This window comes from Chiloscyllium punctatum, chromosome 6 (genome assembly GCF_047496795.1).
Source record: "Chiloscyllium punctatum isolate Juve2018m chromosome 6, sChiPun1.3, whole genome shotgun sequence".
In the NCBI taxonomy this organism is placed as follows: domain Eukaryota; kingdom Metazoa; phylum Chordata; class Chondrichthyes; order Orectolobiformes; family Hemiscylliidae; genus Chiloscyllium; species Chiloscyllium punctatum.
The window spans coordinates 136150680-136294858 of record NC_092744.1 but is presented as its reverse complement, the minus strand read 5'-3'; the positions used below and the strand labels follow the sequence as shown (position 1 = coordinate 136294858).

General features: G+C 46.0%; 1 non-coding gene across 1 annotated transcript; it reads left to right on the top strand.

Annotated features, from left to right (window-relative positions):
- Positions 1-66202: 66202 nt before the first annotated feature.
- On the top strand, positions 66203-66284 carry trnas-gcu (transfer RNA serine (anticodon GCU)). Its single transcript has one exon. It is a non-coding gene; the product is annotated as a tRNA-Ser (tRNA).
- Positions 66285-144179: the final 77895 nt, after the last annotated feature.

The window sequence follows — 144179 nt, the reverse complement described above, 5'->3', positions numbered from 1 at the left end:
TCTTTCCTAAAGTGAGGCGACCAGAACTGCACACAGTACTCCAACTGTGGCCGAACCAAAGTCCTGTACAGCTGCAACATCACTTCACGACTCTTGAATTCAATCCCTCTGCTAATGAACGATAATACTCCATAGGCCTTCTTACAAACTCTATCCACCTGAGTGGCAACCTTCAGAGATCTATGTACATAGACCCCAAGATCCCTCTGTTCCTCCACCTGACTAAGAACCCTACCATTAACCCTGTATTCCGCATTCTTATTTGTTCTTCCAAAATGGACAACCTCACACTTGGCAGGGTTGAACTCCATCTGCCACTCCTCAGCCCAGCTCTGCATCATATCTAAGTCCCTCTGCAGCCGACAACAGCCCTCCTCACTATCCACAACTCCACCAATCTTCGTATCATCTGCAAATTTACTGACCCACCCTTCGACTCCCTCATCTAAGTCATTAATAAAAATTACAAACAGCAGAGGACCCAGAACTGAACCCTGCGGAACTCCACTTGTAACTGGGCTCCAGGGTGAATATTTACCATCTACTACCACTCTCTGCCTTCGACCGGTTAGCCAGTTTTCTATCCAATTAGCCAAATTTCCCTCTATCCCATGCCTCCTGACTTTCCGCATAAGCCTACCATGGGGAACCTTATCAAATGCCTTACTAAAATCCATGTACACTACATCCACTGCTCTACCCTCATCTACATGCTTGGTCACCTCCTCGAAGAATTCAATAAGACTTGTAAGGCAAGACCTACCCTTCACAAATCCGTGCTGGCTGTCCATAATCAAGCAGTGTCTTTCCAGATACTCGTAAATCCTATCCCTCAGTGCCCCTTCCATTACTTTGCCTAACACAGAAGTAAGACTAACTGGCCTGTAATTCCCGAGGTTATCCCTATTCCCTTTTTTGAACAGGGGCACAACATTCGCTACTCTCCAGTCCCCTGGTACCACCCCCGTTGCCAGTGAAGACGAGAAGATCATTGCCAACGGTACTGCAATTTCCTCTCTTGCTTCCCACATAATCCTAGGATATATCCCGTCAGGCCCGGGGGACTTGTCTATCCTCAAGTTGTTCAAAATGTCCAACACATCTTCCTTCCTAACAAGTATCTCTTCTAGCTTATCAGTCCGTTTCACACTCTCCTCTTCAACAATACGGTCCCTCTCGTTCGTAAATACTGAAGAGAAGTACTTGTTCAAGACCTCTCCTATCTCTTCCGACTCAATACACAGTCTCCCACTACTGTCTTTGATCGGACCTACCCTCGTTCTCGACATTCTCAGGTTTCTCACATACGCATAGAATGCCTTGGGGTTATCCTTCATCCTATCCGCCAAGGATTTTTCATGCCCTCTCTTAGCTCTCCTAATCCCTTTCTTCAGGTCCCTTCTGGCTATCCTGTATCCCTCCACTTCTCTGTCTGAACCCTGTTTCCTCAACCTTATGTAAGCCTCCTTCTTCCTCTTTACTAGACATTCAACCTCCCTCGTCAACCAAGGCTCCCTCACACGACCTTTTCTTTCCTGCCTGATCGGTACATACATATCAAGGACACGTCGTATCTGCTCCTTGAAAAAGTTCCACATTTCCACCACATCCTTCCCTGACAGCCTATGCTCCCAACATAGAACATAGAACATAGAACATGGAACAATACAGCACAGAACAGGCCCTTCGGCCCACGATGTTGTGCCGAACTTCTATCCTAGATTAAGCACCCATCCATGTACCTATCTAAATGCCGCTTAAAGGTTGCCAATGAATCTGACTCTACCACTCCCACGGGCAGCGCATTCCATGCCCCCACCACTCTCTGGGTGAAGAACCCACCCCTGACATCTCCCCTATACCTTCCACCCTTCACCTTAAATTTATGTCCCCTTGTAACACTCTGTTGTACCCGGGGAAAAAGTTTCTGACTCTCTACTCTATCTATTCCTCTGATCATCTTATAAACCTCTATCAAGTCACCCCTCATCCTTCGCCGTTCCAACGAGAAAAGGTCGAGAACTCTCAACCTATCCTCGTACGACCTACTCTCCATTCCAGGCAACATCCTGGTAAATCTTCTCTGCACCCTCTCCAAAGCTTCCACATCTTTCCTAAAGTGAGGCGACCAGAACTGCACACAGTACTCCAAATGTGGCCTAACCAAAGTCCTGTACAGCTGCAACATCACCTCACGACTCTTGAATTCAATCCCTCTGCTAATGAACGATAATACTCCATAGGCCTTCTTACAAACTCTATCCACCTGAGTGGCAACCTTCAAAGATCTATGTACATAGACCCCAAGATCCCTCTGTTCCTCCACCTGACCAAGAACCCTACCATTAACCCTGTATTCCGCATTCTTATTTGTTCTTCCAAAATGGACAACTTCACACTTGGCAGGGTTGAACTCCATCTGCCACTCCTCAGCCCAGCTCTGCATCATATCTAAGTCCCTCTGCAGCCGACAACAGCCCTCCCTGACATATGCTCCTCAAATCTTGTCTTACAGCATCGTAATTTCCCTTCCCCCAATTGTAAAATCTTCCTTGTTGTGCGCACCTATCTCTCTCCATAACTGTGCGCACCTATCTCTCTCCATAACATGAGAGTCTTATGAATAGTCAGGATTGTTATGGAAAATGACAAGGGTGGGCCTCTAATTAGAGTTCTAATTTGGTTAATATTAGTTCAACCAGATATGATTTGGCCAGTGTGTGCAGAATGGTTCTCATCAGAGTATTTACTATCATATTTACTATCATGATCTATGCCGATCTGAATATCATTGGCCTTTTCCTCTGGAAGGAAAGGTGTGCATTCTGTCCGTGGGCGAATATTTCAAATGTCAGTGGGACTGGAAAAGTACTGAGACACAGCCAAGTCCATGTTAGAGTGCTTTGTGGCTTTGAATGGAGGTTGGTTGTCAGGATTATCTCCGTGGCAACGGCAGTTTAAAACGTCTAGTTCAATTCAGCACTTTGTGTTTAAACAACACACCCCTCCCCAACACCTCCGTGGCTCAGTCAAGTACTTGACAGGTGCTTCAGTTTCGGTGGGGTTATCTGTCAGGATTCTCATGTGGAGGAGCCGGTCTTGGAATGGGGTGGACAAAGTTAAAAATCACACGACACTAGGCTATAGTTCAACAGGTTTATTTGGAAGCACTGGCTTTCCAAGCACAATGTAATTTTTAACTTTATCAGGTTCATCTCTATGCTGACAGACTTCTTCAGATAAGTACTTCAACAATTAAATAGGCCATATGTTCCCCACGCAATAGGTTCCCTCGAGCAATGTAAACTGCTATTCTTGCCCTGGGGATAGCTGCTCATTTGTCGACCCAGTCAAAATCCCATCAAGCTTTTTGTTGATCTTTAAAGTTGTTCTAATCTCCTAGTTTCTCCTTGGTCTTTGCCAATTTGTATCCCTTCTGTTTCAATTTGATAGACTCCCTTATTTCCTTAGACATAAATGGCAGATTACTCCTTTTCCTACAGTCCTTCCTTTTCACTAATATATAATTTTGCTGTGCACTTTGAAAAATTACTGCCTCATCCTGTTGTAGTCTACTTTGTTTAAGCACAGGATCTTGGGATTGGATTTAATCTTCCAGCTTGCCATCTGTGTTATAAATTCAATCAGACTTCTCACAAGTCTTTTATCAGATTACGAGGGGAGGCGATGTTACCTGGGTGTTTTGGTTTTCATTGTCAGAGACCTTGGCTTTGTAATAAAGTATAGAATAGATATTCACAACAGAGAATTTTGAATGCTGTGAATGTACTACGCAGTCTAAAACCATAAATCACTGTCTCCTCTCAGTTTAAAATTGCAAAATCATTATCTTCTACAAACTTCCTCACTATCTAAGTTTGAACCGTAAGAAGATAAGCACTAGGCACAGGAGAGGCAATGCAGCCCTTTGAACCAGCTCCACCATTTAATACGGTGATGATTGAGCTCACCTCAGCCTCAGCTGGATTTTCCCACCTGCTCTCTCTCACCCTTCAACTCATTGCGAATTAAACATCTGTATCTCTTCATTAAATTTGCGCATTGCCCTGGCATCCACCACGCTTTGAATAGGGAATTCCACAGATTCACAACACATTGAGACAAGTACGTTCTTCCTCATGAGAATAGAGTAGAGTTCTTATAGTGCAGAAACAGGGTATTCGTTTATCGATTCCACACCAAACCTATGATGAGCATCCCATTCAGACCCATTCGTTCCTGTAACCCTGCTTTTGCAATGGCTAATGGCTTAACCTGCAAATGTATGGCAATTTAGTATGGCCAATTCACCTCACCTGCACATCTTTGGACTGTGGGAGGAAACTGGAGCACCCAGAAGAAACCCACGCAGACATGGGGAGAGCGTGTAAACTCGACCCATTCGCCTATGGCTGTAATCAAACCCAGGTCGCTGAAGCTCTGATGCAGCATTGCTATCCACTGAGCCACCTCTGCTACAAATCGACTTTGCCTCATTAACCTCCCCACCCCCACAATTGGTTGAATCTATGTTGCTTATGTCAGAAATAAGGTTATGGAAGCAGATGTCTCAGTAAAACCCAATGACAGCCCATATGTCCTGCGTGTCTGAATGGAGATTCTATACACAACAACATCCAGCCCACACTTTCCAGAGATAGGGCTCCAGTGGCTTCATGGGGACTACAGCTCACAGAATCCCTGAGGCAGGGACTACACGTGTGAGGGGAAACCCGGCACTGCACATGTACACATTGTGGGCCGATTTTGGAGCATGTGCTTTAGGGTTACTCGCGGAAAGTATTTCACACTGTGATTGGCTGGAAGAGGAATGCATCTGCTTGTCGTATTGATCTGTCGGTGCGTTAAAGTGTCGTCAGACCCATGTGGGATCAGGTTCCATCCCCAACTCATTGTAATGCTTGGAATCGAACAAGGGGAAACACAGAAGGATCTGACCCGTTCTCCCAGACTGAAAGTTCCTCTTCTGTCCATGATCTGCCACCTCCCTTTCTGTTTCCGTCTGTTGCATTCTACTGTTACATTATTGACTTCCAGCAACTAAAGGGAAAGGAAGTGAACCCAGAAAGGGTGCAGAGTCTAACCAGGGAGGGAATTGGTGGCATGGATCTGTTTATCAGTAACTCCATGAGAATGGGGAGGATGTACATTAGTGGTAGCAGAGTCAGAATGGTGGCAGAGAGTAAGTGGACTGGAGGATTACAACTTTCGGGGGAGAAAGGGTAAAAAGATATTCTAGAGAAACTGGAATAGTCTGTTCTGAATTTCTAATCTGTACATATTCCTTAATACAGGGTGCTAGATGGTGAAGATGTGCAGACTGAAATCTCAAAATCATGTGCAGATTGTGATTAAGTTAACCAGTATTATAAGAACCAAAGATGGAGAATCACTCAGACAAAACCCTACAACACTCCCCCTCACAGCATTGTCGGTCTATCTGTGCCAAATGGACTGCGAGTGGTTCAAGATGGCAGTTCATGACCATCTTCTCAAGGGTAACTAGAGATGGGGAATAAATGCTGGCTGAGCCAGTGTTGCTCATATCCTGGAAATGGGTTCTATATCTATTTACTGAAACCCAGTTGATGTTACTGCAGGATGAAGAGGGACGCTGAGTGTATCCTCCAGGAGGCAGCACCATCACAATACCCCACCTACACCCACACAGTAACACAGCAACACCTCTGGAAAAAAAGGCAGAGAAGCCCAAGGAGGACTGAGATATAGTTCTTCGAGGTAAAGTCATCAAAGGGGATTGGAATACAGCAGGAACAGGAGACTGAGCTGGGTCGTCAGCTGTTTCCCATTGAATGGTGGAGCAGGATTGAAAGGCTGAATGGTCTCCTCCTGCTGCTATCTCCCAGGTATGTATATAGTCATGGAGCCCGGGTAGGAAGAAGTGGGCAGGGATTCTCCAGGAGATTGCACTTCCACAACAGTTTTCAGTGAGGGATGGTTTGATGGATGTTATTTAACATTTATCTTTAACACAAGGTTTGTGAATTTGTTTTTTTAAAGCAAATGTACAAGTTTATTCCACAATAAATAAAACTAAAAGAATCGAAACTATCTGCATATAACAGCTTTTTAAAATTTCAAACTCACTTGGGAACAAAATCCTGTCTACTCCTGGACACCACCACTTTCCAGTTCCTCAAACTGGATTGGCTGGAGGAGGAATGCATCTGCTTGTAGTATTGATCTTTCGGTGCGTTAAAGTGTCATCACACCCATGTGGAACCAAGTTCCATCCCCAACTCATTGTAATGCTTGGAATCTACCAAGGGGAAACACAGAAGGATCTGACCTTCCCTCCCGATCTGAGCCTTTGGTTTGATTTAACTCTTTTTCATTTCTCATTCTGTGAGCTGTGAAGCATTCTTTTTTCCCCATTTCTCTTACCCAGAAGTGTTATCACACACAGCTGAGCAACCTTCCCAGCATCAACATCATTATTCCATTATTTTGTTTTTTGTTAACATATAATCACCGGCAGAAGCACACCAGTGTGATCAGTTGAATATTTACAAACAAAGCCCATTATGGGCAAAGCAAACCATCACAAGTGACAGAGTGGGAAGGGACTAAATCAAAGTAGATTTGAAGGTGAGGGGGCAGCGGTGGAGATGAAGCACTGTATACCCTGCGGTGCCCACCTCTATCTCAAGGAATCGAGAGCATTGATATACACCACATGCTCCTTCTCCAAGGACACCGTGCTGCATCGCCATTATCCTCAAACGTAGAATCGAATCCCTACAGTGCGGAAGGAGAGCATTGGCCCATCAAACTCCACCGATCATCCGAAGAACATCACGCCCAGAGCACTCCATCCCTGTAACACTGCATTTCCCATGGCTGATCCACCTAGTCTGCACATTCTTGGCCACTGTGGAGAATTCAGCATAAGTGGTCCACCTAACCTGCACAACTTTGGACTGTGGGAGGAAACCAGAGCACCTGGAGGGGACCCACACTATCCTGGGGAGAATGTGGGAACTTCACACAGTGTGTTGACCAAGGCTGGACTCCAATCTTGTACCTGGTGCTGTGAAGCAGCCGTGCTACGATCATAATTTATATCAAAACAGATGATCCCTGCTCATTGTCACATTGCTGTTTGTGGAGACTTACTGCCCAGAGAGACACCCTGAGGTTCAGAAAGTGGCAATATAAATTCAGTCAACTCCAGCCCAATTCATGTGATTAACAACAACATCAATACTCCAACAGTGTCATCATGTACAAGGTCCAGTCCTGACTCTGATGAACAGTAACTCCAGAATCAGAGTCCTGCAGTGACGTGTGAACTCTATCCCACATGGAGCAGGTAGATGATCACTTCCCTGTGTGCACTTACTAGTCTCTCAGTCGTGTTGAAGACTGTGCAAATCCCTTGTCACACAGAGAGGTAAACAATTCCTACCCAGTGTTAGGGAGCAGGATGAGTCACTGACTCCATTCTCACACACACAACATCTGAATGGCCTCTCCCCTGTGTGGGCTGACTGGGGTCTCAGGGGGGCAGGATGAATCACTGAATCCCCTCTCACACACTGACCATCTGAATGGCCTCTCCCCTGTGTGGGCTGACTGGGGTCTCAGGGAAGCAGGATGAATCACTGAATCCCTTCCCACACACTGACCATCTGAATGGCCTCTCCCCCTGTGTGGGCTCACTGGCGTCTCAGCAGGTGCTACATTTGAGTGAATCTCTCCCCACACTGGGAGCAAGTGAATGACCTTACCCCAGAGTGAGATTGCTGGTGTTTCAGCAGGTCACTGAGTGAATCCCTTCCTACACACTGAGCAGGTGAATGGCCTCTCCCCGGTGGGAATGCACTAATGTCTCCGCTAGTAAGAGATTTGAATGAATCCTTTCTCATACATGGAGCAGGTGAAGAATCGAAATCCATTGTGCCCCCTCTGATGGCTCAGCAGATTGCAAGATCGAGTAAATCCCTTCCCATATGTGAGGCAGGTGAACCGCCTCTCCCCAGTGTGACTGTGTCAGTGAATGTCCCACTGGGAGGGGTAAGTGAATTCCTAATTATAATTGAGCCCAATCTCATTCCGGTCGGACCAGAACCTGTTCCAGAGAGTGTTGCAGGAAAGGCAGAATGCTCAGCTGCAGCTGGTCACCTGATCAGTCACCAGACCCGAAAGGTTCACGCGACACAGATGCTGCCAGACCTGCTGAATCTTTCCAGCAATTTCTGTTTTTGCTTCTGATTTTCCAGCATTTTCAGATGTTTAGTTTTCCAGTACTCATCTTGTCTGTTGCAGAGGGGTTTATTGATGAAGTTAGAGGCTTTTGAAAATCGTACGTCAGGACACACATCAGTTATGATGATCATGAATGGCAGAGCAGGGTTAAGGGGCTAAATGGCCTCTTCCTGTTCCGATGGAAGTTATCCATCGTCAGCTTGTGGTAAAATTTCCCCTCACTGTTCACTTCACCTCCATGTCTAACACACTGTTACTGATGAACAAACCTCCTGTGTTTGAACTAAACCTGCTAATGTTCAGTGGCTCCCTCTCCTACCACCCGGGTTTAACTCTCATCACGAAATGCTGTCTCGTATTACTGCGGGAATGCCCACAAGGACTAATCCTGGAGTCTGTATCCCCTGGGATCCACAAAGCCCGTTTATTTCCTTCTTCCTCTCTTATTCTGGCTATTGAACTCTTGGTTGCAATCCATTCTCCTGTCATGCTCTTCAACATGCCCATGTGGGTGGACTAGAGGCAGCTGGGATTTAATAAAGGGAAGTGGGGATTAGGCGGGTACAAGGAGCGGTGACAGCAGAGACAGTTCTCATTGTAACGGCAGAGTTTCTCCGTGACCCAGTGAGTGGTGAGGCACCTGAGTTTGTGGGGGAGGCAGATTCAATCAGGGATTTGGGAAAACACTCAGAGACTGATCTATCCATCTGATTGTTAACTCAGTTAGATAGACATAAAGCAGAATACACATTTAGATAGCACCTTTGATGACCTGGGGTAAGATAACATGTTTCCAGCCAATGATTTCAACCTCAAATCTCTGAAAACGCAGGCACAAAGCTTCCTATTTGTATTAGGCTGTCTCTCAACCTCCTCTTTTCTTGGGAAAATTGTTTTAGGTTGTCTAGCCTTTCCTTGTGATCATAACCTCTATGTTCCTGTAGAATTTGTGACTGAAACTTTATTTTCCTGATCCTTGTGAGTGATGCCATCAGCAGAAACAGTTCCTGATCTGTGAGGAATTTCGGTTGGAGTATTTTTATTTACAAATTCATTCTCACCCTCACGTACAGTGTGAAATTGCTGTAAAACAAAAGGAATGTAATGAGTGAGAACCCACAGAAACACAAAGGCAGTGTGTGTACCTGAGCTGAATGAACCTGGCATGAGGAAAACGTGATGACAATCAAAGCTAGTTAGAGTCACACAATCCCTTAGGCACACAAACAGGCTATTCGGTCCATCGAGTCAGCAATGACCTGCCGTCTCACTCTACCCCCATAACCCCACATTAACCATGGCTAACCCAACCCACCTAAATTGTACACTACAGACCATGTTAGCATGGCTAATAGAGCAAACCTGCACATCTGTGGGAGGGTCACAGATTACATCCAAATGCTCGGAATTGTGGATGAAGGCTCACAAATACTTTTGTCTAATGCAAATGCTGTATTTTTCAAAATAAAATCTGGGGGGCACTGCAACCAGAAAGATTTCCAATTATCTCTAGAGGAAGAGAATTCAAAACTCAGGGGGTGCAGTGTAAGTTACAGAGATCAGGGAACCATCAGAAATGTTACAGGTTGTGAGTAAGGTGGGGGTGAGACAAGGACAAAAAGACAGTCTGTCACACGAGGGAAGGCAGGAGAGATTGAACAGCAGAAATGGTAGTCCCTCAAGGCCACGGGGGATAGAATTAGGGCTGGGAAATAAACAAGGAAACAAGGTGTGCAGCTGTCAAAGATATACATTGAGAAAATAGATTATAACAACAGAGAGGGCAGAGTTCACAGTCTGAATTTTTTGCTCTCATTGGTGAGTACAGAACGCCGTAAAGCTGGGGTAGTTCTCTGATATCCAACACATACAGGATCGGCCAAGTGGCCTCGATTTGTGCTTTAACACTCTGATAATTTTATTGTGACATTTGGAATTCAGGTCAGATGAGGTTTAACTTCTCAAATTGGACTGGAGTTTAATATTCTGGAGAAATGTCAAAGAAATCGCATTGATCCCATTCTGCAGACTTTAGTCCATAGCCCTGCACATTCCAGCATCTCAGTTACATCCATATCCTTTTATTCTAATGTGATGCATGTTACTGCCTCTATCAGCCCATCAGTGAGTTCCTGCTTTCCACCATCTCTGAGGGAAATGAATTCTCCCTTCCTCTTTTTTTCTGAGAATTAACTTCAATCTAAAACCTTCAGTTCCTGACAGCTCTGTTAATGAATGACTGCTTTCTTTCCACTTTACCTGGATTCCTCAGCATTTTATTACTTCAATTAAATCTCAGCACATCTTCCTTGGATACACTCCCCACCCCCAGCCTATCCAATCTTTTGTCAGAGCAGAAATTGTCCAATCGGAGTAACAATCTGATCAATCTCGTCTGTACCCTCTCTGGTCAGATCACAACAACCCTGGAATGTGGGGACTAGGAGTGAGTGCAGGACTTTAGCCGTGGTCAGACTAGTGTTCCTGACATTTCCAGTGTCACCTCCATGTTCTTGTGGTTGTCGCTGACACAAGAAGTATCCTGGTTTTCCCGCATGGAAATGGATGTGCACTCCATGGGACTGGGATTCCCTACCATGTGTTTATTGTTAACTAATCCTAAATTAACTTCAGATTTAAACAAGATTATCAGCTACCCACCAATTAACTTCTTTCATTATACTCAAGTCACCTTACTTCTTAAAATCTCTTTAAAATTATTGCTATCTAAAAACAACAGGGTTTAATTTGATGAACAATTATTCAGGTGTATTCACTGTTACAATCACTTGAAGATTATCTTTACCTTCAGCTACATCCGGTGAATTGAACACTTATTGTAATTGTATGAATATCAAATGGACTTGGGTTTTATGCTAATTAATCCAGACTGACATTCTTGTTGATTAATATCTTGCAGAGAACTGTCCTCAGAACTCCAGCTGTGCTTTGACTTCAATCACAACTGGATGTGGATGGACAGAGATCTTAGATCTGTTCTGTTGTTTCCCGAATTGCTATGCTCTGTCTATCACTTGCTGCTTGTGCTGTTTGGAATACAAGTAATCCTCTTTGGTAACTTCATCAGGTTAACAGCTCATTTTTAGGTATTCATGCTGCTGTTACTAGCATGCCCTCCTGAATTCTCACAGTTGATTGAGGATTGATCCTCTGGTTTGATGGTAAGAGGCAAGTTGGGGGATATGCTGGGCCGTGATTCTGCAAATTTTGTTGGCGTACAATTCTACTGCTCTTAATGGAAGTAAAGAGCGAAACCCTTACACTGTAGGGCCTATATACAAGAAGCTACATGCAGTATCATGAACACTGATAGGCCAAGAAATGAAATGAAGGACCATCACTGTACAATGATACAGGATCACAACTGCAGCAAGGGGAGATTAAGAGCCAACTTGACATAGGAGTAGGGAAAGAAGCAGCTGATCAGATTGTCTCCTTCATAGTCACAAAGGGACTCTGTGAGATTATTGTATTGTTGGAGGTGATAATGGAGGAGGTTGGGGAGATAAAGAGCCCTTCAAAAGAAACTAATCTGCCTGAGAGTTATGGGATCGACTTGATTGCCATGCATTTAACAGAAAGCTAATTGAAACTGTTTTTATTCACAAAAGATAACAAAACTGACAGTGTTTCCAATCATCATCAGAAACAAACCCGAGAATACACGGTTCCGAGATGGATGTTAATAGCCCATCAACATTCAAACTCCTGTAATCATTCAGCAAACTTATGCATGATTAATGAGTCCTGATGAACCAGAAAATCACTGTTCACTCTGTGCAGATAGACAGCGATGTGGGGAAGTATTGGTCGAGTGGTATTGTCGAGAGACAGTTAATCGAAAGTCCCAGGTAAAGTTCTGATGACCTGGGTTCAAAGCCTGCTGCAGCAGATGGGGGAATTTGAATTCAATAAAAAAACCTCTGGAATTTCAGAATCTAATGGTGGCCATTAATCGGTTGCCAGAAAAACCCATCTGGTTCACGAATGCCCTTTCAGGAAGGAAGCTGCCATCCTTACCTGGTCTGGCCTACATTGTGACCGCAGACCCACAGCAATGTGGTTGACTCTTACCTGCGCTCTGGGCAATTAGAGATGGGCAGTAAATGCTGCCGGGCCAGCAACATCCTCATCCTGTGAATGAATAAAGGAAAATAAAACTCTCTACCCAGTGTGAATCTGTACATGTTCAACATTGTTGTGAACATTTCCAAAACTTAGTTCTCTCTATATAAAACTTTATGAACATTACAACGGCCAAAATTATTGTTCACTCCTTGGTGTGAACAAGAGAAAAAATGTCCTTCTCCTGTGGTTATGAGTAAATTCCCTGATGTTTCAGCAGGATGGATGCCTGAGGGAATCCCTCCACCCCACACACAGAGCAGGTGAATAGCTTCTCCCCAGTCTGACTGGTTTGTCCAGTTTCCCGGTGGGATAGGTAAAGAAGTCCATTCTGGCATTCCCCACATTTCCAGTCTCTCCCTGGTGTGGCTGCACTGCTGTTTTGCCATTTCAGATAAATGCTGGCTGACTCTTACACACACCGTGCAGGTGTGATACTTCCCAGTCTGAATGTTGCTGTTTCCTGTTGAAAACCTTTTGATAATTTGGTTCCAATGATCTGTTAGCGGCTGTGGAAACCCCGTCCCCCCCCATTCCTGAGGAAGGGTTTACGCCTGAAACATCGATTCTCCTGCTCCTCACATGCTGCCTGACCGGCTGTGCTTTTCCAGCACTACACTTTTTGACACTGACAAACAGAATGACTGTCAGAGCTGGATGTGGTTTTGCCTGAATCCTTTGACCCAGCCCTTCACAGGATTGGGACAGTTCAAGACACGTCTCTATGAAATGGGATGGATTTGCAGATTCCAAACAGGTATTATGTAGTAACTCCTTGCACCAGTATATAGATATCATCGCCCTGATGACTGTGGAAGGAATCATTGTTCATTTCCTCAATCTGTCAGAAAGCATTTCAGGTATTGGTGTGGCTGTAGATGTTCTGAGATATTTACAATCCTGGGTAGACCATCCTGGAGCAGGTGTTCAGTTCAGTGTACCCGAACTGCCCGCCCCCTCCAACCAACAGCTCAGCATAAAGCAGTAAACATTATCTCCTGCTGTGGAGGGACAGCCTGTATTGGTCTGAGAAGGAACACTGAGCAGATTTACCTCAATGATAATTTAACCCCATGAAGGCAAGAGACCAGAGCAGGTTAAGCAAGTCCAAATAAAATGCATTATACCACAAAAAGAGGCCCATCAAATCCAAACTGGCTCTCTGTAGCAGAATCCCAAATTCCCATGCCCCATATGTCCCCTACACTCAGCAAGTTCATTTCCCTCAGACCTCTTATCATTGTTTTTATCAATCATTGATCTTCTCTACTTACATCACTATAACAGGCAGCATGTTCTGAATATTTCCAACCAATGCAGTCAGCAGACACACTTGCTCATCTCCCGCTGTCTCAAAACCTTACATCTAATCTTAATTCTTGTGCCATCTGAATATCATTGACTTTTTCTTGTGGAAGGAAAGGTGTGCATTCCGTCTGTGGTTGATTATTACAAATGTCGGTGTGACTGGAAAAAGAACTCTGTGGTTTATGGCTTTGAATGGAGGCTGTCTATCAGGATTATCTCCAAGACAATAGCACCTCACGTTTATCCCCCTCCATCCACGCATCAATGAATTTAATATACGCTGTGATGTCAAACACTTCTTCTTCCACCTCCGTGCTCAGTTTTACAATCAGGACTCCCGCCCACCTTCCCAGGACCCCTTTGCCAGCCTCCAACACACTCCATCCACCTGGATACCCCGTGCTGGCCTATTCACTGGCCTAGATGTCTACATTTCCAACTGCCGCTGAGACATTAACTACCTCAACCTGTCTACCCCCTCCCCTACTCCAAACTCTCACCATCGTGACGCACAGCACTCCACTCCCTCTGCTCCAATTCAAACCTCACCATCAAACTAGCAGATAAAGGGGATGCAGTTGTAGTTTGGCGCACTGACCGCTACGCTGCTGAAGTCAGATGCCAACTTGAAGACACCTCCTCCTTCTGCTCCCTTGACCATGATCCCTCCCCTATCACCAAACCGTCATCTCCCAGACCATACAGAGCCTCATCACCTCAGGAGATCTGCCAACCACAGCTTCCAACCTCATAGTCCAGGAACCCTGCACCGCCCGATTGTAACTCCTTCCCAAGATCCAGAAGCCTGACCTCTCCAGCCGACCCATTGTCTCATCTCCACCTACCTTGACACTGTCCTATCCCCCCTATCCAAGAACTCCCCACGTATGTTCAAGACACCATCCACGACCTCCACCTCCTCCAAGATTTCTGTTTGCCCGGCCCCCAACACCTCATCTTCACCATGGATATCCAATCCCTCTACACTTCCATCCGCCATGACCAGGGCCTCCAAGCCCTCCATTCCTTCCTCTCCCGATGTCCCCAACAGTACCCTTCCACTGACACTCTCATTCGTTTGGCCGAATTGGTCCTCAACCTTAACACTTTCTCCTTCAAATCCTCCCACTCCCTCTAGACCAAAGGAGTAGCCATGCGCACACGTATGGGCCCCAGCTATGTCTGTCTCTTTGTTGGCTACGTAGAACAGTCGATCTTCCGTATTTACAACAGCACCACTCCCCACCTCTTCCTCCGCTACATTGAAGACTGCATTGGCACCACCACATGCTGCCGTGAGGAGGTTGAGCAATTCATCAACTTCACCAACACATTCCACCCCGATCTTAAATTTACCTGGAACATCTCTGATACCTCCCTCCCCTTCCTGGACCTCTCCATCTCCATTAATGACGATCGACTTGGCACTGACATTTTTGACAAACCCACCGACTCCCACAGCTACCTGGATTACAACTCTTCCCACACTACCTCCTGCAAAAATGCCATCCCATATTCCCAATTCCTCCCCTGTATCTGCTCCCAGGAGGACCAGTTCCACCACAGAACACAACAGATGGTATCCCTCTTTAGAGACCGCAATTTCCCTTCCTACGTGTTTAAAGATGCCCTCCAATGCATCTCGTCCTCAACCCGCACCTCCGCACTCAGTGCCCACCCCTCCAACCGTAACAAGGACAGAAGACCCCGGTGCTCACATTCTACCCTCCTGACCTTCGCATAAACCAAATTATCCACCGACATTTCCGCCACCTCCAAACAGACCCCACCACCAGGGATATGTTTCCCTCCCCACCCCTTTCCGCCTTCCACAAAGACCATTCCCTCCGTGACTACCTGGTCAGGTCCACGCCCCCCTACAACCCACCCTCCCATCCTGGCACCTTCCCTTGCCACTGCAGGAATTGCAAAACCTACGACCACACCACCTCCCTCACCTCCATCCAAGGCCCTAAAGGAGCCTTCCACATCCATCAAAGTTTTACCTGCACATCCACCAATATCATTTATTGTATCAGTTGCTCCCGATACGTTCTCCTCTACATTGGGGAGACTGGACGCCTCCTAACAGAGTGCTTTAAGGAACATCTCAGGGGCCCCCAGCACCAATCAACCACACCGCCCTGTGGCCCAACATTTCAACTCCCCCTCCCACTCTGCCCAGGACATGGAGGTCCTGGGCCTCCTTCACCGCCACTCCCTCACCACCAGACACCTGGAGGAAGAACGCCTCATTTTCCACCTCTGAACACTTCAACCCCAGGACATCAATGTGGACTTCAACAGTTTCCTCATTTCCCCTTCCCCCACCTCACCCTAGTTCCAAACTTCCAGCTCAGCACTGTCCCCATGTCTTGTCCTAATTGCCTATCTTCTTTTCCACCTATCCACTCCACACCCCGACCTATCTTCATCCCCTCCCCCACTCACCCATTGTACTCTATGCTACTTTCTCCCCACCCCCACCCTCCTCTCACTTATCTCTCCACCCTTCAGGCTCTATGCTTGTATTCCTGATGAGGGGCTTTTGCCCGAAACATCGATTTTTCTGCTCCTCGGATGCTGCCTGAACTGCTCTGCTCTTCCAGCACTGCTAATCCAGAATCCCCCCCCCCCCCCCCCAGGCCTTGCCCATCTGGCACCATTCCACGAAATCCCAGAATGTGTAATGCTGCTCGCTTACGATGCCTCTCTTCATTGTGTAAGGTTCCAATGATTTATGTGCTCATCACTCAATTTAGTAAACTGCATTTCCTGCTCACAATCTGATCTCATCTAGACTGGGGACAGAAAAACAGCACAGGTGACAAAAGTGAATATACCTACATTCTGTCTGCAAGCAAAAAATGACCCTGAGCTTCCAGGTTCCTGTCACTGCAACATCCCACTGTGTTCCCATGCCTTCATTTCAGTTTGATCTGCTGCACAGCTCCCGCATATCACAGAGCAAGTGGGAAGAGTGGTAAGTCATTTCCTGCTGAGAGACCGTGCAATCTTCAATACCCAGTATCGAGTTCAATCATTTTAGGCCCTGTGCACCTTCTTTCACATTCTTGCCCCACCCACACATACCATTCGTTCCAAAGGCGGATCGTTTGGCTCGAAAATCTATCCCAGGATGCACTAGACCAGCTGATTTTGTTCAGATATTTCTGCTTTTCCTTTGGATAACTTTATTCAGTTCTGATCGCCAGCCTTCAGGAAACGTGTGTTTGCACGGGATGGTGGTCAGAGGAGATTTACCAAGGTGGTATCTGAGCTCGACCATTCCCCCTGCGAAGAGAAGCGAAAGTGATGGCTGCAGGTGCTGGAGCTCAGAGTCGAGAAGGTAAGCTGGAAAAGCACAGCACGTCAGACATAATCTGAGGAACCGATGCTTCGGGTGCAAGCCACCGCCATTCCATTACCAGCCGATGCCTGGAGGAAGAATGTCTCATATTCCACCTTAGGACTCTGCAACTACACGGGTCATTTCACCTACCCCTACATTATCCCAGTGCAAAGCCTCCAACTCGGCGATGCTCTCTGTACCCGGCCATCAATTTTAACCCCCCCCCCCCCGAACTATCACATTCTCCAGCACCTTCATCCACCTGTCGCTTTCCCAGCTACCTGACAACCAATCCTATTCCCCTCCCTCAACCCCGACTCAAAAGTCTCATTCCTGATGAAGGGGTTATGCCCGTAACATCGATTCTCTTGCGCCTCGGATGCTGCCTGACTTGTTGTGCTTTGAAAGCACTCCCCTAGCGCCAATGCAAAGATAGATGAGCTAAACTGGGGCTCTTCATCTGAGAGTGGAGAAAGCTGAGACAGAAATTGATTAACGTGCACATAAAGGGATAGATTTGTGTGACAGGAACAAACTTCTTATGGGAAGGGTTAATAACCAGGGATATAAATGAAACGCTAGAGAGAGGATGTTCATGGAATATTTAGGAAGAATGTTTACATCCTGAGAGTGTTGTTTGTCTCGAAGTCACTTTTGAACGTGTGGTAAAGCGAAGAGTCATCAAAACACTTCAGGCGTATTTAGCCGAACACTTGAGGAGCTAGAGCATGCATGGATAAGGACCAGGTACTGGAAACTGGGGCGAGGATAAACAGATGCTTGATGAAATACTTGAACACCATAACTCTGGGTGCAGTAAAATGGAGGCTAGTACAGCTCTGTGGCACAGTGAAAGACGTGTTGGACTTCTACTGCATTTTTATGATTGGGATTCAAAGTTTGTGGGTTTGAGTCCCACCAGAATCGGAGTTTAGTTCAGATTTCTGCTGAATCAATGATTGTTCTGCTGATTCATCATCAGTTCCCATCGTCTGGACTTCTCTTCCCTGCTCCTAACCAGAGAAGATTCCTCACTTTCTGGATGGTGAGTTTTGAGGGAATCATATCACTTGAAACATGATCAGCCCAGAATCGGCTTCGCATTCACAATACACACTGCAGAAGCCCACTGTCTCTAAACACATTTCCCTCCCACAGTTGCAGAGTTTTTCGGTTTATTCAGTGTCTTTTTTCCCTTTGGGGGACAGGTTGATGTGGATGGGCTGGTAAGAGACATTGACGTGTTCGGTCAGCCATGATGATAACAAATGGCTGGCGATCGAAATGGCCCCCTCCTGTTCCTCTGTGTCTGTGCTGTTTCTGACAGAGGGTTTTAAACAATAACATGATGAGGACCCTGTGAATCTACACCATGGAATACCAAGGTTTTCCCCTTTAACCCACTGCTCTTACAGCTGGAATACACAGCTCTTGTTGTAGCTTTAGATCAGACAGTGGAGGATTCTCCCAGGCGATCTGTCAGACTGCATGGTCCTTCACACAGGTTTCCAACTGGGCACATGGAGCAAACGGCCATGCAGGTATTGGGGATTCAGGGACAGATTTCCCCTTTGCCTGGCTAGAGTTCTGGCCATGGTAATAATCATGAATTTGGGAAATTCAGTATCTTACTCTGGATTCTTATCATTTTATAATTTAAACTGAAATTCAATTTAATCTTGCATGACATTCTTACATCTTCAGTATTGATGAAAACTGTGCATCATGTCCTTGGATGTAGCCATGGTGAAGATTGATGATGAGTGCAGTACGTTTCATGTTGTCTGTAGGACCTTGCAGAAGGAAGTTAGTGAAGTGTCGTTGAATCGAATCCTGCGCCAAATTGAAGCCGACCGAATGAGAAGCCCTGTGACAGCGACAATATGACATTGTCTGTAAACAACGCAGCGATAGACAGAAATCCAGTTTTCAATCGAGTCTATTTTGTGCATCATTTTTCTGTGTCCCATTTCTGAACCTGATGCTCGAAAAGTCACAGGTCCATATCAGTTCCTCCTCTTCTGCCGAAACTTCAACTTCAGAACCACAGCAAAATTAGAACATGCGGGTCGAAGGTCCCAGAGGTACGAGTAGGGCATGTTATCGGCTTGTTGCCGGCGGCTCCAGTGGAGCAACTGATCAGCGCTTGGTACTAAACAGCGTGTTAAAATGCCGCAGTTGTAATTTCAATCCTTATCTAACGCTGGTTTTACTGACGTTGATCAGGAATTATTGGAGCATCAGACTGAAGCGTAGTTGAAGAATAATGTCGAATAAAGCAGCATCTAATCTAAAACTCCAGTTTCTGATTTGTGGGATTGTTCTGTCTTTGGGAAAGGTATCAATTATTAACTGTAAAACTGCACATATTCCCCAGGTAACTATCCATCTGTGGATCGAGAAACAGAGGTGATATTTTAGCTTGATGACCTTTTTCAAATCTCTGACACTGCACTGAATTACATTCTTGAAAAGGCTGTTCAACTCGTTTCCTATCATCCTGTTTGCTGCAAACTCACACAGCTCATTAAACCGTTCGAAAGGAATTAGATTTATCTCTTTGGGTAGACTGAATGTTGTCAGTGATACTGGTAACGTCATGACAAATATTTTTGCTGCTGTGCAGAACAGAGAGTTCGAACACGAATAAGGACGAGTCTTGTCGCTGGATTTTTCATGAGGAGATCAGTGAGAATTAAATGGACTCAGTCCCGTTCCTGGTCATTGTGACCAAATGTTCAAGGCAACAGATGGCTTGACATCGACAGGTCCGTTCCTACTCACTAGAGTAATAACTGTATTACAGATCACATGAGTGGTGGGGATGATGATGCTTATGGCAACCTGAGAGAGTGCGGCAATTAATCCCACGTTGTTAGTCTCACTCTATACCATAAACCAGTTAGCCAGCGGACTGAGCTAACCGGCTTCCATTTAATGCAAAGCTAAAACAAGCAGCTCAGTACATTCACACTTCGTAATAGTTCACGTCGAACCAGCTGCTGAACCTTTCAACACCACCAGCTCTTCTTATACTTAACATGTTCAGTTGCAGGTGTTATGCAATTTTTTTCCGATGAACGCTAAACAATTCGTGAGTGTGTCACTTTTGCCTCCCCATCCAGGCAGCCCAGAATCCCTGCCCCGGTTAAATTCGCTCCTTCTGTGTCTGCATGTGGCCTTTCAAATATGCTGGAATCATCTTCTAAAATGTTTTTTTCCTTTCTGAAAAATCATCACCGATTTCAAAAACTCAGGATAAAAAGTACCTGCTGCAAACGTCTTTGTCGTTCCTCGCTGGTTATGAAGTTCTAACCTCTAGTTATCCACTGACCTGAACGAGGTAATTTGCCTCTTATTTGCCCTTACCAACCTCACATCCGCAAGAAAACCTCCATTAGGACACAACTCAGTCGTTCCTGATTTATGTCTCATGAATCTTCATCTATTCCACTATCCCATTAAACCTCTTTCTTTTCTTTTCTCGTGTCTTTATCTCCCAGTAAATCTCATTTCCGTCGTCTCTAACGATATTGTATCAAGGGAACTCTGACCATATCCTTCCTAACCAAATGGAACCCCCCAAACCCCGTGTATTTCATCATGTCTTTATATCCCAGTAAATTTCGTTCTGAGAAACGATGTTGGGTCTAATTCAACTCATTAAAACTTACCACTTTGCAATGCAATCTCATTAACTGTACAGGAAAGATGAGGGTTATTTCCCTGACAGCTGAATTGTTGTCTGCAGCAACATTGGGTCAAATCGCAGTCACACAGGTGACTGTTGTTCTCATTTTCATTTCTTCTCAGCGTGTGCTGAAGTAACACAGTGAGACATCAATTAATATTGTTAGACATAAGTAAGGGGGCATGTTAAATCTGAGGTTATGAGAATAGGGCAGTTTTGATTAACATACACCAGAGATTGTTCAAATCTCAGGCACATCCGATATCAGATTGATAGAGAGCGATGTTGAGCGAAATAGACTGTCTTAGCAAATGCCGGTGTCATGAAGTTGTGGGTTTAACGTACGTTAAATGGCGCTGAAATGTCTGGCTAGCACAAGGAGTCCAGAACAAGGCAACAACATAACATTTGCTCGAAACAACTAAGAACTGTGTTACATGGATACAAAAAACAAATTCGAATTTGGACAATCAGTTTAAATTATGCCCCAATCAGGTTTGAATTTGGTATTTTTACAATATTAAAACCAATGAAACGATCCAACGTTGTGTGGGACAAATATCGGACAATTTGAATAATTACCCAGAGCGGCAAAGAATAGCAAAGAGAGCAGCTAAAAGACCAACAGATGTAGGATGTTAGTAAAATCTCCAAGAGGTGCCTATCTGGAGAAATAGATTGCATAGAAAAAAAGCATCAACACCGACCTGGAGAAAAAAATCTGCAGAGGAAGATACAAAGACAAGATTCGACAACTAGCAAGTTTTTAAGTTTGAATGTTTTTGTAAAAGTTATTGGGGTCGAAGTTGGGGAAGGTATTGTGGAGCATATGGTTTAGAGAAAGGAGTTGTAGGTTGGTTGTTCTCTGTCAATAAAAAACAATCAAGTTGTTATTTTTAATTTTAAGTAGTGATTATTGTGTTAGTTCTTTGCCTGTTGAATTGTAACAGAAGACAGCACGGGTAAATCATTTCTGTCTTGTTGGTTTACATTAGCAGAGGAGGTTTACCCCGTCACGTCACACCAGTTCCTATGGTTGCTTTATTGTTTCGCTCATTTGTGCGTTTTGCCTCAGTAAGGATTTTGAAGTTGTCCCCTCTACACAAAAGGTCCGTGCTTTTGTACCATTGTACAAAAAGAACAGTGGGTCTCGGCGACAGGGCTCCCTACAATAACATTCGACGCTGATTCAGTTTATCTAACCTGATATTGATCCATGGAAACAGCACTGCCCACCCTCCTCCAGTCTGGAAAACGATCTCTTCACAGATAATGTTGCATTCCGCTCTTAAGGGGCTTTTCATTCCATCGCTTTCAATTCCTCACAGAATCCGTTTCAACAGGTTTTGTCACTTAGTCATTCCTTTGTTTGTGCTCAAATCCTGTGAGCAGAGGGTCACATTTGGAGCGTGCTGAGCCCATAAACCAGAGGTCAGACCATACTCTGTGAACTGTACGCTACTGTTCATCATTTCACTAACAGCAGGTAGATGTATCTATGTTCTGCAAATTTTCACCCCTGTTTTAGAAGCAAGACAATCAGTTCCTGGTTCCTCGTTTTGTTGTCACACAGACCAAGAATTTAAATGCTGGGAACATGCACTGGTCGGGACTGTTTGCTCTGCCACATCCATTTTCTCCCCAGCAGGTGGTAAGATGATGGTCTGAATCGCCTTTTTCTGTTCCCTGTCACTCTGGGATGATGTGAGCTGTGAAATCTACTCTCTGAGCTGGTGGTAACGTGATAAAGCTTATACACATCAGGTGCAATGTGCCCGAGCGACAGGACTCGCTGCAGTAACATTCCATGTTGATTCAGACAGAACAGTCCTCCTGTGAATTCGAGAAGGACACATAAACTGTTCCTGATGACTGAGAGAGATTCTCTCTTTCCCTGCAGTTCCACACATTCCTATTTATCTCCGATGGCGTTATTTGCTCAAGGTTCCCAAAAGGATATGAGGTCCTGTGAATGCGTGATCTCCATTTTGTTCCACTTTCCAGAATTTCCATAACTCCCACTCGCCCCCTCCCACGCTCCACAAGCCCGTGTTTGATAGGAAGCTGAAGAGCGGACCCACATTGCTCTCCCATGACACTGATTGCCAAGAAAAGATGAGTTCATCCAGCTGCCACTGTGGGGGCCCACTCGCGGGTAAAGTGGCTAACACTGCCTCTGGGGAATCAGAATTCAGAATGGCAAGGAACTGTTATTAAAACACAAGTGCTACCTTGTGTTTTTTTTTAAACAAGCAAACTCACCTGATTTATGGATCATGCTTCTGCTGCGGTCTGGCTTGTATGTCTTGGGTGTGATATCGCCTCGGGTGGGTGATGCAAGTGCGAGAAGTTACACTTGAACCCTGGAGTTTTGCATCCAGTTCCATGTTTGACTCAGAAAGTATAATTGTGATCAGATCGAGGTCAGATCAATGTACCGAAGCTTAAAGACACACAACAGCCGTTTCTTGTCGGCCGTTACTCGGCGGAGAAATGGATTCTCTAACTTCAAATGATGATGATCCTGTTAATGTGGATTTTGCCGAGTGCACATCCTGTGCGGAGTAACTGAAAGCCTTAATCTGTTCAAAGTTTTGTTTTTCTCATGGTGTGATCTGCATGCCTTTGATTCCTATGATCTGCCTTTACCAATCGCAAACAAAGGTTTTTACTGTACTCGGGTTCATGTGACAATCAATCAATCAAATAACGTCAATCAGTCGAACCACACAGACATTTCCTAGTCGCAGAGAAACCCACCGACTCTCTCAAACAAAATCTAACAAATTGAAAAGACCCGGTACAACCCATGGACAAAACTAACGTCATCTACAAAATTCGAAACAAGGACTGCCACAAACACTACGTAGGACAAACAGGAAGAAAGTTAGCCACCAGGACACATGACACCAGCTGGCCACAAAAAGACACGATCCTCTCTCCCTCGTAGCCCTACACACGGATGAAAAAAAAACACAATGTCGACTGGGACAGCACATCTATCCTGGGTCAGGCTAAGCAAAGACATGCCAGAGAGTTCCTCGAGGCCTGGCACTCCAACCACAACGCCATAAACAAATGCATAGATGTAGATACCATGTATCAACCACTCAGAAAAGGAACAGGAAATGACATCACCACAAACCCCAGGAACCCCATCCAACAGAAAGATATAAATAGAAAGCAGGAGACAACAGCTTCGCTTCACTTGGTGGTCGCCACTGATGATGTTACCTAGCCAGGAAATAAAAGGTCTGGATATCAGACCTACAGCTCAGCGAGCAAACCTACACCCTACATTTCCTTAATGTTTGATGCCAGCACAGCGAAGGCGGACTGAATGGCCTCACTTTGCACTGTGACATGTTTTGAGATTCTGAGTAAAATCATAGTTAAACCAACAGAATGTAAAACGTTACTCACTGGTTATATTGACACAGACAAAATACATCTGCGCCACAGAGTATTAGTGAAGACCTTTTGTAATCATCCTCTGTGGTTCATGCCACACGCCAGACGAAAAGTTGAAGACTGTGTGAAACTTCTATGGTCAGCGCTAACAGAGCGGCCCAGGGGGAGCGTATTCGGCTCATAGCCCTAAGATTAATGGATTGAAAACATCCTCTGCTCGTTGAGCATTCCCGCTTTCAGTGTGTGTACTGCCCCTGCCAGTGTTTTTCTGTAACAGAGCTTCATTCCACGTATTGCATGTTGTTTCACTTTCTGCTTCCTTTCTCTTAATGTATCTGAAATGAATATTTCGTACTGAAAAGCCAGGGAAATTTACACAATTGAGAAAATACTCTTGTGAAGTTCTGGAAGCTCTTTTCCTGTTCACTGTCGGTCTGCTCTGATCTGATTCGCAAAATAACTTGCCAGAGCTGGGACTAAACTGGAGAAGGTGCGATATATCAGTTGCAGAGTGCTCTCTGCACATGACGCCCTGCAGTTATTCCTCACGCTGTTTCACACAGCAGTGTCCTCCCCGTGAAATGAAAAGCCATGAGTGACAATTGGTCAACTTGTTGGAGACCGCATTACTATACGGACACAGCTTCGCATTATTATGACATACATCACCAACTATGAATAACCAAAGAGACATCCAAGCGACAGAGAATCGCCATGGACTCGATGGGCTGAACACCTTCAGTCGGCGCTTGAGTGACGCCACACATTGATGCTGCCCCTCTTCTTGTCTCTGGAACAGAGTGGCTGATGATGAAACAACGTCCCATTGTTAACCTATCGTCTGCGTTAGAGAGTCTGCAGCCCCGCAGTTGAGGGCCGTGGGGATGACTCTCAGTGAGTGAGGATTTCACTCGGATTGTCTTCATCTGTGACAGCTGGGGATCAGGTGTTCACTGCTGCCCGATTGCAGCAAAGAAACCAATGTCACTGCCAATAATAAAGGTCATTTCGAACGTTGGGACAGGTCTCCCTGGAGAGCAGAAGGACGAAAGCTGGACTTGTTAAACCTTTCCAAGACATGAGTGGTTTAGACGGAGGAAATAAGGAAGGGAGAATGCTCCCTATGCCTGAAAGGGTCGAGAACGATTCGGCAGAGTTTTAAATTCATTAATAAAAGAAGAGAAATGTACATGAGGAGAAACGTTTTCACATAGGGATTGGTTAGGGTCTGTAAATCACTGCTTGACATTGACAAAGACGCAGTTTCAATCGAGTTCTTTAAAAACTAGTTCGATATTTATGTTGAAAGTAAAAGTGTGCAGAGTTACAGGGAGAAGGCAAGAAAATGGTACCAAAAGAGAAACACATTTACCTCTGTGGAGAGCCAGTACATCTAAGGTGGTTTGTGACACATTTGTGATTCTGAGTGGAATCACAGTTCGACCAACAGAATGTAGGGAGTTAGACCATGGCGATATTGGCAAAGGCGGGACACGTCTTCACAACCGAATCTTTGCCAGCACGTACATGTCACAGGGAGGATGGCCTTGTCTGAAAATCCTGCAGGGCGTACTGTGGTTTCATCAAGGACAGGTAGTGTCTCACAAACTTCACTGATTTTTTGAAAATGCAATCAAGCATGTATATGAGGATAGGGCAGTTGACGTAGTACACACAGACTTCAGGAAAGCCTTTGATAAGGTTCCACATGGTAGGCAATTGGAGAAAATGCAGAGACGTGGAATTGATGGTGATTTAGGAGGTTGGATTAGAAACTGGCTTTCTGAAGGAAGGCAGCGAGTGGTGGTTGATGGAAAATATCCAGCCTGGAGTCCGGTTACTCGTGGTGTGCCACAAGGATCTGTTTTTCAACTACTGCAGTTTGTCATTTGTGTAAATGACTTAGACGCAGGCATAGGTGGATGGATTAGTAAATTTGCAGACGACTCAAAAGTCGGTGGTGTAGTTTATAGTGTGGCAGAATGTTACAGGTTGCAGGGGGACTTGGATAAACAGCAGAAATGGGCTGAGAGGTGGCAAATGGAGTTCAGTGCAGCTAAATGGGAGGTGATGCTCTTTGGGAAGAATAACAAAAAAAGCAGAGTACTGGGTTAATGAAAAGAGTCTTAGTAGTGTGGATGTGCAGAGGGATATTGGAGTCTATGTACATAGATCCCTGAAAGTTGCCACCCAGGTGGATAGTGCTTTAAGAAGGCATAAGGTGTGTTAGGTTTCATTCATAGAGGGATTGAGTTCCAGAGCTGCAATATCATACTGCAACTACACAAAACGCTGGTGCGGCCACACTTGGAATATTGTGTGCAGTTCTGCCTCCCATGTTTCGGGAAGGATGTGGAAGCATTGGAAAAGGTGCAGAGGAGATTTACCAGGATGTTGCCTGGTCTGGAGGAAAGGTCGTATGAGGAAAGGTTGAGAAACTTGTACCTGTTCTCATTAGCAAGAAGGCTAAGAGGAGATTTGATGGAGACATAAAAGATTGTCTGAGGCTTAGATAGGGTAGACAGTGAAAGTCTTTTTTCTGAGGATGATGATATCAGTGCGCACAAGGGATTATAACTACAAATTAAGGGGTGAGAGATTTAAGACAGATGTTAGAGACAGGTTCTTTCGTCAGAGAGTAGTTAGGGCGTGGAATGCACTACCTACCAATGAAGTTAACTCAGCCAATTTAGGTCGATTTAAACAATCGTTTAGTTAAGCACATGGGTGATTTTGGGATAGTATAGAGTGACGAGCTGAGAATAGTTCACAGCTTGGCACAACATCAAGGACCAAAGGGCCTGTTCTGAACTGTATTGTTCTGTGACTATAGTGCTACAAGAGATTTCTACTGTCTTAACCTGAGTGACAGATCATGTATTGTGGGCTTACGAAATGTCACTGATCTCTACCAAACATATATGAGGTAGAGCTAGGGCAATAATACGACGCTGAAACAGGAGTGGAACAGGTAGCTCCATACAAAACCTTCTCACATATTTTCACCTCCAAAATCGAGCACCTTCCACAAAAGCACCTCTATATCCCACCACAACACTTTGCCCCACAATCATGGTATCTAGTTATGCACTCGGTGTGCAACCGTCTGTTCAGGGGCCCTGAAGCACTTGCTAAATACTAAAATCATCTGACATTGAGAGCCCCACCACATTGCATGCATTTTCTATCATTTTAATTCTGTTCCTGACTTCCCTTGTTTTTCGTAATAAGCCTGTTCAAAGTTGTTATTACACACACCTGCACAAGCTGTGAATTGAACCCAGGCCTCTCAGTACAAGATTCGGGGTATTTTCACTGCATCCTTCACAAGGCATCGACTCTAACTTTTCTTGTCCCTTAGCCTGTGAGTCACGCCTAAATCAACTCTCTAATTGGGAGGAAGGAGCAGCACTGGAGGACCGAGCAGCAGCCGGTACTCCAAATAGAGTGAATGAGGAGCGGGACCAACGCATTCTCGGGGAGTGAACGCTTCAGGATTGGTCAGAAAGCAAACAGTTTTGCAGGATTGATCATTCTCACTACATAGTGGAGCATAAATCAATGTGAGATTTTAAGAAATAGTTGCGATGGAAATCTGATAACATACATGTTTCCAATCGATTTTCACAAGTCGAGTAATAAACTTCTTTTCAAACTCCCAGAACAATTGGTAATTTACATACCTGGCTGTTATGTGTTGGGCCGAACAGTCTGCATGCAAAGCATCTCTATGACTGTAGCTCGAGAGAGCGAATGTTAATGTCAAAGATTTCACCCATGATTCCGTGCGGATATGAATATTGTGTATAAACCCCCCCCCCCCAATAACCTCAGACGCATGTGCAGTTTGGTTTCTATGGACAGCATGCGCAGTGTCACACTGATCATTAGAGAGAGAGACGTGGAGCTGCTTTCTCCAGCAGCCGTTGCGATCTGCTTCCGAGAGCGGATCCCAGAGCCGGTGTGTAGGAGTCTCGCTGGGAGAAAGGAGCGGAGAGAATTCAATAATCCGGGAAAAATGGTTAAAAAGACCCTCTATGCCCGGTTAAGGAGATTGCGGTCTCTGATCAGGGAAGTGGCCCTGGGTCACGGCCGCCATTTGTTTGAGGGAAGAGGGAGAACGGGCCTCAGGGCCGCCATCTTGAGAAGGTCAAGGTGCAGGAGGGTGGGGATCCCGGGGTCTATAGAACAATCAGAGGAAAGGGAAGACCCATTGTTATTGATTAATTCCACGAACACAGCTTCACTGGGCGATCCCGCAGGAATATCCTCTCTCAGTCCTGCTGTGATGTTTCACACAGTCAGAACCAGCAGCTCTCCTCCTCTCTCAGATCCCCTTCTGTACTTCCTGCAGCATCTGTCCCCTGGAACATTGAGCTGCCTGTCCTGTCCCTCCCTCAGCTGTTGTTTTGTAATAACTATGATATCTCAGACCCATCTTAGATTACTTCACTTAAGACTTGACTGCACCTGTTGGATTTTTCTTAGCATCAGCAATTGTTTAATACTCACTTACAGGTTTTTAATTACATCTTTTTGAAGCAATTAATTCACATTCAATCATTTGCAATGGTGGGATTTGAACCTGTGTCCAGAGAACATTCGCTGAGTTTCTGCATAAATTACCTCACAGTAATACCACAGGGCCATCACTTCGCCTGCTGACAGGTTGCTCATCACAGTGCAATATGAATCAAAACCCCTTCTTCCTGCACAATTATTTGAAACTGACACCTTCCTGCACGCTGGTGATATCACTCAGTATCTCTCCATGTGGTATCCATCACAGTGTGAGTCTAAGTGCTGCCTCTGTCAGTGCCTCTCACTCTTGCAGCTACTCCAGGTCCTGAGCCAACAGAATTCTCCATTCCATAGAGACGAGGCTGCATAGGCCAGGGACGGAGCTTGGGATTTTCCAGATCTCTGTAGGACACAGTGCCATTTGCAGTGTACCCCTCACTGCATTAGATAATTCCCCATTCTGTCCATTTCTCTGTCTCCTGTACATACTCAGGAAGTTCCTGACTCAATAGACTTCCCAACTGCTGAGTGTCTCATCCATCACCTCATTGAAGATGATTAGTCAGCCAGAAGTACGAAGGGCAGGGAGATCTGGAGCCTTCAATAAATCCTGAAGCGAGGTAAGATCATTCACAGTGTACAGAGAGCAATGAGAGGGCTCCAAACATTAGCTAACAAAACATGACACAGATACAGTGCTGGAAGGGGTGCACAGTACAGACACACACCAGACTCAATCACCAACCCTACTTTAAGTATTATTGTACTCAGACAGCATTGGGAGTGTCACAGTTCTCAATCCAGGCCTGAGCTGTCTTAGTGAGCATCAGTACAACAGAATGGAAAGCAGACCTCCCACGAGAGAGTGGGAATGCTGCCTGGGAACTTTCTGCTCTGTGTTCCCTCTCCAATGCTCTATCTATGCATGTCTTGTGGATCAGTGACTTTAATCATTCTAACGCCAAAAACAGTTCCTATCTCTGTCTTCTCCTCCCCTCTCACCAATCCCTTCACATATTTGAATTTTGATCCAGTCCAGGTTACCATCCATATCTCTCTAACATGCTTCAGTCTTGACAATATGTCTGTCTTGATAGTCTCTCCTCCAATAACTGAGACGTAGGGTCTGTTTCTGTGCTGCATGACTCTTTGGCTGAACTTGTCCATGCTGCCCAACTTTCCTAAATGTGACAAGTCACGTTTCCCTGCATTTGGCCCATGGCCCTTCAAACCATCTCCTCTCCATGTTCCTGCCCAAGTGTCTATTTCATGTTGTCATTGTACTTGTTTTTACCATTTCCTCTGGCAGTCCATTCTGTCTATGCACCATCCTCTGTGGAACATGTTTTTTGAGTGCGAGCAGCAGCTAAGGTAAGACTGTTTGTTTTAAAAGTACTTACCGGTAGCGGGCAGCGGTGGTTTTTTTCACTCTCTCTTCACAGAAAGAGCGGGAGCAGTAGGGGGAAGTGACGACGACCAGAGAGGCAGCCGGGAAGGAAAGCAGTGAGTATAAATACTCACCCTTCGACGCTAACGGTCATTTTGAGTGCGAGCAGCAGCTAAGGTAAGACTGTTTGTTTTAAAAGTACTTACCGGTAGCGGGCAGCGGTGGTTTTTTTCACTCTCTCTTCACAGAAAGAGCGGGAGCAGTAGGGGGAAGTGACGACGACCAGAGAGGCAGCCGGGAAGGAAAGCAGTGAGTATAAATACTCACCCTTCGACGCTAACGGTCATTTTGAGTGCGAGCAGCAGCTAAGGTAAGACTGTTTGTTTTAAAAGTACTTACCGGTAGCGGGCAGCGGTGGTTTTTTTCACTCTCTCTTCACAGAAAGAGCGGGAGCAGTAGGGGGAAGTGACGACGACCAGAGAGGCAGCCGAGACCCGGAAGCAGGTAGAGCGTAAGCTTACCTGGGTAGGTTTGTTTCCCCTTTAAAAGGGTGCAGCTGAAGAACCCGAGGCACTACGGAGGTAGTGCCTCCCTCCCGCCCTCCTCCTCTAACCTAATAATAAGATCCGTTGTGGTAAGGAGGTAAGTGCCGAATTTTGCTTGTTGTATTCTTTAGACCCAGTTTTTTTAAATAAAGGTTAGCTTTAGAGGGATGGCAGTGAAGGCAGTGCAATGTTCCTCCTGCAACATGTATGAGGTGAGGGATGCCATGGACATCCCTGCTGATTACACTTGCAGGAAGTGCACCCATCTCCAGCTCCTCCAAGACCGTGTTAGGGAACTGGAGCTGGAGTTGGATGAACTTCGGATCATTCGGGAGGCAGAGGGGGTCATAGATCGGAGCTATAGGGAAGTAGTAACTCCAAAGATGGCAGATAGATGGGTGACAGTGAGGGGGACTGGGAGGAAGCAGCCAGTGCAGGGACCCCCTGTGGTCGTTCCCCTCAAGAACAAGTATACCGTTTTGGATACTTGTGGGGGGGACGACTTACCAGGGGTAAGTAACGGGGCTCAGGCCTCTGGCACGGAGCCTGTCCCCGCTACTCAGAAGGGAAGGGTGGTGAAGAGCAGAGCAATAATAATTGGGGACTCGATAGTTCGGGGCACAGATAGGCGGTTTTGTGGGAACGAGAGAGACTCACGTTTGGTATGTTGCCTCCCAGGTGCAAGGGTACGTGATGTCTCTGATCGTGTTTTCCGGGTCCTTAAGGGGGAGGGGGAGCAGCCTGAAGTCGTGGTCCATATTGGCACCAATGACATAGGTAGGAGTGCTGAGGATGTTAGACAGGCTTTTAGGGAGCTAGGTTGGAAGCTCAGAGTTAGAACGAACAGAGTTGTTGTCTCTGGTTTGTTACCCGTGCCACGTGATAGAGAGTCGAGGAATAGGGAGAGAGAAGAGTTAAATGCGTGGCTACAGGGATGGTGCAGGAGGGAGGGATTTCGGTATTTGGATAACTGGGGTTCTTTCTGGGGAAGGTGGGACCTCTATAGACAGGATGGTCTGCACCTGAACCTGAGGGGCACCAGTATCCTTGGGGGGAGGTTTGCTAGTGCTCTTGGGGGGGGTTTAAACTAACTCTGCAGGGGCATGGGAACCCAGACTGTAACTTTAGGGTGCAGGACCTGGAGTGTAGGGAGGGTAGGAATATGGTATCAATCTTAAAGGATCGTGCCTGTAAACAGAAGAGTGGCTTGAAGTGTGTATACTTTAATGCCAGAAGTATACGAAATAAGGTAGGTGAACTCGCAGCGTGGGTTGGTACCTGGGACTTCGATGTTGTGGCTATTACGGAGACATGGCTAGATCAGGGACAGGATTGGCTGTTGCAGGTTCCAGGGTTTAAATGTTTTAGTAGGGTCAGAGGTGGGGGTAAAAGAGGGGGGGGTGTGGCTTTGCTTGTCAAAGATAGTATTACAGCGGTGGAAAGGAAGATGGATGAAGATTTGCCATCTGAGGTAGTTTGGGTTGAGGTTAGGAATAGGAGAGGTGAGGTCACCCTGTTAGGAGTCTTTTACAGGCCTCCTAATAGTCCTAGAATCGTTGAAGAAAGGATTGCGAAGATGATTCAGGAGAAGAGTGACAGTAATAGGGTGATTGTTATGGGAGACTTTAACTTTCCTGATATTGATTGGGAAAGCTATAGCTCAAGTTCGTTAGATGGGTCAGTGTTTGTGCAATGTGTGCAGGAGAGTTTCCTGACACAATATGTAGATAAGCCAACAAGAGGTGAGGCCATACTGGATTTGGTTCTGGGTAACGAACCAGGCCAGGTATTAGAACTAGAGGTAGGTGAGCACTTTGGGGACAGTGACCACAATTCGGTGATTTTTAGTCTCGTGATGGGGAGGGATAAGTGTGTACTACAGGGCAAGAGTTATAGCTGGGGGCAGGGAAATTATGATGCGTTGAGGCATGACTTAGGATGTGTGGATTGGAAAAGTAGATTCCAAGGCAAGAGCGTAATTGATATGTGGAACTTGTTCAAGGAGCAACTATTGAGTGTCCTTGATAAGTACGTACCTATCAGGCAGGGAGGAAAGGGTCGTGTGAAGGAGCCGTGGTTTAATAAGGAGTTGGAATCCCTTGTTAAATGGAAGAGGGCGGCCTTTGTAAAGATGAGGCGTGAAGGTTCAATAGGGGCGATTGAGAGTTATAAGGTAGCCCGGAAGGACCTGAAGAGAGAGCTAAGAGCAGCAAGGAGGGGACATGAAAGGTCCTTAGTTGGTAGGATTAGGGAAAACCCTAAGGCTTTCTATAGGTATGTTAGGAATAAAAGAATGACTAGGGAAGGAATAGGTCCAATCAAGGATAGTAATGGGAAGTTGCGTGTGGAGGCTGAAGAGATTGGGGAGGCGCTGAATGAATACTTTTCGTCAGTATTCACTCAGGAACAGGACATTGTTGTCGATATGAATACTGAGGCACGAATAAGTAGAATGGATGGCTTTGAGATATGTAGAGAAGAGGTGTTGGAAATTCTGGCAAGGGTGAAAATAGATAAGTCCCCTGGGCCTGATTGCATTTATCCTAGGATTCTCTGGGAAGCAAGGGAGGAGATTGCAGAGCCATTGGCCTTGATTTTTGTGTCCTCTTTGTCTACAGGAGGAGTGCCAGAGGACTGGAGGCTAGCAAACGTGGTTCCCTTGTTCAAGAAGGGGAGTAGGGATAATCCTAGTAACTATAGGCCAGTGAGTCTCACTTCTGTTGTGGGCAAAGTCTTAGAGAGAATTATAAGGGATAGGATTTATGCACATCTGGATAAGAATGATGTGATCAAGGATAGTCAGCATGGTTTTGTGAAGGGCAGGTCGTGCCTCACAAACCTTATTGAATTCTTTGAGAAGGTGACGAAGGAGGTAGATGAGGGGAAAGCGGTAGATGTAGTATATATGGATTTTAGTAAGGCGTTTGATAAGGTCCCCCATGGTAGGCTACTGCAGAAAATACAGAGATATGGCATTGAGGGTGAGTTGGAGGTTTGGATTAGGAATTGGATCTCTGGAAGAAGACAGAGGGTAGTAGTTGATGGCAAAGATTCATCTTGGAGTGCCGTCACTAGTGGTGTTCCGCAAGGATCTGTTTTGGGACCATTGCTGTTTGTCATTTTTATAAATGACCTGGAGGAAGGGTTAGAAGGTTGGGTGAGCAAGTTTGCGGATGATACGAAAGTCGGAGGAGTTGTAGACAGTGAGGAAGGATATGGCAGGTTACAGCGGGATATAGAGAAGCTGCAGAGCTGGGCGGAAAGGTGGCAAATGGAGTTCAATGTAGCTAAGTGTGAAGTGATTCACTTTGGTAAGAGTAATAAAAAGATGGATTACTGGGCTAATGGTAGACTACTTGGTAGTGTGGAAGAGCAGAGGGATCTTGGTGTCCATGTACACAGATCTCTGAAAGTTGCCACCCAGGTAAATAGTGCAGTGAAGAAGGCATATGGCGTACTGGCTTTTATTGGTAGAGGAATTGAGTTCCGGAGTCCTGAGGTCATGCTGCAGTTGTATAAGACTCTGGTGCGGCCGCTTCTGGAATATTGTGTGCAGTTTTGGTCGCCATACTATAGGAAGGATGTGGAGGCACTGGAACGGGTGCAGAGGAAGTTTACCAGGATGTTGCCTGGTATGGTAGGAAGATCCTATGAGGAAAGGCTGAGGCACTTGGGGTTGTTTTCTTTAGAGAAAAGAAGGTTTAGGGGTGATTTGATAGAGGTGTACAAGATGATTAGGGGGTTAGATAGGGTTGACAGTGAGAACCTTTTTCCGCGTATGGAGTCAGCTATTACAAGGGGGCATAGCTTTAAATTAAGGGGGGGTAGATATAGGACTGATGTTAGGGGTAGGTTCTTCACTCAGCGAGTCGTAAGATCATGGATTGCCCTGCCAGTAGCAGTAGTGGACTCTCCCTCTTTATGGGTATTTAAGCGGACATTGGATAGGTATATGGAGGATAGTGGGTTAGTGTAGGTTAGGTGGGCTTTGATCGGCGCAACATCGAGGGCCGAAGGGCCTGTACTGCGCTGTATTGTTCTATGTTCTATGTTCTATGTTCTATGTTCTATGTTGTTCCTCAGCTCCTTCTTTAAATCTTTGCTCTCTCACCTCGCATTTATACCCTCTAGATTTGGACTCACCTATCCTTGGCTGTTCACCTTACTTATGGCCCGCACGGTTTTACAAAGCTGTATAAGGTCACCCCGTAGCCTCCTCTGCCTAGGAGAAATAGTGATGACAATGTTACAAATATCTGCAACTCATGTACTCAATGCTCTGACCCATGAAGTGTACCAAATGCTGCTTTCACCATGCTGTCCACCTGTGATGCCACTTCCAAGGAACAATGTCACTGCACCCCTTGGTCTTTCTCCATTCGAGCTCACTGGCCGGGGCCCGACCATTAACTGTGTTAGTCCTCCCTGGTTTGTCTGAACAAAAATCCAACATCTGAATTAAATTTCATCTTTCACTCCTTGGCCTAGTGGCCCCGTGGATTAAGACCCCCTTCGATAACTGTAATACCTGCCCACTATCCCACTAATCCTGGTATCCACAAATATACTAACAGGGACTCCTATATTTTCACTCATATCTTTTATGGAAATGATGCACAATAGTTGTCCCTGCACCAGTCTTTATGGCACACCGCTGGTCAGAGGCTTCCAGTCTGAACAACAACCCTCTACCACCACCCTCTGCCTCCCACTGTCATCCCATTTTGTATGCAGATGGCTAGCTCTCCCTGATCCGTTGGGATCCAACCTAAATAACCAATGTATCATGCTCAACCGTTTTCATTCCCTTGCTGAATCGAGAAAGGGTGTCTGTTGCTCTGTCTTCATCTATCTCCTTGCTCACATAGAGTCATAGAGATGTACAGCATGGAAACAGACTTTTCGGTACAATCTGTCCATGCCGACCAGATATCCCAACCCAATCTCGTCCCACTGGCTAGTACCCGACCCATATCCCTCCTCACATTTCCTATTCATATACCCATCCACATCTTCAACAAACTTAGTTAAGTATATGAGATATGATTTCCCTTTCACAAAGCCATGCTGCCTGTCCCTGCTCAGTCCTTGTCTTTCCAAATGCATGGGTATGCTACCTCTTTCAATGATCTCCAATAACTTACCCACCCTCATCGATCTGTTGTTCCCTGGCTTTCCCTTGCATTCCGTATCAAATAATGACACATTATATTTCGAGTCATACAGCATGGAAGCTATTCAGCATCAACTGAATAAAATCTAAAACTAATCCCATCCCACCTGCCTGCTTCTGGATCATATCCCTTCAAACCTTTCCTATTCCTGTACTAATCCAAATGTCTTTTCAATATTGTAATTGACCTGACATTCACCCCTTGTTCGCAAAATTAATTCCACATGCAAACCTCCCATGTGCAACAATTTTCCCCTCATGTCTTTCTTTTTAATGTCTCTCTTCTAAACTTAAAAATATACATCGTTTTGAAACTCCCCTGTCCACGGTAAAAGATAACTATATCTATCTCCCTCATTATTGTATAAACTTCTATCAGGTCGCCTCTCAACATTCAGACCTCAATGAAAAATTCCAGTCTATCCAGCCGTTCCTTATTACTGAAATCTTCCACACCCAGCAGCATCTTGGTACATCTCATCTGAACACACTCCAGCTTAATAATATCATTCCTGCAACTGGGCGGCCAGAACTGGACACAGTATTCCAGAAGAGGCCCCACCAATGGCCTGTACAATCTAAACGTGACTTCCCAACTCCTGTACCCAAAGGACTAAGCAATGAAACCAAGTGTGGCAGCACCTTCATAACCATCCTGTCTCTCCATGTGGCACACTTCGAAGAATTGTGTACCTGAACCCCGACGTGTCTCTGTTTTACAATACTACTGAAGGTCCTGTCATTTATTAAATAGGATCTACCCTTGTTTGTTCTACCAATTGTATTACCTCACATTTATTCAGATTGAACTCCATCCAAGGGTTTTCAGCAATTTCACCCATATCCTCAAGATCCCTTTGTAATCTTAGCAAACCTCCTTCACTGTCCACTATTTCACCCTCCAGTCTTCCAGTACATCATGCACATGATGTCAATGGTACAAATATCTTTGATCATCTTGCTGCAATCTCTTTCCCAGCTTGCCAAATGTCCTGAGATACTCTGGATCAATACTGTGGATTCATCTACCTTTGAGTTTTACAGCCTGCAGCACCTCCTCTTCTATAATGTGGACTCATTTCAAAACATACAGTCATAGAGATGTACAGCATGGAAACAGACCCTTCGTACCAGCTCCTGCATGATGTTTCTAGTCCCATTTGCCAGACTTTTGCCAAAATCCCTGTAAACACTTCCTGTTTATATACCCATCCAGATGCCTATTAAATCTGTACCAGCCTCCATTACTTCCTCTGGCAGCTTATTCCATACATGTGCCACCCTCCGTGGGAACCAGCTGTCTCTTAGGTCGCTTTTAACAGTTCCACGCATACTTTTAACGCTATTCCTTGTAGTTTGGACTCCCCAAGTCGTGAGAAAATGTCTTGACTATTCACGCCCATCATGATTTTAAATACCGTTATAAGATAACTCCTGCACCTCCCATGTTCAAGTGAAAGTCGCCCAGTTAATTAAGTATTTCCTTGTAGCTCAAACCCTCCAACCCTGGCAACATCATTGCTCATTTTTTCGGAACCTTTTCAAGTTCCACAGCATCCTTCTGATGGCACTGAGACCAGAATTGCACACAGTATTCCAGACGTGGTCAAGCCAAACACTGTTTAGTTGCCAGAGCTCCTCAGTCTTTATCCACAGTAAGTCGCAAAGTGAAATATTTGTTTAGGATCTTGTGGTTTCACACACCGTTGACTTCGTTGATCATTATGGATAATGGTTTTGTCGCTTGCTATTCTTTTGTTCTTAACACATGTGTAAACTTTCTTTGGATTCTCCTTAACCTTATCTGCCAAAGCTATCTTATGACCTTTTTTTGCATTTCTGATTTCCATCCAAAGTGTATTCATGCAGCCCCTGTGATCCTCAGAGATTCCCTTGATCCAGCTGGCTCTACCTGACATGTGCGCTCTTGTTCTTGATCAGAGCTTGAACAGTCAGCCAGTGTTTCCTAATTCTGTTAGCATAGAGCTGCACACAAACGGGACCATGCATTTTATCTCTCATTTAAAATATTCCGACTTGCTAGAGTTCCCTTTACCTGCAAATAGCTTCCACTTTTTAAAATCATTATGTCTAATAACATCAATACTGGTCTTGCTCAATTTTCTAACATGAACTTGTGGACCAGCCCTGTGATTCACCAAAGCTATTTCTAATCTAATACAATTGTGGTGACTTTCCACTGTAGTGCTCCCTCACTAACACCTCAGTCCCGTTCCCTAATTTGTTTACCAAGGGGCGGGCAGGTTTAGCCCCATTCTCCAGTTGGGCCGTTTACATATTGACTGGAGTTTCTGGAACGCACTTAACAAATTCTTTCCATCCAAATGTTTAACACTGCAGCAATGCGAGTCCAGGTTTGGAAAGGTTGAAATCCCCTACGATTACAACTCTCTTATTCTAACAGATATCTGAGATCTCCTGACAGAATTGCTGCTCCATCTCCCACTAACTACCGCTGTAGTACAATTTCAGTACAATCATAGCAAACTGATGAACATTTTTTCTCAGTTCCACTAATATTATTTAACTGGGTGATTCCACGTGAATATTCTCTCTAAATACTGCTGTGATGTTTCCCCCAATCAAACCCATCACCGCTGCTCCTCTTCTGCCTCCTGTTCCATCCTTCCTACAACATCTATTCCATGCAACAATGAGCTGTTGCTAGTCCATCTGCTGTGCAATTCTATAATACCTATTATATCCCATTTCCAGGACCCCATCCGTGCACTGGGTTCATCTGCCTTAACTGTTGAGGGCCCCACAGCCCTGCCAGACCAGTTTAAATCTTCTCGAGCAACTCCAGCAACGCACCCCATCAAGATATGGATCACCGTCCCGCTCCCAGTTCAGGTGCCTTCCCCACCCGGTCTATCTGTGCTTACACCTTCAGGGATCTATGGACTTGGACACCAAGTCCTCGGTGTTCCTCAATACTTCACAAGGACTTCTGTTCATTCTGTCCATCCTTCGCTTATCATACCTTCCACAGGATTTGACCTCACACTGATCAGAAGTAAACTACATTTGAATTTACTCTGCTCAGTTTATCATCTGATCGATTTTAGGCTGGAACGTGAGACCACCTTCCTGACTTTGAACAACACCCTCACCTTTTATGTCATCCGCAAACCTACTAATAATACCTTCTGCTTTCACATCCAAGTCATTAATGTGCATAATAACCAGCAATGGTTCCTGCATAGGTCCAAATACTGTGCTTCCAAATACAAACACAGGCCTCCACCAGGTGCGGATCCAATTTGCCATCTTGCCTTGGATCCCATGGACTCTTCCCTTTTGGACCAGCCTTCCATGTGGGACATTGTCCAAGACCTTACTGACCTGCATGTAACGCACATCATCGGCACTGCTCTCCTCAATATTTGGAGAGGCCATTTCATAACATTCAACTGAAATCCTGAGGTGGCATCTTCCTCTACCAAATCCGTGATGATGCAGCCAAGTTGATCCCTGCCTTTCCAAGTGTTGATACATCCTGTCCCTCAGAATTGTTCCCAATAATGTCCCTCCCACCGATGTCAGATTATCTGCTCTGTAATTACCTGGCCTATCCCTACTGCCCTTCTCGAACAACTGAACCACATTAGCGATCCTCCAGTCATTCTGCACTTCACCTGTGGCCAGTAAAGTATTAGATATATCCACCAGGGCCCCAGCAATCTCCTCCCTTACCTCCCACAACACCCTGGGATGAATCTCATTGAGCACTGGGGATTCCTCCACCTTTATGCCTGTTAAAACTTTTAATACCTCCTCCTGATTGATCTTTACATGTTCCACAACCTCACCATCTCAACTAAAATCTACAGCTACAATGCCTTTCTCCTGTGTGAATACAGATGAGAAGTATTCATTGAAGACCTAACCTACTTCCTCTGGCTCCATGCACAGATCGTCCCTTTAGTTTCTAACAGGCCTCACTCTTTCACCAGTAATCCTCTGACTCTAACTGTACTGGTAAAATACCTTGTGGATTTTCCATAACACTATCTGCCAAGGATATTTCATGACCATTGTTTGACCCTCTTTTCTAAGGACCCCCATTGCCCTCTCTATACTTGTAAAGGGCTTCACCTGTGTTTATTGCACTGTATTTTATTTATCAAACTCACGATATCACTTGCTCAGTATTTGCTGAACTTGCTGCCTTTGCCATTCACTCTTCAAGGAACACACTGGCCATGGATCCTCACGGTATCAGTTTGAAATATTCCCACTTTGCAAATAAAGCCCCAACTGCAGGCATTTCCTCCCAGTCTCTGTTTGTCAGATCCTGTCTAATGATAGCAGTAATGACAGGAAACTCCATTGTGAAGGGGACAGACAGGAAATTGTGTGGCTGCAGAACCAGGACGGTGTGCTGCCTCGCGGGTAACAGTGTCAAGGATTTCTCTGAGCGATTACAGAACATTCTGAAGTTGGAGAGTGAATGTCCAGAGGTCATTGTGCACATCAGTGCACATGACAGAGGTAGACAAAGGGAATGGGATCCTGTGAAATGAGTATCACGCGTTAGGGAAGAAGTTAAAAAGCTGACCTCAAGGGTAGTGATCTCCAGATTGCTCCCAGTGTCACTCACCAGTGGACAGAGAAATAGAAAGATAGGTTGGATAGATTTGTAGCTGAGGAGCTGGTGTACGGGCAAGCGTTTTCAATTCTTGGATCATATGGATCTCTTCTGGGTTAGGGATGTCCTGGACAAGAGGATGGGTTGGACTTGAACCAGAGGTTCACCAGTATCACTGGAGGGGAATTTGGTAGTGTTACTGTGGAATGTATAAACTAGTTAGGCAGGAATTTGGGACTATTAATAAGAGAGGGACAATTGAAAAGTCAGGGGAAAATACATTAGCCATCAGAGCAAGTTTCATATTCAGGATATTCTGGGGCACAGTCAAGGGACGGAAAAGATATTTGGTTTAAAGGGCATTCGTTTCAACACACGAGGCCTGACTGGTAAGGCTGACAAGCTCAGAGCATGGATTATTGTGGGGACTGGGATATTATAGCCATAACAGAAACAGGGCTGAGAGAAGGGCAGGACTGGCAGCTCATTGTCCCAGGATACAGAAGCTACAGGCGTGACAGAGGGACAAGTAAGTGAGGAGAGGGAGTTGTCCATTTGATAAGGGAGGACATAAAAACAGTGCTTAGAGAGGACACTCTTAAGGGGTCATAAAATGAGGACATATGGTGAGAAGTTAGAAACAAAGAGGGGATGGTCAGTCGACTAGGATGGTGCTCTAGACCCCCAAAGAGCCAGCGAGTACTAGAAGAACAGATGTGTAGAGAGATTGCAGGTACCTATAGAAGTAATAGAATAGTGCTGTTTGGAGATTTTAACTTCCATTGTATTGACTGGGACATTCAGAGTGTAAAAGGCCCCTATTGGATGGAATTTGTTCAATGTTTCCAAGAAATTTCCCCAGATCAATATATAGGAGGCCCCACTCTACTCAGGTAGGAGCAACACTGGACCTCCCCTCAGAAACCGAAGTCAGACAAGTGACTGAAGTGGCAATCGAAGAGCACTTTGGGTCCAGTGACCACAACTGTCTTCGTTTTAACATAGTTATTGAAGAAGATCAGACATCTCCACAGATTAAGGTCTTTAACTGGAGCAGAGCCAGTTTTGGGGCCATTAGGCAGGATCGAGCAGGGGTCGATTGAGTGAATTAAAAATCACACAACACCGGGTTATTTCAAAACACTAGCTTTCAAAGCGCAGGTGATCAACTTGAAAGATAAAATTAACATTTAATTTGTTTGATTTTACATTCCACGACGCTAGGACCCTGTTGCTATAAATTCTATGTCTCATGATTGGGCTCCACAACAACCTGATGAAGAAGCTGCTCTCTGAAACCTATTGCCTCCAAATAAACCTATTGGACTGGAAGCTTGTGTTGTGTGATTTTTAACATTGTACATTCCAGTCCAACACAGGCTACTCCACATCATGCTCCCATCAACTGGGTGAGTCTACTTGAAGGAAAAGGAATGACTGACAAATTGTAGACTTCTAAAAGTGTCATATCAAGAATCCAGGGTCAGTGTGTCCCTGTTAGTGTGAAGGGAAAAGCTGGCAGGTTTTGCGATCCCTGGCTCGTGAGGGATATTTAGGCTCTGTTCAAGAAAAAAGAAAACGGCATACATTGTCTTCAATGTTTCTGTATCAACGTAACCTCTTCCAGTCCTAAAGACAGGATCACTCGCTGGAGACTCTACAATCCTTTCAGGACCCTGCAGCACGACCGATCTTCAGAAACCAGTGAAAGCCTGTGACTCTCCCAATCCAGTTCTGACAAGACTCACTATCTGTGGGACATCCTCCTGTAGCCAGCACCCACCCTATCAATGTAAGTTCCTCCTGTATCTCTATGCATTTACTCCATAACCTTCTCCAGCTCTTACACCCCTATCTGTGTAAATGTCACCCTCCCCTACAAACCTTCCCACTTTGACCAAACTAGAGATGATTACTAATGCTCCCTTATCTGTGAAACTGTCTCCAAACAAGATTACCGTCCTTCTGAAAAATCCTTCAGACTCCACACCCTCCATGTCGAAATTATCTGCAAAAGTAAACCTTCCTATATCTATGAACATCTTCAATCACGACTACCCTCCCTATCTCTGTTTGGTCCTCCAGTCTATATAACCCGCTTTATCTCTGTCATCTGTTCCATTCACCGCACTCTGGGGAAAAATAAGCTTCTTGCTCTCCACCCTGTCTGTACATCCCATGATTTTGTAGACCTCAATCAGGTCCCCAGTCAAGTTTTGTCTATCTAATGAAAATAATCCGAATCTATTCTAACTTCCTAAATAACTAGCCCCTTCCATACCAGACAAAATCCTGGTGAACCTCCTCTGCACCCTCTCCAAAGCAAAGCATCCACATCCTTTTGGTAACGTGGTGATCAGAACTGCATGTATTATTCCAAATGTGGTCGAAGCAAAGTCCAATACAACTGTAACACGACCTGCCAACTCCTTTACTCAATATCCCATCCAATGAAGGAAATCATGCCGTATGCTGCCTTAACCAATTTACTGACATTCGTTGTCACCTTCAAGGAACAATGGACCTGAATGCCCAGATCTCTCTGTACGTCAGATTTCACCAAGACCTTTTCATTTACTTTGGTCTTGAATTGGATTTTCTGAAATGCATCACCTTGCATTTGCCTAGATTGGGCTCCCCATTTGCCATTTCTCTGCCCATCTCTCTACTGCTGTATTCTCTGACCCTTGACTATCTGCTACTCCACCAATCTTAGTGTCATCTGCAAACTTGCTAATCAGGCAAACTATTCCATCCTCCAAATAATTTATGTATATCACAAAGACAGTGGATCCCGCACGGATCCTTGTGGAACAGCATTGGGCACTGGTCTCCATTTTGAGAAATTCATTTTACTATAATCCATGTACATGTCCAAAAGTTAAGTAAATGTCCCTAATGTAACCATCTCTACCACCAACGCTGGCAGTGCATTCCACACACCCACCACTCTGCATAATGCACCGACCTCTGACATCTCCCATAAACCCACCTCCAATTACCTTAAAATTATGCCCCAACGTAATAGCCATTTTCACGATGGGAAAATTCTCGGGACACCCACTCTCTGTATGCCTCGCATCATCTCGTGCACCTCAATCAAGTCAGCTCTCATGCTATTCATTCCAATGGGAGAAGCCCTGGCTTCCCCAACATTTCTTCATTAGACCTACCCTACAATCCAGAAAACATCCTGATAAGTCTCTTCTGCGCCCTTTCCAAAGTTTCCACAACTTTCCTATAATGAGGCGACCAGAACATAACACAATATTCCAAGAGTGAACTACCCAGGGGTATATGGAGCTGCAGCCTCACGTCACTGGTCTTAAACTCAATACCCTTGCTAAAGAATGCTAAGACATCACACGCCCTCTTCACACCCTTTCAACATGGCTGGCACATGTGAAGGATCTATGGACGTGGACCCCAAGATTCTTCTCTTACTCCACACTACCTAGAACCCTGCCTTTAACCCAATAGAAGTTCTCAGCAGAAACCTTCAATCTTCAACCTTCCCTATTTTGGTACCTTCCTCCAATCCCCACAAAATCCACAAACTGTGAAACGTCTTCCAGTCCCTACAATCCTCCTTAGCTCTGTAACCTCCTTTATTAGCGAGAACTGTTAAAATTATCGAAGCCAATTTTAGCCACTTCAATATTACTAATAACTACAAAATCGTCTAATCCTGATATTCCTCCCTAACTCTGTAACCTCCACCATCCTACAGTACCCTTCTCGGGAATATTGTAGAAGAAGGAAGAGTTTTATAGTACGGGTCATGATAGGAGGTAGGAAGGACTGCAGAATCTGGAGGGTGGTCCAAATATAGGAGGGGATAGGGATCTTGCAACACGTTAGAGGGAGCGAGATTCATAGAACCTGCAGGATGAGACCGGGAATGGGTTGTGGAACCTGAAGGATATATTAGTCTGAATGACTGATTTATTTTTGATTAGAATTTTAGGCCAACCTTGATGACCTAATTTTGGAGATGTTTACCAGAATGTCTGTGCACAGCTTCAGATTGCCAGGCTGGGAGATGTGAGATCAGATGTGAATCTATTTGCCCATTCTGTCTGTGTGCCTGATCCTGACCTGGTGCTGCTCTGATGGAAAGCACTCTCCGTGCATCTGGTGGTCTCCAGATCTACATGGCTGACCAGAGCTCACCTCATCAAAGCCTTCATTTAGAATGTGCTTTATTTTTTCATTATTTTCAAATGGCAGTTTCGTGTGATGCTGGAATTGGGGATTGGGAAATTGAAACCTTTATCATTGGAAGATGGGAAGCCTTCAAAAATGAGATTACGGCTTTCCAGAGACAGTATACAGTATTCCTATTAGGGTGGAAGGAAATGCTGGTGGGTGTAGGGTATGCTGGATGACGAGAGAACTAAGGTTTTGGTTAAGAAAAAGGAGGAATAACATTGTCACGTATAAACTCGAGAAATCAAGCGAATCCTCAGACTATAAAGGCTGGAGCAGTGTACTTAAGAGGGTAATCAGGAGGTTAAAAAGGGGACTCGAGATAGCTCTGACAAATAGGGTAAAGGAGAATCCAAAGGGTTTTTATAAATACATAAAGGACAAGAAGGTAAGGAGGGAGATAATAGGGTCCCTCAAAGATCAGCAATGCAGCCTTTGTGTGCAGACGCAGGAGATGGGTCCAATACTAAACAAGTGTTATGCATCAGTGTTTACTGTGGCGAAGGAAATGGAAGAGAAAGAATGTGGGCAAATAGATGGTGACAACTTGAAAACATTCATCTTAAAGAGGAGGATGTGCTGGATGTCTTGAAACACATAAAAGTGGATAAATCCCCAGGAACTGATCAGGTGTACCTTGGAACTTTGCGGGAAGCTAGGGAAATGATCAACGTATGCCTCGCTGAGAGATTTGTATAATCGATCATCACATGTGAGGTATTTGAAATTTTGAGGTTGGATAACATGGCGCCACTATTTAAGAAAGGTGGTCAGGGAAAGCTAGGAAACTATAGACCAATGAGCATGACATCAATCGTTGTTAAAGTGTTGGAGGGAATCCTGCAAGATAGGATTTACATGTATTTGGAAAGGCAAGGAGTGATTAGGGATAGTCAGCATGGCTTTGAGTGTGGGAAAACATGTCTCAAGAAATTGATTGCGTTTTTTGAAGAAGTAACAAAAAGGATTGATGAGGGGCAATCATTGGATATGATCTATATAGACTTTAGCGAGGCATTCGAAAACGTTCCTCCTGGAAGATCGGTTCGCAAGCTTAGATCTCATGGAATACAGGGAGAACTAGCCGTTTGGATAGAGAACTGGCTTGAAGGTTGAAGACAGAGGGTGGTGGCGGATGGTTGCTTTTCACACTGGAGGCCGATGGTGTGCCACAAAGATCAGTGCTGGGTCCGCTACTTTTCGGCATTATATAAAAGATTTGGACGTGAATGTAGGAGGTACAGTTAATAAGTTTGCAGAACACACTAACATTTGAGATATAGCGGACAGTGAAGAAGGTTGCCTGAGATTACAACGGGATTTTGATCAGATGGGCAAATGGGTTGAGGAGTGACAGATGGAGTTTAGTTCAGATAAATGTGAGGTGCTGCATTTTGGGAAAGCACATCTGAGCAGGACTTATACATTTAATGTCTAGGTCCTAGGGAGTGTTGTTGAAAAAAGACACCTTGGAGTTCCTTAAAAGTAGAGTCGCAAATAAGCGGATAGTGAAGAAGGTGTTTGGTATGCTTTCTTTTAATGGTCAGATCATTGAGTACAGGAGTTGGGAGGTCATTTTGCAGCTGTACAGGACACTGGTTCGGACACTTTTGGAATATTTCGTACAAGCCTGGTCTTTTTATTATTGGAAAAATGTTGCGAAACTTGAAAGTGTTCAGAAAAGATTTACAAGGATCTTGCCAGGGTTAGACGATTTGAGCTATTGGGAGAGGCTGAAACGACTGGGACTGTTTTCCCTGGACCGTCAGAGGCTGAGGGGTGACATGCTTGAGATTTATAAAATCATGAGGGGCATGGATAGGATAAACAGGCAAGATCTTTTCTATGTGGTGGTGGAGACCAGAGCAAGAAGGCATAGGTTTAGGGTGAGAGATGAATGATTTAAAAGGGACCTAAGGGGCAACGTTTTCACGCAGAGTGTGGTGTATGTATTGAATGTACTGCAGAGGAAGTGGTGGAGGCTGGTACAATTGCAGCATTCAAAAGGCATCTGGATTGGTATATGAATAAAAAAAGAAGTAGTGGGATATGGGTCAAGTGCTGGCAGATGGGACGAGATTAGGAAAGGATATCTGGGTGGCGTGGACGAGTTGGACCGAAGGGGCCGTTTATGTGCTGTACGTCTCTCGGTCTCTCTGGCTCTAAATGTGTTCCACTGTTCATTTACAGCCTGACATTTCAGTCTGTTTCCCCTGTTTACCTTGGTCAGTTCTCTCTCAATATCATGTAATTGGCTTTGTTACTGATGCTTTAGTATGCTTTATGGTCACTTAAAATGTCATAATCTCTTTAAATTCCGGTATAATTTCTTGGAGGATCTCGATGCAATATTATTCATTCACTCAGCTTCATCACCCAACGGTCGATCTGAGATAGTTATATCCCTAGCCTGTTGCACAATGTGTTATTCAAAGAAACACTGACTAAGACATTCAAGAAGGATCTCCGATAATATCACTCTTGCCAATGTGTCTATTCCAGATTATACAAAGATTGAGGTCTCCCAAAATTATCACACCACCTTTGTAACAGAGTGCAATGAATTCCTGTTTAATGCAGGGATGAGCAACGAAATACTGCAAGGCAGTTTAAAAACTGTTCTCTTGCTTTTGTTTTTGACACGTTGCATCCAGAATTTGCATTTAGGCTGATTCAGCTGCATAATCTGAGGCCAAGTGCTTTCTCTGTAATGCCTTTGTTATCCATTAGTGTCAGGGTTCCCATCTTGCTTTTCCATTCTCCCTGAGTTCCTGTAAGGTTGTTTACTGTTGAATATTTATGTTCCACCTTTTGTTCACCATGTAATCACGTCTGTCTGCTGACTAAATCTCATTGTTCTCTGTGTCACTAGTCACCATACTTTGTCCTTGTAAAAAAAAACTCTTCATAATTTACATTTTCCCACAATGTCCTGTTACAATCCTATCCTACAATGTCCAGTTTTCTTTCAACTCTGTCCCTTCCTTTTCCTTTCTGCTTGTCTTCAGCTACATCCCCATGTTGTTCTGATGCTTCACCTTTTCTCTTTGGATTTGAAAAGCTCCTTTCACCTGAACCCTTTCGCAGCATCTTCTCTGTCAGTTTAAAGTCCTGTCCATAAACCTACCGACATGATTGGCCAGGACACTGGTCCCAGCACAGTTGGTTTTAATGGTACTCATGGCATAGAACATAGAAGAATACAACGCAGTACAGGCCATTTGGCCCTCGATGTTGCACCGATCCAAGCCCACCTAACCTACACTATCCCACTATCCTCCATATGCCTATCCAATGCCCGTTTAAATGCACATAAAGATAGAGAGTCCACCACTGCTACTGGCAGGGCATTCCACGAATTCACGACTTGCAGAGTAAAGAACCTACCCCTAACATCTGTCCTATACCTACCACCCCTTAATTTAAAGCTATGCCCCCTCGTAATAGCTGACTCCATACGTGGAAAAAGGTTCTCATGGTCAACACTATCTAAACCCCTCAATATCTTGTACACCTCTATCAAGTCACCCCTAAACCTTCTTTTCTAAAATGAAAACAGCCCCAAGTGCCTCAGCCTTTCCTCATACGATCTTCCTGCCATACCAGGCAACATCCTGCTAAACCTCCTCTGCACCCGTTCCAGTGCCTCCACATCCTTCCTTTCGTATGGCGACCAAAACTGCACACAATACTCCAGATGCGGCCGCACCAGAGTCTTTTACAACTGCAACATGACCTTAGGACTACGGAACTCAATTCCTCTACCAACAAAAGCCAGTACACCATACGCCTTCTTCACTGCACTATTTACCTGGGTGGCAACTTTCAAAGATCTGTGTACATGGACACCAAGATCCCTCTGCTCATCCACACGACCAAGTATCCGACCATTAGCCCAGTACCCCATCTTTTTGTTACTCTTACCAAAGTGAATCGCCTCACACTTAGTTCCATTGAACTCCATTTGCCATCTTTCTGACCAGCTCTGCAGCTTATCTATATCCCGCTGTAACCTGCCACATCCTTCCTCACTGTCAACAACTCCACCGACTTTCGTATCATCCGCAAACTTGCTCACCCAACCTTCTAGCACCTCCTCCAGGCCATTTATAAATATGACAAACAGCAATGGTCCCAAAACAGATCCTTGCAGAACACCGCTAGTAACGGCACTCCAAGATGAACCTTTACCATCAACTACTACCCTCTGTCTTCTTCCAGACAGCCAATTCCTAATCCAAAACTCCAACTCACACTCAATGCCTAACCTCCGAGTTTTTAGCAGTAGCCTACAATGGGGCACCTTATGAAACGCCTTACTGAAATCCATATACACCACATCTACCGCTTTCCCCTCGTCCACCTTCTTAATCACCTTCTCGAAGAATTCAATAAGGTTTGTGAGGCACGACGTGCCCTTCACAAAACCAATGCTGACTATCCCTGATCACATTATTCCTATTCAGATGTTCATAAATCCAATCCCTTTCAATTCTCTCTAAGACTTTGCCACAACAGGAATGAGACTCACCGGCCTCTAGTTACTAGGGTTATCCCTACTCCCCTTCTTGAACAAGGGAACCACATTTGCTATCCTCCAGTCTTCCGGCACTATTCCTGGAGACAACGAGGACATAAAAATCAAGGCCAGTGGCTCTGCAATCTCCTCCCTTGCTTCCCAGAGAATCCTGGAATAAATGCCATCAGGCCCAGGGGACATCTATTTTCACCCTTTCCAGAATTTCCAACACCTCTTCCCTACATACCTTAAAGCCGTCCATTCTAATTAATTGTGACTCAGTATTCACATCGGCAACAATGTCCTGTTCCTGAATGAATACTGACGGAAAGTATTCATTCAGTATCTCCCCAGTCTCTTCAGCCTCCACACACAACTTCCCACTTCTATCCTTGACTGGACCTATTCGTACCCTAGTCATTCTTTTATTCCTGACATACCTATAGAACGCCTTAGGGTTTTCCCTAATCCGACCAACTAAGGACTTTTCATGTCCCCTCGTTGCTGCTCTTAGCTCTCTCTTCAGATCCTTCCTGGCTACCTTATAACACTCAATTGCCCCAATTGAACCTTCACGCCTCATCTTTACATACTCAATCCAGTATGGCCTCACATCTTGTTGTTCTGTCTACATATTGTGTCAGGAAACCCTCCTGCATACATTGGACAAACACCGAACCATCCAACGAACTCAAGCTATCGCTTTCCCAATCAATATCAGGAAAGTTAAAGCCCCCATTACAACCACCCTATTACTTTCATTCTTCTCCTGAACCATCCTCCCAATCATTTCTTCTACTGGCCTCATCTTTACATGTTGCTGTCTCTGGCTGAGCAGCATCTCAGGCCCACCCTGACCAACCTTTGAGCTAAGTGGATTGCCAGATCATTTCAGAGGGAATTTGAGAGTCAAACCCTTTGCTTTGGATCTGGATTCATATGTTGGCCAGACCAGCAACCTATAACAGATTTCCTGACTTAAAGGGTATTAAGTAGCCAGAGGGGTATCACTGCTTCCGGGATTAAATTCTGGATGAACAGTCGAGTGAGAGTTACCCGAGGCCATTGCCTGGCCCACTGACAACTCCCTCATCCGTGAGTGCTGATCCCAGTGCACCGTCATCGTGACCGTGGTTTCATCGTGATACCTTCCTGCACTCTGGTGATAGCTCTCCATGTGATATCTGTCACCGTGAGGTTTTAATTGATGCCAGTGACTGCAGCTTTGCAGTTACTCAAGATCCTGAGCCAACAGATCTCTCCACCCCAGGGAGACGAGGTAGCACAGGCCAGGGACGGAGACTGGGATATTCCAGATCTTTGTGGGGCTCAGTGCCATTCTCCATGTGAAACTCTCACTGCATCAGTCTAATTTCCCATTCTCTCTCTTTCTCTGTCTCCTGTAGGTAATCAGGATGTTTCTGACTCAGCAGAATTCCCAATTCCTGTTTCGTTCATCACCACACTGAAGATATTTGGTCAGCCAGAGAGAAGGAGAGAGAGAGAGATCTGGAGCCTTCAGTAAATTCTGCAGATAGGTAAGATCACTCACAGTGAACCGAGCAGAGTGCATGTAATATATCGAACTTTGGTCCGGAAGACATGACATCGATACAGTGTTGAAGCACGAACACAGAGCATGCTGGTTTCCAGGCTCAATCCCCACCCTCTTGTTTACTTTCATCACTGCTGTACTGAGCCTTCCCATGTCAATATGGGAAGTTGACAGTTATCAATCCAGGTCTGTGCTGTCTTAGTGAGAATCAGTACAACAGAGGGGAAAGCAGGCCTCCCCTAAGTAGATGGCATTGAAACCTGGGATCCTTCTTTTCAATATTCCCGCTCACGCTGTCTCTTGTCGTGTGATAGAGTCATACAGCAAGGAGACATACATTTCGGTCCAACTCATTTGCGCCAGTGTCTTGAATACTTGTACTTCCCAGAAAATTTCATGTTTCTATAATCTCCACCCTCCCATATTCCCACCGGCTGTATATTTCAAATCTACTCCAATGCTGACGACTCTCCCGATGTGTAAATTGCTTCAGTTTCGGTAACATGCCCAATCTCAATAATCTCATTCTGCACTCGGTACAATAATGCCTATTTCTGTAGTCTTGAACAATACTTACAGTGCCCCCGTCTCTATTAAATCCTCCAGCCTGGACCAAGATGCCCACCTGCCTACCTTCCTCAAGCCCCAGGAGAACATGATATCACTGTAATGTTATGCAGGCCCTATAACGCCCCTGCCACCTGGCCTGCAGCACCACACGATCACAGTAACCTTCTCCCATCCCAACCGCGCTCCTTATCAACATAAACATCTCCACTTTTGAAACAACAACAGCACTTCACATTTCTGTTTGCTCCTCCACTCCCTACATCCCTCCCAGCACCTCAAACACCCTCTCTTTGTGTAATTCTGCAATTTGGGGCAGCCCGGTGACTCAATACTGAGCAATGGTGCCTCACAGCGCCAGCGACCCAGGTTCGTTTGGTGACTGTCTTTGTGGTGTTTGCACATTCTCCCTGTGTCTGTGTCGGTTTCCTCTGGGTGCTCCGGTTTCATCCCAAAGGCCAAAGATGTACAGGAGAGGTCAATTGGCCATTCTAAGTTGCCCATAATGTTTGTTGCAATGTCAGAGAGAAGTGAGTTTGGGTGGGTTACTCTTTGGAGAGTTGTTGTGGACTTGTTGGGCTGAAGTACCTGTTCGCATGCTGAAGGGAATCTAATCTAAACTCTCCCTCTGCGTTCCATATTACTGTCCCTAAATATATACAACTATCCATAAACAGCCCCAAACTCTTCAAACCTCCGAGTCTCTGTGAGCTCCCACTGCTCCCTCCTTAACTGTGTAACGTTTCCAGTCCTGGAACACTGAAAATGTGGACATCCTGCAATCCTCCCTATCTGCGTAATCCTCTCAGGTCCCTGTAAAACCCCCGATCTGTGGAACCAGCGCCAATGCTTGTGACTCTCCCAATCAGTTTCTACAAGACTTTCTATCTCTTTTACATCCTCCCGTCACTATCACCAGCCCTGTCAATGTTCGCTCTTCCGGTCCCCCCATCAATCTAATCATCTCCATAACCTTCTCCAGCTCTTACACCCCTATCTGTGTAAACATTACACTCCCCTACAACCATTCCTAAAGCAGAAACCTCCTCCAGTGTGTGCAAGTCTCCCTATCTGTGTTCGTGTCTCCAGTCTCTATTGCTGTTCCTGTCTCTGTAAGCTGACAGATTGTCCAGCTTTCCAGTCCAATTAATTTCCAGAACCTCAGCATCCGACATCAACAAATGTTTTCATTAACTACAGCCTTTCTTATCTCTGTTCGTTCCTCAATGCCATACTACTTCATAATCTCTGTAAATAGCACCATTCCACAAAATACTCCCTGTCTGTGTAAACTACCCCAATCCTACAGTGAGAAGCCTCACTGCCCTTTTGATCACCTGTGGCCCCTTCAGATCTCCATGTATCTTTCCTGACTCCATTGAATACAGCTCATCTCATGTTATAACTACTCGAAATCATCTGTTTCTCACCATCTCTGTGATATTCTTCAGTTACTGCAATTCTCATTCTTTATCTCCAGATCTTCCAATCCCCCTGGTCAATGTAAGGTTACTGATCCCTTGCAGCATGTTTAATACCTGCAGCAGCCTCCAACTCTTCAATACAGCCTGTCGTTGTAACCTCCTCAAATACTACAGCATTTGTAATATCTTCCAGTATCTGCAACCCTGTTGATTTCTGTAACCTCCTCCAAAACAGCGCTCCACATCTCTGTGTAACTGATGGGAATGTTGCAAACCTGCCTTTACAGTCCTCACTAACTCTCTGAACTCCTGCTGCCCTACAACCCTCAGTATCTCTGGCTCCTCCAATCCCTACACTTCTCCCAGGCTGTGTCAACGTTTCCAGCCCCTTCAACCCTCCCTATCTCACTCACTCCTGCAACTTCAACTATTGTCCATGTCAGTGTAATTCCCAGCACCAACAATCCTCCCGGTCTCTATAAACTCCTGCAGCTCCAACTACCACCCCTATCAGTGTAATCTCCAGTCCGTCCAACCCTCCCTTTCTCTATAAATTCCTGTAGCTCCCAATACCATCCAATCTGTCGAATCCACATTGCCTATAAACCTCCTTTTCTCTAAACACCTCTGTAGCTCCAACTAGTACTGTGTAATCTCTAGTCCCTATATTCCTCCTGATCTCTGTAAATCCTTCAGAATTGATAACCCTGTAACTCTCCTTGACATCTTTCACCCCGACAACCGATCTGATCTCTCACCACCAACAGTGATCTCAAACCACCCGAACTCTGTATCATCCTCCAGTCTCTCCAACCCAGCTCTGTTTTTTTTTCTCTGTTAGCTTCTCTGGTAACTGTATTCCCCTTTATCTCCGGTTACAGATCCTTTTTCAGGGAAACAATTTCTCAGTACCGAATCTGTAAGAACAAAATAATCTTTTGTGTATCAATAAATTTGCTTCATTTAATAAATTTTAACGACTGCAAGTTCAACCTTCTCCATCTCTTCTCATCAATATCTCTCCATTTTGAAGAACAGCCTGGTGAACCTTCACTGGGCTGCCTCTAATGCAAAGACATTTTCCTTCTAGATAGGGGACTAAACCTGCTCACCGTATTGTCAGTGTGGGCTGACTGGAGTCCTCTATATTTATTACAAGCTTCCCCTATTTTTATTCTCCATTCCCTTTGAAATAAATGCCATCATTCCATTTACCTTCTCTTTGACCTGTTGTCCCTCTATTCCACTTTTCTGAGATTTATACACAAGGATTCCCACGTTACTCAGTGGCGGAGCTTTCTGCCATTGATCTGAAACCAAGAGGCGACAGCGATAATCAGGAAAGTGCTGGAATGTATGGTAAAAGATATGCCAGAAATGCTAACTGCACACTTAGAAACCCATGGAATAAGCGCAGTCCATAAGACCATCATGTATAGGGGTAGAATTAGGCCATTCATTCCATCAGGTCTATTCCACTATTCGAATATGGATGAATTGATTCTCAACACCATTCTCCCATTTACTCCCTGTAACCCTTGATCCCCTTACTCATCAAGAACCGAGCTATCTCGGAGTTAGATACACTGAATCACTTAGCATCCACAGCCCCGTGAGGCAGTGAGTTCCACAGGTCCATCACCCTCTGGCTGAATAAATTCCTCCACATCTACATACCAAAGGGTCATCCCCTCACTCTGAAGCAGTGCCCTTGGACCCTAGACTCTCGTACTAGTGGAAACATCCTCCCCACGTCCGTTCCATTCAGGCCCCTCAGTATTCTGTAAGTTTGAATGAGGTTCTGCCGCCCCTCTGAAACTTCATCAAGTACAGACCCAGAGACTTCACCTGGTCCTCATATGGCACGGATTTCATCCCTGGGATACTTCTTGGAAACCCATTTCTCGTACCTCTTCACATCCTTTGTCCAGACTCTGAATGATTAACGTGTAGAGTGTAGTCCCAACACTGACCCCTGCGGAGCTCCCTTCATCACCAATTTCCATCGTGAAAAAGACCCCTTTCTTCACACACTCTGTCTTGTGCCAATCAGAGAAATCCTCTCTCCATGTTAAGCATGTTGTTCTGAAACGGAAATTTTATTTCACACCCACTGCTGGATTTATTTTTCTGTCTGGCTGTAAACAGCAGAGTTTCCCCATTACCTGCCCATCTGTAATTCCCTGGAGAAGTTGGTGGTGAGCTGCCTTCCTGACCCACTGCAGTCCTTTGGGTGTAGGGACAGACACATTGCTGGGAGGATGGAGCGTGTCTTGGAGGGCACCTTGGAAATGCTGGTGTTCCCGTGCACCCGGAGCTCCTGTCCTTCCAGGGTATAGTGGTTCCGGGTTTGTGAAGTGCTATTGAAAGACCCTTCCTGAGTGACATCAGTGCTACTTGTAGATCTTTTATTCATTCATGAACATGAGCTTTGTTGGCTGGACCAGCGTTTATTGTTGATTTGGAGTTGTCCCTGAGAAGGTGATGGTGAGCTGCCTTCCTGAGCCACTGCACCAGCCGTTGGAACTGTTGTTATCTGTGTCCCCTCCAGCAGGCGCTACAACACTCCTCATGGCTGTAACTGCAGGCAGACAATGCAGCTCTCCCTTTCATATCTGATATCCTCCTCGCCTTATAAATCTGACAATTCCTCACAATATCTCACCTCCTCCATTCACATCTGTGCCTGAGATCTCTAAAATTTCTTTAATCTTTTATAAACATCTGATCGCCCAAACTCTCTCCTTTTTAAAATTTGTTACCCCTTCAGTTTCTGTAACTCTCCATATCACTGTAATCAATGGCAGCACAGATTCCCTTCCTTAAATCTCGATAATTACAATGGTTGTGTGTGTAAAATTGACACTTTTCATCCTCCTTATCCATCTCAGGACTTCCAGCCCCCACAATCTCACTATGTGGAATGCTCCCATTCTCTGCACCTCCTCATTTCCTGAGGGTCCTTGAAAACCATCAGTGCCCAAACGTTTATATTACCCCCAGTTACTGCAAGTCTTCTCACTCTGTCACATCCAAGTCTAAAAGACCAGTCAACACTTGCTGGATGTCAATTTGCATTTGTTGAAGTCTGCACATCTCTGTAAGCAGTTCTGAAAAAAGCCCTTTAGGCTCTACAAATCTCCGTCATGAACAAGCTACCATCTTTCTATTTCCTTTGCCTTCTTCGATGTCTGAAACTCTCACTGTCTCTTCAGTAAACTTCTTTAGTTGCTGCAGGTCTGCCTTGCTCCCCACATAACCAGTTCCATCCCATACAGCTTGCTCAATCACTGAAACACCATCGGCTCTGTCTAATCCTCCTCGTTTCCACTGTTTTCCAGACACAACAGCGATCCTATAAGAGAGCAGTGTGGAATGGGACGTTATAAATCTCAGCTGAGGCTTGAGGCCTAACATTGCCTGGGAGTCGCAAAGGGAGGGAACCTGAGTGAAAGCAGCACGAAGCGGAAGAATATACATCAGCAACGAGGATCAAGGCCGACTGGGACTTGGAGTTGGAGAAACAGCACAGCAGGAGGCTTAAAATCAGCACCGAGCCACAGAGGGAGTGACCGTGTGAGGGAGCAACTTGGAGCAGAGGCTTGAGGCTAACTCACACCTGGGAGTTAGAGGCAGCAAAGTGGGAGGATATAAATCAGCACTGAGGATCGAGGCCTAATTGTGCCTGGGAGTCACAGAGACGGTGACACTGTGAGGGAGTGGAGTGGAGTGGGAGCTGGAGGATTGTACGTACCTGGGAGTCAGAGAGACGGTGACCCTGTGAGGGAGCAAAGTGGATGGGACTTGGAGGGATTACACATACCCGGGAATCACAGAGATCGTGACCCTGTGAGGGAGTGGAGTGGAGTGGGAGCTGGAGGATTATACGTACCTGGGAGTCAGAGAGACGGTGACCCTGTGAGGGAGCAAAGTGGATGGGACTTGGAGGGATTACACATATCCAGGAATCACAGAGATGGTGACCCTGGGAGGGAGTGGAGTGGAGTGGGAGCTGGAGGAGTACACATACCCGGGAATCACAGAGATGGTGACCCTGTGAGGGAGTGGAGTGGAGTGGGAGCTGGAGGAGTACCCGTACCTGGGAGTCACAGAGACGGTGACCCTGGGAGGGAGTGGAGTGGAGTGGAGTGGGAGCTGGAGGAGTACCCGTACCTGGGAGTCACAGAGACGGTGACCCTGGGAGGGAGCAGAGTGGATGGGACTTGGAGGATTACACGTACCTGCGAGTTATAGTGACTGTGACCCTGTGAGGGAGTAGGGTAGAGTGGGAGCTGGAGGATTACACGTCCCTGGGAGTCACAGAGACGGTGACACTGTGAGGGAGCAGAGTGGAGTGGGAGCTGGAGGATTACACGTACCTGGGAGTCACAGAGATAACTTTCTGCTGCTGGGACCTGCCTGCACTGAGTTTGACAGAAGTGCAAGAGCCATCACAGAAAAGGCTGTAAGTTCATTGGCTGATAAATGCACCGTTATAAGCAACTGTACGTTAATTGCTATAAGTTAGCAAATTTATTTTTTCAACTTCTGAAATAAGGGTTGAACACAGAAATAAGAGGGCGAAGTCAAATTCTGAGCTAGTATAGTAAATTTCCCTCAGTAAGCCACAGTTGGATAAGGGACTTAACCATATTGTTATTTCCCTGATGTTAACTTCATTCTAAGTAATTAGTTAAGTTACTCTAGACATGTTGCATTTCACGACATGGCAAGACATATTTGTCAGGTGGAAAATGTGTTCTGTTACATTGGGAAGTCATAGCCCCTGCTGATGTCCTGGATGAACACTGGGTCTTGGAGCTCAGACAGTGACGAGAGACTGTCATGCTGAGAGTTAGGGGGATAGCACACACACAGAGCAGATCAGACTGCAGACATGACGGCCTGGAATACGGAAGGGAATAGGGGACTAGGCAGTTGAAGAGAAACAGTCAGGGAATCCAGGAATAGCCTGATGTCTCCCTCCCAATTAAGTTTCCCAGTTTGGAAGCTGATGTAGGTGTTGGCTGCTCAGGTGAGTGTAGTCAGAGCCATGTCTGTGGTACCACAAGCAGCCTAAATGTACAGAAGAGGAAGGAGGAGCAAAAGGCACAGGGGAGACAGGAAATTGAAGACGATGTCAGCATGTATATAATTCCAGGAAAAGTGGGGTTACGAATGTCACTGTGTCTGCAGGACATTCGTCCGAGGGCCAGTGAACAGTCAAATGTCATGTCCAAGTTGGTCGGAATGACCTGGGTAGGAAGGGTGAAGTGGTCTGGGCATCAGAATTTAGGGAGCTAAGTGGATGGCTACAAGCGGGACCTCAAATGTGGCAATCCCTGGAATACTCCCAGTGCCGTGTCCAAGTGAGAACAGAACTCGGAGTTTTAGGTAGATGACACTGTCACTGGAATGATGATGCAGCAGGAAGGGTTTCAGATTTCTGGGAAATTGGGACTGGTTCTGGGGAAGGCAGCAACTGTACAAGCCGGATGTGCTAACGCCACAGAGCTGGGACTAAATGTCATACGGGGTGTGTGGGAGGGGTTGAAAATAACTTGGTGTGTGCTTAGGATCCAAACAGGAATCGTAGAGTAGCCTAGCAGGATTCTCAAAATAATGGGGGATGTGGTTGGTACTAATTTACGGCAACAAGTTTATCAGTGGAAGATGGAGTAAGAAAGAAAGCCTTAATCTGAGGTTCTCTGCATAGACATGAATACCCGGAGTGCGGGGAGTTCCAGATGCAGATTGGTGTGTGGAAATCTGATGGATTGATCACCGAGAGCTGGCTCAAGAATGGCAGGACTGGGTGTTCAATATTGCTGAGTATAAAGGATTCCAAAATGATAGAAGGGAAGGGAAAGGATGAAGGTAGAAGTATTGATTTAGATTAGCGTTAGTTAAGGAGTCCAAAAGAAAGACGATCCATCCAAGGACAGAATGAATTTGGCTGGAGCTACAGAACAAAAAGTATACAATTACACTGTGAGGTACAGTCTGTCGGCCAGCAACCAAAGAAATGATGGAGTGAATAAATATGCAGGGTCATTTCAGAGCGATGACAATACTACAGATTAGTTCTACCGAGAAACTTAATTTATCCAGATATAGACAGAGATGCTGGTGGTGAAGAGTCACGAGGGGCAAGTGTTCCAGGATTACATGGAAGAGAGCTGACTGCAGGAGTATGTGTCCAGCCCAAGAGAGCCCAAGAGACCTGCTATTTGGGAAAGAGGTGGTGCAAGTGGATCCATTGTCGGTAGGGGATGGTTTTGGGGCACAGCGATCATTTTATTGTAAAGTTCAAGATGATGGTAGAGAATGACATGCAATAATTGAGATGAAGAAACATTAGTTGATTGAGAGCCGCCTTCAATGAGGCAAGAATGAAGCTGGAAACTTTTCAGTAAGGCCTGTGAAATGGTAGCTTTAAATAGTGTGAACCCAGTCAGGTTGAGCTGGGGTTATGGAGATGCGGCTGTAGTGTGATCACGACTGAGAATAGCAAGTTTACCAAATTTGTAGAAATCTAACAGGCTTTTCATTGCACCACAAAGTTTGTGAATTTGAACCGCACCAGAATTGGAGTTTAGTTCAGTTTTCAGCTGAATCATTGACTGTTGTGCTGATTCATCACCAATTCCTTTCTTCTGGAGTTCTTGTCCCTGCTACTGACCAGAGGCAATTCCTTACCTTCTTGGTTGTGAGTTTTCACGGAATCATGATCAGACCAGAACCAGATGCTCACTCGCAAAACCTGCAAATTTCGTGCAGAAACCCATTGTCTCTAAACACATTTCCCTCCCAAATGCATAGAAATGTTCGATTGCTTAAATGTCTTTATCCCGTTCTGTGGCAGGATGTTGTGGATGAGCTGGGTAAAGACATTGACGTGTTTGGTCAGCCATGATGATATCAAACGGTGTGTAGGACACGTATTTGGACAAGCCTCCTACTGTTCCTGTCTTTCTGTGCTGTTTCTTACAGAAGGTTTTCAAAATTAACCTGATGGGGGCAATGTGAACCTACACAACGGAATATCAAAGTCCTCCTCTTTACCCCACCGCTCTCACAGCCAGAACAGACAGCTCCTATTGCTGCTTTAGATCAGACAGTGAAGGATTCTCTCAGGTGCTCTGTCAGACTGCGTGCTCCTTCACACAGGTTTCCAACTGGGTACATGGAGCAAGCAAACGTGTGGATATTGGGATTCAGGGACTATTACTGAAAGCAAAATATTTCATGTTACCTGTATGAATTTTCAGAAGGAATTTGGCAAACTTTCATTGATTCGAATTCTGTGCCGAATGAAGCCGATCGAAGGACAATCCCTGCGACAGCGGCAATGTAACATTGTCTGTAAGCAACGCAGGAACCAACAGAAACCCATTTTTCAATGTTGTGTATTTTTTTCACATTTTTGGTGTCCCTTTTTTTATCCTTTTCGTGAACCTGATGCTTCAATAATCACAGGTTCATGTCAGTTTCACCTTGTCTGCAATAGCTTTAATTTCAGAACCAGACGGTTCAGGGAAATGAAGCAGGGTGAGTGACTGAGGTACCAGTGGGGCAGCACACCACCACCAAAGATCCCACAGTGTTGTGGTCCAATGGTTTGTACTGCTGCCTCAACAGGGTCTAAAGTTCGATTCTAACCTCGGTGGACTGTCTGTGTCGAGTTTGCACATTCTCCCGGGAATGTGTGGGTTTTCTCCGGATGTTCCAGTTTCCTCCCATAGTCCAAAGGTTGTGCAGGTCAGGTGAGTTGGTCATTCTAAATTGCCCATAGTACATTTGTCAGAGGGGAAATGTTTCTGGTTGGGTTACTCTTCGGAGGGTTGATTGGACTTTTGGGTCCGAAGCGTCTGTTTCCATACTGTAGGGAATATAATAATCACAGCAAAACTAGAGCAGTTGAGTTACAGTTCCCAAGGTCCGTGAAGGTCACATGACAGGTTCGCTGTCTGCGGCTCCAGTCACACAATTCGTCAGCGCCGTATACTTAAAGGTGCATAACATGCCAAGGTTGTAAGTTCAATGCTTATCTAAAGATGCTGTTACCAGGGATTATTGAAGTATCAGACTGAAGCGCAGTTGGAAACAATGTTGAGTAAAGTAGTATTGGCTTGGAAATTCCGGTTTCTGATGTGGGGAAATGTTTTGCCGTTGTTAAATATGCCAATTATTAATAGAAAATCTGCAAATATTCCCCAGGTGAATATCCATCTATGTATAGAGAACCAGAGGTGAAGTTTTAGCATGATGACCTTCCTAAAATTGCTGACCCAGCACTGGATTACATCCTGGGAAAGTCTGTAAAAATCGTTTCACATCATTCAACTTCCTGCAAGCTGCACAGCGCATTCAATCAATCGAAAGTATAAGATTTAACTCCTTGTGGAGTTTGACTGTTGTCAGTAAACCTGGTAAAGGATCTGGGAAAGTAGTTTTGCTGTTGGGAGGAACAAAGGATCAAACTGGAATCAGGTTGAGTCTTCGCGCAGGATTTTTCAAGCGGAGATAAAAGAGAATTAATTGGACTCACTCCCCTTTCGGTTGATTATGACCAAATGTTCAAGACAACAGATAGCAATGACAATGATATTTTACATCGACAGGCCAAATCTTGCTCACTAGAGTCACCACAGTATTACAGACCAGGTGAGCGAGGGACATGATGATCCTTGTGGAAACCTGAGACAGTGAGAGAATTAATCCCACGCTGTTGATCTCATTTTTCTCTTAAACCAGTTAGTCAGTGGACTGAGCTAACTGACTTCCATTCAATGCAGAGCTAAACCAAACAGCTCAGTGCATTTACAGTATTAAATATTTCATGTCGAATGAGTTGCTGCACCTTCCAACTCCACCAGCTGTTCTTATACTTAACATTTTCACTTGCAGGTGTTATGCAATTTCTTTCCTATGAATGTTCACCAATTCGAGAATGTTTCCATTTTGCATCTCCATCCAGGAAGTCCAGAATCACTGTCGCTGTTTAATTCTCCCTGTGGCTGCGTGGGTTTGCTCAGGGTGCTCCTGTTTCCTCCCACAGTCCAAACATGTGCAGGTTAGGTGAATTAGCTGTGTTAAATTGCCCGTACTGTTAGGGGCAGGGGTAAATGTAGCGGAATAGGTCTGGGTGGATTGCGCTTCAGCGGGTCGTTGTGGACTTGTTGCTCAACAGGGCCTGTTTCCAAACTATAAGTAATCTAATCTAATCTATTCTAATCTAATATAATTCATGCCTTGTCTGCTTGCATTCGCTTTCCAACCTTCTTTATCATGTCCCGATGTGTTTGAAGTTCTAACGTCTAGTTTCCACTCATCTAAACGACGGAATTTCCCTCGTGTTTACTCGTAACAACTTCACATCAGCTGAATAACCTCTCTTCGGACACAACTAAGTCTTTCCTGAGTTCTCCCGCATTATTCCTTATTTAATGCTACCATCCCTTTAAACCCCCTCTTTTCATTTCTCGTGGCTTTATCTACCAGTAAACCTCATTTCCATCGTTAATAACGACATGGTATCATGGCCGTGTCATTCCTCGCGTCTTCATAGTCCAGTAAACACTGACCGTGTCTTTCATCATGTCTTTATATCCCTGTATATTTCAACCTGAGAAAGGATGCTGGGTCCAATTCAATGAATGAAAACTCACCACTAAGCTATGCAAACCTATAACCGACACAGGAATGGTGGAAACAATTTCAATTACAGCTGAATCGATTGGTTGCAACAGAATCGGGTCAAATCCCAGTTACATACATGACTGTTGCTCTTATAGTTATTTGTTCTCGACGTGTGCTGAAGTAACACAGTGAGGGATCAATTACTATTGCCAGTCATACTTAAGCGGTTAGGTATGAAATGCTGAAGTTGTGAGATCAGAGCAGTTTTTATTGACATAGACCATTCACTGTTCGAATATCAGTCTTAGGAATTAGACAGAGAGCGATTTTGAACGAAATTTGAGCAGGGAAGTTTACTCCATGGCGTAACACCAATTTGTGTGGTTACTTTGTTCTTTACCTCATTTGTGTGTTTTGCCTCTTTGGGGATTTTGAAGTTATCCTCTCTGTACAAAAGTTCCGTGCTTTTGCACCATTATACAAAAGATGCTTTACAATAACACCCAACGCTGTTTCGGTCAACTTGCACAGATATTGACCCCTGGAAACAGCACAGTGCACTCTTCTCGAGTCTGGAAAATAATTTGCTGCATTCCCGCTCTTGTGGCTCTTTTCATTACATCGGTTTCTGTTCTTCACGGAATCCAATTCAGCAGATCTTGTCACTGAGTCATTTCTTTATATGTGTTCAGATCATGTCAGCAGAATATCACAGTCCATAACCCAGAAGTCAGACCATACTCAGGGAACCGTACTCTGCTCTTGATCATTTCATGAACATCAGGGAGAAATATCAATGCTCTTCAAAATTTAATAACCTGTTTTTCAGAAGCAAGATAAACAGTTCCAGGTTTCTGCTTTTGTTGTCACACGGACCAAGATTGTAAATGCTGGAACCAGTTGAGACTGTCAGCTCTCCCACATCCATTTTCTCCCCAGGAAGTGTTCACCTGATGGTCTGAATTGGATTCTTCTAAAAAGAAGAATCTTTTTATCCATTGATTTCTGGTTTTGTGGCCCACAAGGCTCCTGCTGGGCCTCTGTACATCGTGCTGACGACAGCAGTTTCCCGCAGTCTTCCTTTTTTTTGGAGAAAGTACCTTCGAGGATGACATCAAAAGATGTTGGCTGTTACTGTGTGATACTCCACCAATGGAGACAGCTCTATCAATGGAGGCAGCTCAGTCCGCTGGGATGGGATAATTTCTGCAGTGTGTCCTGCGGATCAGATACAGTGCACAGATCATACAGAGTGCGAGCGCTCAAAAAGGCCAATTGGTCACTCGTACCTGTGTCAGCGCGGGAGTTACAAAATATGGGTTAAAGCGGAAACACTGGGGATTGGATCATGTTTCAAGTGTTTACGTGAGGCAGGAAGCAGAAAAAGATACACTGTGAAGCGATTGGGATCTGACGACAGGAGCAGCAAATAGGTTGTACAGCGCAGAGGAGAGCTTTGAAGTATTGAATTCTGATTGATGGGCCGATCATGCTTTCACTAGGCCACGCTACTACAGTTGATAATATGTCAGTGTCTCTCAGCATTGTGATGTCACAGGCAAATATCACCGTTACACTGCAGGAAATTCCTTTTTCCAATGTGAGGGCAATCTTTATGTAAAATAGCTTCAATATTTAATTCTTTCTCATAAATAATTCCACTCCATCTCAGTGTATTGTATTGTCTTCTTTCCACTGTATCTGTCATTGTGCCTGCACTGAAGTTGATTTGCTCCTTCTGCGTGTCTTTTACAGTCTGGGTGATATGATGCATTTGTACTGATCCACCTTCTGACTGAATTTTCCACTTCACTTCAGCCCGCCCTAACGTCTGTATCTGATACCATTCCCGTTGTCTGGGTGTTAAGTGCTCGTCTCAGATCCAGCCTGCCCTCACCCAAAATAAACGCAAAACTCAGACACACTGTGATCAATGCAATCCAGGGACATCTTCACTCCGAGGTCATTGATTATTCCTAGGAGAAAGTTCGGACAGCAGATGCTAGAGATCAGAGTCTGGAGTGTGGTGCTGGAAAAGCACAGCAGGTCAGTCAGCATCTGATGAGCAGGAGAATCCACATTTCAGGCATAAGCCCTTCAACAAGAATAAGGTTTGTGAGTCGGGACTGAGAGATAATTGGAAGGGATTTGGGGATGGGGGGGATGGGGGAAAGCGGTGGTTGGATGAAGGTGAGGGAGAAGATGAAAGTTCAGAAGGAACAGTGATGTAATGGGTTCAGAGGGCGGTGCCAATTTTGAGGCTTGGGACTTGGGGCAAGGGAAATGAGGAAACTGTTCAAATCCACACTTATCCCGTGAGGTGACAGAGTCACAAAGCGCAATATTTGGCGTTCGTCCTCCAGGTATTCGGTGGTTATGGTTTTGCGCTGAAGGAGGCCCAGGACCTGCACTCTTTGACGCAGTGGGAGGGGGAGTTGAAGTGTTCAGTCACTGGATGGTGAAGTTGCTGGGAACGGGTGTCCCAAAGATGTTCTCTGAAATGATCTGCAAGAAGGTGTCCTGTCTCCGTACTGTTGAGGAGACCACACTGGATTCAACAGATGCAGTAGATGACATTGTAAGTTGTAGGTGAATTTCTAACTGAAGTGGAAGGATCCCTTTGTGCCTTAGACGGAGATGAATGGAGTGGTGTGGGAGCTGCTTTTACCCTTCCTGCGGTGGCAGGGAAATGTGCCAGAAGTGGGGTGTGTGTTTATTGCGGGTTGTAGACCTGACAAGGGGTTCGTGGAGAGAATGGTCTTTTCAGAATGCTGATAGGTGTGTGGAGGGAAATATATACCTGATAGTGGGGTCTGTTTGGAGATTGCAGAAGTGGTGGAGTCTTATATGATTTATGCTGAGTTTGGTGGGATGAAAGTTGAGAACCATGGGATTCTGTCCTTCTTGCGGGAGGGGTGGGGTTTAAGGGCGGTGGTGAGTGAAGTTGAGGAGATGCACTGGCGGGCATTGTCAAACACGTGGGATGGAGACCAACTTGGACTTTCTGAGGTGAAATTGGTCATCCTGGGAAAAAATGCACTAGAGGCGGAGGAATTAGGAATAAGGGATTCTGTTTTTACACGAGGTGGGGTGGGAGGAGGTGTCGTATTGTTAGCTGTGGGAGTCAGTGGGGTTTAATATATGTCTGTCATTGGTCATTCCAAGAAATGGAAGGGAGTTGCCAAGAAGATCCAGGTGAATTTGAGGTCGGGGTGAAAGGTGTTGGTTGGTGAACTGGTCAACCTCCTCGTGGGAGCACAAAAGTGACGCCCAACACATTCATCAATGTAGCAGAGGATCAAGTGGAGAGAGGTGCCAGAGTAACTGCGAAACACGGATAATTCCACATATCTGACAAACAGGCAGGCAGGTATAGCTCGGTCACATGTGGGTGCCCATGGCTACCCCTTTGGTTTGGAGGAAGTGGGAGGATTGGAAGTAAAAGTTGTTGAGGGTGAGGACCAGTTCAGCCAGCTGGATGAGGGTGTCGGTGGAAGGGTACAAGTTGGGATGGGGCGAGATGAAGAACCAGAGGGTTTGGAGACTTTCGTCATGGCAGATGGATGTGCAGATGGACTGGATCTCCAAGGCGAAGATGACGCGTTGTCGACCAGTGAAACAGAAGTCTTTAGTGAGATTAAGTACATAAGTGGTGTCACAAACGTAGGTGCGAATTTCCTGGACTGGGGAGACAGGAAGGTGTTGACGTAGGAAGAGATGAGTCGGGTCAAACAGGCGCAGGCAGAGACAGCAGGTCTTAGGAAGGAGGTAGAATCGGGCAGTGTGGGGTTCATGGACAATGAGGTTGGAGGCTGTGAATGGGAGATTGGCCAAAGGTGATGAGATTGTGATGGTCTGGGAGATTATGTCATATCCTTTCATGCATACACGGCGAGGTGGCCGAGAGGTTAAGGCGATGGACTGCTAATCCATTGTGCTCTGCACGCGTGGGTTCGAATCCCACTCTCGTCGCTATTTTCGGATTACCATACTGTCGTATTGAAATTGGAACTCCAATGGTTAGTTTGTCTGCATCGACCACATGAAAAAACCTCAAAGATTAATTTGAGACTGATGCCTGAACTTAACGAAATGTAGACTGAAAGGGGATAATGAAAAGGAACGCGATTTTCTTTTCCAAGTCAAGTTGCTGTGAACGTTAATCTTATGAAAGAGATCCAGGGAAATCAAATAACGAGAGATGCGATGTGCATCTTTAATGCTATGGGATTCTTAATGAGTGTTTTGTCACATGAAATCTGGAGCAGGTTGGGTAGAAGTGATTCATCTTGGTGGTAAGAGCACAGAGAGACACCACAAAATAATAGAGATATTTCAAAAGGTGCAGGGGGTGGGTGTAGCGGCACAGAAAACTGGTGTGAATGCACAGTAGAGAATTGCCGATGTGGGTGCCGTGATTGGCATGGACAGACTTACACATTGATCTCGCCCTTTCCCCCTTGCTCTTGCCATTGATGAAGGCTGGATATAAGACACAGATAAACACAAGATGTGGGAAGCAAGCTCCCTCTCTTTATGCACACACTGGATGCATCACACTGAACTATGAACAACTGGAGAAATCAGCATGTTAACTGCAGGAAGTGAACGTAAACTGTGGATCAATAACCACAGAATGATGCAGCATAAACAGCTAAAGTGTCTTTAAACGAATGTCATTAACAGACGTTTCGTTCTAATACCTAACATGGCTTTCATGGGAAACCAAGTCTCACAAACTTGATTGTGTTTTTTGAAGATGTAACAAAGAAGATTGATGAGGGCAGAGTAGAAGATGTGATCTATATGGACTTCATGGAGGACTGATTAGGAAGGTTAGATCTCATGGAATAAAGGGAGAACCAACCACTTAGATACAGAACTAGTTCAAAGGTAGACGACTGAGGGTGCCAGTGGAGCGTTGTTTTTCAGACTGGAGGCCTGTGACGAGTGGAGTGCCACAGTGATCGGTGCTGGGTCCTCGACTTCTTATAATTTACATAAATGATTTGGATATCAGCATAAGAGGTACAGTTAGTAAGTTAGAGATGACACCAAAATTGTAGGTGTAGTGCACAACGAAATGGGTAACCTCAGATTACAACAGGATCTGGCCAGATGGGCCAATGGGCTAAGAAATGGCAGATGGAGTTTAATTCGCATAAATGTAAGGTGCTGCATTTTGGGAAAGCAAATCTTAGCAGGATTTATAAAAATAAGGATAAGGGTTTGGGAATGTTGCTGAAGAAAGAGACCTTGGAGTGCAGGTTCATAGCTCCTTGAAAGTGGAGAGGCAGGTAGATAGGATAGGGAAGAAGGCGTTTGGCATGCTTTCCTTTATTAGTCAAAGTATTGAGTACAGTAGTTGGGAGGACATGCTGCGGCTGTACAGGGCATTGGTTAGGCCACTGTTGGAATATTGCGTGCAATTCTGGTCTCCTGTCTATTGGAAAGATATTGTGAAACTTGAAAGGGTTCAGAAAGGATTTCCAAGGATGTTGCCAGGGTTGGAGGATTTGAGCGTTCGGGGGAGTCTTAACAGGATGGCGCTGTTTCCACTGGAGCATTGGAGGCTGAGGGCTGACCTTATAGATGTTTACGAAGTTATGAGGGGCATGAATACGATAAATGGACAAAGTATTTCCCTGGAATCGGGGAGTCCAGACTTAGAGGGCATAGGTTTAGTGTGAGAGGGGAAAGATATAAAAGAGACCTAAGGGACAACGTTTTCACACAGACGGTGGTCGGTGTATGGAATGAGCTACCAGAGGATGTGGTGGCTGGTACAATTTCAACATTTAACTGGCTTTTGGATGGGAATATGAAGAGGAAGGGTATGGAGGGATATGGGCTGGGTGTTGGCGGGTGGGACTAGATTGGGTTTGGATATCTGTTCGGCCATGGACAGGTTGGACTGAAGGGTGTATTTCAATGACATCTCTATGACCACATTTCAAGGTGGATGGCAACAATACCAATGTTGTTTTGAAATTTCACACAGCGAACAAGTTCAATTTAAATAATACAAATCACGTTCGCTCACAGGGAATAAAACTGTGATTTCATTACAAGCATTGTCCTTTTTAAGTAGCAGTTACTCAACATGAAAAATAAGATGTAATTTTTATTGAACATCCGTCAATTAACACCATTATCTTACTTCGGATTGACTGCAATATGCACATGCTAAATAAGGTTGAAGAAAGGAAGTATTTTAGTATGATTCGGGGGTGATGAAAAATAATATTAGGTTTTCTTGGTGCGGATATTCCACCAATGGCTCCAGTGGTGGAAATGGTCAGTGAGCAATATTACTATGATGGTATAGAGGTGAGGGAGCTGACAGGGATGGGAGCTCCCACCTCATCTGGAGCAGCGTCTGTAGACATGGACCAGGGAGCATTGTGACAGCAGACTGGGAGGTCCAATCACACCTGGAGCTGCTTTTATTAACATGGACCGGCAGGGAGCATTGGGACATCAGACTTCGAGATCCAACCTCATTTGGAGCAGCATCTTTTGACATGGACCAGGAAGCTTTGCAAGATCATTCTCAGAACTCCAACCTCATCTGGAGCAGCTTTTCATGACATGGAGCAGCAGAGAGCATTGGGACATCAGACCGCAAGATCCAATCTCATTTGGAGCAGCTTCATTTGAAATGGAGCAGGGAGCTTTGCGAGATCAGTCTGGGAGCTCCACTCTCACCTAGAGCAGCTTTTAATGACATGGAGCAGCAGGGAGCATTGGGACATCAGAGTGGGAGCTCCAATCTTACTTGCAGCAGCTTCTATTGACATGGAGCAGCAAGGAGCAATGGAACGTCAGGTTGGGAGCTGCAACCTCACCTGGAGCAGCTTGTATATACATGGAAGAGGAGGGAGGATTGGGATATTAGGCTGGGGGAAAGGATATTCAACCAATTTAATCTGAAGTAAAATAAGTCTCAACACCTCAGATGTTAGTTGATTTATGAAGAAGCTGTCGTGGGAAAAAAAAAATTCTTTAGATATTGAAGTCAAGTCCTGGAAATATTCAGCTCAGGAACATGCATTAATACAGAGAGAAATGCGAGTGATGTTTCAGGTCTTTGACTTTTCTTTTCTGACCGACTCTACACTGGATTACATCACCAAAAGGACTTCTTCACTCATTTAATGTGACTTATTTCCAGCAAATATGAACAGGTCATTGACGCAATCTAAATATGAAAATTGTCAGAAATGCGGTATTGTCATTAGGCTGGAGTTTACCTCGAATTATAGTGGAATTATAGTGGAAACGCAGCAAAATAAGTTGAAATTTCCTCGATCAGCAGTGATCTCGTTGAATGGCCGATCAGATTGTGAATGGTAGTTTTATTTGAGGACAACTTGAAGTGAATAATTGATGGTGATTATGTTTGATTTTTGTTCGTATTGGGACTGTTACAGTTATTGCTCATGTCCTTGTTAACACCAAAGGTCTGCAGAGTGTAAAATCTCAGCTGTGCATCTGGCCAGTGTTACAACCATTCGTATACCTGGCTACGGATGAGATGGTTATAGGTTCGAAATGTACTTGGCGCAAGAGCGTTGTGGAGATTCACAGTACATCCAAGCTTTTTTTTTGTTACACTGAGGTGGATAATATTTGGAATTTTCATCTCTACGAACGAAAATTATTTCACTGTCTTCGATAAGATAAACATTACCAAGGACAATCAGAGTCAAAAATCCCACAGCACCAAGTTTCATTGAACAGGCGTATTTGAAAGCAACAGCTTCTTCGACAGATGGTTGACAATTGTTGGACTCTAATCTGGCTTTGCGTGATTTTCAAATTTGTCCACCCCAGTCCAACATCAACACATCCACGTCAGGGGTACCCTCGACACCACGAACGATCGGTTAAAGTCCAGATGATCTTCCAAAAGATCACGCACGTTGACACATACATCAAGTTTCGGCAGAAAGACACCCACCTGATGAAGGAGCGGCTCTCTGAAAGCTCGTGCTTCCAAATAAACCTGCTGGACTAAGCTTCGATGTTGTGTAATTTTTTTCTTTGTCTACCCAACTCAAACACTGCCACTTCCATATCATAGAGAACATCAGGCATGTCCCAGCGCTGTCAGAGAAAACAATCCTGAAATAGCAACGCACATTGTTCATAGGTACGTTTCATTTTCAGATACCAACCCATTCAATCGCTGCAGCTTCTGTGTATGAAAAGCACAGAAAGAAAATAGCTGAGACTCAGTTTTAAACAGTATTTGAAACTCTTTGGGAAGTGGACTCAGAGGAGAATGAAGTATGAACTGTCCGACTGCGCAGAGAGGAGGAAGGCACTTTTCCCTTCTTTCAAGGGCTAGGGTATTGACTGATGTAAGGCATTAAACAGATTCCTGATACAGCTGATCTCTCTGCTTCAGGAACAAGAATTCCTGATTTTCTGAACGGTAATGAAACCCAGGCCACTCAGTTAAGGCGCCGAATACTAACAACTAGGCCACCAGGGATGAGGGCAGAAACTGTTGCACCGTTTCCTCATAACACAGTTTTTTAAAATTATGTCACTGCAGATATGTTTCCCCTCAAAAATGAATGAGTAATCAAGTGTTTACAGCACAGAAATGGGTCCCATCATTTCCCTTCCCAGCACCTGGTCTGTAACCTTGCAAACTCTGATGTTTCACGTGTTCATCTCAATGCTAATTACCCTGGAACGTTTTAATCTTGTAAGATGCAATAAATGGGATTGAGGTTTGAGATGGGAAAAATATGTTCACACCCAGTCGGGGAACTGAAGCCCATTTTTACGCACAGAATGAGGCACGCAGGCACATTTCCCCAAGAGTGAAACAGGCCTCGGGAGAAAACGAACAAAAAGTAAGATTTCGCCTGCTTGGCTGATGTTGTCCAATTTCAGACTTCAACACCAGTGTCTGGTTACAGCCAAGAAAGGAACCATCCAGCCTCTCACGTCCCAGTGTTCCTTGCCCATTGTTTCCCCATTACTCTGTAGTTTATACTGTCTCACCACGTTCTTGCAGTAAAACTAGATCGGTGCTCACGCCCGCTATTTCCTGTCCTGTCGAACGGTTTTCCTCAAGTTCTTGGACTGACAAACAGGAATGGGTTATTTCAAACATTCTTCTCGTTTACAAGGCCAGTGTTATCACCACTGAGCCAGCACATTGCCAGCTCAGAGGTAAGGTCTCATACATTAGAAACTTCAATGCAACAGATGATTGCTTAGCCTCAGTGTTATAAGCCAAACAACAAGACTGGAATAGATCCGAGGGCATCATGCACAGAAGGATGAGAGAATAGAATGATGAATCTCATGGTGTCCAGGGTGGTGTTAACAGAAATCTTCCCTGGTAGTATAGTGATGAGGATTCAATGCTTTCACTGTCATGGCATGTTAAATGTTAACATTTACAGTAATCGATGTGAAATACTGCCTGATCCTTCGAAGCAGGATGATGTTGTGCAGCAGTCAGAAACGCTTCCCTGTATGTTACAGTTCCGCATCAGCAACGTCAGCTGCAAGTGCCTCACGTTCAATCAGTTTGAATGAAGAACGGAGGGGGCGTCACTAAAATGGAAGGGGAATGGTGGTTTGTGAGAGTTAACTACATGCCTCGTGGAGCCAGGTTCAATGTCGATACTGAATATCGGTTTTCCTGTTTACCTTGGTATACTGATCACTCCGGATCAATTTCCATATTATCTGCCATTTGTGATGTTCTTTGTTCATTTCACCTCGGTTCAGTGCTCCCGGGGGACCACGCTTTTTTAAAATTTGGCACGTTTTACCCAGGTCGGTTTTGCAGCTTCATATTAAGGCCAACAATTTTAGGAACAGAAAGACAACATTCAGGCCATCAAGTCTGCTCCGCTATTGAATGGTTTCATATTTGATCGGATAACCTTGAACTGCACTTTCTTTCCTGTACCCATAACGCTTGATGTCTGTGCGGTTTGAAGATCTGGCGATCTCAGCCTCATTTCACCTAATGACACTTCCTCAACAGCCTTCTGCTACAAGAAATTCCACAGATCCAGAACTGACTGAGATATGAAAAGCTTCCTCACCTCTGTTTTAATTGTGAGATCCGCATTCTAATAGGAAGTTATAAATCAAACAACACCAGGTCATAGTCTAATAGGTTTAATTGGAAGCATTAGCTTGTGAAGAGATGCTCCTCTATCAGGTGTTCGTGGAGTACACAGTTATAAGACACAGAACTTATAGCAAAAGTTTACAGTGTGATGTAATTGAAATTATGCATTGAAAAATATCTTGATTGATTGTTAAATCTTCTATCTTTTAGAATGACCATGTTAGCTTCACTTCTTTCTTATGTAATTTGCAAAACTTTATTTGAAAGTCACATTCTCAGGTGAACTTTAACAAATAGTGTCAGCCCCGATAATATTTTGAAGGTGTTAGTACCTGTGTGCTGTGTCCGTGCCATAATGTTTAGGCTGACGCTAATCTCCGCACAATGGTTAGCACTGCTGCTTCACAGCGCCAGAGACCCAGGTTTAATTCCCGCCTAAGGCGACTGACTGTGTGGAGTTTGCGCATTCTCCCAGTGTGTGTGTGGGTGTGCTCCGGTTTGCCCCCACAGTCCAAAAATGTGCAGGTTAGGTGAAGTGGCCATATTAAATTGCCCGTAGTGTTAGGTGCAGGGGAATGGATCTGCGTGGGTTGTGCTTTGGCGGGTTGGTGTGGCCTGTTGAACCGAAGGGCCTGTTTCCAAACTGTAAGTAATCTAATCTAAAAAAAAACACGCTGCAGGCAAGGATGTTTTGAGGCATGGTACATTGGTGAAACCGAGCAAAGGGTACAGCAACAGATGAATGGAACTGCACATCAATCACAGACAGTTGTGCCCCTTCCCAGCTGGAGAGCACTTCCATGGTCCAGGACATTCGACCTCAGACCTTCAGGTGACAATCCTCCAAGGCGGACTTCGACACAGGCAGCAGCTAAATGTGCCTTAGCAGAGGCTGTGAGCAAATTTCGGAAACAATGTTGATGACCTCAACTGCGACCTTGGGTTCATGTCACAGTCCAGGTGATCCCATTGCCCTATCTCCACACAGCGACCCTCCTACACATACACACACGGTCGCATATATACGAATGTGGGGTGAATTTGTACTTGCAGAGTTACATTGCACTTTGGTCAAAAACTGCATGAATCCATGTCAGTCTCTGGTAACTCATTTTATAAAATTAGAATCAGTCTAAACATTACGGAACAGACAACAGCACACTGGGACTGACACCAATTCTTCAAGCACACCTGAGAATGTAACTTTAAAATAAAGAGTTTGGCGCTTTACAAATGAAAGAAGTGAAGCTAACATGGTTATTCTAACAGATGTGAAACTTAGCATAAATGAAGGTATTGTTCAACGTACACTTTCAGTTCCATCACACTGTAAACTTGCGCTTTAAATTCTGTGTCTTTCAACTGTGTATTCCACAACCACCTGATGAATGAGCAGCAGTCCGAAAGCTAGTATTTCCAATTTAACCTGCTGGACTATAACCTCATGTTCTGTGATTTTCAAATTTGCGTACCCTAGTCCAAAACCTGCATCTCCAAGTCATTCGATCCAAGGCATTCTGGTCACAGAACCAACCTTTGGTCATTCAACTTATCAAATCCTTGAAAAAAACTGAATGTCTCAGTAAGCATTATTTTTTGTCGTACTGAGTCTGAGCAGGCAAAGGCAACTGATTTCAACGTTTATTTCCATTTGAACTCATCTCCGATATGAAATTCTCCCTGGCTCTGACAGCACTGATATCTTTGCTATTTTGTAATGTCAAGAATTCATGTTCAATTTACGACTTTCAAGCGGAACAACAAATATTTTCCCCTGACTGGAAATCAACGTTGGGAAATAGCAGTGAGACAGCTGAATTTGAACACATTCGCACCAAGGAAGAGATATACAAAGTTTACAAATTTTCTTGGTGACTTTGTTTTTGCCTTATTGGTTCAGTTGAAAATTGACAGTCATTGAGTTTTTAAAAGCATGGCGAGAGGCCCTTCAGCCTATTGCATCATTATCAGTCATCAAACATCTGGCTTGTAAACACAGTTTCCCGCACGTGACTGATCGCCTGGTGTGTTCTAACATTTCAAGTCTTCAATTAAATTGTTATTCAATTTCTTAAGTGCATAAGTGGAACAAAAACACCTCTGTGAACTAACAGTTCTGAGAGTGTAACTCTTTCTCAGATCCGTTTGTCAGTTTTCCTCAAGATGCTGTGGAAAATCTTTCTGTACTCACATTGGAAGTGGTTTACCCTGTTTCTTCTTCAGCTCTCTTCTTCTTTCTATTAAATGGTTTAGATTCCAAATACAGACACACGGTGCAGGTTGCAGAAGTCACGTGTTTGTACTTCCACTGACACTGTCTCGCCGGGAGCTGCAGGCCTTCCACACGCTGATTCAGACAGCACTGTCCTTCCTGTGACATGCCCCATGGAGAATGGAAGGACAGGTATTAATAACCCGCGCTTTAGATATTAGCGACAGTTTTAAAACATTTGCACTGCCCCAGAGAGGAATTGAGCTCGTATCTCCCACATAACATGCGGCGACACGAACCACTATACTACCGAGGACAACAGTTTCAAAGGAGACCCCTCAGCCCGTTGTGACTCCATTTGTCAAAAACAACTGCTTACCGACTCGAATCGTTTAGCCCATAGCCTTATAGTATTGGCAGAACATATTCACATCTGAATATTTCTTCAGTTTCTCAGGGTTCCTGCCTCCCTGACCCTAACAGACACAGTGTTGCAAATTCCAACACCCGCCGGCCTATAACGCTTTTCGACACATCTACTTAAACCTTTATGTCTTTCTCATTAAATTTCTGCCCCCCTGTGATCGATCTCTCCGTCGATGGGAAACGTTACTTTCAGTCCACCTTATCCACACCCCTCATTATTTTGTACATCTGAACCCTGCCTTCTCCCAATGTCTCTGCACCGTGACAACCAACCCCAGTCTATCCTGTTTCTCTTCATGACCAAATCTCTTCAGCCTAGACACTATCCGAGTGAATCTCTTCTGCAGCTTTCCCAGTGTGATCACATCCCTGGACTTACGTGAACTGCAGACAATTGTCGAGGTAGAGTCAAATGAACCTTTTTTTAACATTCTGCACCAGCATGCAGTGTGGCTCTGCAGCATATATTGCCTAGCGGTCTGGAGTCACATGGAGGCCAGCATGGACAGCTGATTTTTTCCCTCAAGGCCTTTAGTGAAACCGATGGGCTTTTCAGACAACGGGTTTAGCGTATTCTTAATTGGAGGTATTTGTTGCATTTATATTCTAGCACCGGCGTGGTGTGGTGAGAATTGAACCCGTCTCACCAGAATGTGACCTGGCCTTTTGTGTTAACAACCCAGCGATAATACCAGTAGGCTATTGCAGAAAGCAGTCATGGCTGATCTTTTCCAATAGAGCCTCTTTTCCCCAATTATTCTCTGTGTCCGTTTATTGAGCCTCACGCTCCAATAAACTCTGGTCCATTTCAGTAAAAGCTGCGAAAGAGAATTGATCTCACAGCCACGATATCCAAACGGATCGAATGATTTGAAGGTGCCAATGAAGAGATTGGGGCATGGTCGCCCAGCAACAGTGAGTTCAACGGCACAGACTGGATGGTTTCAACGTGAAATTGTATGTTAGATTGTGCAATGCCTCAGTCAAATGGGACGAGGGACGGAAACGAGAGTGAGGGCGAGTGGGAGGGAGGGACATCTTCGAGAACTTTTGGGTTTAAATCCTGATACTTGAAACGCTGAAATATCAGAGAACGACATTCGATGGAAAACAAATCATCACCTCGGAGAACATTATTCTGTAAAAACGAGTTATTTCTTACCGAGTTTCATCAAAAGTAAAACTTTGTGAGAACTGACCGCTATGATGTGAATTCGATACGAAGTCGCAGCAATCACAACGCAGAAAACGAAATACTAAATGGTTCCAGCACTCCACAGACCACACTTGCAAACTGCAGCCAGTATGGTAGCAGAGGAAATGTCAGGAAGAATACACAATATCAGGACTTAGCGACAGGCATGTGGCAACTCAGAATGGGCTGAATTTTTAACTTTAACGCCCCCAGAGTCTGTGGAGATTCCATGAATGAGAGTTTTGGAGAATGGGATTAATGAAACTCTCCAAACTCATGTGACAGATCAGGACATTGTTGAAACGTATGCTTCAATCGCATCATAGTTTAACATCGGCCACTTCATCACTTTGCCCACACAAGGCAGAACCAACTGCTTCACGCAATCAGACTTAATTCCAGTTCCAGACCCGATATTAGGGAAACTGGGTGAAGCAGCCACGAAGATCCAATTGGAAGTTGGGATGGAATGACGGGAGAGCGGTGTGTGTTTTTCAAGGTTGGGACTGGTCCTGGTCAAAAGCGGGGCGAAAGGGAATACTTGCCCCCATTTATAATATTATAGCCATAAGCAGTACATGTTGCTGATACAGACAACAGGCGTATCTAAATCGTGTTGAATCTTCAACTTTGGAGTATCAATGTTCGAAATTTCATGTTCCTATTTGGATCAGTGTTCGTGACATTGGCAGTAGCAGCTGCTTATGTTTGCATCAGCTCAGGATCAGCTTATTGCTCCCAGTAAATTCTGCAACCTGGAGAAGGTGGTGTTGTGATTATATAATAAACGAGTCATTCTTGGGCACTCAGACACGGAACTGGTAATGTTAAAGTTCAACGATTAAAACCTGGAATGGAAGCCTGACCTCAGGAACATTGAACATGCCTTTAATTTCCTGCAATCTTAATCATACATGTCGCTTATACAGGGGATGCTACCATCTTTACCCAATCCTGCCTACTTGTGACTCCAGGTCCAGAACAATTTGGCTGACCCTTAATCCGAGAATGCCGACACTTTGGTAGGCTTGCCATTCGGCCCATTCCAGTCGACACCATCCCTCCGAAACACATCCTATCAGACGTGGCCACACTCCATAACTATTCTGTTCCTCTTCATTTCCCAAGGCTGATCCCAGTACCCCGCACACCTTCAGATTGTGGGAGGAAACTCACACAAGCAAAGAGAGACTGTGCAAACTGCAAATAATCACACAAGACAGGGATCGAATCCATGCCTCTCATGCAGCGAGGCAGCAGCGAATCAGGATGAACAACAAATGCTGTCCTGACCAGCGACATCCACACCCTGTTGGTATATCAGGAAGAATAAAAACATATTCACCACATGGACAACGGGACTTACGTCTGTGTGGACATGATTTGAACCAATCGTTCACCCTGTGTAGATACAAAGACACCGATATCACAGAGAAACCAGCGCAATGCGGGATTCAATTACCTGCTGCAGTTGAAACTCATTTACTCAGTCAAACTATGGACAGACTGTTAAACAGTCCCGTGTGTGGGAAAGGCTCAATGAGCAATAAAAACTCCAGAGTAACCAGCAAGATTACATATCCCAGAAAGAGATCAATTAAACTGTCGATGCTGCTGTTAATCCCAACCAGCTTCCAGTTTCATAGCGTCAAAGTCATAGACTCAGGCAGCATGAAAACAGGCCTTTCACTCCTATCAGTTCATACTGTACATAATGCCAAACTAAACGAGTCGCAACTGACGGCTCCTGTAATTGCTGAGTGTTACTAATGCCCTTGTAATATTACTACTGCATTGTTAATATGAATGTCCAGATATAATTCTATGGACAGCCGTTCAAATCCTGGCATGGCAGATGCTGGAATGTTATTTCAATAAATACCAAGAGTTGAAGAGTCTAATGATGATGTTGAATCAGTTGTTGTAGATCTGATTCTCTAATGCCTGATAGGGAAGGAAACTGCCATACTTATCTGGTCTGGCTGGTATGTGACTCCAGATCCATAATATCGTGGTTTATTCTGAACTGCACCTAAAGCATTTACCCGCTCGTCTTGAAGTGCCCCTCCTTGGAGAAAAGACAGTTACAGTTAACGCTATCCGAACTCTCAATAATTTATAAATTTCTATCACGTCACCTTTCAACCTCCAGTGCTCAAGTGAAAATATTCTCAGCCTTTTCCAGCCTTTCGTTATAAGTCGAAACTTCCCAACGATCAATACGCTCGTTTACCACTTCCAAACCTACTCCAGCTGAATAATTTCCTTGATATAAGTGGGTGACAAGAACTGGACGCAGTATTCCAGAAGAGGCCTCACACAATGTCCTATTCAACAGCAATGTAACGTAGCAGCCCCTACGCTCAAAGGACTGTGCAACCGCGAGGGTGGAGAAATAAACGGGAGGACTGGGTCTGGGAAGAATTCAGCTGAGCGTGCAAGAGGTGGATAGAGTTGGGGTTAAAGGTGATAGGTCGGAGAAGAGGTTGAAGAGGATAGGTGGTAAGGAAGATAGACAGGTGGGACAGGTCAGCAGGATGGCGCCACGCTAAAAAGTTGGAACTCGGATAAGGTGGGCGTGGGGAGATAAGGAAACTGGTGAAGACCACGTTGATGCCCTGAGATTGAAAGGTTCCGAACTGGAAGATGAGGCATCTGGTGGTGAGGGAATGGCGGTGGAGTAGGCCCAGGAACTGCATGTCCTCGGGAGAGCCGGGGGGGGGTGGGTGGGGCGGGAGTTGTTGATGTTTTTGGTCATGGGGTATTGGGGTCGAATGTTGCGGGTGCCCTGGAAATGTTCTCTGAAGCGCTCTGCGAGAAGGTGTATGTTCGCCCCAATGTAGAGGAGACCGCATCGGAGCAACAGATGCAATACATTACACGTGTGGAAGTGCACATGCACATCTGATGGATGTGGAAGGCTCATTGGAGCCTTGGAAGGATGTGAGGTGGAAGATGTGTGTGCAGGTTTTGCAATTCCTTCGGTGGCAGCGGAAGGTGTCGCGAGTGGAGGGTGGGTCATTGGAGGGCGTGGACTTGACTAGGTAGTCGTGGAGGAAACAGTCTTTGTGAAAAGTGGATAGGGGTGGGGAGGGAAATATATCCCTCGAGGTCAGTGTTGCTGACACCCTTTACAAACCCACTGATTCCCACAGCTATCTGGATTTTACCTCCTCCCACCCCACCTCTTGCGCAAATGTGACCCTGTATTCCAAATTCCTCCACCTCAATCGCCTCTGCTCCCAAAGGTTCAGTTCCACCACAAACCACACCAGAGAGCCTTCATGTTTAAAGACCGGAACTTCCCCTCCTATGTGGTTGAAGATGCCCTCCAACGCATCTCATCCATGTCCCGTACATCCACCCACAAACCCCACACCTCCAACCACAATAAGGACAGAACCCCCGGTCCTCACCTTCTATCCCACCAACCTCTGCATAAATTACACCATCCTCTGACAGTTTCGCCACCTCTAAACAGATCCCACCACCAGGGATATGTTCCCCTCCCCACCCCTCTCCACATTCTGCCAAGACCATTCGCTCTGTGACTATCTCGTCAAGTCCACGCCATCCAATGACCAACACTTCCCTCCTGGCACCTTCCCTGTCACTGCAGGAATTGCAATGCCTGCATTCACATCTACCTCCTCATCTCTGTACAAGGCTCTAATGGAGGCCTCCACATACATCAAAGTTTCTCCTGCACTTCCACACATGTCATTTCTTGTCTCCGTTCCTCCCGGTGCGTTCTCCTCTTAGTTGGAGAGAGGAGATGTGTTCTCACAGGGCACGTCAGAGAATATCTCCAGGATACCCGCAAGAATCAACCCCAGTGCCCCCTGGCCAAACATTTGAACTCTCTCTCCCACTCTCTCGAGGACTTGCAGGTCCTGGGCCTCCTGTATCGCCACTGCCTCACGACCCGATGCCTGGAGGAAGAAAGCATTATCATCCGCCTCGGGTCCCTTTAACCCCATGACATCAATTTGGACATCCCCCGTTGCCTAATTTCCCCTCCCCCTACCTTACCCCAGTTCCCACTTTCCAGCTCAACACCGTCCGCCTGACTTGTCCCATCTGTGCATCTTCATTCCCACCTATCCAGTCCACCTTCTTCTCTGCCATATCATGTTCACCCCCCACCTGCATTCACCTACAGCACTCTCCGCTACCTTCTCCCCAGCCCCACATTCTTCCCATTTATCTCGCCGTCCCATATGCTCCCAGTCTCATTCCTGATGAAGTGCTTTTGACTGAAACGTTCATTGTTCCTGCTCCTCAGATGCTGCTAGACCTGCTGTGCTTCTCCAACACCAGTCTAATGTTGAGGGGAAACATTTGATTGAGAGGTTTTTCGGTTATTTTCTATTGTTGACCACAGGCTGTGGATGATAGCAGAACATTAGCAACCACCAGGTCAGGGAACAGCTAAAGGACTGAGCACAAGTCTGGTCACGCATAAATCAACATTTTTAAAAAAAAGTATGATAAAAGATGGATAGCTGAAGTATTCAACTTTGCACATCAAGAGCGTTTCACCAATGAGTTTATCACTGATTCCTTTCCAAGTCAGAGTGCTATGGGCCTTGGAGGGTAATTTGAAAATGGTGGCGTTTCGTTACATCTTCCAACCTTGTCCTTATAGTCAGTACAGCTGTTGAGCTTTGAAGGTTCTGTCAAAAATACACGAATGACTTACTCTAGTGCATCTTGTAGTTCGTGCACTCTGCTGCAATTGTGCCTTAACAGTGAAGGGAATGAATATTGCAGGTGTTGAAGAGGGTACACTCAAGTGACTGCATTGTCGTGGACGTGTCCAGTTCCTTAAGTGTTATTGAAGTTACACCCATCTCGGCAAATGGAGAGAGTGATGTTCCACGTATTGCAAACGATGTAGGATTCACGGACCAATGAGTTTAATTTATGATCAAAGAATGTCTCAAGAACATGTTGTTGTCCAAGTGTTTATGTAACCTGTTTCTGTCCGTTTTTTTTCCCGAAATACTAGTTCTGTGGAAGATTACAAGGGGTAATTTGTTTACAGTAAAGCCATTGAATGTCCGTGGGATATGATTAGATTGTCAGAGTTATCATTACTCTATTTCGTCCTTGTGTGGACCAATCCGATTCCAGTACCTGTCTGATTTCAAGTTCCAATTCCCGTCTGTGCTTGAAATTTCAACCGTTTCTTCGCATAAATGTCTCCACCTGCCTTAAGAATGTGTAAGGACGCTGCAGGGGACAGCAGAGATTTACAGACATGTTGTCAACACTGGATAAAATGGAGAAAGTGGAATGATTGGTTAGGCTGGGATTATTCTCCTTGAAACAAAGGAGACGGAGGGGAGCTCTATAATTACATAATAACATTTATAAACGTTCAATATTCATGGGATCTTGACAGGGTAGTTACGTGCAGGTGGTTTTTCCTCTGGTATGAGGAGAGTACCGGAGGACATGAACTCAGAATTAGATATTACCCATTTAATTCAGAAATGAGGAGTAATTTCTTTGCTCAGGGGCCAGTGAATCGGTTGAACTCCTTACCGAAACTATTGTTAAGGCTCAGTTGTTGTGTATTTTCAAACTGTGCCAGACAGATATTTAAACAGAAAGACGATAAAGCTTTGTCAAGGCAATGCTGGAGAATGGAGTTGAGGATTATCAGATTACTCATGAGTTCGTTGAATGGTGGAGCAGACTCGATGGGCTGAATGGCCGACTTCCAATCCTACATCATTTCATCTAATGCTTTATTTTATTGATACCTTTAGAATTCTGAGGGGATGGGCTGAAGTGATAGAAAAGGTTTCTCAAACTGTTCAGACAGATCAGGAACTAGGCTCATAAGCTCATGAACAAGAAATGTGCTGTGGCCTGGAGACAACAAATGGCACTGGGCACACCACAGATGGGTATGTGCAGAAGTCATGTTTGCTAAAGAAAATTGTTGGATCTTATATTGTTGCCAACTTGGTGATCTCGCTGGATGATGCATCACGGTATGATTTACACACAAAAGGTTGTGAAAGAATGAAAGATTCGTTTCATTGCAAACGTTTCTGCAGTTCCAATTCCAATTGACTGTTTAAAATACTGATCAGAACGCTGTGTGGAGTATTACATTAAAATTCACAATCCCACTGGATAAACTATTGCACCCGATCTCTCCTTATTTGTGTCACTTTCATTCGATGTAAATTCATAGTAAGTCAAGATGGAATGAAAGGAGGAAAGAAACGTTTGCACTCCTTTTCATTATCCCAATTTAACTTTCAACAGAATCAAATTGCTTTATTTCGACCTTGATGTCGTATCGATTTGTCATAAATCTCTGGTGCAATGAAGGGCAAGAGCAAGATTCTCCATCCAGTGTACACTAAAGATGCGAGGAACAAAGGGAAATCACAGTTGCGTTTGATAGAAGTAACATCTGGAGTCGGATTCAAATCCACACATGCGCAATGGAAGAGCAACCCGTCGCCTTAACCACGTGGCCACTTCAGCCCATTGCAAAGGGGCTCGCATGTCACCCTGTCAAGATCACATATGGTGCACCGAGGCGATAAGAAATTCCCTGAGCGGAATTGAATCCATAGCATTATGTTTTTGCTTTCAGTGGAATAAAAATACCAGCACAATCCAAGAATTTTACCTCGTCCTTGGAGGGAATAACTGGTCCTTGATTCATTCCGTGTCGGTAATGTCTCAGAATGAACCAGAAAACATGAAATTCCCGTCACATTCACACGCACATTTAGACTTGACACAAAATTACTTCTGACAGTTTCTCTCTCACGTGAAGAAATATATATGGAGAGAGAAGTGAAGGTGATGTTTTAGCTCGATGGTCTTTCTCATATGGCTGAACCTGAACTGGGTAAAATTACCGGAAATGCAGTGTTGTTCGTTTCATTTGAGTAATATTGCTTCAACTTTACTCTGTTCATTGCAATGATCTGAAGTAAAATGGATTTATGTGATTGGAACGTTTAATGTTGCATTCAATTTTGATCCGAATTTATTTCAGCTTAAAGAAAATACTGATGAGAAAAACAGAAGGTTAAACTACAAAACAAGATGCCAGTTTTGATGCTCAGTTACGTTGGCAGATTTCATTGGGTATCAAATGAACCCAACATCATGGCGATTGTCCTCCCATCTTTAAGGCATGGGATGAAAGCAGGAAATCGATCTCCAAGAGACGGGTCACTTCCTATTCATTGTAGAATATCTTTCCTTGGCAATATACAAAATCTGCTCAGTTCTATTTATAATGCTTCATGTAGAATATTAATATAAATCTTAAAAAAAACTCTGAGGTTTTTTGCTGAATCTTACTCAGCTGCATACGTTTCCAATATTCCTTTACATCTAAAGTCGTCCAAATTAGACATTGTTTTCTCGCACCTTCCAACCCCAACACCCCACTTTTACACTTTTAACTGGCCACAGGCTGTCTCTCTCCTGGTGAAACTCACTTTTTGTGTGTCTCTAAATATGCCTTTCCAAATATTTTGGAAACGGATTCTCCGAGTAACAGAAATTCTGATCCCATCATTTCATTGTCCTACATCGATGGATTTGAAAGCCTGACGTTCAGAAATTTACGAACTTGAAAGAGTCAATTTACCACCTATTTACACTCTCCAAACCTCAAATACTCTGGAAAACTTCCATTCCGTTTTGCTTGATTCAGTGTCAAATTTTCCAAAACATAAATAAATAAAATCCCATCCCCACTAAACGCCGTCAGCATCGTCTCTAATGTCTTAGCACCCCAGTAAACGGTGGCAGTGTCCTCTCTCTGATAGAATCACAGATTCCCTACAAGGCAGAAATTACAGTTCAGCCAATCGAGTCTGTGAGGACACTCTGAAGAGCATCTCAACCAGACCGAGCTCCCGTCTCTATCTCCGCAGGCTTCTGGCTTGTGATTTCAAATAAACCTGCTGGTATAAAACCTGGCATCGTGTGACTGCTGACCTTATCACTCCGTTACCCATGGCTAATTCACTTAACTTAATGAATTCACTCCCTGATCACATCAGCGCAATTTAACACGGCCAATCCACCTCATCTACAGACTTAACAGCAGTGCGTACCACTGAGCAAATGTACCATCACATTGATCACTACCTGTATCATGTGTAATGGCTTTACACACTGGTAACTCAGCCTGGTGAAAGCAAGCTGCGCCCACCAACCCGAATTCAATGCATCCAAACGCGGTTCTGCGCTGTATAACCACATTAGTGCAGCTGTAAATGTTTCTGCACTCATATCTGAATGGGTTTACTCTGTTTTCGTCCTCAGATTCCTGCTTTAAAAAAGCATATCTGTCAGGAACAACTCTATATAATGGTTTTCATTACAACACAAACGCAATGTGTAGTTTGCAGAAGTTACGTCTTTGCACTTTCACTGACACTCTCTTCCCAGGAGCTGCAGTCCGTCTCCACGCTTATCCAGACAGCACTGTCCTTGCTGTGACATATCCAATCGAGAATGGAAGGCCAGGCATTAATAACCTTCACTGGGGAACAGAGCGACAGGTTTAAAACATTTACTATGTCCCCAGCGGAGAATTGAACTCTGTGACAGGCGGGACACTAACCATGATACTATGGAGGACAACAACATCGAAGGAAGCCCTTCAGCCTGTTGTGGCCGTACTTGTCCAACACAAATGCTAAACGACCTGAATCAAGTTTTCCGTTATTTAGCCCATAGTCTTTTATGTTTTGGCATCACAAATTCACATCAGAATTCACTGTTCGATTCTCAGTCGTAGGAATTAGAGCGCGATTTTGAGCAAAATGTGAACAGGGAAGTTTACCCCATGACGTAACACCAAATTATGTGGTTACTTTGTTGTTTACCTCATTTGTGTGTTTTGCCTCATTGAGGATTTTGAAGTTATCCGCTCTACACAAAAGTTCCCTGCTTTTGCACCATTATACAAAAGATGCAGTACAATAACGCCCAACGCTGTTTCAGTCTACTTGAACAGATATTGACGCTTGGAAACAGCACTATGAACTCTCCTCGAGTCTGGAAAATAATTTGCTACATTCCCACTCTTATGGCTCTTTTCATTACATCAGCTTTTGTTCTTCACAGAATCCGATTCAGCAGATCTTGTGACTGAGTCATTTCTTGGTATGTGTTCAGATACTGTGAGCAGAATATCACAGTCCATAACCCAGAGGTCAGACCATACTCAGGGAACCGTACTCTGCTCTAGATCATTTCATGAACACCAGGAAGAAATATCTATGATCTTCAAAATTTACTAACCTGTTTTTCAGAAGCAAGATAAACAATTCCAGGTTTCTGCTTTTGTTGTCACACAGACCAAGATTGTAAATGCTGGAACCAGTTGACTCTGTCCGCTCTCCCACATCCATTTTCTCCCCAGGAAGTGTTAAAGATGATGGTCTGAATCAGATTCTTCGAAAAAGAAGAATCTCTTTATCCATTGATTTCTGGTTTATGGGCCCACCAGGCTCCCGCTGGGCCTCTGTGTTAGCGCTGATCACAGTGTTCAGCTTTTTTGTTGCAAGTACCTTCGAGGATGACATCACAAGATATTCTCTGTTACTGTATGAAACTCTACCAATGGAGACAGCTCTATCAATGGAGGCAGCTCAGTCTGCTGGGATGGGATAATTTCTGCGGTGCGTCCTGCGGATCAGATACAGTGCACTTTATCATTCAGATCATATAGAGTGTGAGCGCTCGAAAAGGTCAAACGAGTTTTCCCCACTGGAGTTTATTGTAGGTGGAACAATACCAGCAACAGCACCCTAACCCAGGAAAGAACTGTCTCAGATGTCCATTTGGCAAGTTTACTTTTCAGACTCTGGTCACCATGCTACACGGGCCCTGCAGGCTGTAGGCAATAAGCACAGTGAAGTTGGTGGTGGATCCCAAAATGAAGCATAAATCCCCATTAATATCTCCAATAAAATGGGGGTGGGGGGCATTGTAAGAAGGTAGACAAAATCCAATACCAAAGCAGGTAATAATCTCCTTGAGTAAAATATTTGCAACAGTTTTAGCAGTAGCGTTGGAAGTGGGGTAAGCTTCAACCCATCAAGGAAAAGAAATCGACAATGACCAAAACATACTTATAGTGCTGACACCTGTGCAACTCAATGACGTCTTTAAACATCTTTTGCAGCTGGCATTAAGTAGTCAGAGGTCGACCCACTCTTGTCAAAGAACACAGAACATAGAAAGTACAGCACAGAACAGGCCCTTTCACCCACGATGTTGTGCGGAGATTCAATCCTAATGTAAAATATAGTAACAGACTGCACACCCCTCAACTCACTGCTATCCATGTGCAAGTCTAGAAGTCGCTTAAATGTCCTCAATAACTCTGCTTCTACCACTACCACTGGTAAAGCATTCCATGCTTTCACAGCTCTCTGTATTTTAAAAAAAAACTACTTCTGACATCTCTTTTATACCTTCCGCCTAATATCTTCAAACTATGAGTTCTCATACCAGTCAATCTTGCCCTGGGGAAAATTCTCTAGCTATTGACTCTATCTATTCCTGTCATTATTTTGTACACCTCTATCAGGTCTCCTCTCTTCCTCCTTCTCTCCAGAGAGATGTCCGAGCCCATTCAGCCTTTTCTTTTCATAAGGCAAGCCCTCCAGTCCAAGCAGCATCCTGGTAAACCATCTTTGCACACTCTCCCAAGCCTCTGTATCTTTCCTATAGTAGGGCGACCAGAACTGGACACAATATTTCAAGTATTGCCTCACCAGGGACGTGTAGAGCTGCAGCTAAACCTCACTGCTCTTAAACTCTATCCCCTTGTTAATGAAAGCCAATATACCATATGCTTTCTTAACAACCTTATCCACTTGTATGGCAACTCTGAGGGATCTATGTACTTGCATATTCAAATCCCTCTGTTCCTCCACATTGCAAAGAATCCTGTCTTTAATCCTCTGTTCAGCATTCGAGTTCCACCTTCCAACATGCATCACTTCGCATTTATCCAGGTTGAACTCAGTCTGCCATTTCTCAGCAAAGCTCTGCATTCTGTCTATGTCGCGCTGTAGCCTACAGTAGCCCTTTATACTATCGCTGACACCCCCAAACTTTGTGTCATGTGCAAATTTACTAACCCTCCCCTCAACCTCCTCATCCAAGTCATTTATAAAAACTACAAAGAGCAGCGGTCCAAGTACAGAGCCCTGGGAGACCCCACTCAACACTGTCGTCTAGGCAGAATACTTTCCATCTACAGCCACTCTCTGCCTTCTGTCAGCCAGCCAATTCTGTGTATATCTGTTTAATGCCTGGAAACAGAGTGTTGATGGAGGATTGTCTTTTTATGTCTGATTAATGGTCGGTGATAGGGGGGTGGTGAAGGGTTGTGTGTGTGTTGTATCTGTTAAATGACAGGAGACAGACTAGAGCGGTCGAAAGTTGTGTGTGTGTATTTCTGTGTATGTCTGCTCAATGGAAGGATAACAAGGCTGTGGTGGAGGGCTGTTTGTGTTTTTTTTCTGTGTCTGTCTGTTTAATGCTGGTGTTAGGGTGGTGGTACAGGGATGTGTATGATTTTCTGTAAGTATCTGCTTAATGACAGGAGACAGACGAGTGGTGGTCGTCTCTGTTGTGTGTCTCTGTTTCTCTGTATATCTGATTAATTGCAGGAAACAGTGTGGCGGTGGAGCGTTCTGTATGTATGTGTGTTTCTGTGTATATCTGTTTAAGGGCAGGAGACAGGGTGATGGTAGAGGGATGTGTGCGTGTTTTTGTGTATATCTGTTTTATGGGCTGGAGAGAGTGTGGTAGTGGAGGGTTGTGTGTGTGTGTTTCTGTGTATATCTGATAATCAGCAGGAAACGGGGTGGTGATCGAGGGATGTGTGTGCGTGTGTGTTTGTGTATATAACTGCTTAAAGGCAGGAGACAGGTGGTGGTGGAGAGTATAGTGTCTGTATTCCTGTATCTATGTGCTTACTGGCAGGAGACAATGGTGGGGGTGGAGGGTTGTGTATGCATGTGTGTTTTTGCGTATATCCATTTAAGGTCAGTAAGCAAGGTGTTCATAGAACATAGAACATAGATCATTACAGCGCAGTACAGGCCCTTCGGCCCTCACTGTTGCGTTGACCTGTCATACCAATCTGAAGCTCATCTAACCTACACTATTCCATGCACGTCCATATGCTTGTCCAATGACGACTTAAATGTACTTAAAGTTAGCGAATCAACTACTGTTGCAGGCAAAGCATTCCATACCCTTACTATTCCCTGAGTAAAGAAACTACCTCTGAATTCTGTCCTATATCTGTCACCTCTCAATTTAAAGCTATGCCCCCTCGTGTTCGATGTCACCGTACTGGGAAAAAGGCTCTCCCTGTCCACCCTATCTAACCCTCTGATTATGTTATAAATCTCTATTGAGTCATGTCTCAAACTTCTTCTCTCCAACGAAAATAGCCTCAAGTCCCTCAGACTTTCCTCGGAAGACCTTGTCTCCATACCAGGCAAGATCCTAGTAAACTCTTCTGCACCCTTTCCAAAGCTTTCACATACTTCTTATAATGTTCTGACCAGAACTGTACACAATTCTCCAAGTGCGGCCGCACCAGAGTTTTGTACAGATGTAGCATAACCTCATCGTTCCAGAACACGATCCCTCTATTAATGCCTTCTAAACAACACAGTCAACCTGGGTGGCAACTTTCAAGGATCTGTGTACCTGGACACCGATATCTCTTTGCTCATCTACACTACCAAGAATCTTATCATAAGGCCAGTACTTTGAATTCCTGTTCCTCCGATCAAAGTGCATCACCTCACACTTGTCCACATTAAACTCCATTTGCCACCTCTCAGCGCAGCTCTGCATCTTATCTATATCTCTCTGTAACCTACAACATCTTTCGTCACTATCCACAACTCCACCGACCTTAGTGTTGCCTGCAAATTTACTAAACCACCCTTCTACTCCCTCATCCAGGTCGTTTATAAAAATGATGAACAGCAGTGGACCTAACACCGACCCTTGCGGCACATCACTACTAACTGGACTCCAGGATGAACATTTCCCATAAACCACCACCCTCTGTCTTCTTTCAGCAAGACAATTACTGATCCAAACTGCTATATCTCCCACAATCCCATTGCTCCGCATTTTGAACAATAGCCTACTGTGGGGAACCTTATCAAATGCGTTGCTGATATCCATATACACCACATCAACCGGTTTACTCTCATCTACCTGTTTGGTCACCTTCTCAAAGAACTAAATACGGTTTGTGAGGCACGACATAACCTTCCCAAAACCGTGCTGACTATCCATTATCAAATTATTATTTTCTAGATGATTGTAAATCCTATCTCTTATAACCTTTTCCAACACTTTACCAACAACTGAAGTAAGGCTCACTGGTCTATAATTACCAGGGTTGTCGCTACTTCCCTGCTTGAATCGGGGAACCACTTTTGCTATCCTGCAGTCTTCTGGCACTTTTCCTGGAGACAATGACGATTTAAATATCAATGCCAAAGGCTCGGCAACCTCCTCCCTGGCTTCTCAGAGGATCCCAGGCTTATCTATTTTCACACTCTGCAGGATTTCTCATACCTCTTCCCTGTGAACCTCAATCCAACCTAGTCTAGTAGCCTGTATCTCTGTATTCTCCTCGACAACATTGTCGTTTTCTAGAGTGAATTCTGTCGAAAAATATTCATTTAGTGCTTCCTCTAACTCCTCCGACTCCTCACACAACTTCCCATTAATATCCTTGATTGTCCCTAATCTTACTCATATCATTCTTTTATTCTTTAAATACCTATAGAAAGTCTTATGGTTTACCCTGATCCTATCAGCCAACAACTTCTCATGTCTCCTCCTGGCTCTCTCTTTAGGTCTTTCCTGGCTACCTTGTAACCCTCAATTGCCCTAACTGAGCCTTCACATCTCATCCTAACATAAGCCTTCCTCTTCCTCTTAACCAAAGATTCCACTTCCTTTGTAAACCACAGCTCCCGCGCTCTACAGCTTCCTCCCTGCCTGCCAGGTACATATTTATCTAGGACACTCAGGAGCCTTTCCTTGAATAAGCTTCACATTTCTAATGTGCCCATTCCCTGAAGGTTCCTTCACCATCCTATACTTCCTAAATTTTGCCTAATCGCATAGTAACTGCCGCTCCCTCATCTGTAAATTTCGTGGAAGGTTGTGTTTGTATATATCTCCATGTATAACTGTTTGATGACAGGAGACAGGGTGGTCAAGGAGATTTGAGTGACTGTGTGTGTGTTTGTGTTTCCGTGTATATGTGCTTACTGGCACGAGACAGTTTGGTGTGTGTGTGTGTGTGTGTGTTTTTGTGTATATCTGTCAAATGACAGGAAGCAGGGTGTTCATGGAGTTGTGTGTGTGTATATATGTGTGTGTGTATGTATGTGAGTTTCTGCATATATAATTTTCATGGCAGGAGACAGGGTGGGGTAGAGGGTAGGTTGTTTATGGTTCTGTGTCTATGTGCTTACTGGTAGGAGACAGGGTGGTTGTGGGGTGTGTGTGTGTTTCTGTGTATATCTGTTTAATGTCAGGAGACAGAGTGTTGGTGGGGGGGGATGTTTGTCCGTGTGTGTTTTATTTCCTGTGTATGTATGTATAATGGTAGGTGTTAGGTGGTTGTGCAGGGTTGTGTGTGTTTTTCTGTATATATCTGCTTAATTACAGGAGACAGACTTGTGGTGGTGGCAGGTTGTGTATGTGTTTCTGTGTAAAATCGATTAATTGCAGGAAACATTGTGGTGGTGCAGGGTTGTGCGTGTGTTTCCGTGTGCATCTATTTAATGGCAGGAGGCAGGGTGGTCGTGGAGGTTTGTGTGTGTGCGTGTTTCTGTTTATATCTGATTAACGGCAGGAAACAGGGTGGTGGTTGAGGGATGTGTGTGTGTTTCTGTGTATATCTGTTTAATGGCAGGAGACAGGGTGGTCGTGGAGGGGTGTGTGTGTGCTTCTGTGTATATCTGTTTAAGGGCTGTGCGTGTGTGTTTCTGTGTATATCTGATTAACTGCAGGAAACAGAGTAGTGGTTGAGGGATGTGTGTGTGTTTGTGTGTTTATCTGCTTAAAGGCAGGAGACAGGGTGGTGGTGCAGGGTTGTGCGTTGGTTTCGGTGTCTACCTGTTTAATGTCAGGAGGCAGGGTAGTCATATTGGATTGTGTGCGTGCGTGTTAATGTGTATATCTATTTAAGGGCTAGGGACAGGGTGGTGGTGGAGGGTGCTGTGTGTGTGTTTCTGTGTATAACTGCTTAATGGCAGGTGGCATGTTGGTGGTGGAGGGTTGTATCTGTGTGTTTCTGCGTATATATGCTTAATGGCAGGAGACATGATGGTGTGTGTGTGTTTCTCTGTATACCTGTTCAATAGCAGGAGACAGGATGGTCATGGAAGGTTGTGTGTGTTTCTGCGTATCTCTAATCAATGTCAGGAGACACGGTAGTGTTAGAGGGTAGAGTGTCTGTGTTTCTGTGTCTGTGTGCTTAGTGACAGGTGACAGGGTGGTGTTGGAGGGTTGTGTAAGTTTCTGTGTCTATCTGTTTAAGGTCAGTAGACAGGGTGTTCGTAGAAGGTTGTGTGTGTGTTTCTGTGTTTATCTGTTTAATGGCAGGTCTCATGGCATTAGTTTACACATGGGAAAGGAAACCTCCTGCTGATTACCATGTACCAGCCGCTTTTAACTGATAAATCAGTACTCCTCCATGCTGATCAACACTTGGAGGAAGCACTGAGGGCAGCACGGACGCAAGATGTACTCTGGGTGGAGGATTTCAATGTCTACCTCCAAAAGTATCTCAGCTACAGCATTACTGATCGAGCTGGCCGGGTCATAGAACATAGAACATAGAACAATACAGCACAGAACAGGCCCTTCGGCCCACGATGTTGTGCCGCACTTCTATCCTCGATTAAGCACCCATCCATGTACCTATCCAAATGCCACTTAAAGGTCGCCAATGAATCTGACTCTACCACTCCCTCGGGCAGCGCATTCCATGCCCCCACCACTCTCTGGGTAAAGAACCCACCCCTGACATCTCCCCTATACCTTCCACCCTTCACCTTAAATTTATGTCCCCTTGTAACACTCTGTTGTACCCGGGGAAAAAGTTTCTGACTGTCTACTCTATTCCTCTGATCATCTTATAAACCTCTATCAAGTCACCCCTCATCCTTCGCCGTTCCAACGAGAAAAGGCCGAGAACTCTCAACCTATCCTCGTACGACCTACTCTCCATTCCAGGCAACATCCTGGTAAATCTTCTCTGCACCCTCTCCAAAGCTTCCACATCTTTCCTAAAGTGAGGCGACCAGAACTGCACACAGTACTCCAAATGTGGCCTAACCAAAGTCCTGTACAGCTGCAACATCACCTCACGACTCTTGAATTCAATCCCTCTGCTAATGAACGATAATACTCCATAGGCCTTCTTACAAACTCTATCCACCTGAGTGGCAACCTTCAGAGATCTATGTACATAGACCCCAAGATCCCTCTGTTCCTCCACCTGACCAAGAACCCTACCATTAACCCTGTATTCCGCATTCTTATTTGTTCTTCCGAAATGGACAACCTCACACTTGGCAGGGTTGAACTCCATCTGCCTAAAGAATGGGGGTCCTAAAGAATATAACTGCTTGGCTGGTTCTGCGGCAGATGGTGAAAGATTCAACAAGAGGAAAATACATACTGACCACAGCCTTACTAATCTGCCAGTTGCAGAAGTATCTGTCCTTGATAGTATCGGTAAGTGGTGCCATCACATAGTCATTGTGGAGACAAAGTCACACTTGCACATTGAGAATATCCTCCACCATTTTGGGTGGTACTATCACGGTGCTAAATAGGACAGACTTTGAACAGACCTAGCAGCTCAAGTCTGGGTGTCCATAAGGTGCTGTTGATCATCTATAGGAGCAGAATTGTACACCCACACAACCTCATGGCCTGGCGTATCCCCCTCACAACAATTACTATTAATCCAGAGGATCGACCTTGGTTCAATGGAGTATGCAGGATGGCAGGAGCAGCACCAGGCATACCTGATAATGCGATGTCAGCCTGTTGAAGCCACCAAACAGGACTACTTGTGCGCCAAATAGCATAAGCAGTAAGTGATAGACAGAGCTAAGTTATCCCACAAGCAAAGGATCAGATCTAAGCTCTGCAGTCCTTCCACATCTAGTTGAAAAACGTTGGGGACAATTAAACAATTCACTGGAGGAAGAGATTCCACAAATAACCCCTTCCTCCATGATGGAAGAGCCCATCACTTCAGTGTATAAGATCAGGCTGATGTATTCGCAACAATCTTCAGTCAGAAATGCTGAGTGGATGATCCATCTCAGCCTCCTCCAGTGGTCTGCAGCGATTCAGTTACCAGTCATCAGCCAATTTGATTTAGTCCACGCGATATCCAGAAACGGTTGGAGATACTGAATACTCCAAAGTGTCAACATTCTGACAATAGTACTGAAAGCTTGTGCTCCATAACTTGCCACTCCCCGAGCCAAACTGTTTCACTACAGTTACAACAATGACATTTCCCCAGTTATGTGGAAAATTACCTCAAGTATCTCCTGTATATAAAAAGCAGAACAAATAAATCCAGCCAATTACCACCCCATCAGTCTACTCTCGATCACCAGTAAAGTGATGGAAGGTCTCAGTGTTTTATAGCAGCACCTGGTCTGCAATAGCCTGCTCAATAACGCTCAGTTTGGGCTCCAACAGGGACACTCAGCTCCTGACCTCATTACCGTGGTTCAAACATGGACAAAAGAGCTGAATTCCAGAGTTGGGTTGAGAGCGATAGCCCTGTAAATCAAGGCTGCCTTCGACCAAGTGAGGTATCAAGGGATTTTAGCAACGCTGGAATAAATGGGTATCAGAGGCAAACTCCCTACTGGTTAGAATCATACCTGACACATAGGAAGATGGTCATGGTTGATGAAGGTCGGTCAACTCAGCTCCAAGTCTGTAGGAGTCCCTCGAGCAGTGGCCGAAAACGTCTTCAGGGCTACTTCATCAATGACATTCCCTCCATTTTAAAGTCAGAAGTGGGGATGTTCGCCAATGATTGTACAATATTCTTCAACATTTGTGGCTCCTCAGGCACTGAAGCAGTCCATGTTCAAATGTGGCAAGATCTGGACAGTATCCAGGCTATCAAGTGGCAAGTAATATTCAGGCCACATAAAAGCCAGACCGTGACCATCACCAATAAAATACAAACGAACCTGCACCTTGGCATTCAATGGTGTTACTATCACTGAATCCCCCAGTATCAAAGTCCTGGTGGGTAATCATTGCTCAGAAACTCACTGGTCTCACCACATGAACGCAGTAACAACGCTCAGCAGCAGCAGCAGTGTTTTACTATCTACATGCTGCAAAGAAATGCTTCACCAAAGATCCTCAGAGACCATCTTCCAAACTCACGAACACGTCTATCTTGAAGGACAAGGGCTGCAGATGTAAGGAAATACCATCATCTTTAGGTTCCCCTCCAAGCCATTCCCCATCCTGACTTGGAAATATATTACCCCTCTTTCACAGTCGCTGGGTCAGAATCCTGGAATTCTCTCCTTAATGGCATTGGAGGTCAACCGCATCAGGTGTACTGCAGTGTTCAACAAGGCAGCCTTCTCAAAGCCAACTACGGACAGGCAATAAATGCTGGCCCAGCCAGTGACACCCAGATTCACGAAATAAATAAATATAAATTAACAGAGGAAGTTTGCTGAGGTGTCACAGGGATCAGTGCTTGGGGCCCAGCTGCTCACAATGCCCTTTAAACATTTGGTTGCTGGAATCATGTACAATACCTCCCAGCCTGCTGACAGCACTAACGGATGTGGGGTTGTGAGTGGGTAGTAGGTTGTAAAAAAGCACCGGGAAGATGAAGACAAGTGGAGTGAATGGGTAAATACGTGACAGAGGGAGAACAATGTGGATAGAGGTGACGGTGTGCCCTTTGGTGGAAACGATACATTGGCAGCCTACCATTTGAAAGGGATTGGATGAAACATGTTGATTTACAAAGGGACATATGATCCTTTCTGTTGTTTCCTTCTGCATAAACATCTGAGCTTCCTGCAGCGCAGTGAATTCTGTAACCAGAAGTTAATACTAGGAATGGCATTGCCAAGCTGACCAGTGTATAAAGAACCAGCAAGTGGGGAGCTGTAACACTGAAAAGGATCTGGATCTCCTTGTATACCAGTCACTGAAAGCAATATTGCAGGAGAGAAAGCAGTTAAGAAGATAAATGGTGTGTTGACCTTCATTTCAGGGGGATGTGAGTCCAGGAGAAAGGGTGTCTTACTGTAGCTGTACAGGGCCTTGGGGAGACACCATCTTGAACATTGTACAGTATTGTGGGCAGTTTTGGTCTCCGTACCTAATAAAGGACAAACCTGACATTGAGAGAGAGCAGTGAAGTGTGACCAGACTGATCTCTGGGATGACAGGCTTGTTGTGGGAGCAGAGTTTGGGGTGACTGGGCCAGTATTCCATGGGGTTTAGGAAAATGAGTGGAGATATCAGTAAAATATACAAAACTCTGACAGGGTGAGACAGATTGAAAGCAGGAACGATAATTCCCCAGGCTGGGACATCTAAAACAAGGAACCACAGTATTAGGTACAGACAGACCATTCTGCATTGAGATGAGGATAAATGTCTGCACTCACAGACTGGTGAACATGGGGAATTCTCTCGCACCTTGAAACCAAGACACTGATTATAGATAAGGATTTACAGATAGTAAAGGGATGGTGGGAGAGCAGGAGTACGGAGTGGAAATGAAGGGCCAACCATCTCTACATTGAATTGGGTAGCAAACCCGATGGACCAAAAGTACTACTGCACTTTCCGTTTTATAGTTTCCCAAGGTTACTCACATTCACGGATATGTACATCGTGTGGGGTAAGTGCATTGAGATTTATTTCCATGAACTAGAATGGGAGAGGCTCAATGTGTAATATAGAACATAGAACATAGAACAATACAGCACAGAACAGGCCCTTCAGCCCACGATGTTGTGCCGACCATTGATCCTCATGTATGCACCCTCAAATTTCTGTGACCATATGCATGTCCAGCAGTCCCTTAAATTCCCAATGACCGTGCTTCCACAACTGCTGCTGGCAACGGATTCCATGATCTCACAAATCTCTATGTAAAGAACCCGCCTTTGACATCCCCTCTATACTTTTCTCCAACCAGCTTAAAACTATGACCCCTCGTGTTAGTCATTTCTGCCCTGGGAAATAGTCTATGGCTATCGACTCTATCTATGCCTCTCATTATCGTGTTTACGTCATTCCCGATGTGTCTGTGCAGTCTATGGGAAAGGTCTGTAAATGTTGTCACAAGCTCTCAGATGTTAGGAAGGAGGTCTCTGCAGGGTCGACAGGACTGTGTTCCCATTCCTTTTTTGGACACTGATGCTGAGGCCGGGTGTTCTGTCCGGTTTCATCCTTTCAGACCTCGGAGTAGTTTGATACAAATGAGTGCACTTGCTTGGCCGTTTCAGAGACTATTGAAATGTTTATCACATGTCAGGGTCTTTGGAGTCACTTTTAGGCCTGCCCAGGAAATCACGAGAGATTCACTTCCTAAAAGTACATTGGAGAAGGAAATTCTGTTCACAATCCATATTGGCTTCAAGGGCACTGTTACTGACACCAGATTTGAGGTATCGATATTTTATTAAATGTTTTTTTCCACGTGCTGCCAGAGCATTAGCCTGGTCTAGATTAGTAATCCAGTGACATTTCCACAACAGCACCATCTCTACATGGGGACCTATCAAAAAACACACTGAGCAGGTTATTTCTGTGCTCCTTGACAGCTCTGTCAAAAAGAACTCCCACCAATTTGATGGTCGTGATGGGACTGAGGGGGTGATAATTTGTCAGATTGTAATTATTCCCCTCTTAGGGGACGGTACATAGCTGAGTAATTTTCCACATTGCCTGGGAGATGTCAGAGTTGGAGCTGGAATGAAACAGCTTCCCCAGGGACATGGCTTGTTGTGCAGTAAAAGTCTTCAGTTCTCTTGCAGGAATGGTGTCAGGGCGCTTTCCTTTGTCGTACCTACTGTGATCAGCTGTTTCTTCTTCTTATATGCAGTAAATCAAATTAGTTGAATACTGGCATTTGTGATTGTGTGGGCATCATGATGAGGATGAGGTGTATCATCGACTCAACACTTCTGGCAGAGGATAGTGCAGATAAAACATCCTTCACTTTTACACTGATGTGGAGGTCTGTTCCATTATTTAGGATGGGGATGTTTGTGGAGCCCTCTCCTCCAGTCATTTGTTTAATCGTCCATCACCATTTATAACTGAACGTGGCAGGACTGCGGGGCTTCGTTCAGATCTGTTGGTCAAGTCTGGTAGCTTTAATGGGTTCGCATCAGGTTCCGGTTCATGTGATTCTGACTCTGACATGTTCACCCACACTCGTCACTGAGCCATAGATGGTGTTGATGGCAATGACAGACTGAGGTGTTATCCTGGCAAAAAGTTACAGGTTGTGGTTGAATGCAGATCTGCTTCTCCTGCTGCTGTGGTCTACAGCACTACATGAATACGCAGATTCGAGCTGCAATATCTGCAATGCAATTCTGCTGCCTGTTCCCCAATTCTCACTGAGACCCATTCACCCATCAGCCCTGCACTCAGTGACCTAATCTGGTTTCTGATGTGGAAATACTTCAATTGTCAAACCTCGTTCTGCTGAGGGTATGTCTCCCCGGGTCTTGCTTCCAATCTGACACATTCCGCAAAAGCATTTAACTGATCTTAATTCAAATGTTTAATTCACCTCAATCTTTTTCCTTGAGTAATGCCATCTTCTGAGATGGAAGTGTTGCCCTCTGTTTCTCGCCCTGACTATGGTTAAGAGCTCTGTAGTGTCAGTGATGCCAGCCTTATGTAGTTTCAAAGCCAATGAATTCTCTAGATTCCCAACCATCTTCACCAGATTGTCTGTTTTCTCTATTTGTTTGATGCCGTATCACTCACGGCTGCCTTGTCCTCCCATGAGTATGTTTCATCTGCTTGCGATTGAATTTCTGGTATTATCTTCCGAATTATCCCCAGAAACTCCTCCCATTGCTGCTATATGGTCTTTCCTCCTCGACTCCCCTTCCAATTAACCCTGGTCAGCTCCTCCCTTATGTCTTTGTAGTTACATTGCTCAATTATAATCACATTACATCGAGAAGAGAGCAATAGATATAAACCGAAAGAAGGAGTTTTGAGAGATGGGACACAAAGAATAATTGGTGGGTTTCTTAACTAGATGCAAAGGGAGAACAAGAGAAAGGATATAGATATGGAGATGTGGAAAATGAGAAAATTACATTATCGAAAGAAGTAGATGTACTTCCATCAATGATTTGGCAATTGCTGTGTGCTATGGTCATTGTACAGTGCACGTACAACAAAACAATATGTTCTAATGCTGGGTCTGATGCCAGAATTATCTCTCCAATAATATGCCAGACAATAATTTCGGAAAGAACCCAACAGGTCAATATATGTAATTCCTGGTAGAAAGTGGATTATCTGAAATAATTTGGGACACCAGAAGCAAGAATTTATAACACACATCCTGATAAGAATGAGAGATTAGAGTTGGGAATCCTAGAAAATGGGGAACATTGAGAGAAGGGGAACCTATCACTTCAGATGAGGATCAAATAATGTTTTAATGCTTTATAAATTTGATACATCATGTGCATCATTCTTCGTTAACTTTGTCTCCGTTGTTCAGTCAGAATGTGTTGTTCACATATGAACAATCTTCTTTCTCTGAACACACACTGATTAAACAGTATATTTAAAATTCATTTTCCTCCATTTAAAACTGTCCTGTTGTGCTAGCAGGATATATGAACACCAACTGACCACCAAAAGACATGACCCATTATTACTGGTTTCCATACATACAGACAAAGAAGGACACCATTATGATTGTGACAGAACACACATCCTAGGATAAAGCCACACATGAAAGTTCTTAGTAGCATGACAGTCTATCCAGAAGTACATCAATAAACCCTTCAATTTAGAGCCTATCTACCTTCCCTTGAAAAAAAGAAATGGAAATCATATCACGCGCCTTAAGAAACCAAGACCTATAAATAGAGAGGCGAGACATACCACCAGTGCGTCACCAAAGACTCTCACTGAAGATGTTCCCTAGTCATGGTGATAAAACATCTGAAAACAAACATTCAAGCTCAGCGAGTTAACTTATATACTTATAAATTGTTTTATTCTATAAATAGTGGAATTTGGGACTACCGTGTCACTCATGTTTTAACAGGTTACGAGGTGAGGTGAACTTTTCTGGTTGCGTGGTTTTAATTAACAGGGGAGTTCGATACCGACATCATAACAGTTTGAGGGCTTGTTGTATTGGGATTTAGACAGATTTGAACAGATTTGTAGATTAGAATTGGGTTTCACCAGGGACAAAATGAAAACTGTCACCATAATGGAGTTGGTCAAGCACTTTGGTGTATCAGAGAAGCAGGAAACTGCAGTGGAGTTGAAAAAACTTAAATTGCAAATACAGCAACTGGCGTTAGAAGATAAAGAGAACGACAGAAAGAGAGAGAGAAGATAGAGAAAGAGAGGAAAAAGGAAGAGAGGGAGTATTTGAAATTCAGAAGTTTGGAATTAGATAAGAAAGTTAAATTAGCCCGATGAAGATGAAGGGAGAACTTAGGGAGGCATGCAACTATGTTAATACATTGCCATATTTTGGTGAGAAAAATGCCAAAATCTATTTTATTTCATTTGCAAACTTGACTCTGCAGATGGCGTGTCCAGTGAACTTGTGGGTAACGCTAGTTCAGACTAAGATGGTTGGCACAGTTTGAGAGGTATGTGCAGTACTGTCACATGAGGGAGCAAGAGATTATGCAGATGTCAAACAGGCTATTTTGAGTGCTTATGAATTGGTACTAGAAGAATGTAGACAGCGGTTCAGAAATATAGCGATGGAACCAGGTTAGACTTATATTGAGTTTGAAAGAATTAAGCACAGTCATTTTGATAAATGGGTGCTGGCCTTAAAAAATAGATAAGACCCATGAGGCCCGATGGGAGATTATTCTGCTGGACGAGTTTAAAGACTGACTTCCAGAGATGGTAAATATTCACGTGAGTAACCAGGAAGTTCAAGAAGTGAGAAGCGCGGCAGAAATGGCAGGTAAATATGCATTGGTGCATGAGATGAAATTTAGCTTCTGGGAGGATTTTCATTCAGTGAGGGATAGAAATTGGGAGAAGGGGAGATCCTACACTACAAAACATAGAGAAAAGCACACTGGCAATAGTTTACCACAGCTGAAAAAAGAAGCCCAAGGGGGTTGAAAGGAAGTGAATGGCCTCAGGTGTTCTTACTGGAACACATAATATTACAGTGTTGGTGGTTCAAGAAGGCCACAGGGAAAAGGTGTTTTCACAGCAGTAAGCTGGAACACACAGTGCTGGGCATTGTAGGAAGAAACTTCGGGAAAGGATGTGGGAAAAGAGGTTAAGCCAGTGGTATTAGTGAACCTGGTAAAGGAGACACCGAGGAGCTGCCAGAGTGCACAGCCTAGGCAGGGGCTGAGTATGGAGGCAGTGCCTGATCTCTATAAAGAATTCTCCTCTGAAGATAAGCCTTACCAAGAAAAAATGGGGTGTAGGGGAGGACAAAAAGTTATAATTTTGCAAGTTACGGGACCTGTTCAGCATCTAATAGTTGAGTAGTGAGGTGCCAGAAAAGCACAACAAATCAGACAGCATCCGAAGAGCAGGACAATCGACAGATCAGGCATTAACCCATCGTCAGGAATGTGGTTGGGGGACAAGGGGGCTGAAAGTTAAATAGGAGGGTCGGAGCTGAGCTGGCTGGAGGATCACTGGGAGGCCGATAGGAAAATGTAGGTGGGAATGACAGTGATATGTCGGACGGGAAGGTGGAGTGGATAGGTGGGAAGGAAGATGGACACTTAGAACAGTTCAAGAGGACACAGCTAAGTTGAACGGTAGGATCTGGGATGAGGTTGTGGGAGGGGCGATTTGGAAATTGGTGAAGTCAATGTTGATGCTGTATAATTTGAGGGGTCCAGCTGTCCTACCACCTATCCACTACACCCTCCTCTCTGACCTATCACCATCAGACCCCATCTGCATCTACCTATCGCCTTCCAACCTACCTTCCACCCAGCTCCACACCAACCCTCCTATTTAATTCTCAGTCCCTTCCCGCTCCCTTACTTCCCACTTTCCCGATGAAGGACTTATGCCTGAAACGTCAACTCTCCTGCCCCTCGGATGCTGCCGACCTGCTGTGCTTTTCCAGCCCCACAGTTTTCAACTCTGATCTCCAGCATCTGCAGGCCTCACTTTCCCACGGCCTCTAATAGTAAGAGGTGGAAACATTTTCACTCCTTCTGACATTTCACTCAAGAGCGTGATAATTTGTGAAATGGGGACAGAAATTAAGCATTCCCTTGCGTAACATTTGGTTGGAGTGCCAAATCAAGATTGGGGAAGTAACAGTGAGATTGAATGATAGACTGTCAGTTCCAGGAATACAGTTTGTTCTTGGGAATGATTTAGCAGTATCCAAGGTATGGGAGGCACTCTTTGTTGTGGAGAAGCCAAAGTAAGACGAGGGAACTGAGGAATTACGAGAAAAATACCAGGGATTTTTCCAGACTATGTAGTAACAAGATCCCACTGTCATAAGTTACAACAGGAAGGAAAACCGAAACAAAAAAGCAAAGGACTTGCACTGAAGACTCAGGCTAAAGCATTTCTAGTGGCTGGAATGCACAAGGACTTGGTTAATTATTGTTGTACATGTCATACATGCCAAATGGTAGGTAGGTCACAGGCAGTAATAAAACCAGCAACTTTGCTGCCAATTCCTGTATTCGAAGAACCTTTTGCATGGGTTCTGATTAATTGCAGAGCTCTCCTTTCTAAAATAAAAGTGGAAACCAATATCTGCTGATCATAATGGATGTGTCTACCCGATTTCCAGGTATAATTCCATTACGGAGTGTTAAGGCAAAAAGGGAGGTGGAGGAGTTGGTAGCTTTCTTTACTCGCTGTGGGCTTCGCAGTGTGATTCAATCAGACCAAGGGTCTCATTTTACCGCACAGCTGTTTAAGGACGTCGTGGATAGCTTTGGCAGACAGCAGTTTAAATCAAGTGCATCGCATCCCAAATCCCTGGGAGCCTTGGAAATTTGGCATCAGATGCTGAAGACAATATTAACAGCGTACAGTCAGAGTTACCTGAATGATTGGAATAAAGGTGTCTCATTATATTGTTTGCCATTAGAGATGCCCCAAATAAATCTACTCACTTTAAATCCTTTGAGTTGATTTTCATACATGAAGTGAGAGGTCATTTGAAATTAATTAAATATAAATTGACAGGACCGAAGTCAGAGATCTCACCTTGCATTATGTATCTGAGGTGAGGGAGAAATTAGATGGAGTAGATGAGTTAGCTAAACAGCACCTGAAGAGTGAAGCAGGTCGCAGATAAAAACTTTGAAACTTTGAAGATTTCCCGTGGGGATGACCTATTAGTGTTGCCACCAGTGGTAGGAAATCCCTAAAAAGCTAGGTTTAGTGGCCCCTTTCAAAGAAAAATAATGATGAGTCAGTTCAACTATCTGGTAAAGATACCGGAAATGACAAAAAAGGTGACAGAATGAATAATGCTTCACACCCATTGAATCCTCAGGAATAGAGTTGTGACCAGATGAACAAATTGTGCAGTTTATCTGTATTATGTAGTGATCTTTGGCAAGTGATTGAAAGCTCACATGTTACAGTTGGCAGAGCATGTTGAACGATTACAAGAAGCAAACTTGGTAATAAACTTCAAGAAAACAGAATTCGCGAAGGCAGAGGTGACATATTTAGGACATTACATTGGCCATGGAAGGTTGACCCCATGGAACACAAAGACGAAGGGCTTTGAGTAATTTCCACGACCATCCTCGAAGAAAGAGGTGATTCAATTTTTGGAACTCAGTGGATTTTAACAAAAGTTTGTTCCAAACTCCAGCAGAGTATTGGCACCACTGTTGGATTTATTAAAGAAGGAAACAGAATTGTGGTGGACAGAACAATGCCAGGAGGCATTTGAGAATTTAAAAGCAGGATGAATCACCACACCAGTTATAGCTGCTCCAAATATTTTGAAAACCTTTGAAAACTGTATTTATTACTAGGGATATAGGGCTCGAAGATGTATTTATACAGAAAGATGATGATGGAATTGAATGGCCCATTGGCTACTTATCAAAAAACCTCAATACCCACCAGAAAATAAAATCCATTATTGAAAAAGAATGATTAAGTTTCGCACTGGATTGACAATATTTTAATGTTTAGAGACAAACAAATTGTCAGAGATGATTGTGAATAACGACAAACCTGTCGCATTTATAAAAAAATATTTAAAGGCCCAAATATGAGAGTATTTCATTTGATTCTTATCTTACCGACTTTAAACTTACAAAATGTACAAGCTGTGGGTCCTAAAATGTAATAGCAGATGTGTTATCGTAGATTTAAAGGAAAAAGTTAAATAAGGTTTGATTTATTGCAGTGTTATATATGTGTGCAAAATTAATATGTATGGTTTAGCTGAGGTTAATACTTTTGTAATCCATAATAATGGGAATAAAAATTAGAGGAAAAGAAATGAAGCCACCTTTTCATTCTGCTGGTTCATGTTTTTTTTTCTAAAGGGGGGAGGTGTTATGAAGCCGAAAGCATATCCTGTAACTTTAAGACAGAACGGATTCTGCTGAATAGAAAGTACAGGCACAGATACCAGCTAAAGGTCAGCCTGTTCCACATGTCACCATTAGCTGAGAAATGGATACCTGAGTTTTGGTTGCAGTTCTGACAACAATTCAAATACAACGAAAGAGTTTAAATAAGCCAACGGTATTTGAATATTATTGTTTGGACACCTGGAAAGCAATCAAATTATGAGAATTATTGTATCATGGGAATTATATAAACCCAGCATTTTGAAATTAGAGGGAGAGCCACTGCCACCCAACAGCAGAGGAACTGCTGTAGAGCAGGAGTGCTAACTGGCCATTTCTAACACTCTCTATCAAAGATACATGTTCATGTCAAAGCTACTTACAATTAAAAAAAATGACCCAGGGAGATCAGCAGCTGGAAGAGTGAACACAGCAGGGAAGACGGATTCCGTGTAGTCTTGCGATTGTAATGCATAATATGTGGGTTGTTAGATTAGCATATTCTTACAGAGTTGGAGTCAGATCGTAAGTAGCTAAGAAAAGAGGGGCTTGTATCTGTAAACAGTTGTTGTTTAGTGTTCATTATTAAAGTTAAGAAACTAACTTGTTATTTTTTATTTAAATGGTGGAATGTGTCGCTCATATTGTAACAGATTACGAGATGAGGCGAGCTTTTCTGGGTGTTTGATTTAATTAATAGATGGGTTCGACTCCACCTTGTAAATGTCCATCCACGCTAACCCCCATTTCCCTGCAGTTGGCCCATATCCTTCCAGTCCTTTCCTATCCACATATTTATCCAAATGCTTTTGAAATGTTGTTAATGTACCCCCCCCATCCCCCGCCTCAACCACATCTGCTGGCAGCTCATCCACAGCCCCTCAGGTTCCCTTTTATTCCTTCCCCTTTAACCTTAAACTGATCTCATCTAATCGTCAATTCTCTACACCTTGGAAAAAGACTGAGAGCATTAGCCCTATCCATACCCCTTGTGATCTTATAGAGCTCTATAAGGACTCCCTCAGTCTCCTATACGCTAAAGAAAAGATCCTAGCTTGTCCAACCTCTCCCTATAACTCAGACCATTCAGTCCTGGCAACGCCCTTGTAAATTTCTTCTGCACTGTTTCTAATTTAATAACATCCTCCCTATAAGAAGGTGACAAAACTAAACACAATACACTAAGTGTGGCCTTAGCAAAGTCCTGTGTAACTGCAACATAAATTCCCAACTTCTATACTTAATATCCTGCCTGATGAAGGCCAATGTGACAAAAGCCTTCTTCACTGCCCTGTCCACCTGTGACTCCACTCTTAGAGAACCGTGCACCTGAACACCAAGGTCTCTCTGGCCATTGCACCCCTTAAGACCCTTCCATTCACTATGAAACTCCTACCTTGATTTGAGTTTCCAAAATGCAAGACCTCACACTTCTATATTAAATTCCATTTGCCATTTCTCGGCCGACTTCCCCACCTGATTAAGGACCTGCTGCAATTTCTGATTAACTTCCTCACTGATCATGCTCCCACTTACTTTAGTGTCATCTGCAAACTCACTAATCTTGTACATTCTCAAACAAATCATAGATAATAAACAGCAATGGACCCAGCCTCCAGTTTGATAAGCATTCTTCCACTAAAGCCTCTGTTTCCTACCATCAAGCCAACTATGTATTCAATTGGCCAGTCTCTCCAGCATTCCAGGCGATGTAACCTTCCTGAGCAGCCTGCCATGTGGAACCTTATCAAAGGCCTTACTGAAATGCAAAGAGACTACATCTACCACTCTGTTCTCATCAACCTTCCTGGTCACTTCATCAAAGAACTCTAACAAATTTGGGAAGCATGATCGCCCACTCACAAGTCTATGCGGATTACTCTGCATCAAGCACTGTGTAAGTAATGGGTGCAGTCAATGGTATGCTGTCCTTCATTGTATGACGATTCGAGTACATAAGTAAAGCCATCTTCCTGCAGTTGTAGAGCCTTGCTGAGAGAGTTGATCTCCTTTGCAAGGAATGATCTCCATACCACAGACACAGATGATGTTAACATGAGGATAGAGAGAAGAAGCTGAGTGTTGAATCTGTAGAGCTATGAGAGATGAGGAAATGGTGATGCTGAAACAAGAGGAGTGGCAGCGATCACTTATTTCCAAAAGTGACATTGATAGTGTGAGAAATTCCATACTTTACACTGGATGAGTTGGTTTGATTTATTGCCACGTGTACCTCAGTACAGGGAAACACAATATTTATGAGCAGTGGAGGCAGATCATAGTAAGCATGGCCAGACAGATCATAGGGTGGAAATAGGCTTGGACAGAGTAAGGCATACAGGTTACACTGAACTGGAAATGCACTAGACAAGATTAACATGAACAATATCAGCATTATTTGAACTTAGAGAGTCCATTCATCAGTCTAACGTGACTTTCCTAACAGTTTATATGCCTAAATTAACTCTTCCCACATTAATGTGAAGTCGACATGTGAACACGTACTGAACGTCATGTTGATCACAATCCCCAACAAGCAGTCACAATACCTTTCATCTGAAACAGGTAGCCATTCCCACTAGCTTCCGCCCAACATAGAGAACACCAGGCTGTCTTCTCAGAGATGGAAGATGCTTTCTTGAGACTTCACACAAGATATATATCTTCTCATTTGTTGTGGTTCTGTTGATAGAATGAAACCTGAAAGCAACAACACCCCCAGATTCTATGGACTACCGAAAGTGCACAAACCAGACATCCCACTCAGACCCATAGTATCACTACCAGTGTCACCATCACACAAACTGGCCAGAGAACTACAGCAGAAACTGAAAAAACTGATCAGCGGATCCAGCCAATCTATAGAATTGACACAGGAATTCTTGGACATCATCAGAAATACACACATAGAAAAGGAAGAAACTATGGTCTCATTCGATGTAACGGCACTGTTCACCTCCATCGACAAAACACTAGCCAAAGAAACAATAGCCAACCTACTGGACAGACATAACAGACAACAGGACGTCGAACCTATCAACAAAGACGGCACACTTAAACTACTAGACTTGTGCCTCACAACACACTTCACATTCAATGACCAAATATACGAACAAATCAACGGAACATCCATGGGTTCACCGATCTCTGAACTCACAGCAGAAGCAGTAATGCAAAGGTTAGAACAAACAATCTTACCACAACCTCAACCCAAACTTTGGGTCAGATACGTGGATGACACCTTTGTAATAATTAAAAACACAGAAATAGAGAACACACACCAGATCATCAACGCCACACTCACAGGAATCTGATTCACTAGAGAGGAAGAAAAGGACAAGCAACTCCCATTCCTAGACGTGATGGTACAGAGAACACCGAACGGAGAATTCACCACAAAGGTTTACAGGAAAGCTACACACACAGACCAAGTCCTAAACTATGAAAGCAACCACCCCAACACACACAAACGAAGTTGCATCAGGATACTATTCAAAAGGGCCCAACACACTGCAGCACACCAGAACTACAAAAAGAGGAAGAGGAACACCTATACAAAGTATTCAGCAAAAACGGATACCCTCGCAATTTCATCAACAGATGCCTAAGGGAGAGACAACGGAACGAGGACATGCCGCAACCCAAAGGACTAGCCACACTACCACACATCAGGAGCATTTTTGAACTGATAGCCAGACTACTGCGACCACTAGGACTCATAACAGCACACAAACCAACAGCCACTCTCAGACAACAACTCACCAGAACAAAGGACCCGATACCCAACATGAGCAAAACTAATGTAGTGTACAAAATCCCATGCAAGGACTGCAGAAAACACTACATCGGACAAACGGGAAGACAGTTAACGATCCGTATACACGAACACCAACTAGCCACGAAACGACACAACCAGCTATCCTTAGTAGCCACACACACAGACGACAAGCAACATGAATTCGACTGGGACAACACTACCATTATAGGGCAAGCCAAACAGAGAACAGCCAGGGAATTCCTAGAGGCATGGCACTCATCCACAGACTCTATCAACAAACACATCGACCTGGACCAAATATACCGGCCACTACAGTGGACAGCTCGAACTGACAACCGGAAGCGGCAGAGACAGGCCACTATAAATACCGGAGAAAACAGCACAGAAGCGCTTTACAGGAGGCTCCCAAGCACTGAGGATGTCACCTAGACAGGGGACGAAACGTTTGCAAGACAAATTCCCAGCTCGGCGAACAGAACCACAACAACGAGCACCCAAGCTACAAATCTTCTACCAAACTTTGAATATATCTTCTCTCCTCACCACAAGATAACCAGGTTAAAGTCCCACGTGTGTGTCATGAGCAATGGAGCCTCTGCTCCACTTGTTCATCATGCTAGAGCATCGATTAGGAGAATGCGAGGACTGCAATTCTGGAGATCAGAGTAGAGAATGGATTGCTGGAAAACCACAGCAGGTCAGGCAGTATCCGAAGAGCAGGAGAATTTATGTTTCGTACATTGGCCGTTCATCAGGAAACAGCATCAATTATCTCATTCTGTAAGTGCGTTGAGGGGGAATGGCCTCCTCCTGTTCCTGGATAAGTGACTCAAGGGAATGAATTGCTTCCTGTTTTTGTTGTGTAATTGACTCAAGGGGATGAATGGCCTCATCCTATTGCTGTGTCAATGACTCAGCGGACTGACTGGCCTCTTCCTCGTCCACTTGGACAGGGCCCAGGGCATGGTTGGGTTACCCTGGTTCCTGTTTAACAGCTCGATGTGCTGACAAGTATGATGATGATGCAGCTTTAAGAGGTTATTTTGTCCTGGTTTCTTTTAAGAGAGATTGAACGATTGTTACAAAGTTGGCTGCTTCAGACCACTTGAGTAAACAGCTAGGGAGGCCTTCGGTTAATTTTAATGCAGTCTTAATGAGTGTGGCCAGCTCTCACAGATTAGGATCTCTGGGATTTCGTTTCTCAGTAACATTACAAACTATTCGGGTCGACACAGAGTTGGAAGCTTCTGTGGATGTCTCCTGACTGCTACTCTCTCTGAATTTTCTCTTGATGCTGTTTTCAATTCCTGAATTGTAGAATTGTTTGTGACAATCTGTGTCTGAATATTCCATTTTACCAGCGACTGTGTTTATGGGATTTTCCTAATATTGGAACAATTCATTTGTACTAGTTCCTAGATCTATTATTCTGTTAACTTGTCCAATAGAATTAAGTTATTCTAAATACCCATTTCTTTGATTTCATTTTCTCTTTCGTGTTTAAATAAATATTTTGCTTCACACCGAGTAGTTCGACCATTCACGTTACATCTGGAACGACAGTTTACATTTCCTTTAAAATATGAAAATATTAGAGTCAAAGCTACCGCTTTTAAATATTTTCGAGGGTCTCTAGTGTAGTCCATCACACTAGACTACTTCTCTTCCTGAGTAATAGGCTGGAGGCACTGATTGGGTTGTCCCTGTTCTTCTCCAATACTGTCAATGGGCGGAATGACTTTTTAATATTCCTGTGAAACCAGCGTGAAGTGCTGAATGAACTCTTGTTTTATTGTGGCAATGTGCAGTGCTAGGCAGTGCTGTTGCATGAATATTACAGACACTTTAAAAGACCAAACCTGAGCAGAGTCTGGGTCTTTCTGCACATGGATACAGACCAGTTCAGGAGCTGAAGGGGGACAAAATGTTCTGAACATTGTGGAATATTCAGTGACAATCCCCACTTCTGATCTTATGGTGGGGCGGGTGGGGGCAGGGAGACATTGATGAAGCAGCTGAAGCTGTTTGTGAAGAGGAAGCTACCCTGAGGATCTCCCACAGAGCTGACCCAGGACTGAGATGGTCAACATCTTCCTTTGTGCCATGTTTGACTCCAAACGCTGAAGAGTTTACTCTGATTCCCATTATGCCCAGTTTTGTTAAGCTCCTTGATGTCAACAGAAGTTAACCACTGCCTTAATATCAGGGCCAGTAATTTTTACCTGAACCCTTGTGTCAACCTCTTTTGTTCACATCAATCGGCCATGATATAGGAGCAGCAAGTGGTAACAGGTGGTATTGAATGTCAGGATTTCTCTTCTCAAGAGTGTTCAGGTAGCTAGATGTCTCTGAAATTATTTGAAAAGGAGGTAGATGGATATTGAACTGTCAGAGGCACAAGTTGGAGAGGAAGAAGCTCTGTCGAGAGGAGATGATGGACCTCTTTCATACCTGTGCCTGGATTTTCCAATCACATTTCCCAAATCACCTCAAAGTGTGTGTGATAGCCTTGAGGAGCTGACTGGTGTCCTCAGGTTATGTGCAACAGGTTATAGGTGTAAGTAACCTCCAACTGCTCCTGTCTAGCAGGTATGAGGGGCTGAATGGAACACAGGAACATGGGACTGAGGAGCAGGAGTTGGTCATTAGATACTTTGAGCCTTCTCCAACAGGCACAAAGTTTTTGGCTGATCAGATTGTGGACTTAACCCCACTTTCCTGTCTGTGTCCCATTATCCGTGACTCACTTCCCTGTCAAATATTTAACTAACGCAGCTTTCAATCAATGTGAACATAGAGGCACGATAAACTTCCAGTGAAGAGAATTTCGACTTGCAAGGTCCTTTCAGAATTTTTCGTCATCCCTCATATAGAATCAGAGAGTCATGCAGAACGGAAACAGACCCGTTAGTCCAATCTGTTCACTCCGATCAGATATCAAATCTGATCTCGTCCCATTTGCTAGCATTTGGCCAATACCCCTCCTCTTTCAGATCCGTTCACCACTTCCTCTGACAGCACTTTTTATACACACACCACTCTCTGTGTGAAACATTTATCTTCAGGACCTTTCTAAATCATTCGCCCTCTCGCCTTCAACCTATGCCCTCTTGTTCTGGACTCCCCTATCCTGGGGAGCAGAGTGTGGCTGTTCATAATGTCCATGCCCCTGCTGGTTTTATTAACCCGTTTAATGTCAGACCTCGGCCTTTGCCACTCCGGGGGAGGTTGGGGGCGGGGGGGGCGGCGGCGGAAGCACCTCAACTTAATCAACCTCTCCCTAAACCTCAAACCTTCACTCCTGGAACATACGTGTCCATGTTTTCTGCAGGCAATTGAGTTGCACACAGTTAGCTTAAAGTGGCCTCACCAACATCCTGCACGGGTGCAACATTGCACCCCAACTCCTATACTCAATGCTCTGACTGATTAAGGCAAATGTGCCAAATGTGTTCTGCACCAATCTGTCGACCTGCGACTCCATTTTCAAAGAACTATGTACCTGCATCCCCAGCTCTCTCTGTTCCACAACACTCCCCAGGATCTTATCATTAAGTGTATAATTTGTGCACTATTTGAATTCTGAAAATGCAAAACCTCGTATTTATGTAAATTAAACTTCATCTGTCACTCCTTGCCCCTTTGTCCTATCTACTTGTGGTCCCGTTGTACTCTGAGATAATCTACTACACCACCTTTCTGATGTAATCTGTAAACTTACTAACTATGGCCCCAATATTCACATCTAAATCCTTTACATAATTGATGAAATGGATTGAACTCAGTACGTTTTCATAGAGCACACTGCTGCTCACAAGCCTCCAGTCTGAAAAATACCCTTCTTCCTTCAAGTCAATTTTGACTAGCTTCCTCTGTATCCATTGTGACCGAAACTTACTAATCTGTCTACCAATCGGAATGTCATGAACACCTTGCTGAGGTCCATATAGACAATGTCTACCAAACTGCATTCATCAATATTCTATGTCACCTCTTCATAAAACTCAATCAAATTAATGAGACATGATTTCCCATGCAGAAAGACACGTTGACTAGCCCGATCAGCCTTTGCCTTCCCAAACGTATGTAAATCCTGTCTCTCAGAATGCCCTCCAACAACTTACCCATCAGGCTCACCAGTCTATAGTTCCCCGGCTTTTTGGGTCACTGTAAACTTTTCTAGTCCCACTCCTCCACTGCCCACAACAAATGTTAAATGCAACCAGGTCGGTGATATGGCCATTGATATACATCTTAGACTGTGTCAGTGTCAGTTTTAGGAAAAAGTCAGGCTAGTTCCTTTAGTCTGCTAAAATATCACCTTTATGATCCAGAGCAATGTTACTCAAAATATGTTGGAAAGATGAATGGCAAACTGTTTGGATATTGCAAATACAGAATCGATATTTCCCTTTCTAAAAACAATGATACACACAACAAGGGAGAAAGAGACAGACACTTATAAGGAGAGAGAGAAAAAATAGCGAAGGAAACAGAAGGAGAGTCAGTAAAACAGAGAAAGAAAACAAAACAATAAACAAACAGACACATGAACAGGGAGAAGGGGAGATAGTAAATTCAAGGAAAGAAACAGAAGGCAGACAAAAGAAAAACACAGGGAAACAGACAATGTGAGAGAAATAGTGAGATACAAAGCACACAGGGAGCTGGGGATGGGGTCACAGTGAGCTGGGGATGGGGAATGGGAGGTGCTGGGGGTGAGGACCGGAAAGAGCTCCGAGTGAGCACTGGAGGGAGCTGTGGAGAGTGGTGAGGATTTATTTTGACCTGTATCAAGATGTACAGTCAAATCATAGTACCCAAGGATGTACAGAACAATGGCTGTAAAACATGACTGAGAGGCATGCAGGTTACGCTGCACAGGATGTGCGCGAGGCGAGATCAACTTGAACAAGATCAGCATTATCTGAGATTAGAGAGTATTTTCATCAGTCTAATAATAGTCAGGAAGAAGCTGTTCCTGAACCGGCTGATCTGTGTTTTCAAGCTTCTGTACCTTTTAGCCTGATAAAAGAGGTTGGAGGAGACCATTACTGGGGTCTGATGGGTCTTTGATAATGTAAGAACAAAGAACATTCTGGCACAGAACAGGCCATTCGGTGGTCCGAGCCTGCGCCAATCCAAATCATCTATCTAAACCTGTCGCCTATTTTCTAAGGATCTGTCCCCTTTGTTCCCTGCCCATTGATGTATCTTTCCAGAAACATCTTGAATGAAACACCACTGGTCACAGTTCTCCATTTTGAGAAACTCCCTTCCCCTACAAATCTCTGCCTCCTGTTGCCCAGCCAGTTCTTTATCCATGTAGCTAGTGCGCCATGTGATTTCACTTTCGCCATAACTCGACCATGGAGAAACATACCAAATGCCTTCCTGAAGTCCATGTACTTGACATCTACAATCTCTCACTCATCAATCAACTTTGTCACCTCCTCAAAGAATTCTATTGAGTTCGTAAGATATGACCTTCCCTGCAAAAAACCATGTTTCCAATCACTGATAAGACTATTTTCATTCAAATGAGAATAGATCCTAACCCTAAGTATCTTCTCTAGCAGGTACCCCATCCATGACATCAGTCTCACCGGTCTATAATTGACTGGATTATCCCTACTACCTTTCTTAAACAGGGGGTTTAACAATTGTCCAGTCTTCTGGGACCTTAGCCGTGTTCAAGGATGCTACAAAGATATCTGTTAATCCTCCAGCTATTTCCTCTCTCCCTTCCCTCAGTAATCTGGGGTAGATGTTGGCAGCCTTTCTGCGGCAACGAGCCATGTGAATGGAATCAATGGTTGGGATGTTAGAGTCCGTGTTGGTCAGAGCTGTGCACCCAACCTTCTGTAGTTTCTCATGGTCCTGAGTAGAGCAGTTGCCGTACCAGGCTGTTATGCACTGGGACAGCACGCTCTCAATGGTGCATCTGTAGAAGTAGCACATGCTGAATTTCCTGAACCACCTGAGGAAGGAGAGGCATTCTTGAACCTTCCCGACCATCGGACCAATGTGAGAAGTTCAGGACAGGTTGTGAGTTATCATCACTCCGAGGGACTTGATGCTCTTCACTCCCTCAAACGGTTGATGTAGATCGCGTATGTTCCCCTCCTTTCTTCATAAAGTCAGTGATCAGTCCTTTACGTTTGCCGGATTAGAGAGAGGGGTCATTATCAACACACCTTGCCACCAAGCTCTCTATCACCTTTCTACATTCTGACGCGTTTTTGTTTCATATCTGTACTACTATAGTGATGTCATCATCGAACTTGTAGCTGGCGTTGTTTGGAATTTGGAAACTCAGCCGTGGCTGTACAGGGAGTACGTAGGGGGCTGAGGACACAGCAGTGGGTGTACAGGGAGAACAGTAGGGGGCTGCAGAAACAACCGTGGGTGTACAGGGAGTACACAAAGGGGCTGAGGGCACAGCCGTGCGTGTACATGGAGGACAGTGAGGGGGCTGAGAGCACAGCCGTGGGTGTACCTGGAGTACAGTAGGGGGCTAAGGGCACAGACCTGGGTGTGCATGAATGACAGTGAGGGGCTGAGGTACATCTGTGGGTTTACAGGGTATACAGTAAGGGGCTGATGCACATCCGTTGGTGTACAGGGAGTACAGTAAGGTTCTGAGTGTACAGCCGTAGGTGTACAGGGAGTATTGTCGGGTGTTGAGAACACAGCCTTCAGCAGCGTGAGTGTTGCGTGTTATTGTGGAGGAGTTGATTTTACCGATTTTCATGATTGCGGTCTGTGGGTCAGAAACCCGAAGAGCCAGTTGCAGAGGGTCGAATCGAGACCAAGGTCGCGGAGGGTTGTGATTAGTCTGAAAGGGATAATGATTTTGATGGTGGAGCTTTAGTCAATGAGCAGGAGTCTGGTCTAGGTGCCCTTGTTGTTCAGATGTTCCAGGGATGCGAGTAGGTCTCGGATGTAGCATCCATTGTGAACAGACACAGGTACATCTGGGGCTTTCGCGCTGGTGTCAACCCTCAGTGACAGTCACACAGTCATTTATGATCGAAATCCCCTCACCACACCTCCCTCTGTCGTCTTCAAAACACAATGACATTGGTTGATATGAGCACCACGCAGTCAGCACTGCGACAGAGTGCCATTAATAGACTGGGATCGTGCGCCATCAAGTTCTGTGTCATCATAATGGGGTAAATTCATAATAAAATGGTGTGCAGGGTGCCAGTGCCAGTGGTGCAAGGAGTGAAGACTTTGCAGGTATAAGTCCAGTCAAGCCACTGCTTATACCTGAATGGAGATAAGCATCTTGAGCTTTGTGACTTTTCAATGGTGGAAAGTCCTTAGGTAGTCAGGAAGTGCCATTTACCTGAACCATCTGACCTGACGGCAGTTTTACGAGGTTTGCAGATGATACAATGATGATTGGATGGGCAGGTGATATTGAGGAAGTGGGGAAAGTGCAGAAATACTTGGACAGTTTAGGACACGAGGAAAAACATGGCTGATGGAACACAATATTGGAACATGTGAGATTATGCACTTCAGTAGGCGGAATACAGGCAGACACTATGTTCTAAAAGGCTTCATGCATTCTGAAACTCAAAAGGAGTTTGGAGTCTTCGTCCTCTCTTATAGTTGATGTGCAGGTTCAGTTGGCAGTGAGGAAAGCAAATGCAAAGTTAACATTCATTTCAAGAGAGTGAGAATACAAAAGCGGAGACAAACTGCTGAGAATGTAATGGACAATGGTCAGACGGCATTTGGATTATTCAGAGCTGTTCTGGGGAAGGATCTACGGGTGTTGGACATGATCTATCCTGGGAATGATGGCTTGTCATATGAGCGGCTCTATGCCTGTACTCAATGGAATTTAGAAGAATTGGGGGGCGCATCTGATTGATGCGCCAATGGTCTTTTCACAGCAGAGAGTGGCGCGAGTTGGGCGGAAGTGAAGTTGGAGCGCAGAGCTGGTCGGGAAGGTAAGTGATTGATATTTGACTGGGTGTGTTCGAGACCCCAGGCCCTACAAAGTAGGGCCTCCCTCCCATCCTCCTCGTCTAACATAACTTTAAAGTCCACAGGTAAGCTACTCAGTGTTCTTGTTTTGGAGACTAAGTGCACAGTAATGGCAGCGCAGGCAGTGGAATGTTCCTCCTGCAGGACATTTGAGGTAGGGGTGACCACCGATGCTCCTGCCGACTTCATCTGCAGGAAATGCAGTCAGCTCCTGCACCTCACAGAACGCGTAAGGGAACTGGAACTGGAGTTGGATGCACTGAGGATTATTTGAGATGCTGAGATGGTGATAGATAGAAGTTACTGGGATATAGTTACGCCAGAGAACAGAGGTAGCTGGGTAACAGTTAGAGGTGGGAAGGGGTGGAAGCAGGCAGTGCAGCGATCCCCTGTGATCGTTCCCCTCAATAATAAGTGTACCGCTTTGGATACTGTTGGGGTGAAGGCCTAGCAGGAGAAAGCTGCAGTGCCCGGGTCTCTGGCACGAGATCCGGCTCTGAGACTCAGAAGGGAAAGGGGAGCGGAGGTGACCGCTAGTTATAGGAGACTCGAGAGTTAGAGGGACGGACAGGCGGTTCTGTAGACATGGGCGAGACTCTCGGATGGTTTGTTGCCTCCCGGGTGCCAGGGTCCGAGACGTCCTGGACCGTGTCTTCAGAATCCTTAAGGGGGAGGGTGTGCAGCCAGATGTCGTGGTGCGCGTTGGCACCAACGACGTAGGTCGGAAGAGGGGTGGGGAGGTCATTCAGGAGCTCAGAGAGTTAGGGTGGAAGCTGAAAGCTAAGACGGACAGAGTCGTCATCTCTGGGTTGTTGCCAGTGTTACATGACAGTGAGGCAAGGCATAGGGAGAGAGTGCAGTTGAACACGTGGCTGCAAGGATGGTGCAGGAGGGAAGGCTTCAGATATTTGGACTGCATTCTGGGCAAGGTGGGACCTGTACAAGCAGGACGGGTTGCACCCGAACTAGAAGGGCACCAATATCCTGGGAGGTAGGTATGCTATCACTCTTCGTGGGGGGGGGGGTTAAACTAATTTGGCAGGGGGGTGGGATCCGTCCTTGTGGTCCAGCAAGTAAGTCAGCTGTTTGTCAGGATGTCCAAGAATGTAGGGAGGCTGTGGAGAAGGTAGCACTGACAGGGAATACTTGTGGACACAGAGATGGGTTCAAGTGTGTATACTTTAACGCAAGGAGTATCAGAAATAAGGTGGGTGAACTTAAGGCGTGGATTGGTACTTGGAACTACGATGTTGTGGCCATCACGGAAACGTGGAGAGAAGAGGGACAAGGATGGTTGTTGGACGTTCCTGGTTACAGGGGTTTCAGTAAGATGAGGGAGGGTGGTAAAAAAGAAGGTGCGGTGGCGTTGCTAATTAGAAATGGTATAACGGCTGCAGAAAGGCAGTTCGAGGGGGATCTGCCTTTGGAGGTAGTATTGGCTGAAGTCAGAAATAGGAAAGGAGCAGTCACCTTATTGGGTCTTTCCGATAGGCCCCCCAATAGCAGCAGAGATGTGGAGAAACAGATTGGGAAACAGATTTTGAAAGGTGCAGAAGCCACAGGGTAGTAGTCATGGGCGATTTCAACTTCCGAAATATTGATTGGAAGCTCTTTAGATCAAGTAGATTGGATGGGGAGGTGTTTGTGCAGTGTGTCCGGGAAGCTTTTCCAACTCAGTCAGTAGATTGTCCGACCAGAGGGGAGGACGTATTGGGTTTGGTACTTGGTAACGAACCGGAGCAAGTGATGGGCTTGGTAGTGGGTGAACATTTTGGTGATGATGACCACAATTCTGTGACTTTCACCTTGGTTATAGAGAGAGATAGGTGCGTGTAACAGGGTAGGTTTTACAATTGGGGGAAAGGTAAATACGATGCTGTAAGACAGGGTCTGAGGAGCATAGGTTGGGCGCATAGGCTGTCAGGGAAGGATGTCGTGGAATGTGGAACTTTTTCAAGGAATAGATACGACGTGTCCCTGATATGTATGTACTTGTCAGGCAGGAAAGAGATGATCGTGTGAGGGAACCTTGGTTGACGAGGGAGGTTGAATGTCTTGGAAAGAGGAAGGAGGAGGCTTACACAGGGTTGAGGAAACAAGGTTCAGACAGAGCATTGGAGGGATACAGGATAGCCAGAAGGGAGCTGAAGAAAGGGATTAGGAGAGCTAAGAGAGGGCATGAAAAATCTTTGGCGGATAGGATCAAGGATATCCCCAACGCATTTTATGTGTATGTGAGAAACATGAGAATGACGAGAACGAGGGTAGATCCAATCAAGGACAGTAGTGGAAGACTGTGTATTGAGTCGGAAGAGATAGGAGAGGTCTTGAATGAGTACTTTTCTTCAGTATGTACAAACGAGAGGGACCGTATTGTTGAAGAGGCTAGTGTGAAACGGACTGGTAAGCTAGAAGAGATGCTTGTTAAGAAGGACGATGTGTTGGACATTTTGAACAACTTGAGGATAGACAAGCCCCCGGACCTGATGGGATATATCCTAGGATTATGTGCGAAGCAAGAGAGGAAATTGCAGAACCGTTGGCAATGATCTTTTCGTCTTCACTGTCAACTGGGGTGGTACCAGGGGACTGGAGAGTGGCGAATGTTGTGCCCCTGTTCAAAAAAGGGAATAGGGATAACCCCGGGAATTACAGGCCAGTTAGTCTTACTTCGGTGGTAGGCAAAGTAATGGAAAGGGTACTGTGGGATAAGATTTATGAGTATCCAGAAAGACACTGCTTGATTAGGGACAGCCAGCACGGATTTGTGAAGGGTAGGTCTTGCCTTACAAGTCTTATAGAATACTTTGAGGAGGTGACCAAGCATGTGGATGAGGGTAGAGCAGTGGATGGAGTATACATGGATTTTAGTAAGGCATTTGATAAGGTTCCCCATGGTAGGCTTATGTGGAAAGTCAGGAAGCATTGGATCGAGGGAAATCTGGCCATTTGGATAGAAAACTGTCGAACCGGTCGAAGTCAGAGAGTGGTGGTAGATGGTAAATATTCAGCCTGGAGCCCGGTTACAAGTGGAGTTCCGCAGGGATCAGTTCTGGGTCCTCTGCTGTTTGTAATTTTTATTAATGACTTGGAAGAGGGAATTGAAGGGTGGGTCAGTAAATTTGCAGATGATACGAAGATTGGTGGAGTTGTGGATAGTGAGGAGGGCTGTTGTCGGCTGCAAATGGACTTAGTTATGGAGCAGAGCTGGGCTGAGGAGTGGCAGATGGAGTTCAACCCTGTCAAGTGTGAGGTTGTCCACTTTGGAAGGATAAATAAGAATGCGGAATACAGAGTTAACGGTAGGGTTCTTAGAAAGGTGGTGGAGCAGAGTGATCTTGGGGTCTATGTCCATAGATCTTTGAAAGTTGCCACTCAGGTGGATAGAGCTTGTAAGAAGGCCTATGGTGTATTAGCGTTCATTAGCAGAGGGATTGAATTCAAGAGTCGTGAAGTGATGTTGCAGCTGTACAGGACCTTGGTTAGGCCACATTTGGAGTACTGTGTGCAGTTCTAGTCGCCTAACTTTAGGAAAGATGTGGAATCTTTGGAGAGGATGCAGAGAAGATTTACCAGGATGTTGCCTGGAATGGAGAATAGGTCGTACTCGGATAGGTTGAGAGTGCTAGGCCTTTTCTCATTGGAACGGCGAAGGATGAGGGGTGACTTGATAGAGCTTTATAAGATGATCAGAGGAATAGATAGAGTAGACAGTCTAAAACCTTTTCCCCGGTTACAACAGAGTGTTACAAAGGGACATAAATTTAAGGTGAAGGGTGGAAGGTATAGGGGAGATGTCAGGGGTAGGTTCTTTACCCAGAGAGTGGTGGGGGCATGGAATGCGCTGCCTGTGGGAGTGGCAGAGTCAGAATCATTGGCGACCTTTAAACAGCAATTGGATAGTTACATGGATAGGTGCTTAAGCTTGGACAAATGTTCGTCATAACATCGTGGGCCGAAGGGCCTGTTCTGTCCTGTATTGTTCTATGTTCTATGTTCTCTGTTCTACACACAGGAGCTTGTAAGCTCTCAGTTCAGAACAACATCCCCTCTCTCTTAAAGGTACAGTACACACTTTCAACTTCATAACATTAACACACTGATGTCAATGAAGATTGCTGGAGCCTATCTGGATTTCTCTTGCTACGTGTTTTATCAATATTTCATTCACTCCGTGTCGTGTGTGTCAGGACATTTGTTGTTCCATTGACAGCACGTCATTATTCGACTCTGCCCCGGGAATATAACAGTATTTCACTTGCTCACACCAGTGAGTGTGGCAGGATTTCAGTTCTTTCATGGGGACTGTGACGCTCTAACAATCTCAATGTTTGTAGATGGCACCAATCTTGGACGAACTGTGAAGTCGATGGAGGACAGTGTGCGACTCAAACAGGACAGTCACACGTTGGTGTAGTTTTTGGGCAGATGGGGATCACTGTGGAGCAGTGTGAGGTGATGCACTTTAGTAGAAAGGGCAATGAAAGACAATATAAAACAGACTTACGTTTATAACGGGGCTGCAGGAGCAGAGGGCCCTGGGTGTATATGAGCACAGATTATTGAAGATATCAGGACAGGTGAGGAGAGCAGTAACTATCACAGATTAGTTTCAGTATCTGAGCTGTTTACAGGAGGTGGTGTCGGAGGGAGTATCGGTGCTCCCTTCCTGGGAGGTGGTGGTGGTAACAATGTGTAGTGAGCCCACCCTCCTGCCCATCGAGACCGTGGGGATTCTATTTGTACCAGCTTGGCACAAAAGTGAGATGGCATCAGGGCCACGGCTTCTAAGTTGTGCCGGGGGGAAATGGAGCTGCCAGTGGGTTTAAAATAAAATTGCCCTTCACTGAACATTGCTCCTTACTTGGTCGGTGGCACGTGGATGTGTTAGAATCGCTACATGAGGTGTCCCGGTCCTCTCCGGCTCGTGCCAGGGTCCTCCCCACATGGCGGGGGGAGGGGGTGAGGGAACGGATATCGGGCACTCCATCACCCGGCTTGGCCATTTCTCTCCGATTCCAGGCTGTTTCTCCTGGTATCGGAGAAAGGAAGGGAGAAAGGGTGGGAATGGGTGGCCCTGCTGTTAGTGCTGGTGCAGGTGGGAGTGGGGGGAGATATGTGTAGAGTCCGGGGGGAGTCAGTCCACAGTATTGTATCCATGCAGTGTTATTAGTTTGGGGGGGAGTAAAGTGGAGGGCGGAAGAGAGAGAGAAAGGGAGAGAAGGTGCTGCATGCAGCAGTGAGAGTGTTGAAGCATGAGCCTTGTTCAGTGGAAGGTGTTATAACAGATATACAGTGAGTGTGAGAGAGCAGAGAGAACACGGTGACCCTTATCCTGACAGAGCGGGGAAGGTTATTGATACTTGTCCTGTTTTGCTGCAGATACAGCACTGAGCTGGGTGGTGAGCTCAGACCATGCTCGGTTGGTCAGGTGGTGTGGCCTCCTCTGGGAAGAGAATGCCCCCCCTCTGTACGAGCCCATCCACCAGGACCTCCGTGCCCCTGACGACAAACCATGGTGTAACTGTCCCTTATCTGCCATGCTTGGAGTAAACTCTGCAGGGCTACTCCTAATGGAGAAAGCTCAACAGTGTGTCTAGTGGCCTATTAAAGAAGGCACCAGTGCCTGGGATCATGGAATATCCAGGGGTACCCGGTCGATGTTAAGTACCTTCAGCCATGATGGGTGGGAGAATCGGGCTGGCATTGAATAAGAGGGACACCATGGGGTAGGGTGGGCAATTAATGAGGTGAGTTCAATAAGATACTAACATGAAACTAGCTCAGCCTCATGCGGACACTCCCTTTGTCACACTCAATGAAAATGTCACTGTGACAAGTAATTGTTAGAACCTACCCAATGAGTCATAGATTCTGTTGAAACCACTCCGATTTACAAAGCTGTAGAACAAATGCTCCTCCAAAACTCTCGATCATCTCACCTTACATCAATATCCCTTTTTCCCATCTTTCCTGGCAAGACTGGATCATGTTACAGGATGCTATCGAAGTGTCTACTTTTCAGCATTCTGAAACCTGAAAACACATCCTTCAATGACACTGTCTCTCAGTCGCTCCCTCGCTGTCGATATCACAAACTCCTCCCATCCGGTGATATTCAAACTAATTCCCCCGACATTTCTCTCTGGCAGTGATGTTCATACCCACAGCACCGCCTTGTCATGGTACAATGGAGATATGGAGGTGTAAATGGGTGGGAGCTGTACATACTTTCACTTCCAGCATGGACTGCAAGTTTCCCCACGCTGGGCAGTGATCTAAGACTGTGTTACTGGACAATGCACAGGGGATGTACACAGTACTACATGTTGGGAGGGTAACTGCTCCTCGTTTACAGATCAATGCACTGGGAAGGTGTACACAGCTCTTCATGGTGGGAGGGTAACTGCTCCTTGTTTACAGATCAATGCACTGCGGTGGTGTACTGTCCTACACGCTGGGAGGGTAACTGCTACTGATTTGCAGATTAATTTACGGGTGATCCCTGAACAAGTCGCTGTGCTGGTCGGACGATCTGGTTGAGGTTTATAGATAATGTAATGATGTGGTCAGTGCAGCTCCCAGTGCTGGATGGATATGTAACCTGTGCACAGTATATCATGTTGGTTGGGTGGATGGGGGGAAAGGTGATGGACAGGTCAAGGATCTCCCCGGAACGTTCTGTCCCCAACATTCTATAACTGACATTCCCCGGAATGTTCTGCCACAAAATTTTATAACTGACATTCCCTGGAACGTTCTGTCCCCAACATTCTATAACTGACATTCTCTGGAACGTTCTGTCCCGAACATTCTATAACTGACCTTCCCCGGAATGTTCTGCCCCAACATTCTATAACTGACATTCCCTGGAACGTTCTGTACCCAACATTCTATAACTAACATTCCCCGGAGCGTTCGGTCCCTGACATAGTTTGTGAACGGCCGGACGTCAGAGAATTGAACAAACGATAAGATCCCGAGGGCACAGATCCCGTTCCAGGGATAAGGAGACACTGTTCCGAAGGCCCCTCAGGCAGTTAAAGGGGTGAATGCGTTTTTCCTGCGTTTACATTTCTTCATGACACAAGATCGACCACAATTTAGACCAAAACACAAATTTCCAAACTCCGTTTGTCTTCTGGAAACTGGGAGAGAATCCTTCAGGACAGCAACGTTTACACCCTCCGTATTAGGAACTGGGAAGGAGTGACCTGTGTCTGCTCACGAGTGAGTGGGAATGTTCTAGAAAACATCTATCCTTATGGATGTGTCTCTGTGTGTTTGGGGAGGGAGGGTTTCTTGTGGTTTATGTCACATTTTTGTCAGTAATTCCGATCTTCCCATTTGTTTTTCCAGCTCCAATTATTTTAATAAATCCCTGAATACAGGGGCACATTTGGAAATCTCACTGGGTCCCCGATCAAATGGGTCCCTTTGCCTCCAGGCTGATGGATAATGGGTTTGTTTTCCTTCCTTACAGTTAACGTAGTAACCATCTACGTCCTGCTTTATAAAGATTGTAGTTTGTCTCCATGTGTCAGATGTTACCTGGGGGCCATGGCAGCGGCGGATCTCCTGATCATTATCCTTGATCTGATCCTGAGACACATTCCCATTGTTTATTGGGAACAGTTTTATTTCCTGAGTGACTCCGTCCCCGTGTGTAATATCCACGCAGTCCTGCTTTATGCAGCCACTGACTGCTCTGTCTGGTTCACCGTCACTTTCACCTTTGATCGGTTTGTGGCCATTTGTTGCCAGAAGCTGAAAAGTAAATATTGCAGTGAGAAAACGGCGGCTGTGGTTCTGGGAGCAGTGACTGTGCTGAGCTATTTAAAGAATATTTTCTGGTATTTTATGCTCACGGCTCGATATTGGCTGGTGAACGAGCCCTGGTTTTGTGAGGTGACAGACGCTGTTAAATTCTCCAGTTTCTGGGCCACAATCGAATTCCTCCACCACATTCTAACTCCGTGTGTCCCATTTCTCCTGATTCTGCTGCTCAATGTTTTCACTGTCAGACACATTTTAATGACCAGCAGAGCCCGCAAGAGACTCCGCGCTCACACCAATGGGGACGCTCAGTCTGACACTGAAATGAGAAACCGAAAAAAATCCATCATTTTACTGTTTGTGATCTCGGCCAATTTCATCCTGTTATGGTCAACTTTAACGGTGTTTTCAATATGGGGCAGGATGTGGGCTATTGGGTATCGGTCTGTGTATCTCCATGACTTTGTGCACGAATTGGTCTTCATGCTGCAGCTCCTCAGTTGTTACACAAACACCGCAATTTATGCCGTGACCCAGACTAAGTTCAGGCCGCAGCTGGAGAATGTGCTGAAATATCCCTTCACCCAAATTCATCCATCAATCAAATTCTCTCATTAATCAATCCATCCAGGATTTTCTCATTTCATTTCAGTGTTTCCGCGACGGAACAGCCTGTCGCTATTGTCACAGACTGAGGGTAGCGCTGTTTTGTCCATCCTTATCCCTCAGGAGGGTCACAGGGTCAATGTTTCTCACAACTCAGGGGCCAGTGAGAAAAGTTTCCATCCCACTGACTGTATCCATCACTTCCATTTGTAAACAATAAAAATGTTGATTAAAGCGTGCCGAGCAGCAGAGTGACCGATGTTGTTGCGTGTTTTTGTGTTGGAGAAGCTGAGCTGGAGAGAGACAGACTTCGCCCCAAGTCCTGGTCCTCAGAAAAGGGGAGGGCTCTCTGCTCTGAGCTCAGTAGCTGGGTTTAACTCCCTTTGTTCCCCCTCCACTCCAACCTGGACTCCCCATTTCCTCTCCCCTACTCTTTCTCATCACTTCTCTCCCTCTCTCTCTTTTTGCACACTCTCTTTCTCAGCACATCTTCCTTTCACTCTCTCTCGATCCCTCTCTCTCTCACACCCCCAACCTCAGTTTCTCCACCTGCCTCCACTCTTCCCTCTCGCCCTCACCTTCACTCTCTCTCTCTCTCTTGCCCTCTATGTCTCCTTCCGGTAATTCCGTCTCTACCCCATTTTCCCCTCCTCCCATTTCCCACATCTCTCTATCATCTCACCCCAACCCCCCCACATGCAGCCTCACCACCAACCCCCAGTCTCTGGGTCAGACGGAGAGTGAAGGACCAGGGAGACAGAGTGTGTCAGAGAGAGAGGATGGGAGGGAAAGGAGGGAGAGAGAGTCAGTCAGAGAGAAACGGAGGGAGGTGGGGAGAAAGAGACACCTAGATAGGGTGATCGAGAGTGAGAGAACAGCGAGAGAGGCTAAAGGTCCAGAAAGCGAAAGCAGGGGGCAAGAGAGAGCTAGGGGGAGGGAGGGGGAGAGAGAGAGAGAGAGACAGGGGAGGAGATAATGAGAGACAAGTGAGAGACAGAGAAGTGCGAGGGAGGGGCGGGAGAAAAAGTGGGCAAGTCTTAAAGAGAGAGGGGCAATGAGAGAAAGTGGACGAGAGGGAAGGGGAGGCGAGAGAGAGAGAGAAGAGGAGAGAGGGAAGAGAGAGCGAGAATGAGGGGTGAGAGAGTGAGGAGGCGAGAGAGAGAAGCGGGGTGACAGATAGATGGAGGGGCAAAAAAGCGAGATGTCACGAGAGAGATAGAGGCAGCAAGAGAGAGAGAGAGTGTAGAGAGAGGGAGGTCAAGAGAGAGGGGCAAGGAAGAAGGCGAGAGAGCGTGAGAAAGAGCGTGAGGGCGAGAGAGAGTGGGCAAGAGAGAGTTAGAGTGGGTGAGAGAGTGATGAGGTGAGTGAGAGAGAGAAAGACGTGATGAGAGAGACATAGATGAGAGAGAGAGGCAGTGAGAGAGAGGAGGGCAAGAGAGAGAGAGAAGGAGGGGCAAGGAGAGAGGGGTTAAGAGAAAAAAGAAGCGAGAGAGAGGTGTTTAGAGAGCAACAAAGAGAGAATGGCAAGATACATTGAGGGGGGACGAGAGGGAGAGCACAGGGGCGAGACAGAGGGAGAGGGAGCAAGAAAGAAAGAAACAGGGTTCCAGAGAGAGAGACAATAATGGGACAGACTGAAGTTGGCGAGAGCAAGATAGAGAGAGAGAGTTAGGTTCAGAGGCGTGCGTGTGTGAAAGAGAGAGAGATGGGGAGAGAGATAGAGACAGGGCGAGTGAGAGAGAGAGATGGAGAGACGGTGAGAGAGCGGAAAGAGAGAGGAAGAGTAAGAAGGAGAGATAGTTGCGAGAGGGTTGTCGAGAGAAGGGGAAGACGGCTGCAGCGGAAAGGAGAGGATGAGAGTGAGGAAGCGAAAGATGGGGCAAGAGCGAGGGGGTGAGAGAGGGAGATAGCGAGAGAGTGACATACGAGAAGAGAGAGAGGATAGGCAGAGGGCAAGCAGTAGAGAGAGGGTGAGAGAGAAAGGACGAGAGAGAGGGTGAGAGAGAGAAAAAAGAGGGTGAGAGAGAAAGATTGAGACAGAGAGGAGCTGAGCAAACCAGAGAGAGAGGAGAGAAGGATGGAGTCGAGAGAGGGGGCAAGAGAGAGGGGGAAAGGCGGCAGGAGAGAGAGAGAGACAATGGGCGAGAACAAGAGAGAGACGGCGAGAGAGAGGGAGATGCGGCGACAGTGACTTGATAAAGAGTGTGAGTGAGCAAGGTGGGATTGGTGCAGAGAGAGAGAGTGAAATGGAGAGAAAGAGAGAGAGAGACACACACACAAAGACAGAGGGACGAGATAGTGGGGACAGAGCGACAGAACGAGGGTGGGCGAGAGAGAGAGTATGTGCATCGAGAGTGCATGAGCAGGGAGAGATAGGATGAGTGAGAGAGAGGGGTGCAAGAGAGAGAGAGGGGGCAGAGAGAGAGGGCGGCAAGAAAGCAAGGGGGCGAGAGACACAGGACGAGAGAGAGGGGAGAGAGAGAGAGAGGGAAGAGAGAGAAGGGGGTGAGAGAGGAGAGAGGGAGTGGGAGAGAGGGGATTGAGATAGGGGGCAGTGTTGAATGGGGTTGGAGAGGGGGCTGTGTTGGAATGGGTTGGGGCAAAGTGGTGATGTTGGAGGAAGTGGGCGGTGTCAGACGGGATTGGGGTACTGGATGGTGTCAGACGGGGTTAGGTAGGGGGCAGTGTTGGATGAGGGGCAGTGTAGGATGGGGTTGGGAAGGGGCGGAGTTGGGGACGGGGCGGTGTTGGATGGGTTTGGGGGGGCGGTGTTGGGGATTTGTTGAGGGAGCGATGCTGGACGGCGGTGAGTGTCAGGTTGTGTCAGTGTGTGGGAGGTGGTGAGGGTGAGGCAGGTGACGGTGTGTAAATGGCGGTGGGGGGCAGGCTGGGGTCTGTTTTTGAACAGCAGTGAGGGCCAGGCTGGGAGTGGTGTGTGAACGGCAGTAAGGGTCAGGCTGGGGGCAGTGCATCAACGGTGATGAGGGTTAGGCTGGCGGCATAGTGTGGAAGGTGGTGAGGGTCAGGCAGGAGGTGGTGTTGGACGGTGGTGAAGGTCAGGCGGGGGGCTGTGTTTGGACGGCAGTGAGGGTTAAGCTGGGGGCGATGTGTGGACGGCAGGGAGGGTCAGGCTAGGGCTGTGTTGGATGGTGATGAGGGTCAGGCGTGGGGTAGTGATGGTCAAACTGTGTGCGGTGATTGGATGGCGGTGAGGGCAAGGCTGGCGGCATTGTGTGGACGGCGGTGCGGGTCAGGCAAGGGCAGGTGTTGGAGGGTGGTGAGGGTCAGGCTGGGGGCGGTGTGTGGACGGCAGTGAGGGTCAGGCTGGGGGCGTTGTGTGTACGGCGGTGAGGGTCAGGATGGGTGTGGTGTTGGATTGCAGTGAGGGTCAAGCTGGCAGTTGTGAGTGGATGGTGGTGGTGGTTAGCCTGGGGGCGGTGAGTGTGAACAGCGGTGAGGGTCAGGTTGAGGGCGATGTGTGGACAGTGGTGAGGGTCAACCTGGGGATGGTTTGTGAACGGCAGTAATGGCAAGGCTAGTGGCATTTTGTGAATCGCAGTGAGTGCCAGGTTGGGGGCAGTGTTGGATGGTGGTGAGGGTCAGGCTGGGGGCGTTGTGTGGGCGGCAGTGAGGGTCAGGATGGGGGCGATGTGTGAACGGCAGGGAGGGTCAGGCTGTGGGAGGTGTGTGAACAGCAGTGAAGGTCAGGCTGAGGGCGGTGTGTGGGTAGTGTTGAGGGTCTGGTTCGGGGCAGTGTATGAACGACAGTGGGGGTTAGCCTGGGTGTGTTGTGTTCACGGTGAATGGGGTCAGCCTGGGGTCATTGTCTGGATGGCAGTGAGGATCCGCCTGGGGGTGGTGTGTGGACGGCGGTGAGGGTCAGGCTGGCGGCGGTGTTGGATGACAGTTAGGATCAAGCTGGGGGCGGTGTGTCGACCGCCGTGAGGGTCAGGCTTGTTGTAGTGTCTGGACAGTGGTGAGAGTCAGACTGGGGGCATTGTGTGGATGGCGGTGAGGCTCAGGCTGTGGGTGATGTGTGGACGGCATGAGGGACAGGCTGATTGCGTTGCATGGATGGCGGTGATGGTCAGGCTGGGGGTGTTGTGTGTACAGCATTGAGGGTCAGGCTGGGGGCACTGTGTGGACGGGGTGTAGGGTCAAGCTGGGGGTGTTATGCCGATGGCGGTGAGGGGCAGACTGAGGGCGTACTGTGGATGGCGGCGAGGGTCAGATTAGGGGTGGTGTTGGATGGCAGTGAGGTTCAAGGAGGGGCGGTGAGTGGACGGTGGTGAGGGTCAGGCTGTGCGTATTGTGAGGACGGCGGTGAGAGTGTGGCTGGGGCAGTGTGTGGATGGTGGAGAGGGTCAGGATGGGGGCGGAGTGTGAATGGTTGTGAGGGTCAGACTGGGGACGGTGTGTGGACAGTGGTGAGGGTCAGGCTGAGGGCAGTGTGTGGATGGCAGTGAAGGTCAGGCTGTGGTCAGTGTTGGATAGTGGTGAGGGCCAGGCTGTGGGAGATGTTCGATGGCAGTGAGGGACAAGCTGTGGGTGGTTTGTTGACATCGGTGAGGGTCAGGCTGTGGGTGGTGTGTGGATGGTGGGGAGCGTCAAGCTGGCGGCATTGTGTGGACAACGATGCGGATCAGACTAAGGAAGGTGTGTGGACAGCGGTGAGGGGCAGGTTAGGGCTTTCTGTGGAGAGTGGCGCGGGTCAGATTGGGGACGTTGTTGGATGGCAGTGAGGTTCAAGGAGGGCCGGTGAGTGGACGGTGGTGAGGGTCAAGCTGTGCACATTGTGAGGACGGCGGTGAGAGTCTGGCTGGGGTGGTGTGTGGATGGAGGTGTTGGTCAAGTTGGGGGCGGTGAGTGGACCGTGGTAAGGGTCAGGCTGGATGTAGTGTGTGAACGGTGGTGAGGGTCAGGCTGGGGCTGGTGTTGGATGGCGGTGAGGGTCAAGCTTGGGTGGTTTATGGACATCGGATAGGGTCAGGCTGGGGCTGCTGTGTGGACGGCAGTGAGGGTCTCCCTGGGGATGGTGTATCAATGGCAGTGAGAGTCAGGCTGGGTATGATGTGTGGATGGCAGTGAGTATCAAGCTGATGACGGTCTGTGGTCGGCGTGGAGTGTCAGGCTGATCGTGGTGTTTGGAATGCGGTAAGGGTCAGGTTGGGGGTGGTGTGTGGACTTCGGTGAGGGTCAGGCTGGGGGTGGCTTGTGGGCGGCAGTGAGTGTCAGGCTGTGGGCAGTGAATGCACGCCGATGAGGGTCAAGCTGAGGGTTTTGTTGGACGGTGGTGAGGGTCAGGCTGGAGGCAGTTTGTGGCCAGCAGTGAGGGTCACGCTGTGGGCTGTGCGTCGACGGCAGTGAGGGTCAGGTTGGGGCGCAGTGTGTGGGCAACATTGAGGGTCAGATTTGGAGCTGTGTGTGAACGGCAGTGTTGGTCAGGCAGGGGGCGATGCTGGACGGCGGTGAGGGTCAGGCTAGGGGCGGTATTGGACTGTAGTGAGGGTCAGTCTGGGAACGGTATGTGGAAGGCCTTTGTGGGTCAGGTTGGGGTGGTGTGTGGATGGTGGTGAGGGTCAGGCAGGGGGCGGTGTGTGGACGACGTCGAGGGTGAGTCTGGGGATGGTGTGTGAACAGCAGTGGGGGTCAGGCTGGGTGAGTTGTGTGGACGATGGTGGGAGTCAGTCTGAGGGCGGTGTGTGGACGGTGGTTAGGATCAGGCTGGGGGAAGTGTGTGAACGGCAGTGGGTGTCAGTCTGGGGGCGATGTGAGGATTTCAGTGCGGGTCAGGCTTTGGGAGGTGTGTGGACGGCAGTCAGGGCCGGGCTAGGAGTGGTATTAGAATGTGGTGGGGGACGGGCTGAGTGCCAAGATAGATGGTGGTGGGTGTCAGGCTGGGGGCGGTGTGTGGAGGGGCAGTGAGGTTCATGCTGGGCGTGGTGTTTGAAAGCAGTGTGGGTCAGGGTGGGGGTGGTGTGTGGATGGTGGTGAGGGCCAGGCTGGGGCGGGATGTGGACGGCAGTAACGGCAAGGCTGGGGGCAGCGTGGGGGGGTGGTGAGAGTCAGGCTAGGGACGGTGTTGAACGGTGGTGAAGGTCAGGCTGGGGGCGGTGAGGGTCAGACTGGGGGCATTTTTGGGTGGCATTGAGGATCAAGCTGGGGCAGTGTTTGGACGGCAGTGAGCGTCAGGCTGGGATGGTGTTGAACGGTGGTGAGGGTCAGGCTGGGGCCTGTGTTTGGATGGCGATGAGGGTCAGGCAGGGGTGGTGTGTGGAGGGTGGTGAAGGTCAGGCTGGGACATTGTATGGATGGCAGTGCGGGTCAGGCAAGGGGCAGTGTTGGACGGTGGTGAGGGTCAGGCTGGGGGTGTTGTGTGTACAGCGGTGGGGGTCAGGCTGGGGACGGTGTGTGGACGGTTGTGAGGGTCAGGCTGAGGGCGGTATGTGGACTGCGGTGAGGGTCAGGATGGGGGTGGCGTTGGATGGTGGTGAGGGTCAAGCTGGGGGCTGTGAGTGGATGACAGTGATGGTCAGGCTGGGGGCGCTTTGTGGACGGCATTGAGGGCCTTGCTGGGGGTGGTGTGTGGATGGAGGTGAAGGTCAGGCTGGGGGCGGTGTGTGGACAGTGATGAGGGTCAGGTTGTGGGTATTTTGTGGATGGCAGTGAGGGTCAGGCTGGGGCGATGTTTGGACGGTGGTGAGACTCAGGTTGGGTGCGGTGAATGGACGGCAGTGAGGGCCATGCTGGGGGTGGTGTTTGGACGGAGGTGAATGTCAGGATGGGGGCGGTGTGTGGATGGCGGTGAGGGTCAGGCTGGGGGGGTTGTGTGGACGGCGGTGAGGGTCAGGCTGGGGGCATTGTGTGGACAGTGGTGAGGATCAGGATGAGGGCGATGTGTGGATGGCAGTGAGGGTCAGGTTGGAGGCGTGTGTGAACAGTGGTGAGGGTCAGGCTGGGGGTGTGTGTGGGCAGCGTTGAGGTTGTGGTTTGGGGCAGTGTGTGAACGGCAGTGGGGGTTAGGCTGGGAGTGGTGTGTGGATGGTGGTGGGGGGTCAGTCTGAGGGTGGTGCATGGATGGCGGAAAGCGTTAGACTGGGGGCAGTGTGTGAATGTCGGTGAGGATCAGGCTGGGGTCATTGTCCGGACGGCGGTGAGGATCTGACTGTGTGGACAGTGGTGAGGGTCAGGCTGGGGGCGGTGTTGGATGGCAGTGAGGGTCAAGCTGGGGGCGATGTGTGGACTGCCGTGAGGGTCAGGCTTGGTGCGGTGTGTGGACTGCAGTGAGGGTCAGGCTGGGGGCGTTGTGTGGATGGCGGAGAGGCTCAGGCGGGGAGTGGTGTGTGGATGGCGGCGTGGGACAGGCTGATTGTGTTGCATGGACGGCGGTGAGGTCAGGCTGGGGGCATTGTGTGGACAGCATTGAGGGTGAGGCTGAGGGCGTTGTGTGGACGGCAGTCAGGGTCAGTCTGGGCTGTGCGTGGATGGTGGAAAGGGTCAGATTGTTGGCGGTGTGTAGACGGCAGTGAGGGTCAGGCTGTGGGTGGTGTGTGGACGGCAGTGAGGGTCAGGCTGGTGCGTTCTGTGGACGGTGGTGAGGGTACGATTGGGGGCAGTGCTGGATGGCAGTGACGTTCAAGGAGGGGGCGGTGAGTGGATGATGGTGTGGGACAGGCTGGGCGCGTTGTGAGGATGGCAGTGAGGGTGTGGCTGGGGCAGGGTGTGTGGATGGTGGAGAGGGTCAGGATGGGGCGGTCTGTGGATGTCAGTGAGGGTCAGGCTGGGGGCATTGTGGGGATGGTGGTGAGGGTCAGGCTGGGGGCGGTGAGTGGACACTAATGTGGGTCAAGCAGTGGGAGGTGTTGGACGCTGGTGGGGGTCAGGCTGGGGGTAGTGTGTGGTTGGCGATGAGGGTCAAGCTGCGGGCTGTGTATCGACGCCAGTGAGGGTCAGGCTGGGGGGTGGTATTTGGGCAGCGTTGAGGGTCAGACTGGGGTCATGTGTGAATGATAGTGGTGGTCAGGCTGGGAGCGGTGTTGGATGGCGGTGAGGGTCAGGCTAGGGGCAGTATTTTAACTGTGGTGAGGGTCAGTCTGGGGACGGTGTCTGGATGGCCTTTGTGGATCAGGTTAGGGCGATGTTTGGATGGCAGTGAGGGTCCGGCTGGGGGCGGTGGTTGGACAGCAGTGGGTGTCAGGCTGGGTATGATGTGTGAATGGTGGTGGGGGTCAGTCTCGGGGCGGTGTGTGAACGGCAGTGGGTGTCATTCTGAAGCGATGTGTGGACGTCAGTGCGTGTCAGGCTAGGGGTGGTGCGTGGACGGTGGTGGAGTTAGTCTGGGGGCAGTGTGTGGAGGACGGTTAGGATCAGGCTGGGGCGATGTGCGAACGGCAGTGGGTGTCAGGCTGGGTATGATGTGTGAACGGTGGTGGGACTCAGTCCAGGGACGGTGTGTGAACAGCAGTGGGTGTCAGGCTGGGGGCGGTGCATGGACGGCAGTCAGGGCCAGGCTAGTGGTGGTATTAGATTGTGGTGAGTGACAGGCTGGGTTCCAAGATAGATGGTGGTGGGTTTCAGGCTGGGGGCGTGTGTGGAGGGGCAGTGAGGTTCATGCTGATGGCGGTGTTTGAAAGCGGTGTGGGTCGGGTGGGGGCGGTGTGCGGATGGCGGTGAGGGCCTGGCTGGGGGTGGCGTTAGATTGTGGTGAGGGTCAAGCCGGGGGCTGTGAGTGGACGGCGGTGACAGTCAGGCTGGGGCAGTGTGTGGATGGTGGTGAGGATCAGGCTGGGGTCAAGTTGTGTGTGGCGGTGAGGGTTACCTGGGGGCAGAGTGTGGACAACGGTGAGGTTCAGGCTGTGGGCATTTTGTGGACGGCGGTGAGGGTCAGGCTGGTGTCGGTTTTTGGACAGTGGTGAAATTCAGACTGGGGGCGCTGTGTGGATAGCAGTGAGGGCCATGCTGGGGGGCAGTGTGTGGACGGAGGTGAAGGTCAGGCTGAGGGCTGTGTGTGGATGACAGTGCAGGTCAGGCTGAGGGTGGTATGTGGTCGGCGGTGAGGGTCAGCCGGAGGCCGGTGTGTGGATGGCAGTGAAGGTCAGGCTGGGGATGGTTTGTGAATGGTGGTGAGGGTCAGGCTGGGGGCGTTGTGTGGATGGCAGTGAGGGTCAGGTTGGGGCTGGTGTTGGATGGCAGTTAGGGTCAAGCTGGGGGCGTTGAGTGGACGATGGTGAAGGTAAACTTGGGGCAGTGTGTAGATGGCGGGGAGGGCCATGCTAGAGTCGGTGTGTGGACAGAGGTGAAGGTCAGGCTGGGGGCGTTATGTGGACGTCAGTGAGGGTCAGGCTGTGGGTTTTGTGTGGACGTCTGTCAGGGTTAGGCTGGGGCATTATGTGGACGGTGGAGAGGGTCAGATTAGGGGCGGTGTTGGTTGGCAGTGATGTTCAAGCAGGGGGCTGTGAGTGGACAGTGGTGAAGTTCAGACTGGGCGCGTTGTTAGGAAGGCGGTGGGGGTCTGGCTGTGGGCAGTGTGTGGATAGTGGAGAGGGTCAGGATGGGGGCGGTGTGTGGATGGCAGTGAGGGTCAAGCTGGGGGCAGTGAATGGACCGTGGTGAGGGTCTGGCTGGGTGCAATGTGGGTGGTGTTGGGTGGAAGTGAGGGTCAGGCTGGTGGCGGTGTGTGGACATTGGTGAGGGTCAGGCTGGGGCTGGCGTGATGAGGGCAGTGAGGCTAACCCTGGGGACATTGTATCAACGGCAGTGAGGGTCAGGGTGGGGATGGTGTGTGGACGACAGTGAGGGTCAGGTTGGCAGCGGTGTGTGGACGGTAGTGAGGGTCAGGTTGGGGGCAGCTTGTGGACAGGGGTAAGGGTCAGGCTGGGGGCAGTGAGTGGATGCCAATGAGGATCAAGCTGGGGGCAGTGTTGGAATGTGGTGAGTTTCAGACTGGGTGCGGTGTATGGGCAGTGTTGAGGGTCAGGCTGGGGGCGGTGTGTGGAGTTCAGTGAGGGCCATGCTGGGGGCGGCGTGTGGACGAAGGTGAAGGTCAGGCTGAGGGCGGTGTGTGGACGGCGGTAAGGGTCAGGCTGGGGGTGGTTTGTGAACGGCAGTGAGGGCCAGGCTTGGGCCGTTGTGTGAATTGTAGTGAGGGTCAGGTTGGGGGCTATGTTGTATGGCAGTAACGGTCAAGCTGGAGGCGTTGAGTGGACAGTGGTGAGGGTCAGTCTGGGATCATTGTGTGGACGGTGGTGAGGGTCAGGCTGGTGCATTGTGTGGACTGCGGTGAGGGTCAGGATGTGGGTGGTGTGTGGACGTCGGGGATGGTCAGGCAGGGGGTGGTGCGTGAGCTTCAGGCTGGGGTTGTTGTCTGGACGGGGTGAGGGTCTGACTGGGGGCGGTGTGTGGATGGCAGTGAGAATCAGGATGAGGGCGGTGTATGGACAGCAGTGAGGGTCAGGCTGGGGTTGTTGTGTGAATGGCAGTGACGATCAGCCTGGGGTCAGTGTGTTGGCGGCGGTGAGCGTCAGGGTAAGGGCAGTGTGTGGACCATGGTGAGGGTCATGCTGGGGACATTGTGTGGACGGCAGTGAGGGTCAGGCTGGGGGTGGTGTGAACAGCAGTGAGATTTAGGCTGTGTGCAATGTGTGGGCATCATTGAGGGTCAGGCGGTGGGCGCAGTTGGGATGGCAGCGAGGGCCTGGCTGGGGGTGGTTTGTAGACGGCGATGAGCATCAGGCTGCGGGCGGTATGTGGATAGCAGTGTGGGTGAGGCTGGGGGCAGTGATTGGGCAGCGTTGAGGGTCTGGTTCGGGGCAGTGTGTGAACGGCAGTGGGGGTCAGGATGGGAGTGGTGTGTGGACGGTGTTGGGGCTGTGGGCATTTGTGGATGGTGGTGAGATTCAGGCTGGGTGCAGTGTGTGGGCAGCATTGAGGGTCATGCTGGGGCAGTGCGTGGACGGAAGTGGTCAGACTGGGGACTGTGTGTGGATGGCAGTGAGGGTCAGGCTGGGGGCGGTATGTGGACGGTGGTGAGGATCAGACTGGGGCTGTGTGTAGACGCGGTGAGGGTCAGACTGGAGGCTGTGTGTGGATGGCAGTGAGTGTCAGGCTGGGGGTGGTGTGTTGATGGCAGCGCGTGTCAGGATGGGGTCTGTATGTGGATGGTGGTGAAGGTCAGGCTGGGCGCAGTGTGTGGATGGCGATGAGGATCAAATTGGTGGCGGTGTGTGAATGGCAGTGGGGATCAGGCGGGGGCAGTGTTAGATGGCATTTAGGGTCAGGATGGGGGTGACGTGTGGACGGGGAAGAGTGTCAGGCTGGGGGTGGTGTGAAGACAGCGGTGAGATCCAGGCTAGGAGCAGTATTGGACTTTGGTGAGGGTCAGCAGGGGTGCGTTGGTGGATGGTGGTGGGGGTTAGGTTGGGGGCAGTGTGTGGACGGTGATGAGTGCCAGGCTGGGGGCGCTGTGTGGGTGGAGGTGAGGGCAGTGTATGAACTGTGGAGAGTGTCAGGAAGGTGTGGTGTGTGTTGACGGCGGTGAGGATCAGGTTGGGGGTGGTGTGTGGATAGCGCTGAGATTCAGGCTGGGAATGGTGTGTGGATGGCAGTGAGGGTCAGGGTTGGGGCAGTGTTGGATGACGATGAAGGTCAGGCTGCGGGTGGTGTGTGGACGGTGGTGAGGTTCATGCTGGGCGTGGTATGTGGATGGCAGTGAGGGTCATGCTGGGGGCAGTGTGTGGATGGAAGTGAAGGTCAGGCTGGGGACTGTGTGTGGATGGCGGTAGGGGTCAGGCTGGGGGCGGTATGTGGGCGGCAGTTAGTGTCAGGCTGGGGGTGATGATGCTTGCGCTGTTTGGCATGCAGGTTGGGTAGCTTCACCAGGTTGGCACCACATTTTTAGGTATGCCTGGTATTGCTCATGGCATGCCCTGCGGAACTCTCCATTGAACTAGGGTTGATTCCCCTGGCTTGATGTTAATGGTTGTCTGGGGAATATACCAGGCCATGAGATTTCAGATTGGGCTGGAGTACAGTTATGCTGCTGTTGTTGGCCCACAGTGAGACAGAAGTTGCAGGGTCAAGAGGGCTGATTGTGTTGTTGTATTTTCCAGTGTATTGGTAGATGTAATGTGGTCCATCCAGCTTCATTCCTTTGTTGAGACTGTGCAGTGATTAATACAATGAGTGATTTGATGGGCCACTGTCAGGAATGCAACTTTTAAAAAAAAGGTTTTGTGATTTACACATGAAAGAAATGAAACTATCATGGTATTCGAACAGATGAAAGACTCAACAGACAATCAAGGTATTTTTCAATGGATAATTTTAGTTACATCACACTAAATTTTTGCTCTAAATTCTGTGCCTTAGAATTGTGCCCTCCACAATCACCTGATGAAGGAGCTGTGCTCCGAAAGCTAGTGTGCTTCCAATTAAACCTGTTGGACGATAACCTGGTGTTGTGTGATTATTAACTGAGAATATTACAGCACTACGAACAGGGCAGCATGTAAACAGGCTCAGTCCAGTTAATCAATACATTTGGAAGGATTTCCTCCAAGTTTGATGACACAACCTTCGCCAAAACCGTCAACCTCAACCTGCAATGTTGTTATTAACAAAACCTCAGGCTGACACAAAGCTCCCCACCCCACTGCAATGTGCTAACCGGGCCCGGCACAGGAATTGGAACTGGGACAATTGTGGACTGTGATCTCAAAGGAAGGGAGCAAACACAATTCTGACAGATTAGTCCTCAAAGATGAGTACCAAGTTTGAGACAAGGTAGGTTGTATGCCTGCTTGCACTTAGATTAATTGCATTTCTATTTAGAGTTGTGTTTTGCAAAGTATAAAGAACTATGTGTTTTTTTTCATGGTTGGGGAGTTTTATTCTCGTTGATCACGGTTGCTGCCTCTCGTTCCCCAAGTCAAATAATAGGATCGATAACAAAACAATAAACTGCAGGTGCTGGAGATCTCAACCCCAGAAACAAAGTGCTGGAGAAACTCAGCAGTTCTGAGGGCATTGGTGAAGAGAAAAATAATGTTGCATTTCATTTCAGTGACTCTTTGTTTGAACGTAAAAATGGTCATGAGACTTGGAGCTTACAATGTTTTATTCCCCTCAGAGATGCTGCTGGACCTGTGGTTCTCCAGCATTGTGCTTTCGATCGTGAACTTTATTTACAAAACAGATCGGATAAATACTAATCTCCAAAAGTGAAAGGTTCATTCCAAACATGAGCATAGTTTCCACACTTGAGTTACACAAGCATGCCTCAGTTTAAAAACAAGATTTAACTCAAAATAATATTCCATTTCAAAATTAGCCAAGTTACACCAGTAATAAAGCTCATCCACCCAATGAGGTACTTCAGCACAACATCCTGCAGTGTTACACACAGCTACCTTTACCAAAGAATGATCACATGTCACAAAATTGAAGGCCAAGAGCATGTCGCTTTAAAGGAGCTGAAGTCAAACTCAATTTTTGGAAGGATTTTTTTTCAACCTGATTGAACATTTAAATCTCAGAGCATATCTTTGTTTTTTTAAACATAGTGTGTGGGAAACATCCCACATCTTGCTAAAGGTTCAGTTCAGTCTGATACATAGAGCCAAAGGTCAAACAAACATCACACTTTCCATTCACTTCTACAAAGGGCTGGCATCATATTTCTTCAGGATTTAAAGTATTTTATAAATTGTTTGTAAAATCATTTGTCACATTAAAGAACTGGACAATAAATGTCATTGTATGCAATAAGAGTGAAGCCTGTGACAGCAGATTTATCTTTGGAGGGCAGTGTGTGCGCTTTCTAAGTTCTGGGAGCACTTTAGGAGACTGCTCCCAGATGGTGATAGTGAGCATATCTGGAATGAACTGTTTAGATTTGGGAATCCATGGGAGACAACTGTGGTTTCACTAATACTTGGCTTACGTTGTTGGTCTACAGGAATCAATACATAAAGTTACTTATGTATTGTTGTTGACTAATTGAATGGTATTCAAATCTGCCAGGCTGCCTTCAATAGTGTAAATGCATCTATTGTAAATATTTGGAATATTCCAGAACTGCCCAGTGCTTGGCAAATTCAGGGAGGACAAAAATTCACAATGAGTAATTTGGAATTAAGAATCCAAGAGGACGTAACCACTGAAGTATTCAATTCAAATAGTTAAATGGAGTGCTGACATTTAAAATATCTGTTAATCATATGAATGGATGGACTGACAGAATTGGGACCAAATTCCGAGCTGGGCATGTGAAATGTGCTTTGATAAAGTCACCTGCATTTACCAACAATCAAATTATTTTAAAAGAGGGCAGATAGATTTTTGAAATATTGAGCTGTTCAGGGCTATGCGGATCAAGCATAAAAGAGGTGTTGAGGTCAGGGTTGGCCAAGCCATGATCTGATAGAATGGGGGAACAAGCTGAAGGCGATGAATGCCCGACGCCTGCTCCAATTCTTTGAGGCTCCATTTTATGTTTTTTTTGTTTCCAAAGAAGAACGTGATACAATGTGCTAAAGATCTCAGATGTTGTGTAAAGCAGTGAAAATGGGGTGTTTATGTACAGGTTCAGATGGCATTGATTCATCAATCACAGCTATACAGTCATGAGTAGGAAGGCAATTCCCTCCATGAATAAAGGAAATCTACTGCAGAGCTCACACAAAGGGAATTCTTCCCCTCAGCAAACTCTCCTATCACATTACCCAGCATATCAGCGAAAGCAGAACGCACTGCGCATGCTCTAGCCAACAAAGTGTCTCGCGGGTGATTGATGTCAGCACCGGACAATGAAAGGTCGGTGGGCGGATCTGGAGGACCGAGCGGGATGTTGGTCCTCCAACCAATCAAAGTAAATGAAGGGCGGTGCTAAACTAAGCCATGTGATCACCCTCGCGCGCGGCGCAGAGTTGCTGTAATGAATGTTCGGGAAGTTATGGAGAGATAGGATACGGTAAGGAAAGAAATAAACAGGGAAACGGGAGAAAAACTGTGTTGCTATGAGCGGAGAGGTTTTACAAACAAATTGTGCACGTCGCAAAACACAAATTTGAATATGCCAGTCACGTGTTTGCAGTAAATGGGGAATTGCCTCAGCGCGGCCGTAGGCCTGAGTGAGCGCCGCCATCTTTATTCGGGACAACGATTCACTGGACACGTGCTGAGCCGCCATCTTCGTAGGGAGCAAGATGCAGCAAGGCGCATGTGCAGCCTTTCTCTCGTACAGAGTCATTGGGACCATAGCAGCCAATACTGCTCTGATTCACTGCTGGGCTCCCTCATGACCACTTTCTCAATATATATCTTCGTCAGTCTCGAAAGTAATGTCCTCAGTGTGGCTGCAGGCCTGAGTGAGCGCCGCCATCTTTATTCGGGACAACGAATCACTGGACATGTGCGCGGTCGCCATCTTTGTAGGGGCAAGGTGCAGCCAGGCGCATGTGCAGCCTTTCTCTAGGAAAGAGTCATTGGGATCAGAGCAGCCAATACTACTCTGATTCACCTCTGGGCTCCCTCATGACCATTTTGTCAAAATCTAGCTTCCTCAGTCTCGAACCATGGGTGTACTTTTGGTCTGTTTACTTCTGTACTATTACTTTTATAGACCCTTTGTAAATGAGTTTTTCACTGCGGCCCAGCCCCTGACCATGTACTGCTCTATTATCCGATTACTTTTTTCTTGAATATTTTTAGCAGTCAAGAATTCTTTTTTCCAACAAGCAAGTGTATTTTCCTTCCATTTCTGACTATCAACTTCTGCACCATTTTCATTCCCTGTAATCCGTTTTGCACTCCCTGAAACATCAACTGTGTTTCTCCTTCCACAGATACCAGTGATTAATGCCAAAGCCCTGTTGCCTGTGGAGAGGGTGATGTTTGACTTTCTTGTACAACAGCAGTTTGTGTGGTGAAGGTGCTCCTACAATGTGGTTGGATAAGAGACATTACAGAAAATTCATTCAGCAACAGTGAGGATGATTTGAAAATAATGTCCAAATCAACAACTGTTTATATTTCTATTTTCATGCTTATAATTTCACAAAAATACTATTGAGAACTTTAGACATAAGGCCAGAGATGGAGATATTAGGTCAGGTGACCAAACGCATTGCCAAAAAGCAGGTTTTGAGGGATGTCTTAAAGGTGGAAAGCAGACCTGTGAGGTTTTGGCTACGAATTTCAGACCAAGCTGCTTCAGCAACTGCAGAAACAGCCACACAGGTGAAGTAATGAATTAACAAATGGTTGTGAATCTCGAAGAAAATGGGTTGTCGAGGTCTCAAAGTGTGTGTGGTGCCGGGAGCTAGGGATTATCACAGCCAGGAATTAAATCAAGTGTGAGAATTTTAAATTGAGGGATATTGGCCAGGTGCTGACAGGTAAGACTAGATTGGGTTGGTGTATCTGGTCAGCATGGACGGGTTGGACCGAAGGGTCTGTTTCCTTGCTGTACATCTCTATGGCTGTATGCTGTTGATTCTAATTAGGAACCTTTTGATGAATCAACAAGCAGAGATTTCGACTTTCTTGAGATTACAGGGAGGTTGAATGTGGGAAGCTGGCCCTGAGTATGTTTGGAAAATTAAGTCTGTAGATAACACACAACGGATGTGAGTTTCAGTATATGAGCTGAGATGAGGGTGGAATCAGCTAGAATTAGTGATCTTGGAGTGGGACTGAGTTGTCACACTCACTTCACCTCTGGGATTCACCTGGTTGTCAGGTTGTGAATCAGGGCGGTAACACAATCGGGAGCTGAGTGGCCCTGGTGGAGCCTAAAATGAGTGTCACTCAGCTGGCTGTTGCTGAGCAGCTGTTGCTTGGTAGCCCTATTGATGACATCTTCCATCACTTTACTGCTGATCGAGTGTGGACTGACAGAGGGAAATTGCCTGGGTTGGATTGCCCTGTGTTTTTGTGTTGAACATCCGTGGGCAATGTTCCACATGGTCGGTAAAAGCCAGTGCTGGAGCGGTCCTTGGCTTGGTGGGTGGCAAGTTCTGGAGCACAATATATCAGTATTATTGCCAGAATATTTGCAGGGCATGTAGTCTTTGCACTACTTCACCATTTCTTGATGTTATTCAAACTGAATCGAACTTGCTTCAAACTCACATCAGTGATGTTGGAAACCACTGGAGAAGGTTGGATGGATCATCCCACTTTGCACTTCTGGCTGCAGATTGCTGCAAATGCTGTTGTCTTATCTGGTGCATGGTGTGTGAGGCTCCTCCATCAGTAAGGGTGGGGATATCTATGATGCTTCCTCCAGTGAATTGTTTAATTGTCCATCACCGTTCACAACTGGGTGTGGCAGAACCACAGACCTCCGATCTGTTCCACTGGATGTAGGATCACTTAGCTCTGTTGCTTGCTGCTGATGCTGTTTGATATGCAGGTAGTTCTGTTTGGTAGCTTCACCAGGTTGGCACTTCGTTTTTAAGTCTGACTGGTGCTGCTCATGGCATGCCCACCTTTACTGTCCAATGTGATGGGTGAGAGCGGGATTTACACACCCATGAGATTACAGATTGTGCTGGAGTACACTTCTGCTGCTGTTGATGTCCCATAGTGCCTCAGAGATACCCAGTTTGAGATCCTACATCTCTTCGAAGTCTATCCCATTTAGAATGATGATAGTGCCACTCAACACAAAGGAGGTTTTTCTCAACTTTAAGGCAAGACTTTGTCTCCAAAAGGAATGTATGATGGTCAATCGTACTGATACTGTCATGGCTAGATGTATCTGCCGCTGGTCAATGCATAACAATGAGATCAAGTATGTTTTTCCCTCTTGTTGGTTCCCTCACCACCTGCTGCAGATTCAGTTGAGCAGCTATACCCTTTAGGACCTGGCCAGCTCAGTCAGTAATTCTATTGCAGAGCAAGTCTCAATAGTGGACATTGAAATCCTGTACCCAGAGTACGTTTGACACCATTTTACTTCCTCAGTGCTTCCTCCGAGTGTTGTTCAAAATGAAGGAGAACTGATCCATCAGCCAAGGGAGGACGGTACGTGGTAATCAGCAGGAGCCATGAGACCTACTGGTCTCCGGAGCCAATGCTGTGTACTCCAGGGGAAATCCTCCCTGTCTGTAGACCACTGTGCCACCACCTCTGCCTGGTCTGTCCTGCCGGTGGGACAGGACATATCCAGAGATTTCAGGAGAAAGTGAAGACTGCAGATGCTGGAGATCAGAGTCAAGGTCTGGTGCTGGAAAAGCACAGCAGGTCAGGCTGATGAAGGGCTTAGTCTTGAAACATCGATTCTCCTGCTCCTCGGATGCTGCCTGACCGGTTGTGTTTTTCCAGCACCACACTCTCGATATCTAGGGATGGTGATGGTGGTGTCTGGTCATCTTTGTAAGGGATAATTCCATGAGTATGACTATGTCAGGCTGTTCCTTGACTGGTCTGTGAGACAGCTCTCCACATTTTGGCACCAAAAACCATATGTTAGTGAGGAGGACGTTGCACCATCAAGAGGGCTGATTCTGTGGTTGTAATTTCTGTTGCCAACTGGTCCATCCAGTTTCATTCCTGTGTTGAGACTTTGCAGTGAATAATACAGTGAGTAGCTGGCTGGGCCGCTATCAGGTTGGCAGGATTTTTTTCGCCATTGACAATGGTTACATGGAGATCAGGAGATTCCTAATACATTGTTGTTTTTTCTTGAATTCAGATTCCTCCATCTGCCAAGATGGGATTCGAATCAGGACTTCAGTCGTTTGTTTTAATATTCTGGATAAAAGCTAAATACATCAGGATTGTTCACTCATTTTAAATTTCACTAATCCTGGTTTTGTTTCTTTGTAAAACACTGCCCATCATCCTGTGTCCTCCATCCTCTATCCTTCCCTCCAACAACGAGTGAGGAGCACATGGAGTTTCTCTGTCACTAAGACTGAGATAATCCGATCTGCTGCTTCTCTCTCTCCCACTAGCCCACTGAGTCAAACTGCCTCACGTGGTGTTCCTGGTTTTTGTCCTAAACCTACATCTTTCTCCAGTCTCTTGTCAAGCCTTATCAGAGCTCACCTTGACCCTTTACCCTAATCTCGCTAAACTCACTTTCTAACTCTCTTTTCTCCGCTGCCGCCTCATCACTCCCCTTCGCCAATTCATAGATATTGTTCCTTGTTCTGTCTGTTGGTCTTTTTTTTGGTTATGTCCTTCTCTCCCATTCTGTGAAAAACAAATATTTGACCTCACCGTTGTTGGAAAATCCTGCTCCATCTCCACTCTCCCTTTCCTTTCTGAATTCCTTGCATTTGGTGTCCCTCAACATTCTATCCTTGGTCTCTCCTGCATCTCACGTGCATAGTGCCAGGAGATGATATCATCCAAAAACACTGTGTTAGGTTTGACATGTACACTGACGATGCCCAGCTCTCCCTCCCCATCATCCCTCTCCATTACTCCATTGTTACTCAGTTATCAAACTGCTTTTCACATTCCCAGTACTCAATTAGCTGCAATTTCAGCCAATGAAACATTATCATGGTTAAACCCATTGCCTTACCTTAACCTTTCTGCTGAGCCCCTCCCTCACACTGGGAACTCTCTGAAGCAGAATGACACTCTTCACAACATTGCTGTTATATCTGACCCCAAGGTGACCTTCTGATCAGACATCCACGCAATCAACACACCAGGAATTCCAATCACTTCAACGTTGCTTTTCTCCACCTCACCCCAGCTCCATTGCTACTGAAACCCCTTACCCGCGTCTGTGTCGCCTTAACTTGAATCCAAGACAGAACCCTTTATTCCGTGACTCATAATCTCAGTATTTACCCTCAGACACATACTCTCAGTATTTATCCTGTCAAACCCCTAAAGAATCCCATCTGTCTC